Source organism: Ranitomeya imitator, chromosome 4 (assembly GCF_032444005.1).
Source record: "Ranitomeya imitator isolate aRanImi1 chromosome 4, aRanImi1.pri, whole genome shotgun sequence".
Classification (NCBI taxonomy): Eukaryota; Metazoa; Chordata; class Amphibia; order Anura; family Dendrobatidae; genus Ranitomeya; species Ranitomeya imitator.
The window spans coordinates 688,503,809-688,647,987 of record NC_091285.1 but is presented as its reverse complement, the minus strand read 5'-3'; the positions used below and the strand labels follow the sequence as shown (position 1 = coordinate 688,647,987).

Here is a 144,179-nt window from a genome sequence, read left to right as displayed (position 1 = left end):
CGTTTCTCGTATACAGCACGTATATACACCGGTTGTGAAGTCACACATATCCCGTATACAGTACGTACAGTGGGGCAAAAAAGTATTTAGTCAGTCAGCAATAGTGCAAGTTCCACCACTTAAAAAGATGAGAGGCGTCTGTAATTTACATCATAGGTAGACCTCAACTATGGGAGACAAACTGAGAAAAAAAAATCCAGAAAATCACATTGTCTGTTTTTTTAACATTTTATTTGCATATTATGGTGGAAAATAAGTATTTGGTCAGAAACAAAATTTCATCTCAATACTTTGTAATATATCCTTTGTTGGCAATGACAGAGGTCAAACGTTTTCTGTAAGTCTTCACAAGGTTGCCACACACTGTTGTTGGTATGTTGGCCCATTCCTCCATGCAGATCTCCTCTAGAGCAGTGATGTTTTTGGCTTTTCGCTTGGCAACACGGACTTTCAACTCCCTCCAAAGGTTTTCTATAGGGTTGAGATCTGGAGACTGGCTAGGCCACTCCAGGACCTTGAAATGCTTCTTACGAAGCCAGTCCTTCGTTGCCCTGGCGGTGTGCTTTGGATCATTGTCATGTTGAAAGACCCACCCACGTTTCATCTTCAATGCCCTTGCTGATGGAAGGAGGTTTGCACTCAAAATCTCACGATACATGGCCCCATTCATTCTTTCATGTACCCGGATCAGTCGTCCTGGCCCCTTTGCAGAGAAACAGCCCCAAAGCATGATGTTTCCACCACCATGCTTTACAGTAGGTATGGTGTTTGATGGATGCAACTCAGTATTCTTTTTCCTCCAAACACGACAAGTTGTGTTTCTACCAAACAGTTCCAGTTTGGTTTCATCAGACCATAGGACATTCTCCCAAAACTCCTCTGGATCATCCAAATGCTCTCTAGCAAACTTCAGACGGGCCCGGACATGTACTGGCTTAAGCAATGGGACACGTCTGGCACTGCAGGATCTGAGTCCATTGTGGCGTAGTGTGTTACTTATGGTAGGCCTTGTTACATTGGTCCCAGCTCTCTGCAGTTCATTCACTAGGTCCCCCCGCGTGGTTCTGGGATTTTTGCTCACCGTTCTTGTGATCATTCTGACCCCACGGGGTGGGATTTTGCATGGAGCCCCAGATCGAGGGAGATTATCAGTGGTCTTGTATGTCTTCCATTTTCTAATTATTGCTCCCACTGTTGATTTCTTCACTCCAAGCTGGTTGGCTATTGCAGATTCAGTCTTCCCAGCCTGGTGCAGGGCTACAATTTTGTTTCTGGTGTCCTTTGACAGCTCTTTGGTCTTCACCATAGTGGAGTTTGGAGTCAGACTGTTTGAGGGTGTGCACAGTTGTCTTTTTATACTGATAACAAGTTTAAACAGGTGCCATTACTACAGGTAATGAGTGGAGGAAAGAGGAGACTCTTAAAGAAGACGTTACAGGTCTGTGAGAGTCAGAAATCTTGATTGTTTGTTTCTGACCAAATACTTATTTTCCACCATAATATGCAAATAAAATGTTAAAAAAACAGACAATGTGATTTTCTGGATTTTTTTTTCTCAGTTTGTCTCCTATAGTTGAGGTCTACCTATGATGTAAATTACAGACGCCTCTCATCTTTTTAAGTGGTGGAACTTGCACTATTGCTGACTGACTAAATACTTTTTTGCCCCACTGTATATACATCAGCTGTGAGGTCACACGTCTCCTGTATACAGCATGTATATCCACAGGTGTGGTGTGAATCTGCTCTTGCTTGGTTTCTGTGATTCTTATGATATACGTCAGGTCTTTCGCTGTGTTCTGGGTATATGTCAGGTCTTGCGGGATGTTACCGTTATACGACACGTCTTGCGAGATATTCCCGGTTTACGGCGGGCCTTGCGGGATGTTCCCGGTTTACGGCATGTCTCGTGGGATGTTCCTGGTTTATAACGGGTCTTGTGGGATGTTCCCAGTTTATGGTCGTTTTGCGGGATGTTCCTGATTTACTGAGGGTGTTGGGGGATATTCCCGGTTTACTGAGGGTCTTGTGGGATATTCCTGGTTTATGGTGGGTCTTGTGGGATGTTCCCGATTTATGGTGGGTCTTGCAGGATGTTCCCGATTTACGGTGGGTCTTGCGGGATGTTCCCGATTTACTGAGGGTGTTGGGGGATATTCACGGTTTACTGAGGGTCTTGTGGGATATTCCTGGTTTACGGTGAGTCTTGTGGGGTCTTCCCGGTTTATGGCGGGTCTTGTGGGATGTTCCCAGTTTATGGTGGGTCTTGTGGGGTCTTCCGGGTTTATGGCGGATCTTGTGGGATGTTCCTGGTTTATGGCGGGTCTTGCGGGATGTTCCCGGTTTACTGAGGGTCTTGGGGGATGTTCCCGGTTTACTGAGGGTCTTGCGGGATGTTCCTGGTTTACGGTGGGTCTTGTGGGGTCTTCCCGGTTTATGGCGGATCTTGCGGGATGTTCCTGGTTTACGGTGGGTCTTGTGGGGTCTTCCCGGTTTACTGAGGGTCTTGGGGGATGTTCCCAGTTTATGATGGGTCTTGCGGGATGTTCCCGGTTTACTGAGAATCTTGGGGGATGTTTCCGGTTTACGGCGGGTCTTGTGGGGTCTTCCCGGTTTATGGCGGGTCTTGTGTTGTGTTCCTGGCATCTATGACGGCAGCTATGGGAAAACCGCAGCTATGATGACGAGTTGTCCGGACTCGCAGAGCACTGCAGCTTTCCGTATATGGGTTTGTGGCCCCCGAGAGCTCACTGACCGTGGTGACAAATGCAGAAAGCCCCTACAGCGGGCACGTGAGCGTCAGCGGTGTACCCTGGAGCAATAGGAGGAGACCCGGAGACCCCCATATCTGTGACGCTGACCCCAGAGATTAGGAGAACAATTCCCGGACTGTACATGGCTCTGCCATCTTGGATGGTGTATGATTGCGGTGCACGGCAGGAGTAGTAGGGGGACATACTTAGAGCTTATGGCTGTGTGCCGTCTCCTCACTGGTTAAGCCTCCGCCACTCTCCATAGAGGATAATATCAGCCGAACCCACGTGGTATAATTCGCAGGCCCCTCGCGCTGCGCTCTCCCATTACAGTAATTACCGCCATCTCTCTCCTCGCCGCGCTCAGTGGGTCGCGGACGTTTTTCTGTAATTCTCGGGAACATTTCGCCACTAATGTTCAGGGCTGAAATCTCAGACTTTTATTTTTACCTACATTTATATGTTGATGTTTAAAGAGTGATAATGAAATAATAGTCCTGAGAATCGGCGAGCGAAAGAGCGGCCAACCCTCCTCCGCACACACCTGCACCGAGCACGCGGCAGGGCAGGGGACTACAAGTTACAGCAACATTTTCTAACAGTTTGCTTTTATGCAGTAATAGAAGCCTTATGTGATGGACCAGGGAGGTCCTTGTGGATTACTACACATACACTACCACCAGGTGGCGCTGTACCAGGGAGGTCCTTGTGGATTACTAGACATACACTACCTATAGGAGGCGCTGTACCAGGGTGGTCCTTGTGGATTACTACACATACACTGTCAACAGGTGGCACTGTATCAGGGAGGTCCTTGTGGATTACTTCACATACACTACCAACAGGTGGCGCTGTACCAGGGCGGTCCTTGTGGATTACTACACATACACTACCAACAGGTGGCGCTGTACCAGGGAGATCCTTGTGGATTACTACACATACACTACCAACAGGTGGCGCTGTACCAGGGAGGTCTTTGTGGATTACTACACATACACTACCAACAGGTGGCGCTGTACCAGGGAGATCCTTGTGGATTACTACACATACACTACCAACAGGTGGCGCTGTACCAGGGAGGTCTTTGTGGATTACTACACATACACTACCAACAGGTGGCGCTGTACCAGGGAGATCCTTGTGGATTACTACACATACACTACCAACAGGTGGCGCTGTACCAGGGAGATCCTTGTGGATTACTACACATACACTACCAACAGGTGGCGCTGTACCAGGGAGGTCCTTGTGGATTACTACACATACACTACCAACAGGTGGCGCTGTACCAGGGCGATCCTTGTGGATTACTACACATACACTACCAACAGGTGGCGCTGTACCAGGGCGGTCCTTGTGGATTACTACACATACACTACCAACAGGTGGCGCTGTACCAGATCGGTCCTTGTGGATTACTACACATACACTGCCAACAGGTGGCGCTGTACCAGGGCGGTCCTTGTGGATTACTACACATACACTACCAACAGGTGGCGCTGTACCAGGGCGGTCCTTGTGGATTACTACACATACACTACCAACAGGTGGCGCTGTGCCTGAGAGGTCCTTGTGGATTACTACACATACACTGCCAACAGGTGGCGCTGTACCAGGGCGGTCCTTGTGGATTACTACACATACACTACCAACAGGTGGCGCTGTACCAGATCGGTCCTTGTGGATTACTACACATACACTACCAACAGGTGGCGCTGTACCAGGGCGGTCCTTGTGGAATACTAGACATACCCTGCCAACAGGTGGCGCTGTACCAGGGAGGTCCTTGTGGATTACTACACATACACTACCAACAGGTGGCGCTGTACCAGGGCGGTCCTTGTGGATTACTACACATACACTACCAACAGGTGGCGCTGTACCAGGGAGGTCCTTGTGGATTACTACACATACACTACCAACAGGTGGCGCTGTACCAGGGAGGTCCTTGTGGATTACTACACATACACTACCAACAGGTGGCGCTGTACCAGGGAGATCCTTGTGGATTACTACACATACACTACCAACAGGTGGCGCTGTACCAGGGCGATCCTTGTGGATTACTACACATACACTACCAACAGGTGGCGCTGTACCAGGGCGGTCCTTGTGGATTACTACACATACACTACCAACAGGTGGCGCTGTACCAGGGAGGTCCTTGTGGATTACTACACATACACTACCAACAGGTGGCGCTGTACCAGGGAGATCCTTGTGGATTACTACACATACACTACCAACAGGTGGCGCTGTACCAGGGAGGTCCTTGTGGATTACTACACATACACTACCAACAGGTGGCGCTGTGCCAGGGAGGTCCTTGTGGATTACTACACATACACTACCGACAGGTGGCGCTGTGCCAGGGAGGTCCTTGTGGATTACTACACAAACACTGCCAACAGGTGGCGCTGTGCCAGGGAGGTCCTTGTGGATTACTACACAAACACTGCCAACAGGTGGCGCTGTGCCAGGGAGGTCCTTGTGGATTACTACACATACACTACCAACAGGTGGCACTGTGCCAGGGAGGTCCTTGTGGATTACTACACATACACTACCAACAGGTGGCGCTGTGCCAGGGAGGTCCTTGTGGATTACTACACATACACTACCAACAAGTGGCGCTGTGCCAGGGTGGTCCTTGTGGATTACTAGACATACACTACCAACAGGTGGCGCTGTGCCATGGAGGTCCTGTTGTGAATTCTGCTCTTGGGCTCCCTCCGGTGGTTGTTAGTGGCATTTTTGTGAGTTCTGCTCTTTGGCTCCCTCCTGTGGTTTTGAGTGGTATGGCTGCTTCTTGGATTTAGCTTCAGCAGCTGTTTTCACTGATTGTCTTTCTGGCTCGGCTATATTAGTCTGGCCTTATCCCTCATTCAATGCCAGTTGTTAATTGTTCCTGCCTGCAGTCATTGGTCTTAGGACTTTCCTGACACTCTGACCAGTTCATCAAAGCTAAGTCCTTGCTTGTCCTTTTGCGGTTCACTTGTTGTGGACTTGTTGTTCACCACTTTCTTTGTTTTTGTTCATTTGTCCAGCTTTTCAGTATGGATCTATTCAGTTAAGCTGGAAGCTCTGGGCAGCAGAGTTTGCCCTCCACACCTTTAGTCAGGTGTGGAGATTTTTGCATTTCTCTGCGGTGGACTTTTTCTAGTTTTTATTACTGACCGCACAGCGTTCTGTCCTGTACTATTTTCTATCTAGCTAGAAGTGGCCTCCTGTGCTAAATCTTGTTTCATACTACGTATGTCATTTCCTTCTCCTCTCACAGTCATTATTTGTGGGGGGCTAATCTATCCTTTGGGGATTTTCTCTGAGGCAAGATAGTTTTCCTGCTTCTATCTTTAGGGGTAGTTAGCTCTTAGGCTGTGACGAGATGCCTAGGTAGAGTTAGGAGCATTCCACGGCTGCTTCTAGTGTTGTGTTGAGCTTAGGGACTGCGGTCAGTATAGTTGCCACCTGCTCAGAGCTAGATGCATGTCGCTCCTTAATCACCAGATCATAACAGTACAACTGGCCAAAAATGAGCTGAATGCCTCTCAAAAGAAGGAAGAGAAAAAGAGTTCTGAGCCGTTTTTTTTTCTTTAGTTTGTTTTATCTTTTTCCTTCCTCTTGATCTCTGGGTGATTCGGGATTTGGATGCAGGCATGGATGTTCAGGGTTTGTTTTCTCGTGTGGATCAGCTTGCTGCAAGAGTACAGAGTATTCAAGATTATGTGGTTCAGACTCCGGCCTTAGAGCCTAGAATTCCTACTCCGGATTTGTTTTACGGGGATAGATCTAAGTTTTTGAACTTTAAAAATAATTGCAAATTGTTTTTTGCTCTGAAACCCCGTTCCTCTGGTGATTCCATTCAGCAAGTAAAGATAGTTATTTCTCTGCTGCGTGGCGACCCTCAGGACTGGGCATTCTCACTTGAGCCAGGGAATCCGGCATTGCTTAATGTAGATGCATTTTTTCAATCGCTCGGATTATTGTATGACGATCCTAACTCTGTAGAGCATGCTGAGAAAACCCTGTTGGCCCTGTGTCAGGGTCAGGAAGCGGCAGAATTATACTGCCAGAAATTTAGAAAATGGTCTCTGCTCACTAAATGGAATGAGGAGGCTCTGGCAGCAATTTTCAGAAAGGGTCTTTCTGAAGCCCTTAAAGATGTTATGGTGGGGTTTCCCACGCCTGTTGGTTTGAGCGAATCTATGTCTCTGGCCATTCAGATTGATCTGCGCCTGCGCGAACACAAAGTGGTGCACCATATGGTAGTGTCCTCTGAGCAAAGTCCTGAGCCCATGCAATGTGATAGGATTTTGACTAGAGCGGAACAGAGGGGATACAGACGTCAGAATGGGCTGTGTTTTTACTGTGGTGATTCTGCTCATACTATTTCTGATTGCCCTAAGCGTATTAAGAGGGTCGCTAGATCTGCTACCATTAGTACTGTGCAGCCTAAGTTTCTCCTGTCTGTGACCCTGATTTGCTCATTGTCATCTTTTTCTGTCATGGCATTTGTGGATTCAGGCGCTGCTCTGAACTTAATGGACTTAGAATCCGCCAGGCGCTGTGGTTTTTCTTTGCAGCCTTTGCAGAGTCCCATACCCTTGAGGGGTATTGATGCTGCACCATTGGCCAAGAATAAACCTCAGTACTGGACGCAGATGACTATGTACACGGCTCCTGCACATCAGGAAGATTGCCGTTTTCTGGTGTTGCATAATTTACATGATGTTGTTGTACTGGGTTTTCCATGGTTACAAGTACACAATCCAGTGCTGGATTGGAAATCAATGTCTGTGACTAGTTGGGGTTGTCAAGGGGTACATAGTGACGTTCCTTTGATGTCAATTTCCTCTTCCCCCTCTTCTGATGTTCCTGAATTTTTGTTAGATTTCCAGGATGTATTCGATGAGCTCAAGTCCAGTTCCCTTCCTCCACATAGGGACTGTGATTGTGCTATTGAATTGATTCCTGGCTGTAAGTTCCCTAAGGGCCGACTTTTCAACCTGTCTGTGCCAGAGCATGCCGCCATGCGGATCTATGTTAAGGAGCCTTTAGAGAAGGGGCATATTCGGCCGTCTTCGTCACCTTTGGGAGCGGGATTCTTTTTTGTTGCCAAGAAGGATGGCTCCTTAAGACCCTGTATTGATTATCGCCTTCTTAATAAGATCACGGTCAAATTCCAATACCCTTTACCTTTGCTCTCTGATTTGTTTGCTAGGATTAAGGGGGCTAGTTGGTTTACCAAGATTGACCTTCGAGGGGCATATAATCTTGTTCGTATTAAACAGGGTGACGAATGGAAGACTGCATTTAATACGCCCGAAGGCCATTTTGAATACCTTGTGATGACATTTGGGCTCTCTAATGCTCCATCTGTGTTCCAGTCTTTCATGCATGATATTTTCCGCAATTATCTTGACAAATTCTTGATTGTGTATTTGGATGATATTTTGATTTTTTCCAATGATTGGGAGTCTCATGTGAAGCAGGTCAGGATGGTATTCCAGATCCTTTGTGATAATGCTCTATTTGTGAAGGGGTCTAAGTGCCTATTTGGAGTTCAGAAGGTCTCTTATTTGGGGTTTATTTTTTCTCCTTCGTCTATAGAAATGGATCCTGTTAAGCTCCAAGCCATTCATGACTGGATTCAACCCACATCTGTGAAGAGCCTTCAGAAATTTTGGGGCTTTGCTAATTTTTATCGCCGTTTCATTGCCAACTTCTCTAGTGTGGTTAAACCCCTGACCGATTTGACGAAGAAAGGCGCTGATGTGACTAATTGGTCCTCTGAGGCTGTTGAGGCCTTTCAGGAGCTTAAACGCCGATTTACTTCTGCCCCTGTGTTGCGTCAACCGGATGTTTCTCTTCCTTTTCAGGTTGAGGTTGACGCTTCTGAGATTGGGGCAGGGGCCGTTTTGTCTCAGAGGGATTCTGATGGTTCCTTGATGAAGCCATGTGCCTTCTTTTCCCGAAAGTTTTCATCTGCGGAACGCAATTATGATGTCGGCAATCGGGAGTTGTTGGCTATGAAGTGGGCATTTGAGGAGTGGCGACATTGGCTTGAGGGAGCCAAGCACCGCATTGTGGTCTTAACAGATCATAGGAATTTGATTTACCTTCAGTCGGCCAAGCGGCTGAACCCTAGACAGGCTCGGTGGTCCCTGTTTTTCTCCCGTTTTGATTTTGTGGTCTCGTATCTTCCAGATCTAAGAATGTTAAGGCGGAGTTTTTTTCCGGATTCTCCTGGAGTCCTTGAGCCGGTTGGCATTCTTAAGGAAGGGGTGATTCTGCCATCTCCCCTGATTTGCGGCGGGTGCTTCAGGAATTTCAGGCTGATAGGACTGACCGCTGTCCTGTGGGGAAGCTGTTTGTTCCTGATAGATGGACGAGTAAAGGTGATTTCTGAGGTCCATTGTTCAGTGTTGGCTGGTCATCCTGGGATATTTGGTACCAGAGATTTGGTTGCTAGGTCCTTTTGGTGGCCTTCCTTGTCGCGCGATGTCCGTGCTTTTGTGCAGTCCTGTGGGACTTGCGCCCGAGCCAAGCCTTGCTGTTCCCGCGCTAGTGGGTTGCTTTTGCCTTTGCCCGTCCCGGAGAGGCCTTGGACGCATATTTCCATGGATTTTATTTCGGATCTTCCTGTGTCCCAGAGGATGTCTGTTATCTGGGTGGTTTGTGACCGGTTCTCTAAAATGGTCCATTTGGTACCTTTGCCTAAATTGCCTTCCTCCTCTGATTTGGTTCCATTTTTTTTTCAGCATGTGGTTCGTTTGCATGGCATTCCGGAGAATATTGTGTCTGACAGAGGTTCCCAGTTTGTTTCCAGGTTTTGGCGGGCCTTTTGTGCTAGGATGGGTATTGATTTGTCTTTTTCTTCGGCGTTCCATCCTCAGACCAATGGCCAAACTGAGCGAACTAATCAGACCTTGGAGACCTATTTGAGATGCTTTGTGTCTGCTGATCAGGATGATTGGGTGACTTTCTTGCCGTTGGCCGAGTTTGCCCTTAATAATCGGGCCATTTCGGCTACTTTGGTTTCGCCTTTCTTTTGTAATTTTGGTTTCCATCCTTGTTTTTCTTCAGGGCAGGTTGAGCCTTCTGATTGTCCTGGTGTTGATTCTGTGATGGACAGGTTACAGCAGATTTGGACTCATGTGGTAGACAATTTGACGTTGTCCCAGGAAAAGGCTCAGCGTTTTTCTAACCGCCGTCGGTGTGTTGGTCCTCGGCTTCGTGTGGGGGATTTGGTTTGGTTGTCCTCTCGTCATGTTCCTATGAAGGTTTCTTCCCCTAAGTTTAAGCCTCGGTTTATTGGTCCTTATAAGATTTCTGAGATTATCAATCCTGTGTCTTTTCGTTTGGACCTTCCAGCCTCTTTTGCCATCCACAATGTTTTCCATAGATCTTTGTTGCGGAGATATGTGGTGCCCGTTGTTCCATCTGTTGATCCTCCTGCCCCGGTGTTGATTGATGGGGAGTTGGAGTATGTGGTTGAGAAGATTTTGGATTCTCGTTTTTCGAGGCGGAAGCTTCAGTATCTTGTCAAGTGGAAGGGTTATGGCCAGGAGGATAATTCTTGGGTTGTTGCCTCCGATGTTCATGCCGCCGATTTGGTTCGTGCTTTTCATTTGGCTTATCCTGATCGGCCTGGGGGCTCTGGTGAGGGTTCGGTGACCCCTCCTTAAGGGGGAGTGGGGTACTGTTGTGAATTCTGCTCTTGGGCTCCCTCCGGTGGTTGTTAGTGGCATTTTTGTGAGTTCTGCTCTTTGGCTCCCTCCTGTGGTTTTGAGTGGTATGGCTGCTTCTTGGATTTAGCTTCAGCAGCTGTTTTCACTGATTGTCTTTCTGGCTCGGCTATATTAGTCTGGCCTTATCCCTCATTCAATGCCAGTTGTTAATTGTTCCTGCCTGCAGTCATTGGTCTTAGGACTTTCCTGACACTCTGACCAGTTCATCAAAGCTAAGTCCTTGCTTGTCCTTTTGCGGTTCACTTGTTGTGGACTTGTTGTTCACCACTTTCTTTTTTTTTTTTTGTTCATTTGTCCAGCTTTTCAGTATGGATCTATTCAGTTAAGCTGGAAGCTCTGGGCAGCAGAGTTTGCCTTCCACACCTTTAGTCAGGTGTGGAGATTTTTGCATTTCTCTGCGGTGGACTTTTTCTAGTTTTTATTACTGACCGCACAGCGTTCTGTCCTGTACTATTTTCTATCTAGCTAGAAGTGGCCTCCTGTGCTAAATCTTGTTTCATACTACGTATGTCATTTCCTTCTCCTCTCACAGTCATTATTTGTGGGGGGCTAATCTATCCTTTGGGGATTTTCTCTGAGGCAAGATAGTTTTCCTGCTTCTATCTTTAGGGGTAGTTAGCTCTTAGGCTGTGACGAGATGCCTAGGTAGAGTTAGGAGCATTCCACAGCTGCTTCTAGTGTTGTGTTGAGCTTAGGGACTGCGGTCAGTATAGTTGCCACCTGCTCAGAGCTAGACGCATGTCGCTCCTTAATCACCAGATCATAACAGGTCCTTGTGGATTACTACACATACACTACCAACAGGTGGCGCTGTACCAGGGAGGTCCTTGTGGATTACTAGACATACGCTACCTATAGGAGGCGCTGTGCCAGGGGGGTCCTTGTGGATTACTAGACATACATTACCTATAGGAGGCGCTGTACCAGGGAGGTCCTTGTGGATTACTACACATACACTACCTATAGGAGGCGCTGTACTAGGGAGATCCTTGTGAATTACTAGACATACACTACCTATAGGAGGCGCTGTGCCAGGGAGGTCCTTGTGGATTACTACACATACACTACCTATAGGAGGCGCTATACCAGGGAGGTCCTTGTGGATTACTAGACATACACTACCAACAGGTGGCGCTGTACCAGGGAGGTCCTTGTGGATTACTACACATACACTACCTATAGGAGGCGCTGTACCAGGGAGGCAATTGGGTGTCACTAGACATACATTACCTATAGGAGGCGCTGTGCCATGCTGACATACGCTGTGCCTGGAGTTGCCCTTTAAGCACGTATACATATGGGAAGCATAGTGCCTCGTGTGCCCCAGCGCGCTCACGTGTGCGGACGCTGCTTATCCTCAGCAGTACTTGCTTCTCTCTGCTCACATGGTAAATATCAGGGAATATCTGGGCACAGGCGGCAGCGTCCTGCGGTACGTGGGCTCACTGGCGAGTCCTGGCAGCTGCCACACGCTCTGAGTCAGTGCTGGAAAATACACAGCAGCCCGAGCCGACAGGGGCTTATTACCTCCGGTCCTGTCTATGGGGCGCAGAAACGGTGCTCACTTATTCCAGTTAACCCTTCCACTTCCAACAAGGCATGTCACCCGGCGAGGGAGGGGGAAGACAGATAACCCAAAAGACCGAATGCATAGCGGGAACACTCTCAAAAGATCCATCGTATACTGGGACACCCCCCAAAGACCCACCATATACAAGCAACACCCCCAAAAGACCTGCCGTATACAGGGTCACCCCCCCAAAAGACCCACCATATACCAGCAATGCCCCCAAAAGACCTGCCGTATACAGGGTCACCCCCCAAAGACCAGCCATATATCAGGAACACCCCCAAAAGACCCAATATATACCGGGAACACTCCCAAAAGAGCCATCGTATACTGGAACACCCCCCAAAAACCCACCATATACAAGCAACACCCCCAAGAGACCCACCATATACCAGGAACACCCCAAATAGACCCGCCGTATAAAGGGTCACCCCCCAAAGACCCACCATATACCAGGAACATCCCAAAAAGATCTGCCGTATACTGGGACACCCCCCAAAGAGCCACCATATACAAGCAACACCCCCAAAAGACCTGCCTGTCACGGTTCACAGGGAGGATACCTTTTTCATCTCCACCACTCACATCAATTAGTCATGAACCAGGGGGGTTTGGTTGCCCCTGATTCCTTAAGGGGATTTGTCTATATCCCACTTCCCAGTTCCAATTTGAAACTTGCAGCTCTCTGGCACCCCTTTCACGATAATGTAAAAAATGTCATATTGTGAGTCTAGTTTCAGAAGGTTACATGGCGTTCCAGACACGCTGTGGGCCATTCTGACCCCCCTCTTCTCTCTCTGCCTGCTGCTTGTGTGTGTGTGTGAATCCTAAACCCCTCCCTGAAGAATGTTTATGGTTCTATGCTGGGCAGACAATTCTCCCTAGACTCCTCATTCCCCCCTCCCATCGAATACTGGCCAAAACTGGTACTTTCTAAGTTGAGATTCTTTGTTCTATTAATGTGATATATAGTGGCACCGATCCGGGCATTATTGCGCATACTGAGCTCTGCTACATCCAAGAGCAGACAACAGACACACACACTGTGGGCCATTCTGCCCCCCCCCCTTCTCACTCTGCCTGCTGCCTGTGTGTGAATTCTAAGCCATTCTTTCTTCACTCATTTCACCCCTCCCACAAGAATGTTTATGGTTCTATACTGCAGGCAGACCAGTCTCACTAAAACTACTAATTCCCTCCTCCCGCATAATTCCAGCCAAAACTGGTATAGTCACTTCCAAACTGCATGGGTCTTTTTGTAATATTAAAGGGCTATATATTGGCACCGATCCGGCCTAGAGATATAAGAATTATATATTCCGGATGTCCATCGATAGATCTATCACTCACTGAAAGCGCTAGCAGCTAAACGCAACGAGTGCAAAGCGTGGAATTCTCCTTAAGCGGTTATATGTAAGTACGCCGTGCATACACCTAAAAGAATCGCCCTATCGTGGTGCACCTCGGGAATCTGGTGTATTTCGTATACGAGATTCATGCAGCGACATATGCGTAAAAATAGTTTTCCTAAGTCTAAGTAAAGGAGAGGTTTCAGCCCCTAAGTGATGTCACCGCAAGGGGAGTGCCTGGGTTTTATGCTAAGAAACAAGTAGTGAAGCAAGCTGTCTTCTGAGGTCTTTTTACCCGGGGTCCAGCTATAGATGTGACATGCATCTAGATGTGTGCATCCTACAAAGCCCACAGGCCAGCCATGATGATTTGAAATGATCTGAACACTATGTAAGTGTTTTTTTTCAATTTTAATCCTTTTTTTATTTGTAATTGTAATGTACATTCGATATTGTCTCCTTTATAATATCTTTTTATACTCTGTAAACACTGCCTACCTCTTTTTGGAGTAAAATATAAAGTTACAAGCTTGTCTCTCCATGCTCTAAACAAACTATCGCATCCTCTGAGGTGAATTACGCTACTGATTTGGTTTGGCTCCGGACCCGTTAACAATTAAGAGAATTGGAGCTGGTGGCAGCATACTTTGTTCTGTGCGTTTGGGAGGCTTTGTAGTGATGGTGGCGTTGATAATTATTGTTCCTGCCTGAGTGGGAGCAGTTATATCGCCCTCGCTGCAGCGTGCTCAATAGCCAGTACATAGCAGGCAGCCTATCTGGCGACTAATTACCCTAGGTGCAGTACCCCGACTGACCTGAGGGTAAGGGGGACACCAGAGAGGTGCAAGTTCCAAACCAGAACTGGGAAGTGGGATATCAATAAATCCCCTTTAGAAGAAACGAGGGGCAACCAAACAACCCCAGTTCATGACAAATTGGTGTGAGTGGTGGGGATTATAAAGGTATCTTCCCCGTGAACCGTGACAGATTGGTGGGATCCCGGTAGGATCTGTGACATATTGGTGGCAGCACGGTGGGATCCCCCTTACCCTCAGGTCAGACACGGTACTGCACCTAGGATAATTAGTCGCCAGAAAGGCTGTCTTACTTTGTACTGGCCAAGGGGCACACTGCAGCGAGGGCGATGTAACTACTCCCACTCAGGTGGGAGCAATAATTATCAACGCCGCCGATCGCTACAAAGTCTCCCAATCGCACAGGACAAATCTGCTGCCACCAGCTCCAATTTTTTAATTATTAACGGGTCCGGAGCCAACCCGGATTAGTAGTGTAATTCACTTCAGAGGACGTGACAGTACGTTATAGAGCAAGGAGAGACAAGCTAGTAATTTTATATATTTTACTCCAAAAAAGGTAAGCAGTGTTTACAGTGGTATGAAAAGATATAAAGAAGACAAAATATATGTACAGTACAATTACAAATAAAATGGGATTAAAGTTGAAAAGAACACTTACATTTCATTATGTCATCTTATCTCATGGCTGACCGTGTGCTGTGGGGGAAGGCTGAGCATATATCCAGATGCATCACCCCTGTATAGCAGCCAGACCCCAGATAAAGACACGTGAAGACTGCTGCTTCACTCACTTATTTCCTAGCCTAAAAGCAAAGCACTCTTCCTGTGGTGACCGCACTTAGAGGCTGAATCCTCCCGTTTTCTTAGAGCTATGGCACCCATTTTTATGCCTAGCTTGCTGTACGAACCTCATATATGAAAGACATAATGATCAGGAGGTTCACCACGTCGGGGAGATTCTTTTAAGTGTTTTAAACACGGCGTAGTTACCCGCTTATGGAGAAGACCCGCTCTTTGCACTCATTGGGTTTAGCTTCTTGCGATTTCCAGGAGTTATAGATCCCTTGATGGACATCTGGAATATGTAATCCTTATATCTCTAGCCCTGATCGGTGCCAATATATATAACCTTAAAAGCAATAGAAGCCCATGCTTCCTATACCAGTTTTAACCAGTACCAGGTAGAAGGGGAAAATGAGTAGGGTAGGGAGACTTGTCCTCCGCAGCACAGAGCCATATAAATTCTGGAGGGGGGGGGAAATGAGGGGTTTAGGATTACATACACCGGCAGAGGGAGAAAAAGTGGCTCAGAATTCCAGCCTTGTGTTGGCAGGCAAAGGAAACTGCAGCTGAGAGCATGTGTAAGTGAAGTAATCAGAACTTTCCTATTTCCTGACCAGCAACGCCCCCAAAAGACCTGCCGTATACAGGGTCACCCCCCAAAGACCCAATGTATACCGGGAACACTCCCAAAAGAGCCTTCGTATACTGGGACACCCCCCAAAGACCCACCATATACAAGCAACACCCCCAAAAGACTTGCCGTATACAGGTTCACCCCCCCAAAAGACCCACCATATACACGCAACACCCCCAAAAGACCCACTAAATACCAGCAACACCACCAAAAGACGCACAATATACCAGGAACACTCCACAAAAGACCCACCATATCCAAGCAACACCCCCCAAAAGACCTGCCGTTACAGGGTCACCCCCCAAAAGACCCACCATATCCATGCAACACCCCCAAAAGAGCCACTATATACCAGCAACACCGCCAAAAGACCCACCATATACCAGGAACACCCAAAAAGAACCACCGTATATAGGGTCACCCCCCAAAAGACCCACCATATACCAGCAACACCCCCAAAAGACCCAACAAACAATTTTGCCCCTATCTACATAATGGGGAAAAAGTGAAAGGAAAAGTGTTGGAGGCAAATTGACAGCTGCCAGATGTGAACAAGGGGGACTTAAAGAGTGGGAGCGATGGCACCAAAGAGTATATACTGTACAGTTGCTAAGGTGGGGCCCCGACATGGGATACTCACCACACACAGGGATATGAATACACACACAAAATGCGCCACACACTACCACGTGCTTGAACACATATTCCACGCTCAGCACACATTTCACCACACATACACCAACCTCGCCACATAAAAGTCGAAGCACAAAAGTCACCGCTCAAAACTTGCCACGCGCAAAACTCGCCACATGCAAAACTCGCCACACGTGCAAAACTCACCTCATGGAAAACTCGCCACGAGCAAAACTTGCACACGCAGAAAAATTGCCACATGCACAAAAGTTGTAACACATGCAAAAGTTGCCTCACACAAAACTTGCACATACTCAAAATGAAAACGCACCACACATAAAACTCGCCACGCGCAAAACTTGCTGCACACAACTTGCTACACTAACCTGTCACATGCAACTCGACACACAGAAAGTTGCTACACGCGTGTCGCCACACGCAACTCAACACACACAACTTGACACATGAAACTCGCCCTAAAACACACACAAGTCTGGTATTATCCTTCAAAAATAAAAATCTGATTAATAAGCAGACAAACTACAAGAGCAACAAATGTACCATATAGGAAATACGGCAGCTGTCAGTCACATGACCTGTCTATTATGTGCATGTGTGAGCTAATATATACTGCCAGGGGGGAGGGCTTCCTGTTGGCTGGGGAATTATCAGGCTGCCAATAGCAACCAATCACAGCTCAGCTTCTATTTTGCTACAGTTAATTAATCTGAGCTCTGATTAGTTAATATAGGCAGCAAGGGACATTCTCAGTATAACAAAGCTTGTGTGAGGTAATAGCATGTCAGTTAGGGTGTGTTGGTGGAAAGGCTGATGTCAGTCACATTACCTCTATGTGAGAGGATATAGAAACTGCCAGTTACAGACTATTTTTACCACAATAATGCCTCATAAGAAAAGGAATTCCATGGCACGAATGTCAGCTGATGCGAAAAGAAAAGTTGAATTACGGGCCAATGAAAACTGAAGACCGAGAAACAAGGCTGACACACATGAGAACAGCAGCTGCTTCCTTAAGGCTACTTTCACACTTCCGTCTTTTGTCCTCCGTCGCAATCCGTCGTTATGGGCAAAAAAACGGATCCTGCCAATGTGCTCGCAGGATGCGTTTTTTGCCCATACACTTGTATTAGCGACGAATGGGCAGACGTCGCATCCGTCGTGCGACGGATCTGTCGTGTTTTGGCAGATTCGACGCACAAAAAAAGTTCAATGTAATTTTTGTGCGACGTGTCCGCCATTTTTGACCGCGCATGCACAGCCGAAACTCCGCCCCCTCCTCCCCGGACTGCAGAATGGGCAGCGAATGCATTGAAAAACTTCATCCGCTGCCCACGTCTTGCAGTTATTTCACAACGTCGGTACGTCGGCTCGACGCATTGCGACGGACCCGTACCGACGGAAGTGTGAAAGTAGCCTAAGAGCCAATAAACTTTCTGAGGAGAGGGAAGCGAGGCTTGCAGACAAGAGAACAAGAGCTGCTTCCTCAGGGGCCAATGAACTTTCTGAGGAGAGGGAAGCGAGGTGTTATGGACCTGGTGGTTAGGAGCACCCGGAATAACCTGATGGTTAAACTACCACAGGACAAGCTCTGGGAAGTGGGAGCTCTGCTGACCGCAACCCCTAATCCTATCACACAACTAGAAATAGCCGTGGAGCGTACCTAACATGACCTAGACGCCTCTTCACAGCCTAAGAGCTAACTAGCCCTGAAGATAGAAAATAAAGCCTACCTTGCCTCAGAGAAATTCCCCAAAGGAAAAGGCAGCCCCCCACATATATTGACTGTGAGTTAAGATGAAAGTCACAAACACAGAAATGAAACAGGTTTCAGCAAAGGGAGGCCAGACTTACTAAACAGACTGAGGATAGGAAAGGTATCTTTGCGGTCAGCACAAAAAACTACAAAAGACCACGCAGAGTGTGCAAAAAGACCTCCGCACCGACTCACGGTGCGGAGGTGCCACTCTGCATCCCAGAGCTTCCAGCTAGCAAGACAAAATCATGATAGCCAACTGGACAAGAAAACAATGAACAAATAATAACTAGCAGGGACTTAGCTTCTGCTGGAGTAGACAGGTCACCAGAAAGATCCAAGAGCGAACTGAACCAGTACAAGAACATTGACAGCTGGCATGGAGTAACGATCTGAGTGGAGTTAAATAGAACAGCCAGCAAAAGAATAAACTACGTCACCTGTGGAAGGAACCTCAGAAGCAGCAGCTCCACTCACAGCCACCAGAGGGAGTCCATGAACAGAACTCGCCGAAGTACCATTCATGACCACAGGAGGGAGTTCGAAAACAGAATTCACAACAGTACCCTCCCCTTGAGGAGGGGTCACCGAACCCTCACCAGAGCCCCCAGGCCGATCAGGATGAGCCAAATGAAAGGCACGAACTAGATCGGCAGCATGAACATCAGAGGCAAAAACCCAGGAATTATCTTCCTGACCATAACCCTTCCACTTGACCAGGTACTGGAGTTTCCGTCTCGAAATACGAGAATCCAAAATCTTCTCCACCACATACTCCAACTCCCCCTCGACCAACACCGGTGCAGGAGGATCAACGGAGGGAACCATAGGCGCCACATATCTCCGCAATAACGACCTATGGAACACATTATGGATGGCAAAAGAAGCTGGAAGGGCCAAACGAAATGACACAGGATTGAGAACCTCAGAAATCTTATACGGACCAATGAAACGAGGCTTAAACTTAGGAGAGGAAACCTTCATAGGAACATGACGAGATGACAACCAAACCAAATCCCCAACACGAAGTCGGGGACCAACACAGCGCCGGCGGTTAGCGAAACGTTGAGCCTTCTCCTGGGACAATGTCAAATTGTCCACCACATGAGTCCAAATCTGCTGCAACCTGTCCACCACCGTATCCACACCAGGACAGTCCGAAGGCTCAACCTGCCCTGAAGAGAAACGAGGATGGAAACCAGAATTACAGAAAAAAGGCGAAACCAAAGTAGCCGAGCTGGCCCGATTATTAAGGGCGAACTCAGCCAAAGGCAAGAAGGACACCCAATCATCCTGATCAGCAGAAACAAAGCATCTCACATATGTCTCCAAAGTCTGATTAGTTCGTTCGGTCTGGCCATTTGTCTGAGGATGGAAAGCCGAAGAAAAAGACAAATCAATTCCCATCTTAGCACAAAAGGACCGCCAAAACCTCGAAACAAACTGGGAACCTCTGTCCGAGACGATGTTCTCCGGAATGCCATGCAAACGAACCACATGCTGGAAAAACAATGGCACCAAATCAGAGGAGGAAGGCAATTTAGACAAGGGTACCAAATGAACCATCTTAGAGAAGCGATCACAAACCACCCAAATGACCGACATCCTTTGAGAGACAGGGAGATCTGAAATAAATTCCATGGAAATATGCGTCCAGGGCCTCTTCGGGACCGGCAAGGGCAAAAGCAACCCACTGGCACGAGAACAGCAGGGCTTAGCCCGAGCACAAGTCCCACAGGACTGCACAAAAGAACGCACATCCCGTGACAAAGAAGGCCACCAAAAGGATCTAGCCACCAAATCTCTGGTACCAAAGATTCCAGGATGACCCGCCAACACCGAACAATGAACCTCAGAGATAACTCTACTAGTCCATCTATCAGGGACAAACAGTTTCTCCGCTGGACAACGGTCAGGTCTATCAGCCTGAAACTTCTGCAGCACACGCCGCAAATCAGGGGAGATGGCAGACAAAATTACCCCCTCTTTGAGAATACCCGCCGGCTCAGGAACACCCGGAGAGTCAGGCACAAAACTCCTTGACAGGGCATCAGCCTTCACATTCTTAGAGCCCGGAAGGTACGAAACCACAAAATCAAAACGGGAGAAAAACAGCGACCATCGAGCCTGTCTAGGATTCAACCGTTTGGCAGACTCGAGATAAGTCAAATTCTTGTGATCCGTCAAGACCACCACGCGATGTTTGGCTCCTTCAAGCCAATGTGGCCACTCCTCGAATGCCCACTTCATGGCCAACAACGCTCGATTGCCAACATCATAATTGCGCTCAGCAGGCGAGAATTTTCTAGAAAAGAAGGCACATGGTTTCATCACCGAGCCATCAGAACTTCTTTGCGACAAAACAGCCCCTGCTCCAATCTCAGAAGCATCAAACTCAACCTGAAACGGGAGCGAAACATCTGGCTGGCATAACACAGGGGCAGAAGAAAAACGACGCTTCAACTCCTGAAAATCCTCTACAGCCGCCGAGGACCAATTGACCACATCAGCACCTTTCTTGGTCAAATCAGTCAACGGTTTAGCAACACTAGAAAAATTAGCGATGAAGCGACGGTAAAAATTAGCAAAGCCCAGGAACTTCTGCAGGCTCTTCACAGATGTCGGCTGAGTCCAATCATAAATGGCCTGAACTTTAACAGGGTCCATCTCGATAGTAGAAGGGGAAAAAATGAAACCCAAAAATGAAACCTTCTGAACCCCAAAGAGACACTTCGACCCCTTCACAAACAAGGAATTTGCACGAAGGACCTGGAACACCATTCTGACCTGGTTCACATGAGACTCCCAATCATCCGAAAAGACCAAAATATCATCCAAATATACAATCATGAATCTATCCAGGTACTCTCGGAAGATGTCATGCATAAAGGACTGAAATACTGATGGAGCATTAGAAAGCCCGAATGGCATAACCAGGTACTCAAAATGGCCCTCGGGCGTATTAAATGCTGTTTTCCATTCATTGCCCTGTTTAATTCGCACAAGATTATACGCCCCTCGAAGATCTATCTTGGTGAACCAACTAGCCCCCTTAATCCAAGCAAACAAATCAGACAGCAGCGGCAAAGGGTACTGAAATTTGACTGTGATCTTATTAAGAAGGCGGTAATCAATACAAGGTCTCAAAGAGCCATCCTTCTTGGCCACAAAAAAGAACCCTGCTCCCAACGGTGATGACGACGGGCGAATATGACCTTTCTCCAAGGATTCCTTTATATAACTCCGCATAGCGGCGTGCTCTGGCACAGATAAATTAAACAGTCGGCCCTTAGGAAACTTACTACCAGGAATCAAATTAATAGCACAATCGCAATCCCTATGAGGAGGTAAGGCACCAGATTTGGGCTCTTCAAATACATCCCGTTAATCTGACAAAAACTCAGGGACTTCAGAAGGAGTGGAAGGCGAAATTGACAGCAATGGAACATCACCATGTACCCCCTGACAACCCCAGCCGGACACAGACATAGATTTCCAATCCAATACTGGATTATGGACCCTGTAGCCATGGCAACCCCAAAATGACCACATCACGCAGATTATGCAACACCAGAAAGCGAATAACCTCCTGATGTGCAGGAGCCATGCACATGGTCAGTTGAGTCCAGTACTGAGGCTTATTCTTGGCCAAAGGTGTAGCATCAATTCCTCTCAATGGAATAGGATACTGCAAGGGCTCCAAGAAAAAACCACAGCGCCTGGCAAACTCCAAGTCCATCAAATTCAGGGCAGCGCAGCGCCTGAATCCACAAATGCCATAACAGAATAGGACGACAGAGAGCAAATCAGAGTAACGGACAAAAGAAATTTAGACTGTACCGTACCAATGGTGGCAGACCTAGCGAACCGCTTAGTGCGCTTAGGACAATCGGAGATAGCATGAGTGGAATCACCACAGTAAAAACACAGCCCATTCCGACGTCTGTGTTCTTGCCGTTCAGCTCTGGTCAAAGTCCTATCACATTGCATAGGCTCAGGCCTATGCTCAGAGAATACCGCCAAATGGTGCACAGCTTTGCGCTCACGCAAGCGCCGATCGATCTGAATGGCCAAGGACATAGACTCATTCAGACCAGCAGGCGTGGGGAATCCCACCATGACATCCTTAACCCCTTTACCCCCAAGGGTGGTTTGCACGTTAATGACCGGGCCAATTTTTACACTTCTGACCACTGTCCCTTTATGAGGAAAGACCCTTTCTGAAAATAGCCGCCAGGGCACACTCATTCCACTGAGTAAGCACAGACCACTTTCTAAACTTCTGACAGTACACCTCCGCTTCATCCTGACCCTGACACAAAGCCAGCAAGATTTTCTCTGCCTGATCCACTGAATTTGGTTCATCATAAAGCAATCCAAGCGCCAGAAAAAACGCATCTACATCACGCAATGCCGGATCTCCTGGCGCAAGGGAAAATGCCCAGTCTTGAGGGTCACCACGCAACAAAGAAATAATGATTTTAACTTGTTGAACGGGGTCACCAGAGGAGCGGGGTTTCAAAGCTAGAAACAGTTTACAATTATTTTTGAAATTCAGGAATTTAGATATATCCCCAGAAAACAAATCAGGAATTGGAATTCTAGGCTCTAAAATCGGATTCTGAACCACAAAATCTTGAATGTTTTGTACCCTTGCAGTGAGATGATCCACACAAGAGGACAGACCTTGGATGTCCATATCTACACCTGTGTCCAGAACCACCCAGAGGTTAAGGGGAAAAGAAAGACAAAAACACTGCAGAGAAAAAAAAATGGTCTCAGAACTTCTCTTATCCCTCTATTGAGATGCATTAATACTTTTGGCCAGCTGTACTGTTATGGACCTGGTGGTTAGGAGCACCCGGAATGACCTGATGGTTAAACTACCACAGGATAAGCTCTGGGAAGTGGGAGCTCTGCTGACCGCAACCCCTAATCCTATCACACAACTAGAAATAGCCGTGGAGCGTACCTAACATGACCTAGACGCCTCTTCACAGCCTAAGAGCTAACTAGCCCTGAAGATAGAAAATAAAGCCTACCTTGCCTCAGAGAAATTCCCCAAAGGAAAAGGCAGCCCCCCACATATATTGACTGTGAGTTAAGATGAAAGTCACAAACACAGAAATGAAACAGGTTTCAGCAAAGGGAGGCCAGACTTACTAAACAGACTGAGGATAGGAAAGGTATCTTTGCGGTCAGCACAAAAAACTACAAAAGACCACGCAGAGTGTGCAAAAAGACCTCTGCACCGACTCACGGTGCGGAGGTGCCACTCTGCATCCCAGAGCTTCCAGCTAGCAAGACAAAATCATGATAGCCAACTGGACAAGAAAACAATGAACAAATAATAACTAGCAGGGACTTAGCTTCTGCTGGAGTAGACAGGTCACCAGAAAGATCCAAGAGCGAACTGAACCAGTACAAGAACATTGACAGCTGGCATGGAGTAACGATCTGAGTGGAGTTAAATAGAACAGCCAGCCAAAGAATAAACTACGTCACCTGTGGAAGGAACCTCAGAAGCAGCAGCTCCACTCACAGCCACCAGAGGGAGTCCATGAACAGAACTCGCCGAAAGTACCATTCATAACCACAGGAGGGAGTTCGAAAACAGAATTCACAACAGCGAGGCTTGTAGACAAGAGAACAAGAGCTGCTTCCTCAAGGCCCAATGAACTTTCTGAGGAGAGGGAAGTGAGGCTTGCAGACAAGAGAAGAAGAGCTGCTTCCTCAAGGGCCAATGAACTTTCTGAGGAGAGGGAAGCGAGGCTTGCAGACAGAGAACAAGAGCTGCTTCCTCAAGGGCCAATTAACTTTCTGAGGAGAGGGAAGCGAGGCTTGCAGACAAGAGAACAAGAGCTGCTTCCTCAAGGGCCAATTAACTTTCTGAGGAGAGGGAAGCGAGGCTTGCAGACAAGAGAACAAGAGCTGCTTCCTCAAGAGCCAATGAACTTTCTGAGGAGAGGGAAGCGAGGCTTGCAGACAAGAGAACAGGAACTGCTTCCTCAAGGGCCAATGAACTTTCTGAGGAGAAGGAAGCGAGGCTTGCAGAGATGAAACCAAGATGAAATATATGTTGTGAAATGCTTCTATTAGCTTAGTTTTTGCCTTTTAATAATTACATTTCTATCTATGCCTGCACAGTAGCAGCTATCGGCGATCTGCTAGCTGCTACTGCGCAGTCACTGGCAGCGCCATCTTGCTAGAGAAAAAAAATTTCTTCCTCCAAGATGGTGGTATCTGCGCAGTAGCAGCTATCGGTGATCGCTGATAGATGCTACTGCTGCGGCACCAGTGGTGCCATCTTGCTAAAAAAAAAAAATTGTCTCCCCTAAGATGCCGCCTGCGCAGTAGCCTCTATCAGTAATTCAATAAAGGCTGCAACGCCATCTTGGAGAAGGCAAACTTTTTTCCACTAGCAAGATCACATTGGATCACCGATAACTGCTACTGTGCAGGCACTGCCAGCCCCATTTCATGACATTTTTTTTTAATGAATTTATAGCATGAAATAAAATAATTATATACACATTATACATGCGATCATGCTGCAGGTAATTTTTTTTCCCAGTATATATAATATTCAGTATGTAAAATAGTGGGCATGTCAGTGAGGGATCAGTGACCTGTCAGAAGCCATACAGATGAATACCGAAGCAGAGCGCCACAAATACCCCCACAGGCCGCCCCAGAGCATGATCATATCATTAACTCATTACACAAGAACCACAAGACGGATTTCATCACCAGGTATCACTGTAATCAGTATAACGGCGCGGACCTGACACTGTGTGTAGGTTACGGTGCACAATCCTTCTGACAGGTTCCCTTTAAGTGAGCTCTACTTACATTTGTCTTGGAATGAAAATGGTCACTATACCCAGAGGGGTGTCATTTCCAAGATGGGATCACTCACGTGAGGAGTCTGTCATTCTGGCACTTTTCAGAGCCCCTAAGTGCCAGAACAGCAGAATGCCCCCATTTCCGTAATGACACCCCTGTGGGTATAGTGACCATTTTCATTCCATGGATGATTTCCAGAAACAAACAAACAAGCATGCCGTGGATGTTTTAAAGCAAAAACTGTGTAAATATGCCATCGTAGTGCCCAATATATTGTGCCCAGCTTGTGTCTCTAAAGACATCCACCCCAGAAATTGTTCCGCAAACTCTACTCTAATGTGTCATTCAGCCCTTGCGGCATCTTTGTGGATGGAAATATATTTCTTATACTTGAGGGCAAGCAGTTTTCTATTGCGTACAGTCCCTGATTGCCACCTTTGGCACTTTTAGTTGACCAGTGACTTAGGAAACCCCTGACAGTTTTTCACAAATGGTCCCACAAGCACTTACGTTAAGATCAACTAGACTTTTACATAGGGGCGTGCTGGTGTAGTAATTGTCATCATACAGATTGTAGCCTTTTTGTAAAAATTGACTTATCAGTTCCCAAACATTTTTCCAGATGTCCCCAGATAAGTATGTCATCCTGGAGAGTTTAGCTGGCCATCTTCTCTCACACATTTTATTCCAAACATTGCCCTCTTAGATAGAATCAATTGCTTGAGGTGCAGTCTTCCTTTTAAATTTTCAAGGGACTCATCAATAGAAATGTTTTGTGTTGGGATGTAGAGCCATAAGAACTAGTGATGAGCGAATATACTCGTTATTCGTTACGCTCGGGGGTCCTCTGAGTATTTTTTAGTGATCGGAGATGTAGTTTTCATCGCCTCAACTGAATGATTTACATCTGTCAGCCAGCATACGTACATGTGGGGGTTGCCTGGTTGCTAGGGAATCCCCACATGTAATCAAGCTGGCTAGTGTATACATATATATGTACATTATTCTATACACACACCGCCCGGTGCTGCTCTGACTCCCGTGTCCCACTGCTTATCGACTGTGTCACATGAACGCTGCAGACGATCTGCACCTTGGTGCAGTGATGGACAAAACCTTTATTTCTCTGTGAATGTGCCCTGTGTAACGTGTCAGTGCTTTCTCCAGGAGCGGTGTGTGAATCATGGCGGACTCAGACGTCCGTGTGTCGCCTGAGCTGCGCTCTGTGGAAACTTCCGATCCCTCGCCATGGAGAGAAGCAGACGCCCGTCCGGAGAGCAGCACATGCGAGGAGCGCGGTAAGTCGCCGTTACATGCGTGTGTGATCTCCAGAATTCACTGCTTATACAGAGATCACAGATCCCTACCAATCACAGATCCCTACCGATCACAGCCCTGAGACCAGTGACTTCATGTGAACGGTGACCGCGTACTCCATGTTTCAGTGTGACTTTTGGCCATTGTATGATCACATTTACATTGTTACCCCTCTCCTCTGCTCACAGATGACACAGAACACAACCCGTCCTTATCTACGGCCGTCCAGGAGCATCTAGATCTGGTAAGATCTCGCTAGTGACCCACAGACATGATGCAGGACAGCAGAACCCGCACCGGGCAGTCACCAGCTATAAATATGCCGAAGGGGGGCAGTGGGACGTGTTGTGGTGTCGGGATGATGTAGGTGACGTGTTGTGGTGTCGGGATGATGTAGGTGACGTGTTGTGGTGTCGGGATGATGTAGGTGACGTGTTGTGGTGTCGGGATGATGTAGGTGACGTGTTGTGGTGTCGGGATGATGTAGGTGATGTGTTGTGGTGTCGGGATGATGTAGGTGACGTGTTGTGGTGTCGGGATGATGTAGGTGACGTGTTCTGGTGTTGGGATGATGTAGGTGACGTGTTGTGGTGTTGGGATGATGTAGGTGACGTGTTCTGGTGTTGGGATGATGTAGGTGACGTGTTGTGGTGTCGGGATGATGTAGGTGACGTGTTCTGGTGTTGGGATGATGTAGGTGACGTGTTGTGGTGTCGGGATGATGTAGGTGACGTGTTCTGGTGTTGGGATGATGTAGGTGACGTGTTGTGGTGTCGGGATGATGTAGGTGACGTGTTCTGGTGTTGGGATGATGTAGGTGACGTGTTGTGGTGTCGGGATGATGTAGGTGACGTGTTGTGGTGTCGGGATGATGTAGGTGACGTGTTCTGGTGTCGGGATGATGTAGGTGACGTGTTCTGGTGTCGGGATGATGTAGGTGACGTGTTCTGGTGTCGGGATGATGTAGGTGACGTGTTCTGGTGTCGGGATGATGTAGGTGACGTGTTCTGGTGTCGGGATGATGTAGGTGACGTGTTCTGGTGTCGGGATGATGTAGGTGACGTGTTCTGGTGTCGGGATGATGTAGGTGACGTGTTCTGGTGTCGGGATGATGTAGGTGACGTGTTCTGGTGTCGGGATGATGTAGGTGACGTGTTGTGGTGTCGGGATGATGTAGGTGACGTGTTCTGGTGTCGGGATGATGTAGGTGACGTGTTCTGGTGTCGGGATGATGTAGGTGACGTGTTCTGGTGTCAGGATGATGTAGGTGACGTGTTCTGGTGTCGGGATGATGTAGGTGACGTGTTGTGGTGTCGGGATGATGTAGGTGACGTGTTGTGGTGTCGGGATGATGTAGGTGACGTGTTGTGGTGTCGGGATGATGTAGGTGACGTGTTGTGGTGTCGGGATGATGTAGGTGACGTGTTGTGGTGTCGGGATGATGTAGGTGACGTGTTGTGGTGTCGGGATGATGTAGGTGACGTGTTGTGGTGTCGGGATGATGTGGGTGACGTGTTGTGGTGTCGGGATGATGTAGGTGACGTGTTGTGGTGTCAGGATGATGTAGGTGACGTGTTGTGGTGTCGGGATGATGTAGGTGACGTGTTGTGGTGTCGGGATGATGTAGGTGATGTGTTGTGGTGTCGGGATGATGTAGGTGACGTGTTGTGGTGTCGGGATGATGTAGGTGACGTGTTGTGGTGTCAGGATGATGTAGGTGACGTGTTGTGGTGTCGGGATGATGTAGGTGACGTGTTGTGGTGTCGGGATGATGTAGGTGATGTGTTGTGGTGTCGGGATGATGTAGGTGATGTGTTGTGGTGTCGGGATGATGTAGGTGACGTGTTGTGGTGTCGGGATGATGTAGGTGACGTGTTGTGGTGTCAGGATGATGTAGGTGACGTGTTCTGGTGTTGGGATGATGTACACACACAGTACATGTAGCTGTCTCGTGGGATATGTGCGGCGCGGACACTCTCGGCGGTGTACATGGTGACGCTGCGTGGAACATGTCATCGGCTTTTCTGCTGACACTGGCCATGTTCTGGGCGATGAGCAGAGCCCTTGGGGTTCAGGACGAGGCATCTGGCTCCCGTTTCTCCTTTGCACAACAGATGTTCACTCCATGAATTCATTAGTCTGTGAATGCTCTCGCCGGGAGGCGGCAGAGACGATTGTGCTGAGCTTCTCTGCCTGCGTCCTGTCCTGTACCTAGCTCCACCACACGCTACCATCCAATCATTACACAGGATCACACCATGTCATCTGCCGGCGGCCTGTGTGTCCTGTCCTGTACCTAGCTTCACCAGACGCTACCATTCAGTCATTACACGGGATCACCCCATGTTATCTGCCGGTGTCCTGTGTGTCCTGTACCTAGCGCCACCACACACTACCATCCAATCATTACACAGGATCACACCATGTCATCTGCCGGCGGCCTGTGTGTCCTGTCCTGTACCTAGCTTCACCAGACGCTACCATTCAGTCATTACACGGGATCACCCCATGTCATCTGCCGGTGTCCTGTGTGTCCTGTACCTAGCGCCACCACACGCTACCATCCAATCATTACACAGGATCACACCATGTCATCTGCAGGTGTCCTGTGTGTTCTGTACCTAGCGCCACCACACGCTATCATCCAGTCATTACACGGGAACAAACCGTGTCATCTGCCAGTGGCCTGTGTGTCCTGTCCTGTATCTAGCACCACCACACGCTACCATTCAGTCATTACACGGGATCAAACCATGTCATCTGCCGGTGGCCTGTGTGTCCTGTCCTGTACCTAGCGCCACCACACACTACCATCCAGTCATTACACGGGATCACCCCATGTCATCTGCAGGTGTCCTGTGTGTCCTGTCCTGTACCTAGCGCCACCACACGCTACCATCCAGTCATTACACGGGATCACCCCATGTCATCTGCCGGTGGCCTGTGTGTCCTGTCCTGTAGCTAGCGCCACCACACGCTACCATTCAGTCATTACACGGGATCACCCCATGTCATCTGCCGGTGGCCTGTGTGTCCTGTACCTAGCGCCACCACACGCTACCATTCAGTCATTACACGGGATCACACCATGTCATCTGCAGGTGTCCTGTGTGTCCTGTCCCTAGCACCACCACACGCTATCATCCAGTCATTACACGGGATCACAACATGTCATCTGCTGGGGAGACACACAACTGTGTAATACTGACGGTACTCCCAGCATCTCCGTGTGCAGCGATCCGTGTCCGTATATTCTCCCAGTAATAGTCCTCTAATAATCACAACAATTATAAAGCCATTAACCCCTTAATGACCGCCAATACGTCTTTTTTCTTGCCCAGCCACGTAGTATATTGCCCAGCCACGTAGTATATTGCCCAGCCCCATAGTATATTGCCCAGTCACGTAGTATGTTGCCCAGCCACGTAGTATATTGCCCAGTCACGTAGTATATTGCGCAGCCACGTAGTATATTGCCCAGTCACGTAGTATATTGCCCAGCCACGTAGTATATTGCCCAGCCACGTAGTATATTGCCCAGCCACGTAGTATATTGCCCAGCCACGTAGTATATTGCCCAGTCACGTAGTATATTGCCCAGCCACGTAGTATATTGCCCAGCCACGTAGTATATTGCCCAGCCACGTAGTATATTGCCCAGCCACGTAGTATATTGCCCAGCCACGTAGTATATATATTGCCCAGTCACGTAGTATGTTGCCCAGTGACGTAGTATATTGCCCAGCCACGTAGTATATTGCCCAGTCACGTAGTATATTGCCCAGCCACGTAGTATATTGCCCAGCCACGTATGTAACAGGTTAAAAAAAATAAAATAAACATATACTCACCATCCGAGGGCTCCTTGTAGTCCTGGTGCCTGTGTGTTGTGCACGCGGCAGCTTCCGGTCCCAGGGTTGGTATGAGTGCAGGACCTGTGATGACGTCGCGGTCACATGACAGTGACGTCATGGAAGGTCCTTGTCGGATAGCATCCTTGGCACCGGAACCTGCTGCTTGCACTGCCGAGGACAGTACGTGACGGCAGAGGGTGAGAATAACGTTTTTTTTTGTAACATTAGATCTTTTTATTATTGATGCTCCATAGGCAGCATCAATAGTAAAAACTTGGTCACACAGGGTTAATAGCAGCGGTTACAGAGTGCGGTACCCATGGCCCGTTACCGCTGCCATTAACCCTGTATGAGCGGTGACCGGAGGGGAGTATGCGGGTGCCGGGCAGTGAGTGCACGGGAGTAGGGAGGGACTAATCGGACTGTGCCTGTCGCTGATTGGTTGCGGCAGCCATGACAGGCAGCTGGCGAGACCAATCAGCGACGCGGGATTTCCGTGACGGACGTTGCCGACAGACAGACAGACAGACGGAAGTACCCCTTAGACAATTATATATATAGATAGTTAACAGCGTGTTGGGGCTTCCTATTTATCCCCATCGGCCCCCTGAGATCATGTTTGTGTGGTCCTGATGTTTCCCAGAGCAATTCACAGCAAAATAGCGGCCTCAGAGTCTGCCAGCTGTAGTAGTCTGTTCAGAAGTTGGCGACATTTAGGTGGTAAAAATACAATTTTTCATTCCTGCCATGTCACTTGTATTAATTCCTGAAAATCACCTGAAGGCTATGTGCACACATTGCGGATTCTCTCCGGATCCGCAGCGTTTTTTTGCAGTGCAGAAACGCTGTAGATCCACAATTGATTTACAGTACAATGTAAATCAATGAGAAAATAAAATGCTGTGCACACTTTGCGGAAAATCCGCTGCGGAAACGCTGCAGTTTAAAAGAAGTAACATATCACTTCTTTTTTGTGAATCTGCAGCGTTTTTGTACCCATTCCATTCTAGAAAAACGCAGCAAATCCGCAAGAAAACCGCAGCAAAAAGGCACAAAAAACGCTGCGGAACCGCACAAAAAACGCGACAAATCCGCAGCTGCGTTTTCTGCCAGGAGAGGCAGAATCCGCACCAGAAATTCCTAAGCCTAATCCTCAAGGGTCAATAAACTACCTGATTGCAGTTTTCAATATGTCAGGGGATGGTCTCACTTTTGGGGGTTTCCCAATATATAGGACCCCTAAAGTCACTTCAAACATGGATAAGTCCTTAAAAAATAAAATTTGTAAATTTCCATGAAAAAATGAAAAATTCCTGCTACATTTTTAAACCTCCTAAAATGCTAACAAAATAAAATAACATTTTACAAATGGCGCTGATGTAAAGGAGACATGATGGAAATATTATTTATTAATGTTTTTCTGTGGTATGACTATCTGGATTAAAGGGATAATCATTCAAAGTGTGAAAATTGCTATTTTTTTTTAACATTTTTGTCAAATTTCTGTTTTTTGTTTTTTTTAAATAAACTTGAAACATATTGACCGAAATTTACCATTATCATAAAGTACAATGTGTCACGAAAAAGCAGTCTCCAAATCACTGGGATTTGTTGAAGCGTTGCAGAGATATTACCACATAAAGTGACACTGGTCAGATTTAAAAAATGTGGCTCCGTCACTAAGGGGTTAAGTCTCCCATAAATACTGATTGTCCCCCAAACAATATCTGGTGTGAACGCGCCGTAATGGAGCTGCATGCAGTTTACGAAGACGTAAGATAAATCCCAGTGTGAGGTGTAAGGAGACTGTCCAGTGTGGACGCACACAGACGCCATGTGTATAACATGTGTGTGCTGTACACGGTATATACCGTTTATGAGGAGGACTCACACTGGTCTATAGAAATGGGCACAATGGTGATCACATTACATCTCCAAGAATCGGATGTGCCCCGCAAAAATAGGACATTATGGTCCTCAGTACACACATAAGGATTACACGGACGCAGCGTGACCCAGGAGTATAGGACGTGTCTGCAGCCGTACTGGGGAGAACATTACACGGACGCAGCGTGACCCAGGAGTATAGGACGTGTGTGCAGCCGTACTAGGGAGAAACATTACATGGACGCAGCGTGACCCAGGAGTATAGGACGTGTGTGCAGCCGTACTAGGGAGAAACATTACACGGACGCAGCGTGACCCAGGAGTATAGGACGTGTGTGCAGCCGTACTGGGGAGAAATATTACACGGACGCAGCGTGACCCAGGAGTATAGGACGTGTGTGCAGCCGTACTGGGGAGAAACATTACACGGACGCAGCGTGACCCAGGAGTATAGGACGTGTGTGCAGCCGTACTAGGGAGAAACATTACACGGACGCAGCGTGACCCAGGAGTATAGGACGTGTGTGCAGCCGTACTGGGGAGAAACATTACATGGACGCAGCGTGACCCAGGAGTATAGGACGTGTGTGCAGCCGTACTGGGGAGAAGCATTACACGGACGCAGCGTGACCCAGGAGTATAGGACGTGTGTGCAGCCGTACTGGGGAGAAACATTACACGGACGCAGCGTGACCCAGGAGTATAGGACGTGTGTGCAGCCGTACTGGGGAGAAACATTACATGGACGCAGCGTGACCCAGGAGTATAGGACGTGTGTGCAGCCGTACTGGGGAGAAACATTACACGGACGCAGCGTGACCTAGGAGTATAGGACGTGTGTGCAGCCGTACTAGGGAGAAACATTACACGGACGCAGCGTGACCCAGGAGTATAGGACGTGTGTGCAGCCGTACTGGGGAGAAACATTACACGGACGCAGCGTGACCCAGGAGTATAGGACGTGTGTGCAGCCGTACTAGGGAGAACATTACACGGACGCAGCGTGACCCAGGAGTATAGGACGTGTGTGCAGCCGTACTGGGGAGAAACATTACACGGACGCAGCGTGACCCAGGAGTATAGGACGTGTGTGCAGCCGTACTGGGGAGAAACATTACACGGACGCAGCGTGACCCAGGAGTATAGGACGTGTGTGCAGCCGTACTAGCGAGAACATTACACGGACGCAGCGTGACCCAGGAGTATAGGACGTGTGTGCAGCCGTACTGGGGAGAAACATTACACGGACGCAGCGTGACCCAGGAGTATAGGACGTGTGTGCAGCCGTACTAGGGAGAAACATTACACGGACGCAGCGTGACCCAGGAGTATAGGACGTGTCTGCAGCCGTACTGGGGAGAAACATTACACGGACGCAGCGTGATCCAGGAGTATAGGACGTGTGTGCAGCCGTACTGGGGAGAACATTACACAGACGCAGCGTGACCCAGGAGTATAGGACGTGTGTGCAGCCGTACTAGGGAGAAACATTACACGGACGCAGCGTGACCCAGGAGTATACGACGTGTGTGCAGCTGTACTGGGGAGAAACATTACATGGACGCAGCGTGACCCAGGAGTATAGGACGTGTGTGCAGCCGTACTAGGGAGAAACATTACACGGACGCAGCGTGACCCAGGAGTATAGGACGTGTGTGCAGCCGTACTAGGGAGAAACATTACATGGACGCAGCGTGACCCAGGAGTATAGGACGTGTGTGCAGCCGTACTAGCGAGAACATTACACGGACGCAGCGTGACCCAGGAGTATAGGACGTGTGTGCAGCCGTACTAGCGAGAACATTACACGGACGCAGCGTGACCCAGGAGTATAGGACGTGTCTGCAGCCGTACTGGGGAGAAACATTATATGGACGCAGCGTGACCCAGGAGTATAGGACGTGTGTGCAGCCGTACTAGGGAGAAACATTACATGGACGCAGCGTGACCCAGGAGTATAGGACGTGTGTGCAGCCGTACTAGGGAGAACATTACATGGACGCAGCGTGACCCAGGAGTATAGGGCGTGTGTGCAGCCGTACTAGGGAGAACATTACACGGACGCAGCGTGACCCAGGAGTATACGACGTGTGTGCAGCCGTACTAGGGAGAAACATTACACGGACGCAGCGTGACCCAGGAGTATAGGACGTGTCTGCAGCCGTACTGGGGAGAAACATTACACGGACGCAGCGTGACCCAGGAGTATAGGACGTGTCTGCAGCCGTACTGGGGAGAAACATTACACGGACGCAGCGTGATCCAGGAGTATAGGACGTGTGTGCAGCCGTACTGGGGAGAAACATTACATGGACGCAGCGTGACCCAGGAGTATAGGACGTGTCTGCAGCCGTACTAGGGAGAAACATTACACGGACGCAGCGTGACCCAGGAGTAAAGGACGTGTGTGCAGCCGTACTAGGGAGAAGCATTACACGGACGCAGCGTGACCCAGGAGTATAGGGCGTGTGTGCAGCCGTACTGGGGAGAAACATTACATGGACGCAGCGTGACCCAGAAGTATAGGACGTGTGTGCAGCTGTACTAGGGAGAAACATTACACGGACGCAGCGTGACCCAGGAGTATAGGACGTGTGTGCAGCCGTACTGGGGAGAAACATTACATGGACGCAGCGTGACCCAGGAGTATAGGACGTGTGTGCAGCCGTACTGGGGAGAAACATTACACGGACGCAGCGTGACCCAGGAGTATACGACGTGTGTGCAGCTGTACTGGGGAGAAACATTACACGGACGCAGCGTGACCCAGGAGTATAGGACGTGTGTGCAGCCGTACTAGCGAGAACATTACACGGACGCAGCGTGACCCAGGAGTATAGGACGTGTCTGCAGCCGTACTGGGGAGAAACATTATATGGACGCAGCGTGACCCAGGAGTATAGGACGTGTGTGCAGCCGTACTAGGGAGAAACATTACATGGACGCAGCGTGACCCAGGAGTATAGGACGTGTGTGCAGCCGTACTAGGGAGAACATTACATGGACGCAGCGTGACCCAGGAGTATAGGACGTGTGTGCAGCCGTACTAGGGAGAAACATTACATGGACGCAGCGTGACCCAGGAGTATAGGACGTGTCTGCAGCCGTACTGGGGAGAAACATTATATGGACGCAGCGTGACCCAGGAGTATAGGACGTGTGTGCAGCCGTACTAGGGAGAAACATTACATGGACGCAGCGTGACCCAGGAGTATAGGACGTGTGTGCAGCTGTACTAGGGAGAAACATTACATGGACGCAGCGTGACCCAGGAGTATAGGACGTGTGTGCAGCCGTACTAGGGAGAAACATTACATGGACGCAGCGTGACCCAGGAGTATAGGACGTGTGTGCAGCCGTACTAGGGAGAACATTACATGGACGCAGCGTGACCCAGGAGTATAGGGCGTGTGTGCAGCCGTACTAGGGAGAACATTACACGGACGCAGCGTGACCCAGGAGTATAGGACGTGTGTGCAGCCGTACTAGGGAGAAACATTACATGGACGCAGCGTGACCCAGGAGTATAGGACGTGTGTGCAGCCGTACTAGGGAGAACATTACATGGACGCAGCGTGACCCAGGAGTATAGGGCGTGTGTGCAGCCGTACTAGGGAGAACATTACACGGACGCAGCGTGACCCAGGAGTATAGGACGTGTCTGCAGCCGTACTGGGGAGAAACATTACACGGACGCAGCGTGACCCAGGAGTATAGGACGTGTCTGCAGCCGTACTGGGGAGAAACATTACACGGACGCAGCGTGATCCAGGAGTATAGGACGTGTGTGCAGCCTTACTGGGGAGAAACATTACATGGACGCAGCGTGACCCAGGAGTATAGGACGTGTCTGCAGCCGTACTAGGGAGAAACATTACACGGACGCAGCGTGACCCAGGAGTAAAGGACGTGTGTGCAGCCGTACTAGGGAGAAGCATTACACGGACGCAGCGTGACCCAGGAGTATAGGGCGTGTGTGCAGCCGTACTGGGGAGAAACATTACATGGACGCAGCGTGACCCAGGAGTATAGGACGTGTGTGCAGCTGTACTAGGGAGAAACATTACACGGACGCAGCGTGACCCAGGAGTATAGGACGTGTGTGCAGCCGTACTGGGGAGAAACATTACATGGACGCAGCGTGACCCAGGAGTATAGGACGTGTGTGCAGCCGTACTAGGGAGAAACATTACACGGACGCAGCGTGACCCAGGAGTATACGACGTGTGTGCAGCTGTACTGGGGAGAAACATTACACGGACGCAGCGTGACCCAGGAGTATAGGACGTGTGTGCAGCTGTACTGGGGAGAAACCTTACAAGGACGCAGCGTGACCCAGGAGTATAGGACGTGTGTGCAGCCGTACTAGGGAGAAGCATTACACGGACGCAGCGTGACCCAGGAGTATAGGACGTGTGTGCAGCCGTACTAGGGAGAAGCATTACACGGACGCAGCGTGACCCAGGAGTATAGGACGTGTGTGCAGCCGTACTGGGGAGAAACATTACATGGACGCAGCGTGACCCAGGAGTATAGGACGTGTGTGCAGCCGTACTGGGGAGAAACATTACATGGACGCAGCGTGACCCAGGAGTATAGGACGTGTGTGCAGCCGTACTGGGGAGAAACATTACACGGACGCAGCGTGACCCAGGAGTATAGGACGTGTGTGCAGCCGTACTAGGGAGAAACATTACATGGACGCAGCGTGACCCAGGAGTATAGGGCGTGTGTGCAGCCGTACTAGGGAGAAACATTACATGGACGCAGCGTGACCCAGGAGTATAGGGCGTGTGTGCAGCCGTACTAGGGAGAAACATTACATGGACGCAGCGTGACCCAGGAGTATAGGACGTGTGTGCAGCTGTACTAGGGAGAAACATTACATGGACGCAGCGTGACCCAGGAGTATAGGGCGTGTGTGCAACCGTACTAGGGAGAACATTACACGGACGCAGCGTGACCCAGGAGTATAGGACGTGTGTGCAGCCGTACTAGGGAGAAACATTACATGGACGCAGCGTGACCCAGGAGTATAGGGCGTGTGTGCAGCCGTACTGGGGAGAAACATTACATGGACGCAGCGTGACCCAGGAGTATAGGACGTGTGTGCAGCCGTACTAGGGAGAACATTACATGGACGCAGCGTGACCCAGGAGTATAGGACGTGTGTGCAGCCGTACTGGGGAGAAACATTACATGGACGCAGCGTGACCCAGGAGTATAGGGCGTGTGTGCAGCCGTACTAGGGAGAAACATTACATGGACGCAGCGTGACCCAGGAGTATAGGGCGTGTGTGCAGCCGTACTAGGGAGAACATTACACGGACGCAGCGTGACCCAGGAGTATAGGACGTGTGTGCAGCCGTACTAGGGAGAAACATTACACGGACGCAGCGTGACCCAGGAGTATAGGACGTGTCTGCAGCCGTACTAGGGAGAACATTACATGGACGCAGCGTGACCCAGGAGTATAGGACGTGTGTGCAGCCGTACTAGGGAGAAGCATTACACGGACGCAGCGTGACCCAGGAGTATAGGACGTGTGTGCAGCCGTACTGGGGAGAAACATTACATGGACGCAGCGTGACCCAGGAGTATAGGACGTGTGTGCAGCCGTACTAGGGAGAACATTACATGGACGCAGCGTGACCCAGGAGTATAGGACGTGTGTGCAGCCGTACTAGGGAGAAACAGCGCGTGCTGGAGCATAATGGTCTCTGGTTACAGCACGAGGCACAAATCTCCCAAATACCTACATAACAAGCATAATACGCTCTTACCAACTGCACAAGTACAAGGTCGCCAGAACATGATCCCCAACACACGTTTCGCTTACAGTATTTGGCTTCCTCAGGGGATAAAGATCAACTTCCTATTATATAGGTTCTTAAATATCCTAAAGCAAGCAAAACGGCCAATGGGATCCTAATCCATGGGGATGCACCTCTCATCAACAAAGGTCCTTAAATATACCCCATGTACCCCTGTCAAAATACTCCATGTAACCCCTCTGAATAATTCTTCATGTACCCGCCCTCAGTAATGCTCCATGTACCCTCCCTCAGTAATGCTCCATGTGCCCGCCCTCAGTAATACTCCTTGTACATGCCCTCAGTAATTCTCCATGTACCCGCCCTCAGTAATTCTCCATGTACCCGCCCTCAGTAATTCTCCATGTACCCGCCCTCAGTAATGCTCCATGTACCCGCCCTCAGTAATTCTCCATGTAACCGCCCTCAGTAATGCTCCATATACCCGCCCTCAGTAATTCTCCATGTAACCGCCCTCAGTAATGCCCCATGTACCCGCCCTCAGTAATGCTCCATGTACCCGCCCTCAGTAATGCTCCATTTACCCGCCCTCAGTAATGCTCCATGTATCCGCCCTCAGTAATGCTCCATGTACCCCCCCTCAGTACTGCTCCATGTACTCACCCTCAGTAATACCCCATGTACCCGCCCTCAGTAATACCCCATGTACCCGCCCTCAGTAATACTCCATGTACCCACCCTCAGTAATGCTCCATGTACCCGCCCTCAGTAATAGTCCATGTACCCGCCCTCAGTAATACTCCATGTACCCGCCCTCAGTAATACTCCATGTACCCGCCCTCAGTAATACTCCATATACCCGCCATCAGTAATACATGTACCCGCCCTCAGTAATACTCCATGTAATACTCCATGATGAGAGCATTATACTGCCTCTGTACAAATCCCTAGTTAGACCGCACATGGAGTACTGTGTCCAGTTTTGGGCACCGGTGCTCAGGAAGGATAAAATGGAACTAGAGAGAGTACAAAGGAGGGCAACAAAATTAATAAAGGGTATGGGAGAACTACAATACCCAGATAGATTAGGGAAATTAGGATTATTTAGTCTAGAAAAAAGACGACTGAGGGGCGATCTAATAACCATGTATAAGTATATAAGGGGACAATACAAATATCTCGCTGAGGATCTGTTTATACCAAGGAAGGTGACGGGCACAAGGGGGCATTCTTTGCGTCTGGAGGAGAGAAGGTTTTTCCACCAACATAGAAGAGGATTCTTTACTGTTAGGGCAGTGAGAATCTGGAATTGCTTGCCTGAGGAGGTGGTGATGGCGAACTCAGTCGAGGGGTTCATGAGAGGCCTGGATGTCTTCCTGGAGCAGAACAATATTGTATCATACAATTATTAGGTTCTGTAGAAGGACATAGATCTGGGGATTTATTATGATGGAATATAGGCTGAACTGGATGGACAAATGTCTTTTTTCGGCCTTACTAACTATGTTACTATGTTACCCGCCCTCAGTAATACTCCATGTACCCGCCCTCAGTAATACTCCATGTACCCGCCCTCAGTAATACTCCATGTACCCGCCCTCAGTAATAGTCCATGTACCCGCCCTCAGTAATATTCCATGTACCCTCCCTCAGTAATAGTCCATGTACCCGCCCTCAGTAATACTCCATGTACCCGCTGTCGGGATCACACTCAGTCGGAGCAGCCTTTGGAAGTGGGGAATCACCAGAAATAATACACAAGACACGTCTTGTATAGTGTATCACTGGGAAGTCTCTGAAGCACGCCTGCCTTCAAGGTGCTATCCCTTCTTTATATAGTTGTTTCAGTAGGTTTAGTGGTTATACAAGTTTTGCATGTTTAAACAAAGAGACAAAACAGGAAAGAAAGAAAAGAAAAGAAAACAGTTTCGTGGGCGGCAGTTTCACAACAAACAGTACAAAGGCAATTCCACAGACAAGAAAAACAAGATTTCATACTATAGCTAAAATGTCCTTGAATGGACAGGTCAATATTTATCACAAATTCTTTTTTTTTATTTTTGTTCATTGAGGTAATCATTTTTGTTCTGCTCTTCACAATCCCCCCTTTGACATATTCCATTCAAAACCTTGTCGATCATTTTAGTCATTCTTTTTGTGATATTACAAAAAAAAAACTTTATATTCTCGCATCCATTACACAAAATTTATTTGTGCATACCGAGATACCCTTGAGTACAACCTTGAATAATACATATATAATTACAATAACCATAACTGTATGTATTAGGCTTTGCATAATCCCGGTAACCCACCGACCGATCCCTCTGAACCAATTGGCCGGATTAAGAAAAGAAAAGGTATCTGACCACCAGCTATCCTTATTTTGGTCATTGTCTTTGTCATACTGATCCCTGAGTCGTTGTACGTCTTTTAATTTAAATCTCATACTCATAGTACTATTCGGGTCTATATAATGACAGCAGGTGGGTCCGATGATTTGACACATACCCCCTTGTGAGGCAGTTAGGTAATCCAATACCAGGGTATGTTGGTTAGTGACTATTATAAGCTGATTCTGTACAGCTATACTAGTATTTAATATGTCCAATATATCCCAAATCTGATCATCTAGATAATCCGTGGCTCTAACTAATTTATCCCACATTTGTGTTAACATAGGATAAATAAAAATGGTACTAGCAATTTTGTTGGGAATTCCCATTTGTACTATATGCGGCCTCCCCGAGGGACGTGGTGAGTTATCTGCAGCTCTTTTATACAGTGTGTGCTTGGGCACGGCTTGCATATTCACTTGTTTATTTGAAATTATGAAAGTAGCCGGGGTTAGGCGTCCTAATGTACAAGTACCCTTTATACCTTCTGGAAGCCATTTATATGCTCCTTCTCCGCATATCCAAAATGTACCTTCAGGCAGATCCCACAAAGCTGAGTGCTGCAATACCAATCTGTGAGCCAAATCCACAAAACTAGATACATTCTGAAGCATACACCAAGAGGGTTTTTGTCCCAAGGGGCTACAGTACCCGGCTGCGCGATTACCACATACATGCATTCCGTTGACATACTCATTGGATTCATTACAAACAAGGTTCCCCGGCTTACTTGTACAACTGTTTGCATCACCTTGGGGGAACAACTCAGAATGTTCCCATTTTCTATTATGTATGTATCTTTCCAATACTGTAGGTTTGAAAGCATCAGAGGAAGGGGTGGTTGTACTGAAACTGAGCTGTAGATTTTCAGTGGGGACCTGTCCTAAATCAGTTAATCCAGTCTTATTCCTAGGTACCCATTTTCCTCCCTTGAATGCTAAATATTGTAAGTTGTCTATTTTTCCTGTAAGATTGCCCTGCCACCAAGGAAATTCTACCCATCCCACAATTGGTATGGCGATTGTAGTATTCCATAGTCTAGTATTGCCAGGTTGGTTGTTGGCCAGGTTGTCTGAACAATTAGGCCAAGCAAATATTTCTTCAGCTGACACGGGAACTGCTAGAAAAGGTATACTTGTGGCTGATACTGGTGAATGGGTACAGATCCAACAATCTGCCAGGGGTTGCGTATTATTTAACAAGTCATGCACTAATTTTCTATGATGTTGTACGAATCTATTGTTCAAAGGGGCTAGAGAATTCAGTCTTTCCCATGCCTCCGTTGAGGTTAACATTATTAACATCAATATCATGAGTCTTATACTGCTTTTTTGCAATGGCTTGCATGTATCCATGATGCCTTTCCTTCAAGCTTGACTGCTGTTGGAGTTGTTAACAGGACTTGGAAAGGTCCGTCAAATCTCGGTTCCAGAGTCTTTCTGGTGTGTCTTTTCACGTAGACTTGATCACCAGGTTCCAACTTGTGGCCTCCTTCGAGATTTTCTGGATCTGGAAGGGAAGCAAAAACTTGCGAATGCACTTTAGTTAAACGTTTTTGTAATTCTTGTACATAAGCAGTTAAAGTCTCAGTATTCAACATCAGTTGTTGTGGAAAATAACAACCCAAATTTGCTGCTCTACCAAAAAGAATCTCATGTGGTGACAGCTTAGCCTTCCCCCTTGGGGTGTTTCGGATGGAATACAGGGCAAGTGGTAGACACTCGGTCCAAGGCTTTCCTGTTTCTGCCATGGCCTTCTGGATTTTTAATTTTATTGTCCCATTTAATCTTTCCACTTTACCTGAACTCTGTGGATGATATGGAGTGTGAAACTGGTTTTCTACTCCCAACATTTTCATAACATTCTGGAATATTTCCCCAGTAAAATGGGTACCCCTATCTGACTCGATCACCTCAGGCATGCCGTAACGGGGTATCAGTTCATGTGCTATTTTAATGGCAGTAGTTTTTGCTGAGGCTCTACGAACTGGATAAGCCTCTGGCCACCCTGAGAACATGTCCACACACACAAGCACATATTCGTATCCATTGTACCTAGGAAGTTGGATGTAGTCGATCTGGAGTCTTTGAAAGGGATACAGTGGTCTTACATGATGCTTGGTTGGGGTTTTAATGGCCTGACCTGGATTGTGTGCCAGGCATATAGCGCATGCAGCACACATGTTCCGAGCAAAATTACCAAAACCTGGAGCCAACCACCTTTCTTTTACCTTGAGCGTCATACCATTTGCCGACACATGCGTGGGTAGGTGGAGGTCACTTGCCACTGCGGGGTACCAGGCTCTGGGTAAACACAACAAAGTTCCTTTTTTCCATAATCCTTGTTGATCTTCTGCCCCTTTTTTTCTGCCACTGCCCTCGTTCTTCGTCGTCTACCTGTTTCTGAGCTTCCTTCAATCTTTCCTCATCATCTTCAGAGCTATCTAGTGTGTGGGCATGATGTAAGGGTTTACGTGCTGCCTGTTTTGCTGCCTTATCGGCTTTATCGTTACCCCTGGCTTCCTCGGTGTCGAGTCTCACATGTGCAGCTACCTTTATCACCGCTATTTCTTTAGTTTCTTGTGCTGCCTCCAGAATCTGTCTAATGAGGGAGGCATGTTTAACAGGTTGGCCTGAAGCAGTCATATAACCTCTGGCTCTCCATATTACGCCAAAATCGAAAATAATGCCATGTGCATATCTAGAATCAGTGTATATGTTTGCTGTCTGATCTTTGGCTATTTTTAGAGCTTCAACTAATGCCGTAAGTTCTGCTTCTTGTGCAGACTGATTAGCAGGGAGAGGTTCTGCTTTCAGCACTTCATGCTGAGTTACTACCGCATAACCTGTATGAAATTGTCCATTCATATCTGCATATCTACTGCCATCTATGAAAAGTTCAAATGTAGCATTACAGAGTGGCTTGTCACGTACATTACATAAGCCCTGAGTCTCTTGTTCCATTAATTGTACACAATCATGCATTGACTTTGATGGGTCAAAGGAGTTGGAGAGTGCAGTTTCCTCAGGTATGGTACCCCCCTCAGACTCTAAAGGGAGCAAAGATGCGAGATTAAGAGTCTGAATCCTGGCAAAGGAAATGTTGGGCGGCAGTAGTAGGGAACATTGGAGACGGAGGTGTCTGGCCATTGAAATATGTTTAGGTTGGACCTGGTTAAGAATGCCATGTACATCATGAGTGGTCTGAACTAGAAGTGGGTGATCAAGAACAATCTCAGAAGCTTTATCTAATAACAGTGAAATTGCGGCTACTACTCTTACACAAGAAGGTGCGGCTCTAGCTACAGGGTCCAGATGAGCTGATATGTATGCCACAGGTCTCTGTTTGTTTCCATGTTTTTGTTTGAGCACCCCTGTAGCATGTGAGGATATCTCAGCTGCCATCAATTGAAAAGGTTTAGTGTAGTCTGGGAGTCCCAAAGCCGGAGCTGATACCAGTGCTGTTTTCAAAGAGGAAAATGACTGTTTAGCCTCTTCACTGAGTGAATATGGTGTGTTGGCAATACAGTCATATAAAGGCTGCATGAGTTGACTTGCATGTATGATCCACTGTCTACAGTGTGAAACAATACCTAGGAAAGCACGCAGCTGTTTGTGATTCCTGGGTTCAAGCATGTTACGTATGGCTTCCGTACGTTGAGGTGTGAGGTGTCTGATGCCCTGTGATATGCAGTGACCTAAAAACACGACTGTTTGTTGACAAGCCTGGAGTTTCTGTCTATTTACTTTACAGCCTTCTTGCGCTAGGAAAATTAAGAAATTAACAGTTGAGGTAACTGCCGTCTGCTCATCAGGGCAACAAATAAGTAAGTCATCTACATACTGTAGAATGACTACTCCTGGTTCTGGGATGAAATTTTTTTAGCACGGTCTGCATTGCTTCAGAGTACAAAGTTGGTGAGTGTACCATACCTTGTGGCAATCTTGTCCATGCTAATTGTTTACCCTTGAATGTAAAGGCAAACAAATGCCAACAGTTCTTATGTAGTGGCACAGAAAAAAATGCGTTTGATAAGTCAATTACCGTAAAATATGCAGCAGTGCTGGGAATTTGAGACAGTAAGGTATGAGGATTCGGTACCACAGGGGTGACCGGTGCCAAAACCTTATTGATTTCCCGTAAGTCGTGCACCATGCGATATTTCACCATAGTTTCTTTGGAGGACACTTTCTTTTTAACAGGATATAAGGGTGTATTGGCGGGTGACCTGATTTCTACCAAAACACCTTGTAACACATAATCCTGAATTTGTTGAGAAATCGCCTGTTCTTGCTGGGCGCTGATGGGGTATTGCCTAAGCTGAGGTAATATGGTTCCCGGGGCAGTTTCTAACAGTATAGGAGCTACTGATAAAAATCCTACGTCAGTGTCTCCTTTTGCCCATAGGCTGTCAGGAACCCGAGACAAGTCAATTTTTGCTTGTTGAGTGTAAATTTCGGGAAAATCCTCCATTGCCTGTATTCTAACATATGGTTCCAGAGTTTCTGCATCTTCAGGGATGGTCAGCATAACTGTGCCATCTTCTCTAAAATGGATGTTTGCATGCATTTTACTTAAGACATCAGTACCCAACAAGCAGGTAGGTGCACCTTTAGCAAATAAAAATTTGGATACAAAAGTTTTAGGGCCAAAGCTCACATTTAAAGGTTTTGTAAAGGGCAACGCCTGAATTTTACCATCATACCCTTCTGCATATGTAACCTTTGAGGATATATTGTCAGGATATGGTAAAAAGTCCTGATTTAAAATGGAGGATGTTGCTCCCGTATCTATCAGAAAAGGTACATTTTTACCCTCAACTTCAACTTGTATTATTGGTCTTCTAGAAGGAAGAGAGACCTGCATAACTTTCAGTCATTCTGAGCTGTTTGATCAGGCACTGGGTTATTTATCCTATTTTTGGGTACAAAGGTTCCTGAATCTATATCTGTTTTTCTCTTCCTACATTCCCTTTGGAAATGTCCTGGCTTCTTACAGTAATGACAAGTAAACTTTTGATTAGCAGAGCCAGTATTAGCCTGTGCAATTCTTACTGGCTTAGAATTTTCTCTTAAGTCCATTTCTATCCCTACAGCTTTCTGTCTAGCCAGGTGTGGGTCTTCCAAGGTTCTCCAATCAGGGGTTGCGGCCTTAAGCTTTTCCTTCACTTTTGGAGACAATCCATCTATAAAGGTTTTTGTAACTAACCTCATCATTCCTGGAGCGGTTAGATCCATGCCTTCATCTCTGAAATTATTTTCTACACTTAGATAATATTCGTCTACTGATTGTCCAGATTTCTGAGCCACCACTCCAGTTGTTCCTCTCTGCCTCTGTCTCTCCCTCATGAAAACCATTAAGTGATCTACAAATTGTGTACCTGATTCTATCGTTTGTAAGGCACCATCTCCTGCTTGGGGCCTATGTACCTGTAGATTCGCTAATAGCTCCTGGAAGAGTCCAGGAGTCATTTTCATTCTATATAATTCTTCTCCATCTGCCCAAACTCCAGCGTGAGTCTGCATAATTTGCTGTATATATTGTGCAAATCTAACTGGACACTGGGTGGGATCTGGTGCGTTATGCAAGAGAGACATGCCTTCAGCGGGGGACCAAGGGAAATATTGTCGAGTTTGGTGATATCTAGTTCCCATTACTCCGTCAGCACCAGGTTCCCTAAAGGGTCTTGGTACTACCCTAACAGGGGCAAGTACAGCGCCATGTCTAGGTGTACCACAGGCTAGGCAATCATTTCTCCAGTCTGGATTTTGTTGTCCACAGTGCGGACATACCCATCCTCCTGGTCCGGCTAAACTTTGAGGTGGTGTTTGGAGAAAAGATGGGGCATGTGGGTTAAGGTCTGGGGGTGGGGTATTTTTAGATTCCACATTTTGTTTTTCTCCACAGCCTGTGGGTCTAATACACCACTTTTTACTCTGTTGATTATATGTCCATCCCTCATTTTCTGCTACCCTAGAGACATCAATCAATGCTTGGATCTGATCTATCCATTTCTTGTCTCTGATTATGCCTTTTTTCCTTTCCTGAATTCCTTCCCATAGTTTTCTACTAAAAGCTTCTGCCCTAGTAACTCCAAACTTACTAAAAATCTTTTTCAGCCCCTTAGTGGCACCACTTCTCTCCTTTATGATAGTATAGATATCTAATTCTTCTGGTTCCGACTTTGTTTGCTTATTCCCCATTTTCTTATCCTGAGCTTTCTTGCCCTAGGTGGCGTTTGGGTATGAGAATACCTCGTTACCTTCTTCCTAAGGAGCTAGGATGTCTTTTTCTTGCCCTAGGTGGCGTTTGGGTATGAGAATACCTCGTTACCTTCTTCCTAAGGAGCTAGGATGTTTAAACTGTGTTGATGTAAGAAAATCCTGATTCCTACACCTATAGCAAACAACACAAATGCAACCAGACAGAAAAAGAAAAAGAACATACAACATATCTTGTCCCAGGCTAATTTATCTGTCCTGGGCTTATACTATCACATACAACGTATTCTTGTCCCAGGCTAATTTATCTGTCCTGGGCTCATACTATCATACACTTATCCGTCACCAGGTTTTTGTCAAAGACAGGATCAGAGATTGAACATAGGCGCGGAGGTCTCCCCGAAAGGACGCAACCACGTTGCCCAGTGGGACAGTCACTTCTTCTGTTTCAACCCCCTGGGCGGCTTATAGGGCTATTCCCAACTTCCACACACCTTCTATTCACATTCACTCTCATTCAATGCCGTACTCCGTGAGGTGATCAATTCCTAAATAGTTCAAGAACCCGAGCTATAGGTATCCTCCTCTACTAGAACTACCCGCTAAAGAACACGACACAGAAAATCTTACGGACAGTGCAGGGCAGATATAAGAGATCTAACAGTGTCTCTTACCTGGCCAGGTTTTTGTTCATCTGCCGTCCATTATCCCAGATTCTCTTTTCGTTCGTATTCTGCCGGTGTTCTTGAAGGAATACACAGACCTCGGGTCCCTGTTCGGGCGCCAGGAAATGTCGGGATCACACTCAGTCGGAGCAGCCTTTGGAAGTGGGGAATCACCAGAAATAATACACAAGACACGTCTTGTATAGTGTATCACTGGGAAGTCTCTGAAGCACGCCTGCCTTCAAGGTGCTATCCCTTCTTTATATAGTTGTTTCAGTAGGTTTAGTGGTTATACAAGTTTTGCATGTTTAAACAAAGAGACAAAACAGGAAAGAAAGAAAAGAAAAGAAAACAGTTTCGTGGGCGGCAGTTTCACAACAAACAGTACAAAGGCAATTCCACAGACAAGAAAAACAGGATTTCATACTATAGCTAAAACGTCCTTGAATGGACAGGTCAATATTTATCACAAATTCTTTTTTTTTATTTTTGTTCATTGAGGTAATCATTTTTGTTCTGCTCTTCACACCGCCCTCAGTAATACTCCATGTGCCCGTCCTCAGTAATACTCCATATATCCACCCTCAGTAATACTCCGTGTACCCGCCCTCAGTAATACTCCATATACCCACCCTCAGTAATACTCCGTGTACCCACCCTCAGTAATACTCCATATACCCGCCCTCAGTAATACTCCATGTACCCGCCCTCAGTAATACTCCATATACCCACCCTCAGTAATACTCCATATACCCGCCCTCAGTAATACTCCATGTACCCGCCCTCAGTAATACTCCATATACCCGCCCTCAGTAATACTCCATGTACCCACCCTCAGTAATACTCCATGTACCCGCCCTCAGTAATACTCCAGGTACCCGCCCTCAGTAATACTCCATATACCCGCCCTCAGTAATACTCCATATACCCGCCCTCAGTAATACTCCATGTACCCGCCCTCAGTAATACTCCAGGTACCCGCCCTCAGTAATACTCCGTGTACCCGCCCTCAGTAATACTCCATGTACCCGCCCTCAGTAATACTCCATGTACCCGCCTTCAGTAATACTCCATGTACCCGCCCTCAGTAATACTCCATGTACCCGCCCTCAGTAATACTCCATGTAATACTCCATGATGAGAGCATTATACTGCCTCTGTACAAATCCCTAGTTAGACCGCACATGGAGTACTGTGTCCAGTTTTGGGCACCGGTGCTCAGGAAGGATATAATGGAACTAGAGAGAGTACAAAGGAGGGCAACAAAATTAATAAAGGGGATGGGAGAACTACAATACCCAGATAGATTAGGGAAATTAGGATTATTTAGTCTAGAAAAAAGACGACTGAGGGGCGATCTAATAACCATGTTTAAGTATATAAGGGGACAATACAAATATCTCGCTGAGGATCTGTTTATACCAAGGAAGGTGACGGGCACAGGGGGGCATTCTTTGCGTCTGGAGGAGAGAAGGTTTTTCCACCAACATAAAAGAGGATTCTTTACTGTTAGGGCAGTGAGAATCTGGAATTGCTTGCCTGAGGAGGTGGTGATGGCGAACTCAGTCGAGGGGTTCAAGAGAGGCCTGGATGTCTTCCTGGAGCAGAACAATATTGTATCATACAATTATTAGGTTCTGTAGAAGGACATAGATCTGGGGATTTATTATGATGGAATATAGGCTGAACTGGATGGACAAATGTCTTTTTTCGGCCTTACTAACTATGTTACTATGTTACCCGCCCTCAGTAATACTCCATGTACCCGCCCTCAGTAATACTCCATGTACCCGCCCTCAGCAATGCTCCATGTACCCTCCCCTCTGAATAATTCTCCATGTACCCGCCCTCAGTAATACTCCATGTACCCGCCCTCAGTAATACTCCATGTACCCGCCCTCAGTAATACTCCATATACCCGCCCTCAGTAATACTCCAGGTACCCGCCCTCAGTAATACTCCATATACCCGCCCTCAGTAATACTCCATGTACCCGCCCTCAGTAATACTCCAGGTACCCGCCCTCAGTAATACTCCGTGTACCCGCCCTCAGTAATACTCCATGTACCCGCCCTCAGTAATACTCCATGTACCCGCCTTCAGTAATACTCCATGTACCCGCCCTCAGTAATACTCCATGTACCCGCCCTCAGTAATACTCCATGTACCCACCCTTAGTAATACTCCATGTACCCGCCTTCAGTAATAGTCCATATACCCACCCTCAGTAATACTCAATGTACCCACCCTCAGTAATACTCCATGTACCCGCCCTCAGTAATACTCCATGTACCCGCCCTCAGTAATACTCCATGTACCCACCCTCAGTAATACTCCATGTACCCACCCTCAGTAATACTCCATGTACCCACCCTCAGTAATACTCCAGGTACCCGCTGTAGTGCAGTGATATCCATTCTGTGCAGTGAAGAGGCATTGACCCAGCAAAGTTCAAAGCAAAATATCTCTTTAGTGTTCAACTCACATAAAGTACACAGCACACAATATCCTCTGGATCGCAGGCGGGAAACATCCTCCAGATTGCAGCCAATAAACACGCCAGTCCACCTCCGAGACCAGTTGCCGTGAGCGACTGCACCGCTGTGTACGCTGTGGGTGCCAGGCCTCTCAACTCCCTTGGCTGTTTGCCTCCGCTTTCCTGTGTTGCCTCACACAGGTGGAGCTCTGCAGAGCCTCTTGCTCTGCACACCTGCAAACACCAGACTGACCCTGACACTGAACCTGACACACCCAAACCTCTGCTTCAGGGGTCTTTACAAGCAACCTGTCGCCTTCAGCCACATGGAAAACCCGGCCAGAAAGGAAGCGGACTGCCCCACTACCATCCTGTAGTCCGTTTAAAAAATAAAAGCCCAGAGCAGGTTTCCTTAAATCTTCCTCAGACAAGCAGCTACACCTGTGACTGCAATGCACTCTCCCATGGCCTCAATACGCCTACGTGCGCATCCTGGGGGGAACACACAGCAACCCCTACATTTAACACCGGTCACTGCCTCACATCCCCACCCCTCTGTTCAAACCTGTGGGATTGAACACTTGTCACCCCACATGGGCATGTGACAGGGCATCTGCATGACTCTGTGACACCCCCGCCCGACACTGTGCTGAGAAACCAAAGTAGGAACCAGAAGCATCGGTTTATGCAAGCATCCCTCCCCTTTGCATTTCTCCTCCATACTTTTTTACCTGACGAACCACCTCTATGTTCTCGGTTGCCGACGACGCACCCACTTTCAGGTGGCCTCGACCAGGTTTATTTAGGGTTTACCAACCCCGCAGCTCATCTCGTAACCTAAGTACCTGCCTTCAGGCACTTGGTACCATTTCCTCCATACCCTTACCCGTGCCTCGGTGACTACGTCCCGCCGAAACACCGAGGTCCGCCCCAGCACCTCCGGGATTACATCCGTACCACATCGCACCCAAACCCGAGACTTCCGACGATGCTGTCTAGCGAGAGCTCTATCCATTTACCCTGACCCCGGCCACATCCTTGGCCGGTGCCAGAGGGTTCCTCAGGGGTACGTCCCTAGTCGCCTCCGCGACCACACACTCCCAGTTTTCTTTTTATACGCGCGTTGCTACGTGGGACCCTGGAACTGAACTGTCCCAAACTTACCAGGGGACATTTCCAGCTCGGGGATCAGTGGGGTCTCCTCGACCTCTCCTGCCACAACCTCTAGGGGGAACCTATTGCGGTTACACTCTGTCCCTAGGTTGGTGACCCCTATGGCAGGTATCCCTAACTTGGGATCTGTGGGTTCTATGCCCGGAACAACATTTACCTTGGGAGGGTTGACCCTGGTCTCCCACAGGGACCAGAACAGGGGCAAGTCTCTTCCCAACTCAGTCTCATTGGAATGGTCTTCACCACTCCCACCACATGTTTAATGTCCCCACATGATGTAAAAAAATTAACCTCTACAGTCGGGTACTCCCGGATTTCCCCATGGATACCCATCACCTCCACTTTCCCTTCTTTGGGGTTGTCCTCGGCAACAAGGGACTCATGGACCAAAGTCACTCTGCTCCCCGTGCTCCTCTGTTTGGTACCCGTTCACAGTATCTGGTACAGCTGGGGCTCGCTGTCGGCAGAACAGACTGGCTGGGCATACATAGACACATGGTAGGCATACCTGCAGTCCAAGGGCTCAAGTTTCAGGGTGCAGTTTATAGCCACATGTCCAGATACTCAGCAGCGCCATCACTTAATCGCTGAGGCACGACTATACCTTGGAGCCGCTTTAGGGAAAACGGGACTTTTGTCACCTTCATTTCAGGTTACCCTCTCACGGGATCAGTCCTGGTTAGCCCCAACAGTGGTTTGTGGACTTTTCTCATGCTCCTGTACACAGTCCTGAGTGGCGGTATACCACTCAATCCAACTTATCAACTGGTCCAGAGTCCCCAGGTCCCCTTTCCCCACCCAACGCTACAGGGTGGCTGGCAGAGGCCTCACCAGCCGGTCGACCACTACCCTCTCTACCATCTGGGCCAGGGTCAAAGTCTCAGGCTGGAGCCATTCCTCCACCAACTGCAATAAGACATACACCTGAGACCTGGCGGATGGAGTCTCTGCAAAGGACCACTAATACACCCTCTGATCGCCCCTTACCTTAGGGGTCTCTTCTTTACACCGCTGTTCGCCCCTCACATTAGTGGTCTCCTCTTCACTCCACTGATCACCCCTCACCTTAGGGGTCTCCTCTTTCCACCGCTGATCACCCCTCACCTTAGAGGTCACCTCTTTACACTGCTGATTGCCCCTCACCTTAGGGGTCTCCTCTATACATCGCTGATGCTCTGATTGCTGCCACTGCAACTGCAGTGCCACTTGCTGCTGCTGATGGAACTGCAGCGCCTCTTGCTGCTGCTGGCCTAGTAACGCTGCTGCTGAATGAGGGCGACCTTCTTCAAAAGCTCCTCCATTTTTCCAGCAGGCTTGAGCTGTAGTGAAGCTGGCTTGCTCACTGAGCCATATGTAGTGCAGCGGTATCCTCCCCGTGCAGTGAAGAGGCAGTGACCCAGCAAAGTTCAAAGCAAAACATCTCTTTAATGTTCAACTCACATTAAGTACACAGCACACGATATCCTCCGGATCACAGCCGGGAAACATATCCTCCAGATTGCAGCCAATAAACATGCCAGTCCACCTCTGAGACCAGCTGCCGAGGGCGACTGCACCTTTGTGTACGCTGCAGGTGCCGGCCTCTCAGCTCCCTTGGCTCTTTAGATCCGCTTGCCTGTGTTGCCTCTCACAGGTGGAGCTCTGCAGAGCCTCTTGCACTGCACTCCTGCAAACACCAGACTGACACGGAGGCCAGAATCACACTTGTGAGAAACTCACATGAATCTCGCATCTCAATACCTGGCACTGCCACCGGCACTCGGGACCGGAGCGTGCGGCTACATGTATTTCTATGCATCTTAGCGCTCCAGTCCGAGTGCCGGCGGCCGTGCTGGGTACTGAGATGCAAGACTCGTGCGAGTTTCTCACAAGTGTAATCCTGGCCTGAACCTGACATACCCAACCCTCTGCTTCAGGGGTTTTTACAAGCAGCCTATGGCCTTCAGCCACATGGAAAACCCGGCGAGGAAGGAAATGGAGTGCCCCACTACCATCCTGTAGTCCGTTTCAAAAATAAAAGCCCAGCAGGTTTCCTTAATTCTGCCCTGGACAAATAGCTTGTCCAAGACTAACACTTACTTTTACTCTGCATTGCAATCACAGCTACACCTGTTACTGCAATGCCTTCCCATGGCCTCAATACGCCTCCGTGCGCATCCTGGGGGGAACACACAGCGACCCCTGTGGTTACTGCCTCACACTGCCCTTAGTAATACTCCATGTCCCCTCCCTCAGTAATGCTCCATGTACCCGCCCTCAGTAATCCTCTGGTTGTTACTCCAGTATTGACTGCTGATGTCTTTTGTTGTCTCTTCACCCCATAAGAAGCCTAATCTGAAGCAGAAGATCGTGTTGAGCCGTTTGACCCCGGAGATGTGGACGGCAGAGCTTGATGGCGCATTGGACCGGTTTGCAGCAGACGTCACACAGGAGACCCTCTGTGTGTATTTTGACCCTCTCTCTGGCCTGCACGTTGAACCCAATATGCCGTCACAGGTGGGTGATCGCCCGCAGTCCCCTTATTTGTCACACTGTCCTGTATGACCGGATGTCTCCTTGTAATTTCTCTTCCAGAACGTAGAGCAACTAATCTACTTCATCAGGAAGGACCGGGTCGCTCTGACCCCTGAGAACCTGGATGAGACCCTGCAGTTTGGATCCATACGAGGGTCCTACATTGTAACGCTGCTCAGGCTCATGAACGGCATCTACGCCCCGTACATCTTCAGCGATAATAGCTGGCCCGAGAGCATCCGCAACAACTTCTTGGCTCATGTTCACCGCTTCCTGGCGGCACTCACAGGTAGCCCATCATTGTCATCTTCTCTACCCTCTGTGCACTATGCACCCTAGGAGAAAACTATCTGACCTGTATCTTCTCTGGCTTCTTCCTCCTCCTCCAGACACCAGGTACAAGCTGCAAGGTCACACCGTCCTCTACATCCCTATAGAGGCCATGCACCTAAAGTCTGAGGAGGCCGTGAACGACAAGGAGCTGGTCCAGAGGCTGGAAAGTGAGTGTGCAGGGCACCATTGCAGAATCCCCTGGCCCGCTGTGTCTCTGTCCGTCTGATTGTCCTTTTGTCCTCCTGGCAGCCGCTATGGTGCACTGGACTCGTCAGATCAAGGAGGTCCTGGGCGCACAGGAGGTGGTGGAGATGCGCGAGAGCTCGGGGCCTCTGGAGGAGATCGAGTTTTGGAGAGACCGATGTGCTGACCTGTCCGGGATCAGCACGCAGCTGGACAAGCCGGGGGTCAAACACATCGAGCTCATCCTCCAGTTGGCAAAGTCATCGTATATTGGACCATTTCAGAAGCTGTCTAAGCAGATCCAGGTGAGAGCCGGGGCCCCTGTCATGTGTGCACTTGATGGGTCCTCCAGAGCAGGACACTGGGTAATAAGAGGGTCCTGACCTTTGGACCCTCCATATCCTGGCCTCATCTCTGTGTCTCCACTCCCAGGAGGGCTCCATCCAAGCGCAGTCCAACCTCAGTTTCCTGACTCTTTTGAAACAACCGTTTCAAGAAATGGTGTCCCTCAAAATCAAGGAGATTCCCAATAAACTTCCTCGCCTCCTCGACCTCGTCCGCATCATCTGGGTGAACTCGCCCTACTACAACACCCGGGAACGCTTGACCTCACTTTTCCGGAAGGTAAGAACAAGAAAACAGTCATTATTTCTATGCACAGCTCAAATGTACCCCATCCATCAGCTCATGCCAGCACCGGATCGGCCGGCTGCTCCCAGGACTCCTTGTGGGGTCCGGATGTGACCTATACACTATGTACATGATCAAAATGCACTGCCCCCGTCATATATAGCACACCTTATCCCCCTCCTCGTCTTCACAGATAAGTAACGAAATAATCCGACTCTGCAGCCGTGAGATCTCGTTAGATCGGATCTTTGATGGTTTCATCACGTCAAGTCGCAAAGTGTTACAGGACTGTATAGAATGCTGCACAACATGGAAGGAGCAGTACACAAGGGCCGCACAGACTCACCACAGGTACCACAAGTGTCAGCAGGTCATTGTCCTGTACCCTGACTGTAATTATCCTGTACCCAGAGTGTCAGTGTCATTATCCTGTACCCTGGGTGTCAGTGTCATTATCCTGTACCCTGAGTGTCAGTGTCATTATCCTGTACCCCGACTGTCAGTGTCATTATCCTGTACCCCGAGTGTCAGTGTCATTATCCTGTACCCCGAGTGTCAGTGTCATTATCCTGTACCCCGAGTGTCAGTGTCATTATCCTGTACCCCGAGTGTCAGTGTCATTATCCTGTACCCCGAGTGTCAGCGTCATTATTCCGTACCCCGACTGTCAGTGTCATTATCCTGTACCCTGAGTGTCAGTGACATTATCCTGTATCCCCAGTGTCAGTATCATTATCCTGTACCCCGAGTGTCAGTGTCATTATCCTGTACCCTGTTATGACCTGGTGGTCAGGACAATAATGGACATGGTGGTTAAGAGCACACGGAATGACCTGATAGTTACTAATAATATAGGACGAGCTCTGAGACGTGGGAACTCTGCTGACCGCAATCCCTAATCCTATCACACACACTAGAAATAGCCGTGGATTGTTCCTAACGCTCCCTATGCAACCCGTCACAGCCTAAGGAACTAGCTAGCTCTAGAGATAGAAAAATAAAGCCTACCTTGCCTCAGAGAAATTCCCCAAAGGAAAAGGCAGCCCCCCACATATAATGACTGTGAGTTAAGATGAAAATTACAAACACAGAGATGAAATAGATTTAGCAAAGTGAGGCCTGACTTACTGAACAGACAGAGGATAGGAAAGGTAACTTTGCGGTCAGCAGAAAAACTACAAAGAGACCACGCAGAGGGCGCAAAAAGACCCTCCGCACCGACTCACGGTGCGGAGGCGCTCCCTCTGCGTCCCAGAGCTTCCAGCAAGCAAGACAAAAATCAAAATAGCAAGCTGGACAGAAAAATAGCAAACCAGAGAAAAACAAGCAGGAACTTAGCTTCTGCTGGGAAGACAGGTCACAAGAACGATCCAGGAGCGAACTAGACCAATACTGGAACATTGACAGGTGGCATGGAGCAATGATCTAAGTGGAGTTAAATAGAGCAGCCAGCTAACGAATTAACCTCGTCACCTGTGGAAGGAAACTCAGAAGCCGCAGCCCCACTCACAACCACCAGAGGAAGCCCATGGACAGAACAAGCCGAAGTACCATTCATGACCACAGGAGGGAGCTTGACAACAGAATTCACAACAGTACCCCCAGTGTCAGTGTCATTATCCTGTACCCCAAGTATCAGTGTCATTATCCTGCACCCCGAGTGTCAGCGTCATTATCCTGTACCCTGAGTGTCAGTGTCATTATCCTGTACCCCGAGTGTCAGTGTCATTATCCTGTACCCCGAGTGTCAGTGTTATTATTCTGTACCCCGACTGTCAGTGTCATTATCCTGTACCCCGAGTGTCAGTGACATTATCCTGTACCCAGAGTGTCAGTGTCATTATCCTGTACCTTAAGTGTCAGTGTCATCATCCTGTACCCCGACTGTCGGTGTCATTATCCTGTACCCCGACTGTCGGTGTCATTATCCTGTACCCTGAGTGTCAGTGTCATCATCCTGTACCCTGAGTGTCAGTGTCATTATCCTGTACCCCGAGTGTCAGTGTCATTATCCTGTAGCCCAAGTGTCAGTGTCATTATCCTGTACCCCAAGTGTCAGTGTCATCATCCTGTATCCCGACTGTCAGTGTCATTATCCTGTACCCTGATACTCTCTTTGTCTTCTCGCTCTCTTCTCGCACTCCTCTCTTCTCGCATTCCTTCTCACACTCCTCTCTTCTTGCACTCCTCTCTTCTTGCTCTCTTCTCACTCTCCTCTCTTCTTGCTCTCTTCTCACTCTCCTCTTTTCTCGCACTTCTTCCTCTCCTCTCTTTCTTCTTGCTCTCCTATCTCCTCTCATCTGCTCTCCTCTCATCTCCTCTTCTCGCTCTCCTCTCTTTTTGCTCTCCTACCTTCTCACACTCCTCTTTTTACTCTCCCCTCTCTTCTTCCTCTCTCTTCTCTCTCTCCTCTCTTCTCCCTCTCCTATCTTTTTGTGCTCTTCTCGCTCTTCTCTCTCTTCTCACTCTCCTCTCTTCTCGCTCTCCTTGCTCTCCTCTCCTCTGTCTTCTCGCTCTCCTCTCTTCTGTCTTCTCACTCTCCTCTCTTCTGTCTTCTCGCTCTCCTATCTCCTCGCTCTTATCTACTCTCCTTGTTCTCTTCTCGCTCTCCTCTCTTCTCGTATGCCTTTCTTCTCGCACTGCTCTTTCTCGCTCTCCTTTCTTCTCGCTCTCCTATCTTCTTGTACTTCTCTCTTCTAATACTCCTCTCTTTTCGCTCTCCTCTATTTTTGCTCTTCTCGCACTCCTCTTCTTGCACTCATCTCTTCTTACACTCCTCTCTTCTCACATTCCTCTCTCCTCGCTCTCCACTCTTCTCGCCATCCTCTCTCCTTACTCTCCTCTCTTCTGTCTTTCGCTCTCCTCTTTTCTCGCTCTCCTCTTCTCTCTTCTCGCTCTCCTCTCTTCTGTCTTCTCGCTCTCTTCTTTCTCCCCAATCTTCTCACTCATCTGTTCTCTTCTCCTCTCGTCTCGCTCTCCTCTCGTCTCGCTCTCCTATCTTCTCGCACTCCTCTTTTTACTCTCCTCTCTTTTCATTCTCCTCTCTACACGCTCTCCTCTCTTCTCGCTCTCCTCTCTTCGCCCTCTCCTCTCTTCTCCCTCTCCTCTCTTCACCCTCTCCTCTCTTCACCCTCTCCTCTCTTCTCCCTCTTCTCTCTTCTTGCTCTCCTCTCTTCTTGCACTCCTCTCTTCGCCCTCTCCTCTCTTCTCCCTCTCCTCTCTTCACGCTCTCCTCTCTTCACCCTCTCCTCTCTTCTCCCTCTTCTCTCTTCTTGCTCTCCTCTCTTCTTGCACTCCTCTCTTCGCCCTCTCCTCTCTTCTCCCTCTTCTTGTACTTCTCTCTTTTCGCATTTCTCTCTTCTTGCTCTCCTATCTTCTCTTCTATCTTCTCGTATTCCTCTCCTTTTGCACTCCTCTCTTCACGCTCTCCTATTTTCTTGCTCTCCTGTCTTCTCGTACTCCTCTCTTCTTGTTCTCCTGTCTTCTTCCCCTCCCCTCTTCTCGCACTCCTGTCTTCTCGCACTCCTCTTTTCTCGCACTTCTCTTCTCGCATTCCTCTTTTCTCTCATTCCTCTTTTCTCTCTCCTCTCTTCTTGCACTTCTCTCTTTTCGCTCTCCTCTCTTCTTGCACTCCTCTCTTCTCGCTCTCCTCTTTTCTCACACTCCTCTCTTCTTGCACCACTCTCTTCTTGCACTCCTCTTTTCTCGCACTCCTCTCTTCTCACACCCCTCTCTTCTCGCTCTCCTCTCTTCTCTCTTCTTGCTCTCTTATCTTCTCTTTCTCCTATCTTCTCGTATTCCTCTCTTTTCGCACTCCTCTCTTCACGCTCTCCTATTTTCTCACTCTCCTGTCTTCTCATACTCCTCTATTCTTGTTCTCCTGTCTTCTTCCCCTCCCCTCTTCTTGCACTCCTGTCTTCTCGCACTCCTCTTTTCTCGCACTCCTCTCTTCTTGCATTCCTTTTTTCTCTCATCCCTCTTTTCTCTCTCCTCTCTTCTTGCACCACTCTCTTCTCGCACTCCTCTTTTCTCGCTCTCCTCTCTTCCCGCTCTCCTCTCTTCTAGCTCACCTCTCATCTCGCTCTCCTCTCTTCTCGCTTCCTTCTCGTTTCGCTCTTCTCGCTTTCCTATCTTCTCATATTCATCCCTTCTCGCACTCCTCCCTTCTAGCTTTCCTATCTTCTCATATTCATCTCTTCTCACACTCCTCCCTTCTCGCACTCCTCTCTTCTCGCTCTCCTCTCTTTTCGCACTTCTAACTTCTCATATTCATCTCTTCTCGCTCTCCTCTCTTCCCGCTCTCCTATCTTCTAGCTCACATCTCTTCTTGCTCTCCTCTCATCTCGCTCTCCTCTCTTCTCGCTTCCTTCTCTTTTTGCTCTTCTCGCTTTCCTATCTTCTCATATTCATTTCTTCTCACACTCCTCCCTTCTCGCTCTCCTCTCTTCTCGCACTTCTAACTTCTCATATTCATCTCTTCTCACACTCCTCCCTTCTCGCTCTCCTCTCTTCTCGCACTTCTAACTTCTCATATTCATCTCTTCTCACACTCCTCCCTTCTCGCTCTCCTCTCTTCTCGCTCTCCTCCCTTCTCGCACTCCTCCCTTCTCGCTCTCCTCTCTTTTCGCACTTCTAACTTCTCATATTCATCCCTTCTCGCTCTCCTCTCTTCTCGTACTCCTCCCTTCTCGCTCTCCTCTCTTCTCTCTCATACGCTATATTTTCTGTCTGTTTTTCTTGTGTTCTGTTCTGCTTGTTATGTCTTGTGCCCACCTGATCAGGGGTTTATTGTGTGCAGCCCTGCTGGCGCCCGCTGTATGCCTGCTAAGCCACTTTATTATGTATTTAATACACAGAATGAGCAGCGCAGTAACCATCATTGTTCTGCATCGATCGCAGCCACTCACTGCCAGATTATTCATTCCACAGGTTTTCCAAAGTCGGATGGGTCCTGGACCTAACAAGCATCTTTGCTCAAGTGGACGCCTTCATTCAACGCTGCAGAGATCTCCTGGAGGTAGAGGCAATGTATATTACATAGACAGAAGGGAGCGTAGGCTCCTCCCCCTTCAGGGTGATACAGATAGGAGGAGCTATGAGTCTCCTCCTCCTGTAGGGTGATACAAATAGAAAGAGCTATGAATCTCCTCCCCTGCAGGATTATAGAGATAGGAGGAGCTAGTAGTGTTCTACTCCTGTAGGGTGATATATAGGAGAAGTTATGAGTTTCCTCCCCCTTGCAGGGTGATAGATAGGAGGAGCTATGTGTCTCCTCCCCCTTCAGGGTGATGAGTAGGAGGGGCTATTAGTCTCCTCCCCTGCAGGGTGATAGATAGGAGGAGCTATGTGTTTCCTCCCCCTACATGGTGATAGGAGGAGCTGTAAGTCTCCTCCCCCTGCAAGGTGATACAGATAGGAGGAGCTATTAGTCTCCTCCCCTTGCTGGGTGATACAGATAGGAGAAGCTATGAGTCTCCTCCCCCGCAGGGTGATAAAGATAGGAGGAGCTATGAGTCTCCTCCCCCGCAGGGTGATAAAGATAGGAGTTCTGAGTCTCCGCCTCCTGCAGGGTGATACAGATAGGAGGAGCTATGAGTCTCCTCCCCCTACAGGGTGAAACAGCAGAAGCTGTGAGTCTCCTCCCCCTGCAGGATAATTCAGATAGGAGGAGCTATGAGTCTCCTCCTCCTGCAGGGTGATACAGATAGGAGGAGCTATGAGTCTCTTCCCCCTGTAGGGAGTCACAGGGTGGCACAGGATGAGTCCATTTGTGGCGCAGGGTGGCACAGGTGCAGGTTGGCACAGGGTAGGTACAGGGTGGCTCAGGCTAGGTGTAGGGTGGCACAGGTCAGCTACAGGGTGTCATAGGCTGAGTACAGGATGAGAACAGGGTGGCACAGATGGTTTGCTGGTTGGAACAGATGTGCAGGGTGGCACAGGTCGGGTACAGGGTGGCATAGGCAGGGTAAAGGCGGTAACAGGGTAGCAAAATATGGGTACAGGGTGGTATAGGTGGGGTGCAGGATGGCACAGGTAGGGTACAGGGTGGCACAGGTTGGCTGCTTGGTGGTACAGGCTGGGTGTAGGGTGGCACATAATGTGTTCATTGTGGCACAGAGTGGCACAGGTTGGGTGCAGGTTGTCACAGGCTAGGTGCGGGGTGGCACAGGTCAGCTGCAGAGTAGCACAGGTCAGCTACAGGGTGGCACAGGCTGGGTTCAGAGAGTCATAGGCTGGATACAGGAATGTGCAAGGTGGCACAGGTGGCCTGCTGGTTGGCACAGGCTGGGTGCAGGGTGGCACAGGTTTGGTGCAGCATGGCACATGCTGGCTGCAGGGTAGCTCAGGTCAATTGCTGGGTTGCACAGGCTGGGTGCACGGAGGCACAGGTCATTTGCTGGTTGGCACAGGCTGAATGGTTAGTTGCAGGGTAGCACAGGCTGGGTGAAGGCGGGTAACAATGTGGCACAATGCAGGTACAGGTTGGCACAGGTCAATTGCAGGCTGGCACAAGATGGCACAAGCCAGGTACAGGGTGCCACAGCATGGGTCCATTATGTCGCAGGGTGACACAAGTCAGTTGCAGGGTGGCAAAAAATGGGTCCATTGTGGTGCAGGGTGGCACAGGATGGGTCCATTGTGCCGCAGTGTCACTGGTCAATTGCAGGGTGGCACAGAATGGGTCCATTGTGGCATAGGGTTACACAGGATGGGTCCATTGTGGTGCAGTGTGGCATAGATCAGTTGCAGGGTGACATAGGCTGGGTGCAGGGTGGCACACAGGCTGGATGGCACAGGCCAGGTGCAGGGAGGCACAGGTGGAGAGAAGAGTGGCACAGGCTCGGTGTAGGATGGCACAGGCCAGGTGCAGGGTGGCACAGGCCAGGGGCAGGGTGGCACAGGCCAGGTGCAGGGTGGCACAGGCCAGGGGCAGGGTGGCACAGACCGGATGGCACAGGCCAGGTGCAGGGTGGCACAGGCTGGATGGCACAGGCCAGGGGCAAGGTGGCACAGGCTGGGTGCAGGGTGGCACAGGCGTAGTGAAGAGTGGCACAGGCTGGGTGCAGGGTGGCACAGGCCGGATGGCACAGGCTGGATGGCACAGGCCAGGGGCAAGGTGGCACAGGCTGGGTGCAGGGTGGCACAGGCTGGGTGCAGGGTGGCACAGGCTGGGTGCAGGGTGGCACAGGCCGGATGGCAGAGGCTGGATGGCACAGGCCGGATGGCAGAGGCTGGGTGCATGGTGGCACAGCAGAGCCGTGAATGTCAGGCTGTAGGCCACTGTGTCCTATTGCACATCTGCTGGCAGTGATCCGTGGCGCTGAGCTTCGGTGCCTCCTGCCTCAGTCCCTTTTATAAACCCCATTCATCTGTGCTGCGGGACACTGTCATGGCCACATTCGCTTGGCATGTTACTATGGGAATACAGCGAGTGACAGACATATATGCCGGCTGCCCATCGTGTGGTGGAGGTGCAGTAACTCTTTCTGTTCCTGATCTCTGTGACAGGTGTGAGGGGTTAAATAAAGCAGAACCCCGTGTGTGCTTTCCATATTTCTGGAGATCTGTGTCTACTGATGAATTGACAGGATACCTTTATTACCTCGCTCAGTGTACTGTCTGCAGCGGTGCTGTGTACCTCCTCTGTGCTGTCTGCAGTGGTGCTTTGTACCTCCTCTGTGCTGTCTGCAGTGGTGCTTTGTACCTCCTCTGTGCTGTCTGCAGTGGTGCAGTGTATCACCTATTCTCTGTGGTCGGGGTGCTGCGGACCTCCTCTCTGTGGTCGTGATGCTGCGGACCTCCTCTCTGTGGTCGTGATGCTGCGGACCTCCTCTCTGTGGTCGGGTGCTGCGGACCTCCTCTCTGTGGTCGGGTGCTGCGGACCTCCTCTCTGTGGTGGGGGTGCTGCGGACCTCCTCTTTGTGGGCGGGTGCTGCGGACCTCCTCTCTGTGGTCGGGTGCTGCGGACCTCCTCTCTGTGGTCGGGTGCTGTGGACCTCCTCTTTGTGGGCGGGTGCTGCGGACCTCCTCTCTGTGGTCGGGTGCTGCGGACCTACTCTCTGTGGTCGGGGTGCTATGGACCACCTCTCTGATCGGGTGCTGCAGACCTCCTCTCTGTGGTCAAGGTGCTGCGGACCTCCTCTCTGTGGTCTGGGTGCTGCGGACCTCTTTTCTGTGGTCGGGGTGCTGCGGACCTCTTCTCTGTGGTCAGGGTGCTCTGAACCTCTTGCCTGTGGTCAGGGTGCTGCGGACCACTTCTCTATGGTCGGGGTGCTGCGAACTTCCTCTCTGTGGTCGGGGTGCTGTGCACCTCTTCTGCTGTCTGCAGCGGTGCTGCATACCACCTCTGTGCTGTCTTCAGTGGTGCTGTGTATCTCCTCTGTGCTGTCTGCAGTGGTGCTGTGTACCTCCTCTGCTGTCTGCAGCGGTGCAGTGTACCTCCTCTGTGTGGTCAGGGTGCTACAGACCTCCTTTCTGTGGTCAGGGTGCTGCGGACCTCCTCTCTGTGGTCAGGGTGCTACAGACCTCCTTTCTGTGGTCGAGTGCTGCGGACCTCTTCTCTGTGGTCAGGGTGCTGTGGACCTCTTCTCTGTGGTCAGGGTGCTGCGGACCTCTTCTCTGTCGTGTTTGTAGCAGTGCTGTGTACCTCCTCTGTGCTGTCTGCAGTGGTGCAGTGTACCACCTATTCTCTGTGGTCGGGGTGCTACGGACCTCCTATCTGTAGTCTGGGTGCTGTGGACCTCCTCTCTGTGGTCGGGTGCTATGGACCTCTTCTCTGTGGTCGGGTGCTGCGGACCTACTCTCTGTGGTCGGGGTGCTGTGGACCTCCTCTCTGTGGTCAGGTGCTGCGGACCTCTTCTCTGTGGTCAGGTGCTGCGGACCTACTCTCTGTGGTCAGGGTGCTGCGGACCTCTTCTCTGTGGTCAGGTGCTGCGGACCTACTCTCTGTGGTCAGGGTGCTGTGGACCTCCTCTCTGTGGTCGGGGTGCTGTGCTATGGACCTCTTCTCTGTGGTCGGGTGCTGCGGACCTACTCTCTGTGGTCGGGGTGCTGTGGACCTCCTCTCTGATCGGGTGCTGCAGACCTCCTCTCTGTGGTCAGGGTGCAGCTTCAGTGTGGTCAAGGTGCTGCGGATCTCCTCTCTGTGGTCGGGGTGCTGCGGACCTCTTTTCTGTGGTCGGGTGCTGCGGACCTCTTCTCTGTGGTCAGGGTGCTCTGAACCTCTTCTCTGTGGTCGGGGTGCTGCGGACCTCCCCTCTGTGGTCTGGGTGCTGCGGACCTCCTCTCTGTGGTCAGGGTGCAGCTTCAGTGTGGTCAAGGTGCTGCGGACCTCCTCTCTATGGTCGGGGTGCTGCGAACTTCCTCTATGTGGTCGGGGTGCTGTGGAACTCTTCTCGGTCGTGTTTGCAGCGGTGCTGTGTACCTCTTCTGTTCTGTCTGCAGTGGTGCAGTGTACCACCTATGTGTGGGCTGGGTGCTGCGGACCTCCTCTCTGTGGTCTGGGTGCTGCGGACCTCCTCTCTGTGGTCGGGGTGCTGCAGACCACTTCTCTATGGTTGTGGTGCTGCGAACTTCCTCTCTGTGGTCGGGTGCTGTGGACCTCCTCTCTGTGGTCGGGGTGATGTGGACCACTTCTCTATGGTCGGGGTGCTGCAAACTTCCTCTCTGTGGTCGGGGTGATGCGGACCTCTTCTCTATGGTCGTGGTGCTGCGAGCTTCCTCTCTGTGGTCTGGGTGCTGTGGACTTCCTCTCTGTGGTCGGGGTGATGCGGACCTCTTCTCTATGGTCAGGGTGCTCTGAACCTCTTCTCTGTGGTCGGGGTGATGCGGACTTCTTCTCTATGGTCAGGGTGCTCTGAACCTCTTCTTTATGGTCGGGGGTGCTGTGGACCTCCTCTCTGTGGTCGGGGTGCTGTGGACCTCCTCTCTGTGGTCGGGTGCTGCGGATCTCTTCTCTGTGGTCGGGTGCTGCGGACCTCCTCTCTGTGGTCGGGGTGCTGTGGACCTGCTCTCTGTGGCCGGGTGCTGCGGACCTCCTCTCTCTGGTCGGGGTGCTGTGGACCTCTTCTCTGTGGTCAGGTGCTGCGGACCTACTCTCTATGGTCAGGGTGCTGTGGACCTCCTCTCTGTGGTCGGGTGCTGTGGACCTCTTCTCTGTGGTCGGGTGCTGCGGACCTACTCTCTGTGGTCGGGGTGCTGTGGACCTCCTCTCTGATCGGGTGCTGCAGACCTCCTCTCTGTGGTCAGGGTGCAGCTTCAGTGTGGTCAAGGTGCTGCGGATCTCCTCTCTGTGGTCGGGGTGCTGCGGACCTCTTTTCTGTGGTCGGGTGCTGCGGACCTCTTCTCTGTGGTCTGGGTGCTGCGGACCTCCTCTCTGTGGTCGGGGTGCTGCGGACCACTTCTCTATGGTCGGGGTGCTGTGAACTTCCTCTCTGTGATCGGGGTGCTGTGGACCTCCTCTCTGTGGTCGGGGTGCTGTGGACCTCCTCTCTGTGGTCTGGGTGCTGTGGACCTCCTCTCTGTGGTCGGGGTGCTGTGGACCTCCTCTCTGTGGTCGGGGTGATGCGGACCTCTTCTCTATGGTCATTGTGCTCTGAACCTCTTCTCTGTGGTCTGGGTGCTGCGGACCTCCTCTCTGTGGTCGGGGTGCTGCGGACCACTTCTCTATGGTCGGGGTGCTGCGAACTTCCTCTCTGTGGTCGGGGTGCTGTGGACCTCCTCTCTGTGGTCGGGGTGCTGTGGACTTCCTCTCTGTGGTCTGGGTGCTGTGGACCTCCTCTCTGTGGTCGGGGTGCTGTGGACCTCCTCTCTGTGGTCGGGTGCTGCGGACCTCCTCTCTGTGGTCAGGGTGCAATGTACCACTTCAGTGTGGTCAAGATGCTGCAGACCTCCTCTCTGTGGTCTGAGTGCTGCGGACCTCTTTTCTGTGGTCAGGTTGCTGCGGACCTATTCTCTTTGGTCATGGTGCATCAGACCACCTCTCTGTGGTCGTCGTGCTGCAGACCACCTCTCTGTGGTCGGAGTGCGGTGGACCTCTTCTCTGTGGTTGGGGTCCTGCTGTCCTCTTCTCTGTGGTTGGGTGCTGCGGACCTCCTCTCTGTGGTCGTGGTGCTGCGGACCTCCTCTCTGTGGTCGGGGTGCTGTGGACCTCCTCTGTGGTCGGGGTGCTGTGGACCTCCTCTCTGATCGGGTGCTGCAGACCTCCTCTCTGTGGTCAGGGTGCAGCTTCAGTGTGGTAAAGGTGCTGCAGACCTCCTCTCTGTGGTCTGGGTGCTGCGGACCTCTTTTCTGTGGTCGGGGTGCTGCGGACCTCTTCTCTGTGGTCAGGGTGCTCTGAACCTCTTCTCTGTGGTCGGGGTGCTGCGGACCTCCCCTCTGTGGTCTGAGTGCTGCGGACCTCTTTTCTGTGGTCGGGGTGCTGCGGACCTCTTCTCTGTGGTCAGGGTGCTCTGAACCTCTTCTCTGTGGTCAGGGTGCTGCGGACCACTTCTCTATGGTCGGGGTGCTGCGAACTTCCTCTATGTGGTCGGGGTGCTGTGGACCTCTTCTCTGTGGTCAGGGTACTGCGGAACTCTTCTCGGTCATGTTTGCAGCGGTGCTGTGTACCTCTTCTGTTCTGTCTGCAGTGGTGCAGTGTACCACCTATGTGTGGGCTGGGTGCTGCGGACCTCCTCTCTGTGGTCTGGGTGCTGCGGACCTCCTCTCTGTGGTCGGGGTGCTGCAGACCACTTCTCTATGGTTGTGGTGCCGCGAACTTCCTCTCTGTGGTCGGGTGCTGTGGACCTCCTCTCTGTGGTCGGGGTGATGTGGACCTCTTCTCTATGGTAGGGGTGCTGCGAACTTCCTCTCTGTGGTCGGCGTGATGCGGACCTCTTCTCTATGGTCTTGGTGCTGCGAGCTTCCTCTCTGTGGTCTGGGTGCTGTGGACTTCCTCTCTGTGGTCGGGGTGCTGCGGACCTCTTCTCTATGGTCAGGGTGCTCTGAACCTCTTCTCTGTGGTCGGGGTGATGCGGACTTCTTCTCTATGGTCGGGGTGCTGCGAACTTCCTCTCGGTGGTCGGGGTGATGCGGACCACTTCTCTATGGTCGGGGTGCTGCGAACTTCCTCTCTGTGGTCGGGGTGCTGCGGACCACTTCTCTATGGTCAGGGTGCTGCGAGCTCCCTCTCTGTGGTCGGGTGCTGTAGACCTCCTCTCTGTGGTCGGGGTGATGCGGACCACTTCTCTGTGGTCGGGGTGCTGCGAACTTCCTCTCTGTGGTCGGGGTGATGCAGACCACTTCTCTATGGTCGGGGTGCTGCGAACTTCCTCTATGTGGTCGGGGTGCTGTGGACCTCCTCTCTGTGGTCGGGTGCTGCGGACCTCCTCTCTGTGGTCGGGGTGCTGCGGACCTCCTCTCTGTGGTTGGGGTACTGCGGACCACTTCTCTGTGGTCGGGGTGCTGCGGACCACCTCGGTTGGGTGGGGGTGCAGTGTATTGGTTCTTACTCCTGTGTCTGCACTTACCATGGGCCGGGTCAGCTCTGATCAGTGTCTTCCCATCCTTGTGTGCCAGGTGTGCTTGTGCCAGCAGCAGTTTGGGCGCTGGGAGGACGGACAGCAGACCCCACTTCCTTGCTTTCCAGGGCAGCGCGGCCCCCAAACCACCCGCAACCTGCTGGAGATTGAGGAGACGTTTCATAAGAACTTAGCGATTCTGAAGTCGGTGAAGAAAACCATCCTGGACGTGAAGAACACGTCATGGCACGATGACTACAACCGGTAACGAACATCGTCCCGCTGCGCCCAGCCCCCTCTTGAGGACCACCCTCACTTTTGTCACCCACTACGTCATGGGACCTGTCACACTGCTCGTGATACAAGCGTGCTTCCATGCTTCACATAATTCTTCTCCACCAATGTTCACTCATCTAATCCACCAGTGCTCACCCGTCTAATCCAACAGTGCGCACCCATCTTATCCATCAGTGCGTACCCGTCTAATCCACCAGTGCGCACCCATCTTATCCATCAGTGCGCACCCGTCTAATCCACCAGTGCGCACCCATCTTATCCATCAGTGCGCACCCGTCTAATCCAACAGTGCGCACCCATCTTATCCTTCAGTGCGCACCCGTCTAATCCACCAGTGCGCACCCGTCTAATCCACCAGTGCGCACCAGTCTAATCCACCAGTGCGCACCCGTCTAATCCACCAGTGCGCACCCGTCTAATCCACCAGTGCGCACCAGTCTAATCCACCAGTGCGCACCAGTCTAATCCACCAGTGCTCACCCGTCTAATCCACCAGTGCGCACCAGTCTAATCCACCAGTGCGCACCCGTCTAATCCACCAGTGCTCACCCGTCTAATCCACCAGTGCGCACCAGTCTAATCCACCAGTGCGCACCCGTCTAATCCACCAGTGCGCACCCGTCTAATCCACCAGTGCGCACCCTTCTAATCCACCAGTGCGCACCAGTCTAATCCACCAGTGCGCACCAGTCTAATCCACCAGTGCTCACCCGTCTTATCCATCAGTGCGCACCCGTCTAATCCACCAGTGCGCACCCTTCTAATCCACCAGTGCGCACCAGTCTAATCCACCAGTGCGCACCAGTCTAATCCACCAGTGCTCACCCGTCTTATCCATCAGTGCGCACCCGTCTAATCCACCAGTGCGCACCCTTCTAATCCACCAGTGCGCACCAGTCTAATCCACCAGTGCTCACCCGTCTTATCCATCAGTGCGCACCCGTCTAATCCACCAGTGCGACCCAGTCTAATCCACCAGTGCGCACCCCTCTAATCCACCAGTGCGCACCCATCTAATCCACCAGTGCGCACCAGTCTAATCCACCAGTGCGCACCAGTCTATTCCACCAGTGCGCACCCGTCTAATCCACCAGTGCGCACCCGTTTAATCCACCAATGAACACCCATGTAATCCACCAGTGGACACCCATCTAATCCACAAGTCTGCACCTGTCTTCTCCACCAGTCCGCACCCGTCTTTTCCACCAGTCCGCACCCGTCTTCTCCACCAGTGCACATATCTCTTCTTCACCAGTCTGCACCTGTCTTTTCCACCAGTCCGCACCCGTCTTCTCCACCAGTGCACATATCTCTTCTCCAGCAGTCTGCACCTGTCTTCTCCACCAGTCCGCACCCGTCTTCTCCACCAGTGCACATATCTCTTCTCCACCAGTCTGCACCTGTCTTCTCCACCAGTCCGCACCCGTCTTCTCCACCAGTGCACATATCTCTTCTCCAGCAGTCTGCACCTGTCTTCTCCACCAGTCTGCACCTGTCTTCTCCACCAGTCCGCACCTGTTTTCTCCAGCAGTCTGCACCTGTCTTCTCCACCAGTCCGCACCCGTCTTCTCCACCAGTGCACATATCTCTTCTCCAGCAGTCTGCACCTGTCTTCTCCACCAGTCCGCACCCGTCTTCTCCACCAGTGCACATATCTCTTCTCCACCAGTCTGCACCTGTCTTCTCCACCAGTCCGCACCCGTCTTCTCCACCAGTGCACATATCTCTTCTCCACCAGTCTGCACCTGTCTTCTCCACCAGTCCGCACCCGTCTTCTCCACCAGTGCACATATCTCTTCTCCAGCAGTCTGCACCTGTCTTCTCCACCAGTCCGCACCAGTCTTCTCCACCAGTGCACATATCTCTTCTCCAGCAGTCTGCACCTGTCTTCTCCACCAGTCTGCACCTGTCTTCTCCACCAGTCTGCACCCCTCTTCTCCACCAGTCTTCACCCATCTTCTCCACCAGTCTGCACCTGTCTTCTCCACCAGTCTGCACCCCTCTTCTCCACCAGTCTTCACCCATCTTCTCCAGCAGTCTGCACCTGTCTTCTCCACCAGTCCGCACCAGTCTTCTCCACCAGTCCGCACCAGTCTTCTCCACCAGTGCACATATCTCTTCTCCAGCAGTCTGCACCTGTCTTCTCCACCAGTCCGCACCCGTCTTCTCCACCAGTGCACATATCTCTTCTCCAGCAGTCTGCACCTGTCTTCTCCACCAGTCCGCACCTGTCTTCTCCACCAGTCTGCACCTGTCTTCTCCACCAGTCTGCACCTGTCTTCTCCACCAGTCTGCACCTGTCTTCTCCACCAGTCTGCACCATCATCTCCACCAGTCTGCACCCGTCTTCTACACCAGTCTGCACCTGTCTTCTCCACCAGTCTTCACCCGCCTTCTCCACCAGTCTGTACCCCTCTTTTCCACCAGTCTGCACCCATCTTCTCCCCCAGTCCGCTCCTGTTTTCTCCCCCAGTCTGCACCTGTCTTCTCCCCCAGTCTGCACCTGTCTTCTTCACCAGTCTGCACCTGTCTTCTCCCCCAGTCCGCACCTGTCTTCTCCACCAGTCTGCCCCTGTCTTTTCCACCAGTCCTGACCAGTTACCTGCTCTGTAGATTTAGAGCGTCTGTGAAGGACCTGGAGGTAATGATGCAGAATCTCATGATGACGGCGTTTGAGACGGTGCGTGGCGTGGAGCAGGGTGTGGAGCTGCTGGACGTTTTCCACCACCTGTCAGCCCGAGAGGTGAGTGTTTGTGTGTTGTGATGCAGTGACCCATGCTGCAGCTAGGGGATGCTGTGTGGGCTCCTCAGGATAAGCATGGTGGCGTAACTGGGTTTGTGAAACAGGGTCCGGCATAATTGTAAATGGCCGGTATGTGTCGCAGAGGGAATCTGCGCTGTAAGCCAGTATTGTTTTTCTGGGACTTATAGTTCCATAAGAGTTTTGTTTGTGTAGCTTTAAAGGGAGGCTTACAGGGTTAGTTGGAGAGCTGGGCAGGTCTGACTAACCACACACACCTCCCACCTATGGGAGTGGTTACAAGTATATTATGTGACCATGGTGTGGTCACATGGTCTCCCTCTGCTTGGAAGGTCCTGTGTGTGGACCAGATTCCTGGGAAGCACATGGGAGAGAGTGTGTAAGGTCCTGGAAGGTCTATGTGTTGGAAGGTCCCAGGTGGGCACTGACTTCCTGAAGAGCACATGGTGAGGCCTTGGACTTGGAGGCCTATGTGTTGGAAGATCCTGGGAGTAGGATTTCCTGAATAGCACATCCTGTGTTGGAAGATCCTGGGAGTAGTACTTCCTGAATAGTGCATGGAGAGGCCATGTATGCAGAGTCTGTGACGGCACTGCATTGGGGGAGCTACCGCCCGTCTGAGGATCTGCACTGTCAGGTGGCCTGGTGAGCAAGGCATTTTCGGGACAGTGATCCAAGTTCGGCAGCTTCCCTGGGAGAGAGAGTACTGACAGGAGTCAGCGTGTGGAGCAGGAGCTCCTGGAAGGTAACCCAGTGTATAGGGAACTGTGTGCACTGACAGGGGGTAGGTTAATGAACCATGGTAACTGGACGGAGTAAGGTCCAGCATGTTTAGAGACTTCAAGCTAATGTCGTTTATTGGTGCTTGTTGTGTTCCATGGACATTAATGAACTGTTTGGCGTGCGGCCACCCACTGTAGCTGGACAAAGCAGTCCGGCGTGTTTAGTGACTGCGTCTTAAAGCCTTATACTATGACGTGCTGTGGAGTATGTGTTAAGCCTGTGATATATAACATGGCCTCAAGTGGTTTATGACGTGTAAATAAACCAAATAGACTGTTTATGTGAAAAACATGCCCATGTGCCTTAATCCCGTTGCTGAGCGAGTGTTCCCCAACCCGTTAGTGATTGCGGCATCACAGTGTGTATATAATGTGCGTGGGGTCAGAGTTTATATAGATAATGGATGGTTGCGATGTGACAAGCGAGGGGATATGAAGTTATTTCTGGGCCCATAACACTTTCATATAGTGGAGAAGCCCCAGCACTATGGCCGTCCATCTTCTCCACATGATATCGGCTTCTCTCCTTCTTCCAGGCCATAAAACGTACATTTGATAAGAAGACGGTCCACGTGTACGAGCTGTTCAAGAACGAGCTGGATCTGGTGAACAAGGAGCTCGGACAGAAGGTCCCGACAGTCGCCCCCCACATGTGCCGCTACGCCGGCCAGGCTCACTGGGTGCGGGCCCTGAAGAGGAGAATCGACCGGCCTATGGAGGTGAGCGCCTAGCCTTATCCATTACTATCATCTTAGTCAGCTGGTGCCTGTAGTCCGCCCCCGGTAATAAGGTACGTATGACACACATGCTCTCTCGGCTTGCTACGTCACATACTCCCCCAATGTATTTTATTGAGTTAATCATTGAAAACTTGCACTAGGCTGAGGATGACGAGGAGGTGACACAGAGGTGGCATTGATGGGCGATACAACATGGTGCGCAGATAACGTGTCACGCGTGTTGATAGATGCAGGTAGTCAGCTCACTGCTGTGTCAGATGACAAGCGTGCAGCGCCGGGAGACGTCTCAATAACACCACTGGGCTCCCCCGCCCGCTCGGCGGTGGCGTGTAGGATTAGCATACGCTGCATGTAAATGGGAATTGACAGTGACAGCGGCTTTCTCCTGAGCCCGCAGCCTGTGATGTGTTCTCTGTGTAGTCCGCTTGTAGTACACGCTGCGCACGTTCCTGGTGGTCCGCCGCCTCCTCTTTCATTCTATTACTTCCTGATGGTCCTGCGGAGAGGAGAACGGGGACGGAAAATCCATGCAAAGAAAAGATTTAAGAAGAAAGAGAGATGGGACAGGGAGGCAAAACAAAGGAAGGAGAGGGAGTGAAGACATCATTAGCATACGAGGGGGAGAAGGAAGGAAGATTTGGGCGGCTGAAGGTTTGGCAGGGAGTCGTGGACGGTTTCTTAAAGGGACCTTCAGACTATAGTGTCTGATAGAAATAAGTGGCCATGTTGAAATTCTCAAAAACACCACGGGTTGGGAGTGGCGCTATTTCTGATAACAATGGCGTGCACACGTTGTGGGTTCTCAGACGTTAAAGGCATACGTATTAGAACTGGTATATAAGGGAGCGGTGCAGAAGATGGAGACGTTGGTAAGATATTACTCCTAGTTCTTCTCGTCATAGAGCCTGGCCAATGCTTACTTTATGCCCCGAATTGGGGTGGGAGATGAGAGCATTCAGGAGTACCAGCAGCTGGCACAGAAGCTGGACGAACTGGTGAGGAAGATCTTCACTGAATGGTCCCAGTTGGCCGATAAGCAAGCAGCGAAGCGGCTGGATATCCCTCTCATGGTCCGCAGTCAGGAGAAGGTTGGCATGTTGGATGTCAACTTTGATAAGTAAGTGACCGGATGTTTTGGGGAGCCGTGTATTCGGCGACGTCCTCTAATCTTTGATGTATGACGGACAGGAACCTGCTGAAGATGTTTGTGGAGATTCATTACTGGGAGCGGCTTTTATTCGAGGTGCCACACTATGTGCTGGACATATATCAGAGGAAGGAGGACCTCAGGAACCTGCGTGAGAATGTCCTGCTGGTGGTGCGGGCCTATAACAGGTAGGATACTGCCCGGCTCTGTCCGGTACAAGCACACAGTCCTTCTCAACTCATCCACAATCACTGTCCGAATCTTCTTCAGGATTATAGCAGCGCTTTCTCCAGAGGAACGGGGGCTGTTCAGAGAGAGAATCCGCTTTTTGGACAAAAAGATCCAACCTGGTCTGAGCAAGTTACATTGGTCTTCGAAAGGAGCATCGAGCGCCTTCATCAATGATTGCCTGCTGCATGCCAGCAAGGTGAGAGAGTGACCGAGGTCCATGAAAGACAGAAGGTGAAGGAGCATTTACTTACTAGGCCGGTGTCACACTTGCAACTGCAATGCGAGAAATTCGTGCAAGTCTCTCGCCTCAATACCTGGCACTGCCGCCAGCACTCGGGCGGCTTCATGTATTTCTATGCAGCTGAACACTCCGGTCCGAACCGCCGGCGGCAGTGCCAGGTATTGAGTCGAGAGACTCGCGTGAGTTTCTTGCATTGCAGTTGCAAGTGTGACACCGGCCTTAGAAAGTGTCCCAAGGAAAGAAAATCTAGCATAAGAGAGCAGAGGAACACACTTAGTATAAAGGAGCAGTCAGAGGAGCACACCAAGTATAAGAGAGCAGTCAGAGGAGAGAACACCTAGTATACAAGAGCAGTCATAAGAGAGTGCAACTGGTGTAACAGAGTAGTCAGAGGAGAGAACACCTAGTATAAGAGAGCAGTCAGAAGAGAGCACACCTAGGGTAAGAGAGCAGTCAGTGGAGAGCACACCTAGTTTAAGAGAGCAGTCAGAGGAGAGCACACCTAATGTAAGAGAGCAGTCAGAGAGCACACTTAGTATGAGAGAGCAGTCAGAGGATAGCACACCTAGTATAAGAGAGCAGAGGAGCACACTTAGTATAAAGGAGCAGTCAGAGGAGCACACCAAGTATAAGAGAGCAGTCAGAGGAGAGAACACCTAGTATACAAGAGCAGTCATAAGAGAGTGCAACTGGTGTAACAGAGTAGTCAGAGGAGAGAACACCTAGTATAAGAGAGCAGTCAGAAGAGAGCACACCTAGGGTAAGAGAGCAGTCAGTGGAGAGCACACCTAGTGTAAGAGAGCAGTCAGAGGAGAGCACACCTAATGTAAGAGAGCAGTCAGAGGAGAGCACACTTAGTATAAGAGAGCAGTCAGAGGATAGCACACCTAGTATAAGAGAGCAGAGGAGCACACTTAGTATAAAGGAGCAGTCAGAGGAGCACACCAAGTATAAGAGAGTAGTCAGAGAAGAGAACACCTAGTATAAGAGAGCAGTCAGTGGAGAGCACACCTAGTGTAAGAGAGCAGTCAGAGGAGAGCACACCTAGTGTAAGAGAGCAGTCAGAGGAGAGCACACTTAGGATAAGAGAGCAGTCAGAGGAGCACACCTAGCGTAAGAGAGCAGTCAGTGGAGAGCACACCAAGTATAATAGAGCAGTCAGAGGAGACCACACCAAGTATAAGAGAGCAGTCAGAGCAGAGCACACCTAGTATAAGAGAGCAGAGGAGCACACTTAGTATAAAAGAGCAGCCAGAAGAGAGCACACCTAGTAGAAGAGAGTAGTCAGAGGAGAGCACACCTAGTATAAGATAAGTCAGAGGAGAGCAAACCTAGTATAAGATAGCAGTCAGAGGCGCGCACATCTAGTGTAAGAGAGGAGTCAGAGGAGAGCACACACAGTATAAAAGAGCTGTCAAAGGAGAGCACACCTAGTATAAGAGAGCAGTCAGAGGAGAGCACACCTAGTATAAGAGAGCAGTTAGAGGAGAGCACACCTAGTATAAGAGAGCAGTCAGAGGAGAGCACACCTAATGTCAGAGAGCAGTCAGAGGAGAGCACACCTAGTATAATAGAGCAGTCAGAGGAGAGCACGCCCAGTGAGCGGTCAAATGAGAGCACACCTAGTATTAGATAGCAGTCAGAGGAGAGCACAGCACACCCAGTATAAGAGGGCAGTCAGAGGAGAGCACACCTAGTAGAAGAGAGCACACCTAGTGTAAGAGAGCAGTCAGATGAGAGCACACCTAGAATAAGAGAGCAGTCAGATGAGAGCACACCTAGTATAAGAGAGCAGTCAGATGAGAGCACACCTAGTATAAGAGAGCAGTCAGAGGAGAGCACACCTAGTGTCAGAGAGCATTCAGAGGAGACCACACCTAGTGTAAGAGAGGAGTCAGAGGAGAGCACACACAGTATAAAAGAGCTGTCAAAGGAGAGCACACCTAGTTTGAGAGTGGTCAGAGAACACACCCAGTATAAAAGAGTGATCAAAGGAGAGCACACTTAGTATTAGATAGCAGTCAGAGGAGAGCACAGCACACCCAGAATAAGAGTGCAGTCAGGGAAGAGCACACCTAGTATAAGAGAGCAGTCAGAGGAGAGCACACCTAGTGTAAGAGAGCAGTCAGAGGAGAGCACACCTAGTATAAGAGCAGTCAGAGGAGAGCACACCTAGTATAAGAGCAGTCAGAGGAGACCACACCTAGTGTAAGAGAGCGGTCAGAGCAGAGCACACCTAGTATAAGAGGGCAGTCAGAGGAGAGCACACCTAGTAGAAGAGAGCACACCTAGTGTAAGAGAGCAGTCAGATGAGAGCACACCTAGAATAAGAGAGCAGTCAGATGAGAGCACACCTAGTATAAGAGAGCAGTCAGATGAGAGCACACCTAGTATAAGAGAGCAGTCAGAGGAGAGCACACCTAGTGTCAGAGAGCATTCAGAGGAGACCACACCTAGTGTAAGAGAGGAGTCAGAGGAGAGCACACACAGTATAAAAGAGCTGTCAAAGGAGAGCACACCTAGTTTGAGAGTGGTCAGAGAACACACCCAGTATAAAAGAGTGATCAAAGGAGAGCACACTTAGTATTAGATAGCAGTCAGAGGAGAGCACAGCACACCCAGAATAAGAGTGCAGTCAGGGAAGAGCACACCTAGTATAAGAGAGCAGTCAGAGGAGAGCACACCTAGTGTAAGAGAGCAGTCAGAGGAGAACACACCTAGTATAAGAGCAGTCAGAGGAGACCACACCTAGTATAAGAGGGCAGTCAGAGGAGAGCACGCCTAGCATAAGAGAGCAGAGGAGCACACTTAGTATAAAAGAGGAGCCAGAAGAGAGCACACCTAGTAGAAGAGCAGTCAGAGGAGAGCACACCTAGTTGAAGAGAGCAGTCAGAGGAGAGCACATCTAGTATAAGATAAAAGTCACAGGAGAGCACACCTAGTAGAAGAGAGCAGTCAGAAGAGAGCACACCTAGTATAAGAGAGCAGTCAGAAGAGAGCACACCTAGTATAAGAGAGCAGTCAGAAGAGAGCACACCTAGTATAAGAGAGCAGTCAGAAGAGAGCACACTTAGTATAAGAGCAGTCAGAGGAGAGCACATCTAGTATAAGATAAAAGTCAGTGGAGAGCACACCTAGTAGAAGAGCAGTCAGAGGAGAGAACACCTAGTATAAGAGAGCATTCAGAAGAGAGCACACCTAGTAGAAGAGCAGTCAGAGGAGAGAACACCTAGCATAAGAGAGCAGAGGAGCACACTTAGTATAAAAGAGCAGCCAGAAGAGAGCACACCTAGTAGAAGAGCAGTCAGAGGAGAGCACACCTAGTTGAAGAGAGCAGTCAGAGGAGAGCACATCTAGTATAAGATAAAAGTCGGAGGAGAGCACACCTAGTAGAAGAGCAGTCAGAGGAGAGAACACCTAGTATAAGAGAGCAGTCAGAAGAGAGCACACCTAGTATAAGAGAGCAGTCAGAAGAGAGCACACCTAGTATAAGAGAGCAGTCAGAAGAGAGCACACCTAGTATAAGAAAGCAGTCAGAAGAGAGCACACCTAGTATAAGAGAGCAGTCAGAAGAGAGCACACCTAGTATAAGAGCAGTCAGTGGAGAGCACACCTAGTAGAAGAGCAGTCAGAGGAGAGAACACCTAGTATAAGAGAGCAGTCAGAAGAGAGCACATCTAGTATAAGAGAGCAGTCAGAGGAGATCACACCTAGTGTAAGAGAGCAGTCAGAAGAGAGCACACCTAGTATAAGAGAGCAGTCAGAGGAGATCACACCTAGTAGAAGAGCAGTCAGAGGAGAGAACACCTAGTATAAGAGAGCAGTCAGAAGAGAGCACACCTAGTAGAAGAGCAGTCAGAGGAGAGAACACCTAGTATAAGAGAGCAGTCAGAAGAGAGCACACCTTGTAGAAGAGCAGTCAGAGGAGATCACACCTAATATAACAGCGGTCAGAGGAGCGCACGCCTAGTATAAGAGAGCAGTCAGAGGAGAGCACACCTTGTAGAAGAGCAGTCAGAGGAGATCACACCTAATATAACAGAGGTCAGAGGAGAGCACGCCTAGTATAAGAGAGCAATTAGAGGAGAGCACACCTGAATGGTGAGGGTGGTAGTAGGTATTACTGACCTCTAATTTTATATGACGAGTAGAGGTGAGTGAGCGTGCTCGGATAAGGTGTTACTGGAGCACGCTTGTGTCCTAATCGAGTATTTTCGGCGTGCTCGAGTCTGTATGTTTTGAGCTGTTTGACAGTCGCAACACATGCAGCTATTGCCTAACAGACTTTCTAACAGCAGAGAGACATGCAGCTGCAGTGACTCGAGCATTTTTTTAAGCACACCTTAAATGCTCAATCAGGACACGAGCATTCTCCAATAACACCTTATCCGAGCACGCTCGCTCATCACTAATAATGAGTTCTTCTCCTCCAGATACAACAAATTGTTGACAACTACAAGGCCTCCAACCTGAGCATTTCCCGCTGCGCCCAGGTGATAAGCGAGACGCTGCTGCTCCACATTGACGGGAAGCACGTCTTCCGAGACCTGGAGTTTCAGGAGATGCAGGAGGAACACCGGAGGATTATTCATGGCCGCCTGCAGAGCCTTCACGAGGACATCTACAGCCTTATGAGGGCCACCTACGAGGTCTTCAGAGCAGACGGCCATGAGGTACGGGCGTGTGCCACCTGTAGATGCGCGCTTCCTGTGCCCGGTATACCATGGTGATGTGTTTGTCGCCCGGCAGGTCCAGCAGCACTGGGTGAACTACACTGAGAAGATGGATCGTCTGATCGAAGAGGCCTTCAGGCTGAACATCAAGTGGTCTCTGCAGGAGCTGTCGAAAGCCATCAATGGCGATGCCAAAACTACGCAGAGCCCCCTCTTCCGTGTCATGGTCGTACTACAGAATGACGTGCCTGGGTCCACGGCAGAGGTAAAGCCCCCATCTGGGGGTTGTAGTTTCATAGCTCCTGAGGAGTCCCAGGTTGGGGGTATTATCTCACTGTCCCCTCCTCGCTGTTGCAGGTAGAGTTCTCTCCCACCCTGCTGCAGCTTGCCAACATCATCAGCAGCGTCAGCTCGGAGATCTTCACCACGGTGTCCAGGTTCAGGAGACTACCAGACATACTGACCAAGAGGATGTCCCAGCGGGACCCCATACACTCCGTCCTGGGTAATGGCGCTCGCTGACAAGGTCTCGTTCACTCCTGTTTGGGCAGACACTGCGCTCATGTTCCCTATTCTTTAACGTTGTGGTAAGATAGTTGTGAGGGGTCCCGTCCCACAATTTGGGATGATCCAGAGTGTAGGACCCCAGAGGTACCCCAGACCCTGACTCCGGACCCTGACCTGTGTCCGCACCTTTGTCTCCTAGAACGGGATGAGGAGATCAAGAAGATCCAGGCTCAGATCAGCGCAGGCATGGCCGCCAACGCTTCTCTCCTCCAGGCTTACCTGAAGACCTGGGACTCCTTCCGAATGATTTGGGAGCCCCAGAAGGACACGTTGATACGTCGGTACCAGAAACTTAACCCCATGGTGTCTGCATTTGATGCCGACATTGCCCGGTGAGAGTAGTTGTCCTCCTCCTGTTCCACAGCGTGTTCCTCAGCTGACTCGGGATCTTTCTCTCTCTTGGGTACCGTCCCCTCGTCTGCAGATACACCGAGCTGGCGAACAACGTGCAGAAGCAGGAGACGGTGCAAAACATCCAGTTTGTGCTGCTGGACTGCTCCCAGCTGAAGTTCGCCCTGGTGCAGCACTGCAACGAGTGGCAGAACAAGTTCACCGGCCTCCTCAGGCACATGGCCACCGAGAAGCTGATGGAGCTGCACGCCTACCTGAGCAACAATGGGGAAAGGTCAGCTCTCCTCCAACAATGCAGTGTGAAAGCAGAATTCTCATTGCAGCTCTGGATGGGACTAGAGAAATCATGATGTATCTAGGTCATCTCATAAGATCCAGTCACATCCAGAGCTGCACTTACAGTTCTGCTCATCTAGCTTCCATCCTCACCTAATTAAGACTCCAGTTAGCGTGAAAGCTGCAAGCTGATAGCAGCCTCCCACAATGCAATGCACCAGCACCTGCTCCTGACACCAGAGCCAGCAGAATTGTAAATGCAGCTCTGGATACGACTAGAGAAGTTATGTGCCTATTTTTTTCTGTGACACGCTTCTGTTACAGTGTGCCAGTGCAGCGGATGTCTGAGATGGTGGCTGGCTCCTTTGTACCCCTAATTTGCTGTTCTCCTTTCTCCCGCCAGGGTGGTGAAGCCCCCGCAGACGCTGGAGGAGCTGTCCCAGAGCCTCGCCCTATACGACACCCTTCAGGGCGAGCTCTCCAGGACCGAGGGGCAGATCCTGCCCATCCACGACCAGTTTGAAATCCTTAAGAAATACGAGGTGGTGGTGGAGGAATCTGTGAGTATCTGTCAGCCACACGTGCAACCTTAAAGGGACACTGTCACCTGAATTTGGAGGGAACAATCTTCAGCCATGGAGGCGGGGTTTTCGGGTTTTTGATTCACCCTTTCCTTACCCGCTGGCTGCATGCTGGCTGCAATATTGGATTGAAGTTCATTCTCTGTCCTTCATAGTACATGCCTGGGCAAGGCAAGATTGCCTTGTGCAGGCGTGTACTACGGAGGACAAAGAATGAACTTCAATCCAATATTGCAGCCAGCATGCAGCCAGCGGGTAAGGAAAGGGTGAATCAAACACCCAAAAACCCCGCCTCCATGGCTGAAGATTGTTCCCTCCAAATTCAGGTGACAGTGTCCCTTTAAAGGGGCGTTCTAGGCACTGCGGCTCATAGATGACCTGGATAAGCAGCAGAGATCAGAGCTGGCTCCAGTCACTGCCATTACAGGCAGGTCCCACCAGCCAGCAGGTAAAAGCATGTCATGGGGCGGGAAGGGTTTAAAGGCGTAGTCACGTTTAGAAAACTCCCTTTTCATACACCCTATTAGAGCATGAATAGTGGGGTCCTCTCCAGAGTCCTCATCGTTGCCTCAAGGAGCAGCTCTCGCTCTGGAGGACCTTCCTATCCTGCATTACACAGAGCTCATGTAATGCCTAATTTCCCCTCTGGAGGCACCGCAGGGAAGTCAAACACTTGCTGCCAGGTGGCCCAGGGGATGACAGCTGGTCACTGGGGGTCCCAGTGGGGGGACACCATCTACTTGCCAATGGAAATGTCCTAAACTAAAAAACCCTTAAAGGGGCTTTCCACTTCCAGATACAGTAAGTGGACCCTAAACGCTCTGCTATACCTAGCATAATAAACTCGTTCTTCACGGTGTCCAGCACCAGTTATTCGACACTGCTCCAGTCCCTGTAACGCTCTTTACCGCTGCAGCCAGTCACTGATTTCAACGGCTGTGCAGTGACGTCAGCTCTGCAGCCAAATCACTGAGACCTGAGCAGTGGTGATGAGCCCATGCCCGAATCGGTGCTGGACCCCACAGGACGTGTACCTGCTCTATTTAGAGCGTTTGGGATCTACTTTCTTGACAGTGGAAAACCCCTTTAATCTACACCCAGAGCTGCGCTCACAGTTCTGCTGGTTACTAAGTGGATATCCTGTGCTCACATACACGGCCCTGAATGGGACATGTATTACAGCTCCCTGTGTGAGCACTACATCACCCACAATGAGCCCGCAGGAGGAAGCTCTAGTGGAAGCCAGCAAAATGGTGAATGCAGCTCTGGAGTGTCTATGGTCAGTGCATGTTGTAGTAAACGCTTCCGGTTCGCGCAGGTGCTGCAGACATTGGACTCCCTGAACAAGGCATGGCTGTCCTTCCAGCAGAGCCTCATAGATGGTGAGGCCATGCTGAAGAAGTCCAAAGAGAAGTTCAAGACCGGCCTCATCCACACAGCCGACGAGTTCAAGAAGAAGTCCCGGTCCCTCCTGGAGGAGTTTGCTGACGGAGGTGAGGAGCGCTCCCACCCTGATCTCATCTCATAGAAGTAGAACCCCCATCATCTCCTGTCCTCCCAGGTCCATTCTCCAGTTCTGTGGGCTGTGATCCGGCGCTGGAGCTGATCTCCACCTTCCGGAACATGATGGACGCCCTGAAGGAAGAGGAGAGCAGCCTGCGCACCGGACTCGGCATGTTCAAGATCGAGCAGCCCAGCTCCAAAGACATCCAAGCCCTGGAGAAGGTGGGTCGGGGGCGAGGAGCTCCCAGCGTTCTGTCCTGTCCCACCACAGTCCTCACGGCCACCTTCTTACAGGACCTGGACGCGTTGCAGCTGGTGTGGGAAGCCACTAAAGAGTGGGAACAGAACTGGGGCGAGTGGAAGAGTGGCCGCTTCCTCACCCTGCAAACCGAGGTGATGGAGAACACGGCGCAGGGTCTGTACAGGAGGCTCGTCAAGCTCAGCCGAGAGCTGAAGGTGAGGGTGATACGGGGTGGTTTCTCGGGCTAGGTGTATGACATTGTAAGCTGAAGGTGACGGTCCTCCTGGGTGATCTCTCGGGCCGAGTGTATGACATTATAAGCTGAAGGTGAGGGTCCTCCGGCGTGGTCTCTCAGGCTGGGTGTATGACATTGTAAGCTGAGAGTCCTCCGGGGTGGTCTCTCAGGCTGGGTGTATGACATTGTAAGCTGAGAGTCCTCCGGGGTGGTCTCTCAGGCTGGGTGTATGACATTGTAAGCTGAAGGTGAGGGTCCTTCGGGGTGGTCTCTCAGACTCGGCGTATGACATTGTAAGCTGAAGGTGAGGGTCCTCTGGGGTGGTCTCTTGGGCCAGGTGTATGACATTGTAAGTTGAAGGTGATGGTCCTCCCGGGTAGTCTCTCAGTCCGGGTGTATGACATTGTAAGCTTATGGTGAGGGTCCTCTGGGGTGGTTTCTTGAGCCGGGTGCATGACATTCTAAGCTGAAGGTGAGGGTCTTCCAGGGTGGTCTCTCTGGCCGGGTGTATGACAGTGTAAGTTGAAGGTGATGGTCCTCCGGGTGGTCTCTCGGGCTGGGTGCATGACATTGTAAGCTGAAAGTGAGGGTCCTCCCGGGTGGTCTCTCAGTCCGGGTGTATGACATTGTAAGCTGATGGTGAGGGTCCTCCGGGGTGGTCTCTCAGGCCGGGTGCATGACATTATAAGCTGAAGGTGAGGGTCGTCTGGGGTGGTCTCTCGGGCTGGGTGCATGACATTGTAAGCTGAAGGTGAGGGTCCTCCTGGGTGGTTTATTGAGCCGGGTGTATGACATTGTAAGCTGAAGGTGAGGGTCCTCCAGGGTGGTCTCTCAGTCTGGGTGTATGACATTGTAAGCTGAAGGTGAGGGTCCTCCGGGGTGGTCTCTCAGGCCAGGTGTATGACATTGTAAGCTGAAGGTGAGGGTCCTCTGGGGTGGTCTCGGGCTGGGTGCATGACATTGTAAGCTGAAGGTGAGGGTCCTCTGGGGTGGTTTATTGAGCCGGGTGTATGACATTGTAAGCTGAAGGTGAGGGTCCTCTGGGGTGGTCTCTCGGGCCGGGTGTATGACATTGTAAGCTGAAGGTGATTGTCCTCCAGGGTGGTCTCTCGGGCTGGGTGCATGACATTGTAAGCTGAAGGTGAGGGTCCTCCAAGGTGGTCTCTCAGGCCTGGTGCATGACATTGTAAGCTGAAGGTGAGGGTCCTCTGGGGTGGTCTCTCGGGCCGGGTGTATGACATTGTAAGCTGAAGGTGAGGGTCCTCCGGGGTGGTCTCTCAGGCCTGGTGCATGACATTGTAAGCTGAAGGTGAGGGTCCTCTGGGGTGGTCTCTCGGGCCGGGTGTATGACATTGTAAGCTGAAGGTGAGGGTCCTCCGGGGTGGTCTCTCAGGCCTGGTGCATGACATTGTAAGCTGAAGGTGAGGGTCCTCTGGGGTGGTCTCTCGGGCCTGGTGCATGACATTGTAAGCTGAAGGTGAGGGTCCTCCGGGGTGGTCTCTCGGGCCGGGTGTATGACATTGTAAGCTGAAGGTGAGGGTCCTCCGGGGTGTTCTCTCAGGCCTGGTGCATGACATTGTAAGCTGAAGGTGAGGGTCCTCTGGGGTGGTCTCTCGGGCCGGGTGTATGACATTGTAAGCTGAAGGTGAGGGTCCTCCGGGGTGGTCTCTCAGGCCTGGTGCATGACATTGTAAGCTGAAGGTGAGGGTCCTCTGGGGTGGTCTCTCGGGCCGGGTGTATGACATTGTAAGCTGAAGGTGAGGGTCCTCCGGGGTGGTCTCTCGGGCCTGGTGCATGACATTGTAAGCTGAAGGTGAGGGTCCTCTGGGGTGGTCTCTCGGGCCTGGTGCATGACATTGTAAGCTGAAGGTGAGGGTCCTCTGGGGTGGTCTCTCGGGCCTGGTGCATGACATTGTAAGCTGAAGGTGAGGGTCCTCCGGGGTGGTCTCTCGGGCCGGGTGTATGACATTGTAAGCTGAAGGTGAGGGTCCTCCGGGGTGGTCTCTCGGGCCTGGTGCATGACATTGTAAGCTGAAGGTGAGGGTCCTCTGGGGTGGTCTCTCGGGCCTGGTGCATGACATTGTAAGCTGAAGGTGAGGGTCCTCTGGGGTGGTCTCTCGGGCCTGGTGCATGACATTGTAAGCTGAAGGTGAGGGTCCTCCGGGGTGGTCTCTCGGGCCGTGTGTATGACATTGTAAGCTGAAGGTGATAATCCGACAGGGTGTTCTCTCAGGCCAGGTGTATGACATTGTAAGCTGAAGGTGAGGGTCCTCTGGGGTGGTCTCTCGGGCTGGGTGCATGACATTGTAAGCTGAAGGTGAGGGTTTTCTGGGGTGGTCTCTTGAGCCGGTTGCATGACATTGTAAGCTGAAGGTGAGGGTCCTCTGGGGTGATCTCTCGGGCCGGGTGTATGACATTGTAAGCTGAAGGTGAGGGTCCTCCAGGGTGGTCTCTTGAGCCGGGTGCATGACATTGTAAGCTGAAGGTGAGAGTCCTCCAGGGTGGTCTCTCGGGCTGGGTGCATGACATTGTAAGCTGAAGGTGAGGGTCCTCCAGGGTGGTCTCTCGGGCTGGGTGCATGACATTGTAAGCTGAAGGTGATAATCCTACAGGGTGGTCTCTCAGGCCAGGTGTATGACATTGTAAGCTGAAGGTGAGGTCCTCCAGGGTGGTCTCTTGAGCTGGGTGCATGACATTGTAAGCTGAAGGTGAGGTCCTCCAGGGTGGTCTCTTGAGCCGGGTGCATGACATTGTAAGCTGAAGGTGAGAGTCCTCCAGGGTGGTCTCTCGGGTCGGGTGTATGACATTGTAAGCTGAAGATGAGGGTCCTCCAGGGTGGTCTCTCGGGACGGGTGTATGACATTGTAAGCTGAAGGTGAGGGTCCTCTGGGGTGGTCTCTCGGGCTGGGTGCATGACATTGTAAGCTGAAGGTGAGGGTTTTCTGGGGTGGTCTCTTGAGCCGGTTGCATGACATTGTAAGCTGAAGGTGAGGGTTCTCTGGGGTGATCTCTCGGGCCGGGTGTATGACATTGTAAGCTGAAGGTGAGGGTCCTCTGGGGTAGTCTCTCGGGCTGGGTGCATGACATTGTAAGCTGAAGGTGATAATCCTACAGGGTGGTCTCTCAGGCCAGGTGTAGGACATTGTAAGCTGAAGGTGAGGTCCTCCAGGGTGGTCTCTTGAGCCGGGTGCATGACATTGTAAGCTGAAGGTGAGAGTCCTCCAGGGTGGTCTCTCGGGCTGGGTGCATGACATTGTAAGCTGAAGGTGAGGGTCCTCCAGGGTGGTCTCTCGGGCTGGGTGCATGACATTGTAAGCTGAAGGTGATAATCCTACAGGGTGGTCTCTCAGGCCAGGTGTATGACATTGTAAGCTGAAGGTGAGGTCCTCCAGGGTGGTCTCTTGAGCTGGGTGCATGACATTGTAAGCTGAAGGTGAGGTCCTCCAGGGTGGTCTCTTGAGCCGGGTGCATGACATTGTAAGCTGAAGGTGAGAGTCCTCCAGGGTGGTCTCTCGGGTCGGGTGTATGACATTGTAAGCTGAAGATGAGGGTCCTCCAGGGTGGTCTCTCGGGACGGGTGTATGACATTGTAAGCTGAAGGTGAGGGTTTTCTGGGGTGGTCTCTTGAGTCGGTTGCATGACATTGTAAGCTAAAGGTGAGGGTCCTACAGGGTGGTCTCTCGGGCCGGGTGTATGACATTGTAGGACACAGCAGAAATAGGGGGGTCCCTATGTTATTGTGAAGAACACAGAGACATACAGTGTTTAGTGTGTACGTCGTCCCACAGTCCCCTGGGATAACACGGACCCCCAAATATAACATGTTTATAAGTAGGATTGCTTGCGAGCCCGGGGGCTTCTCCAAACCAGGAGGCCATATCCATGGTAAGCTCCTCTGCCATCAGATGCCGGGAGCCGCAGTAATGAGCCGGGTCCGGTGCTGCCGCTCAGGGGATGTGTCCATATTGTAGTACCAGACACCGGCCCTGGGGGTGCTGTTTAGAAATTTTAAGAAACAAAATAGGGCATTTAGCTCATACAACTGCTCCTGAGGATTAGTGCTGGGGGACATAATCCCACTGTCTGCACAGGATAAGAACTGGGACGTGGTGGAGACGGCGAGGAATCGCATCGACCAGTTCAAGAGAACCCTGCCGCTCATCGTGGACCTGAGGAACCCGGCCTTACGGGAGAGGTATCACTATCAGTACCAAGCTGTGCCTGACACTACTGTTATAGTTACTATGAATACTACTCCCACTATTCTCCGCACCGCTCCGCGTGTGCCAGTACTGCTAACACTAACACTCCTACGCTCACTACTGTCCCTCCTCTCGTTCCTCTCCAGCTCTGCAGCACGGCCCGGCTGGAGGTGTCCGCGGCCACCTCTCTATCAGGTGCGGCCCCTCTGCCATTCCCGCTTTCAGGATCTCTGCCTCCTGTCAATGAATAGACACAATGCTATTTGTAGCCAGAGGTTGATGATGTTTCAATCCTATAAAGTGATGACAAATCCTTGGAATATGCCAGTAGTTTATGATCAAGGGGGTCAGACCTCTGGGACTCTCACAAATTGCAGGAATGAAGGGACCACAGTGCTCACATGGTGCCATGGCCCCTTTTAAGTTTTCCTTGCACGGCCGCTCCAACGGCCTCTTACATGGGGCAGATGACTGGTGAAATAAGGGGGAGGCAGCGCCAAACCAGTGCTGCGACCACTCCATTCTCAGGATCAGTGACGTCTTGTGTGTGTATATGTATGTATATATAGTATGTGTGGGTGTATATGTATGTACTGTGTATATAGTTTGTGTGTGTATATGTATGTACTGTATATATAGTTGGTGTGTGTATATGTATGTACTGTATATATAGTTTGTGTGTGTATATATATGTACTGTATATATAGTTTGTGTGTGTATATGTATGTACTGTATATATAGTTTGTGTGTGTATATGTATGTACTGTATATATAGTTTGTGTGTGTGTATGTATGTACTGTATATATAGTTTGTGTGTGTATATATATGTACTGTATATATAGTTTGTGTGTGTATATGTATGTACTGTATATATAGTTTGTGTGTGTATATGTATGTACTGTATATATAGTTTGTGTGTGTGTATGTATGTACTGTATATATAGTTTGTGTGTGTATATATATGTACTGTATATATAGTTTGTGTGTGTATATGTATGTACTGTATATATAGTTTGTGTGTGTATATGTATGTACTGTATATATAGTATGTGTGTGTGTATGTATGTACTGTATATATAGTTTGTGTGTGTATGTACAGTATATACAGTATACAGTATGTGTGTGTATGTATGTATATATAGTATGTGTGTGTATATGTATGTACTGTATATATAGTGTGTGTGTATATGTACAGTACAGACCAAAAGTTTGGACACACCTTCTCATTCAAAGATTTTTCTGTATTTTCATGACTATGAAAACTGTACATTCACACTGAAGGCATCAAAACTATGAATTAACACATGTGGAATTATATACTTAACACAAAAGTGTGAAACAACTGAAAATATGTCTTATATTCTAGGTTCTTCAAAGTAGCCACCTTTTGCTTTGATGACTGCTTTGCACACTCTTGGCATTCTCTTGATGAGCTTCAAGAGGTAGTCACCGGTATTGGTCTTCCAACAATCTTGAAGGAGTTCCCAGAGATGCTTAAAGTAATGACGGCCACTCGTTTTTCTTTCTTTTTCTTTACTTAGCTGCTTTTTTCTTGCCATAATACAAATTCTAACAGTCTATTTAGTAGGACTATCAGCTGTGTAAGGGCTATTTGACCAAGAAGGAGAGTGATTGGGTGCTACGCCAGATGACCTGGCCTCCACAGTCACCAGACCTGAACCCAATCGAGATGGTTTGGGGTGAGCTGGACCGCAGAGTGCATTCAGAAGGGTCAACAAGTGCTAAGCATCTCTGGGAACTCCTTCAAGATTGTTGGAAGACCATTCCCGGTGACTACCTCTTGAAGCTCATCAAGAGAATGCCAAGAGTGTGCAAAGCAGTCATCAAAGCAAAAGGTGGCTACTTTGAAGAACCTAGAATATAAGACATATTTTCAGTTGTTTCACACTTTTTTGTTAAGTATATAATTCCACATGTGTTAATTCATAGTTTTGATGCCTTCAGTGTGAATGTACAATTTTCATAGTCATGAAAATACAGAAAAATCTTTAAATGAGAAGGTGTGTCCAAACTTTTGGTCTGTACTGTATGTGTGTGTGTGTATAGATGTGTGTGTATATTCTGTGTGTGTGTATGTATATACAGTATGTATATATATGTGTATGTATAGATATGTGTGTATAGATATATATGTATAGATGTGTGTGAGTGTATTTGTGTATATGTGTGTTTGTGTATGTTTGGCTCATTTTCCTTTTTTGTAATTTAATGACTATGTGTTTTTCTTTTGCCTAACATACAGAGAAAATGTGTCATCTTTAACTTTAAGCCTTTTTAGAAATAATTTCATCTTCAACTTCCTTAAAGGGGTTGTTCACCACTAGGACCCTCCTTGATCTAAGAGTTTGGAATGATAAAATAATAAAGCTTACACTCACCTCCTGTGCCGGCGCCGTTCCCGTGGTGTGGTCACTCTCGGTCCCCGGGAGTCTCACGCGGTTTTTGTGACACGTGATTCCCGGCGCCCAATCAGCACTGGCCTCACTAGCTCCGCCTTCCTATGAATTGAGCACGAAGAGGAGGTCAGAGGTCAGGCGCGGCCCGGACTCCTCTTCATGTTCAATTGACGCAGAGACAAGGCCAGTGACGCCGGCGCTGATTGGACACTGGGAATCACGTGTCACAGCAACCGCGCGAGGGTCCCGGGGACCGAGAGTGCTGACACCGCGGAAACGGCACCGGCACGGGAGGGGAGTGTAGGCTTTTTTATTTTATCAGAGCCAAACCTTTACATTAGAAGGGGTTGTCCTAGTAGTGGACGTTCCCTGTAACTGTTCACAATAACAGTATTTTTAACCAGCGGTGCCCAAACTTTTACATGCCACTGTATATATGTGTGTATGTACATATGAATACACGCAATGGATGCATAAAGTCTACACACCCCTGTTAAAGTCCCAGCTTTTTCCCGTATAGAACATTTCTGAATATTTTCGGAACTTTTTTCCACCATTAATGTCTCCCATGATCTGCACAAATCGACTAATATCTTTTTGAGGAGGGAAATAAAAATAACAAACTAAAATAATGTGGTTGCACAAATATTCACACTAATATTTTGCTGAAGTCCCCTTTGAGTTTCTGACACACTCAGTGTTTTGGGTCAGGGTCTATCGGCGCCTCACATCTAGAATTGGCGATCTCTGCTCCCTCTTGCAGTAGCTCCACATCTGTCAGATTGCGGGAGGCGTCTCCTGTGTACAGCGCCCTCTTCAGGTCACCCACAGACGTTCACTTTTTATTCAGCTTCTGGTGAAGCCTCTTATTTTGGAGGTCGCTTAGGGTCGTTGTCATGCTGAAAGGTGAAATCCTCCCTCATTAGCAGAGGCCGGAAGGTTTTGATGCCAAATTAACAGATATTTGGAATTGTCCATAATTCCCTCCAGCTTGACTAATGCCCCAGTTCCAACTGCCGAAAAACAGCCCAAAACACAATTCCTGCCTCCATCATGCCTCACTGTGGGGATGGTGATCTTCGGGGGATGTGTAATGTTGTCTTTACATCTTTTAGAATTATGGCCAAAAAGTTCATCCTTGATTGCATCAAACCATAACACGTTCCTCATAAGCTTTTGGCAGACTTCATGTAGGTCTTGGCAAAGCATAGCAGAGCTTGGATGTTTTTTCTTTGTAAGAAAAGGCTTCCATCTTGCCACCCGACCCCACAGGCTGGATATATGAAGAATACGGGCGATTGCTGTCATATATAGGACATAATCAGGACTTGCCACAAATTCCTGGCGGCCTCTTGGCAGCCTCCCGGACCAATTTTATTCTTAACTTTTCATCATTTTTTGAGGGACATCCAGTTCTAGCATTGTCACTGTTGTGCCAAATTTCGGCCCCTTCTTGGTGACCATTTTCAGTGTTCCATGGTATATCCGATGCTTTCAAAATGTTTTTGTACCTTCCTCCTGGCAATTTCAGCAATGGTATCCTTTGCTGTGTTGTCAGCTATTTACAGACCAGAAAATGTCAGGAAAATCCTCCTAGAACATCAAAACTTTCTCTGGGGATATCACTCTGTCTTACTCTCTGACTGTGGTAGCTCCTGCCCTGTCTTCCCAGGCACTGGACGCAGGTGAAGCAGGAGATCCAGAGGCCGTTTGACCAGGGAGCTGATGACTTCACCCTGGAGAGAATTGTGGAGCTCGGCTTAGACCAGTACGTGGAGAAGATCAGTGAGATCTCCATGGCAGCAACCAAAGAGTTATCCATAGAGCAGGTCAGTGTGAGGCATGGGCCTCATCTACTGGGTAAATCGATGGCCTCCATCCCTCGTCTCTCCACCTGAACTACAACTACAACTCCCAGCATGACCTGACGGCCCACAGGTTGGAGATGGTAAGGAAGGGAATATATAAATCTGTTCTCCTGCCCAACAGGCTTTGGAGAACATCTCTAGGACCTGGGAGGAGACCCTGTTGGACATCGTGCCCCACAAAGATAAGGGTCACCACCGGCTGAGGTGAGCCACCTTCTCCTGATCTCCATGTAAACCCTTCCACCCATGGACCACTAATGGATTTATCTGCTTCCACCAGAGGCACAGACGACGTCTTCCAGGCCTTAGAAGACAACCAGGTCGGCTTATCCACCATGAAGGCTTCTCCGTTTGTAAAAGCATTTGAGCAAGAGGTGGACAGGTGGGAGCGATGCCTGTCACATATCCTGGAGGTGATCGAGTGCATCCTCACCGTGCAGCGGCAGTGGCTGTATCTGGAGGTCTGTACCTGCCCCATTCCAAAGGGTAGTCACTCTTATTAAGGAAATAACAATTTAAAGGGATATTCTCATCTTGAGACACTAATGGGAAAAATGCCTAACGGGTGGGGTTCCACTATTAGGACTTTAGTATGGAGAGGGTACAAATCAGCTCAGCGTTTCACAAGTCCCATAAGTTAATATGACCTCGTCTCCACGTTTTCATCACTGGAACATCAAAGGGGATGAAGGGAACCCCCAAACCCCGAACATGTGACTACCACCAGGAATTAGGGATCTGTTGGTGCTGAGCACCCTCTAGTGGTCAGATCCAGTATTACAATGGAACACACTTTTTTCTTTTTCACCCTCTGCAGAACATCTTTTTGGGTGAAGACATCAGGAAGCAGCTTCCTCAGGAGTCAGCCGAGTTCGATGAGGTGAATATCAACTGGAAGACCATCATGGACAGACTGAACAAGGACAACAACGCCCTGCGAGGCACCCACCACCCAGGTGTGTAGTCAGCACGGTCTTTCTAAGTCTTGTCCAGGGATGGGATCACCGGTCACAGGTAGCCTCTGTCCTTCCTCTCGTCAGGTCTCCTGGAGAAGTTGGGGGCCATGAACCAGGTACTGGAGGGGATCCAGAAATCACTGGACATGTACCTGGAGACCAAACGCCACATCTTCCCGCGCTTCTACTTCCTGTCTAATGATGACCTGCTGGAGATCCTCGGCCAGTCGCGGAATCCCGAAGCCGTCCAGCCGCATCTCAAGAAATGCTTCGATAACATTAAGTCCATCAAGATCCAGAAGGTATGGCTCCGTCCTCACCTTACACAGGCTGAGAGAATTAAAGAGGTGCTCTGCTTCTACATGCAGCCCACCCCTCCTATCGGCCACCATCCAGAATACATCGTGTTAACCCTGTGGTATCTGTTCCAGGTCGGGGTGGGCAGTAAGTCCGAGGCTGTCGGGATGTTCTCTGCAGAGGGAGAGTATGTGGAATTTACAAATGCAGTGCTATTAGAAGGTCCCGTGGAGGTAAGACCACACATATTCCCTCCAAGCTGTGGATTTACAGACTACAACTCCCAGGAGGCCTTGTCTAGGTAGGCTAGGAGTTGTAGACTGTGTGGCCTCAGCTTCTTTACACCCTGTGTCCTGTCTTCCAGGCCTGGCTTTGCGACACCGAGAGGACCATGCGCTGGACATTGAAGGACCTTCTCAGGAACTGCCGTCTGGCGCTAAAGAAGATGTCCAGCAAGCGGGACAAGTGGGTGAAGGAGTGGGCCGGGCAGGTGCGTGCACAAAACACTCCTCGTGGGGGGGAGGGAGATGCACACTCAACCCTGGTCATCACCCTCATCTGCTCGTCTTCACTCCTCATAGATGTTGATCACCTCCAGTCAGATCCAGTGGACCACTGACGTGACCAAGTCCCTGGTGACGGCTAAGGAGCGAGCAGATAAGAAGTACCTGAAAGTCATGAAGAAGAAGCAGGTTCATGCGCTCATCTCCTGCTCTCTTAAGGATGTTTCTTGATTTTGACTCCTCTTAAAGGACGGTCCAGTTTTATGTAGCTAAAGCTTTAACCTAGCAATTCACTTTGTGCCTCGTTTTCCCCCCATCTTCAAAATCTCTGCTTACTATCAGCAAACGAGAACATTTGTTGCCGACTTTCTCTCCTGACGTTGTCTCTGACATGATCAGTACTCGTGTAAGGTCCCTGGACGTCAGAAAGAAGGTTCTCATTGTGTGACAGCAAGCAGAGGTTTTTTCTGTGCAGCCATATTGCCGCCAGGTCTCACCGCGCACATGTACGCAGGTGTCTATGCTCAACAAGTACTCCGACGCCATCCGGGGAAACCTGACCAAGACCCTGCGGCTGAAGCTGGTGGCATTAATAACGGTGGAGGTCCACGCCAGGGACGTGATCGACAGGATGCTGAGGAGCGGCTGCATGGACGTCTCCTCCTTTGAGTGGTTGAGTCAACTGCGATTCTACTGGGAAAAGGTAAAGTCCAGACACAAGAAAGCAAAGGGGAGAAATGTCCATCTATCTGCAGGGCAATACATATGGGAGGAGCTAAGAGTCTCCTCCCCCTGTAGGGTGATACAGAAAGGAGGAGCTATGAGTCTCCTCCTCTGCAGGGTGATATAGATGGGAGGAGCTAGGAGTCTCCTCCCCTGCAGGGTGATACAGATAGGAGGAGCTATGAGTCTCCTCCCCCAGCAGGGTGATACAGATGGGAGGAGCTAGGAGTCTCCTCCCCTGCAGGGTGATACAGATAGGAGGAGCTAGGAGTCTTCTTCCCTTGCGGGGTCCCGTCTGTGATGTCGGGTGTCTGTCACTGTGGTGTCATTTGTGTTTTCTTTGCAGGACATTGATGACTGTCTAATTAGACAGACGAACACTCACTTCCAGTATGGCTATGAATACTTGGGGAACTCGGGTCGGCTGGTGATCACTCCGCTGACTGACCGGTACACACCGCAGTATATATATATATATATAAGGGGGTCGCCCTCCCCCATGTGGGGTAGATGTGACGCCGCCTTATACCGCCGCTCCATGACGCGTTGATCGCCCTCAGGTGTTACATGACTCTCACCACCGCCCTGCACCTTCACCGCGGAGGATCGCCCAAGGGCCCGGCCGGTACCGGGAAGACTGAGACGGTGAAGGACCTGGGAAAGGCGCTGGGGATGTACGTGATTGTGGTGAACTGCTCGGAGGGCCTGGACTATAAATCTATGGGGAGGATGTACTCCGGCCTGGCTCAGGTACCCACCATAGTACACGTCTCCTCTGGGTCTCGGGCGGTCTGTTTTAGTTTCCATTACATCCAGAGCTGCATTGATAATTCTGCAGCAGAATGCTGATTACAGATCTGGATGTGACCAGTGGATTTGCTGATTGTCTCGTCTTCGTGTCTCTCCAGACCGGCGCTTGGGGCTGCTTTGACGAATTTAATCGCATCAACATAGAAGTCCTGTCGGTGGTCGCCCAGCAGATCCTGTCCATCTTGTCCGCCCTGTCCGCCAACCTGACCCGATTCATATTTGAGGGAAGGGAGATCAACTTGGTTTGGTCTTGTGGCATCTTTATTACCATGAACCCAGGTATCTGCTCATCCTGAGCTTCTTGGTGCACGAATATAATGCTAGATTCACAGTAAAGACTGACCCTTACATAAGAGCTGTGATGGCGGCCACTAGTGGTCATCGCATGAGAGTACACTCACGTCATTCATCGCTCACAGGTTATGCCGGCCGCACTGAGCTCCCCGATAACCTCAAGTCCATGTTCAGACCCATTTCCATGGTGGTCCCGGACTCCACGCTGATTGCAGAGATCATCCTGTTTGGAGAGGGCTTTGGTAATTGTAAGGTAATGACAGACGGCACAGCGAGTCGAGTGCCCGTCACCAGGGTGGCGGTGACATTTTGGTTTTGCCCGGCAGCTCCTGGCCAAGAAGGTCTACACCCTGTACTCCCTGGCCGTGCAGCAGCTCTCCAAGCAGGACCACTATGACTTCGGGCTGAGAGCTCTGACCTCACTGCTGCGGTACGCTGGACGGAAGCGCAGGGTCCGGCCCGACCTGTCTGATGAGGAGGTGGGTGAAGGTGGTAGAGGGTCAGATGGGCACATGCAGCCTCACATCACACATGGCCGGGCTTTACTGATAATGGGGAGAGTGTGATATGGGCACATGCAGCCTCACATCACACATTGCTCACATTGACTTATGAGAAAACGGTGAAGAGGTGCCAGAGGTTCCGATGGGCACATGTAGCCTTACGTTCACATGTGGCAGGACTTGTCTGAACAGGAGGTGGGTGAAGAGTTGGCAGAGGGTCAGATGGGCACATGTAGCCTCACGTTCACACGTGGCAGGACTTGTCTGATCAGGAGGTGGGTGAAGAGGTGACAGAGGTTCCGATGGGCACATGTAGCCTTACGTTCACATGTGGCAGGACTTGTCTGAACAGGAGGTGGGTGAAGAGTTGGCAGAGGGTCAGATGGGCACATGTAGCCTCACGTTCACACGTGGCAGGATTTGTCTGATCAGGAGGTGGGTGAAGAGGTGACAGAGGGTCCGATGGGCACATGTAACCTCACGTTCACACGTGGCAGGACTTGTCTGGTCAGGAGGTGGGTGAAGAGGTGGCAGAGGGTCAGATGGGCACATGTAGCCTCACATTCACACATGGCAGGACTTGTCTGGTCAGGAGGTGGGTGAAAAGGTGGCAGAGGGTAGATGGGCACATGCAGTCTTACTTTCACACGTGGCAGGACTTGTCTGATCAGGTAGTGGGTGAAGAGGTGGCAGAGGGTCAGATTGGCAAATGTAGCCTCACGTTCACATGTGGCAGGACTTGTCTGATCAGGAGGTGGGTGAAGAGGTGGCAGAGGGTCAGATGGGCACATGTAGCCTCACGTTCACACATGGCAGGACTTGTCTGATGATGAGGTGGGTGAAAAGGTGGCAGAGGGTCAGATAGGCACATGTAGCCTCGTGTTCACACATGGCAGGACTTGTCTGATCAGGAGGTGGGTGAAGAGGTGGCAGAGGGTCAGATGGGCACATGTAGCCTTACTTTCACATGTGGCAGGACTTGTCTGGTCAGGAAGTGGGTGAAGAGGTGGCAGAGGGTCAGATGGGCACATGTAGCCTTACTTTCACACGTGGCAGGACTTTTCTGATCAGGAGGTGAGTGAAGAGGTGGCAGAGGGTCAGATGGGCACATGTAGCCGTACTTTGACACGTGGCAGGACTTGTCTGATCAGGAGGTGGGTGAAGAGGTGGCAGGGGGTCAGATGGGCACATGTAGCCTTACGTTCACATGTGGCAGGACTTGTCTGAACAGGAGGTGGGTGAAGAGGTGGCAGAGGGTCAGATGGGCACATGTAGCCTTACGTTCACATGTGGCAGGACTTGTCTGATCAGGAGGTGGGTGAAGAGGTGGCAGAGGGTCAGATGGGCACATGTAGCCTTATGTTCACACGTGGCAGGACTGGTCTGATGAGGAGGTGGGTGAAGAGGTGGCAGAGGGTCAGATTGGCAAATGTAGCCTTACGTTCACATGTGGCAGGACTTGTCTGGTCAGGAGGTGGGTGAAGAGGTGGCAGAGGGTCAGATTGGCAAATGTAGCCTCACATTCACACGTGGCAGGACTTGTCTGATGATGCGGTGAGTGAAGAGGTGACAGAGGGTCAGATGGGCACATGTAGCCTCACATTCACACGTGGCAGGACTTGTCTGATCAGGAGGTGGGGGAAGAGGTGGCAGAGGGTGAGATGGGCACATGAAGCCTCACGTTCGCACGTGGCAGGACTTGTCTGATCAGGAGGTGGGTGAAGAGGAGGCAGAGGGTCAGATGGGCACATGTAGCCTTACTTTCACACGTGGCAGGACTTGTCTGGTCAGGAAGTGGGTGAAGAGGTGGCAGAGGGTCAGATGGGCACATGTAGCCTCGCATTCACACGTGGCAGGACTTGTCTGATGAGGAGGTGGGTGAAAAGGTGGCAGAGGGTCAGATGGGCACATGTAGCCTCACGTTTACACGTGGCAGGATTTGTCTGATCAGGATGTGGGTGAAGAGGTGGCAGAGGGTCAGATGGGCACATGTAGCCTCACGTTCACACGTGGCAGGACTTGTATGATCAGGAGGTGGGTGAAGAGGTGGCAAATTGTCAGATGGGCACATGTAGCCTCACGTTCACACGTGGCAGGACTTGTCTGATCAGGAGGTGGGTGAGGAGGTGGCAGAGGGTCAGATGGGCACATGTAGCCTTACTTTCACATGTGGCAGGACTTGTCTGGTCAGGAAGTGGGTGAAGAGGTGTCAGAGGGTCAGATGGGCACATGTAGCCTCGCATTCACACGTGGCAGGACTTGTCTGATGAGGAGGTGGGTGAAGAGGTGGCAGAGGGTCAGATGGGCACATGTAGCCTTACTTTCACATGTGGCAGGACTTGTCTGGTCAGGAAATGGGTGAAGAAGTGGCAGAGGGTCAGATGGGCACATGTAGCCTTGCATTCACACGTGGCAGGACTTTTCTGGTCAGGAGGTGGGTGAAGAGGTGGTAGATTGTCAGATGGGCACATGAAGCCTCACGTTCACACGTGGCAGGACTTGTCTGATCAGGAGGTGAGTGAAGAGGTGGTAGAGGGTCAGATGGGCACTTGTAGCCTCACGTTCACACGTGGCAGGACTTGTCTGATCAGGAGGTGGCAGAGGGTCAGATGGGCACATGTAGCCTCACGTTCACATGTGGCAGGACTTGTCTGATCAGGAGGTGGGTGAAGAGGTGGTAGAGGGTCAGATGGGCACATGTAGCCTCACGTTCACACGTGGCAGGACTTGTCTGATCAGGAGGTGTGTGAAGAGGTGGCAGAGGGTCAGATGGGCACATGAAGTCTCACGCTCACACATGGCAGGACTTGTCTGATGAGGAGGTGACAGAGGGTCAGATGGGCACACGTAGCCTTATGTTCACACGTGGCAGGACTTGTCGGATGAGGAGGTGGCAGAGGGTCATATGGGCACATACGACCTCATGTTCACAGTGTTCCCATCTTCATTCCCGCCCTCAGATCCTGCTGATGTCCATGAAGGATATGAACATTGCCAAGCTGACCTCTGTCGATCTTCCCCTGTTTAACGGGATCATGCAGGACTTGTTCCCTGGCATTGACACTCCGCCTGTGGATTATGGAAAGGTGGGTTCAGCGGGTAAAGTCTTTTAATCTGGCATCTGATGATCTAAGCATGAGCCCACCGGGCATTCCTGGCTAGTATTGTTCTCGGGATTTGAAAACTCCAACTAAAGTGGTGACCATCAGAGGACAAGGGCTCCTGTGGACAGCGCTCCACTCACATCCAAGCTGTACTCCCATAGTGCACTGCACTTGTAGTCCCTGCATGGAGGGAGACGTTTCCTACAACCATTATTACCACCCCCCAGTGCACCGTGCGGGGCATTCCTGATTGGCAGTGGGAGAAAGAGTGAGCTAACAGGAAAGCTTTGGGTGTGACTGGAGTATACCCCAAGTGACACATATGTAGAGCTCCTCGGCTGCCGGATGTTATCACCCAGCACTGGTCTGTAATACAGCATTACTGATGGGGGGCTGCGATGGGCACATTAATGCCGTACAGCTGGTGGGTTTTGTGCTGCTCTTGTAATTAGTAAATCTTCGTTTTCCCTCAGCTCCGGGAACAGATTGAACAGGAACTCCGACTCTCTGGCCTGCAAGTTACACCATTCACCGTCACCAAAGTCATCCAGCTTTATGAAACCAAGACCTCACGCCACTCCTGCATGATCGTGGGGAGGACATGCAGCGGGAAGACCACCACATGGCGCTGCCTGCAGGCCGCTGTGTCTGCGCTGCACCGCGGCGGGGACATGAACTACAACCTTGTGCGGGTGAGAGAATAGTGGGGGTGGTCATTGTTTTATTGTAGCTCCTCTTTAGTAGAGCCCCCCCCAGGAGGAGCAGGGTGACCTGATGGGGGAGCTAACGTTCCCCGGCCGTCCACCCACAGTCATCCACTGCTGGATAAATTTGCTGCCACGTATCATAGCGCAATTATTTCCCATGCACAGGATTTCCCCCTGAATCCCAAAGCCGTGTCGCTGGGGGAGCTGTATGGGGAATACGACCTGACAACCAACGAGTGGACAGACGGCATTCTCTCCAGTCTGATGAGGACGGCGTGCGCAGGTGCCATGTCATGTACATTGCACATGTATAGAGGGTGATATGGCGACTGCCAGTAATACCTAAGCAGTGGTCGTACAATACAAGGAGTGTGTGAGTGGGGGCCGTACAGTACGAGGAGTGTGTGAGCGGGGGCCGTACAATACAAGGAGTGTGTGAGCGGGGGCCATACAGTACGAGGAGTGTGTGAGCGGGGGCCGTACAGTACGAAGAGTGTGTGAGCGGGTGCCGTACAGTACGAGGAGTGTGTGAGTGGGGGCCGTACAGTACGAGGAGTGTGTGAGCGGGGGCCGTACAATACAAGGAGTGTGTGAGCGGGGGCCGTACAGTACGAAGAGTGTGTGAGCGGGGGCCGTACAGTACGAAGAGTGTGTGAGCGGGTGCCGTACAGTACGAGGAGTGTGTGAGTGTGGGCCGTACAGTACGAGGAGTGTGTGAGCGGGGGCCGTACAGTACGAGGAGTGTGTGAGCGGGGGCCGTACAGTACGAGGAGTGTGTGAGCGGGGGCCGTACAGTACGAGGAGTGTGTGAGTGTGGGCCGTACAGTACGAGGAGTGTGTGAGCGGGGGCCGTACAATACGAGGAGTGTGTGAGCGGGGGCCGTACAGTACGAAGAGTGTGTGAGCGGGGGCCGTACAGTACGAGGAGTGTGTGAGCATGGGCCGTACAGTACGAGGAGTGTGTGAGCGGGGGCCGTACAGTACGAGGAGTGTGTGAGCGGGGGCCGTACAGTACGAGGAGTGTGTGAGCGGGGGCCGTACAGTACGAGGAGTGTGTGAGTGTGGGCCGTACAGTACGAGGAGTGTGTGAGCGGGGGCCGTACAATACGAGGAGTGTGTGAGCGGGGGCCGTACAGTACGAAGAGTGTGTGAGCGGGGGCCGTACAGTACGAGGAGTGTGTGAGTGTGGGCCGTACAGTACGAGGAGTGTGTGAGCGGGGGCCGTACAGTACGAGGAGTGTGTGAGTGGGGGCCGTACTGTACGAGGAGTGTGTGAGCGGGGGCCGTACAGTACGAGGAGTGTGTGAGCGGGGGCCGTACTGTACGAGGAGTGTGTGAGCGGGGGCCGTACTGTACGAGGAGTGTGTGAGCGGGGGCCGTACTGTACGAGGAGTGTGTGTGCGGGGGCCGTACAGTACGAGGAGTGTGTGTGCGGGGGCCGTACAGTACGAGGAGTGTGTGAGTGTGGGCCGTACAGTACGAGGAGTGTGTGAGCGGGGGCCGTACAATACGAGGAGTGTGTGAGCGGGGGCCGTACAGTACGAAGAGTGTGTGAGCGGGGGCCGTACAGTACGAAGAGTGTGTGAGCGGGTGCCGTACAGTACGAGGAGTGTGTGAGTGTGGGCCGTACAGTACGAGGAGTGTGTGAGCGGGGGCCGTACAGTACGAGGAGTGTGTGAGCGGGGGCCGTACAGTACGAGGAGTGTGTGAGCGGGGGCCGTACAGTACGAGGAGTGTGTGAGTGTGGGCCGTACAGTACGAGGAGTGTGTGAGCGGGGGCCGTACAATACGAGGAGTGTGTGAGCGGGGGCCGTACAGTACGAAGAGTGTGTGAGCGGGGGCCGTACAGTACGAGGAGTGTGTGAGTGTGGGCCGTACAGTACGAGGAGTGTGTGAGCGGGGGCCGTACAGTACGAGGAGTGTGTGAGTGGGGGCCGTACTGTACGAGGAGTGTGTGAGCGGGGGCCGTACAGTACGAGGAGTGTGTGAGCGGGGGCCGTACTGTACGAGGAGTGTGTGAGCGGGGGCCGTACTGTACGAGGAGTGTGTGAGCGGGGGCCGTACTGTACGAGGAGTGTGTGTGCGGGGGCCGTACTGTACGAGGAGTGTGTGTGCGGGGGCCGTACAGTACGAGGAGTGTGTGAGCGGGGGCCGTACTGTACGAGGAGTGTGTGAGTGTGGGCCGTACAGTACGAGGAGTGTGTGAGCGGGGGCCGTACAGTACGAGGAGTGTGTGAGCGGGGGCCGTACTGTACGAGGAGTGTGTGTGCGGGGGCCGTACAGTACGAGGAGTGTGTGAGCGGGGGCCGTACAGTACGAGGAGTGTGTGAGCGGGGGCCCTACAGTACGAGGAGTGTGTGAGCGGGGGCCGTACAGTACGAGGAGTGTGTGAGCGGGGGCCGTACAGTACGAGGAGTGTGTGAGCGGGGGCCGTACTGTACGAGGAGTGTGTGAGCGGGGGCCCTACAGTACGAGGAGTGTGTGAGCGGGGGCCGTACAGTACGAGGAGTGTGTGAGCGGGGGCCCTACAGTACGAGGAGTGTGTGAGCGGGGGTTGTACTGTACGAGGAGTGTGTGAGCGGGGGCCGTACAGTACGAGGAGTGTGTGAGCGGGGGCCCTACAGTACGAGGAGTGTGTGAGCGGGGGTTGTACTGTACGAGGAGTGTGTGAGCGGGGGCCCTACAGTACGAGGAGTGTGTGAGCGGGGGCCGTACTGTACGAGGAGTGTGTGAGCGGGGGCCGTACAGTACGAGGAGTGTGTGAGCGGGGACCGTACAGTACGAGGAGTGTGTGAGCGGGGGCCCTACAGTACGAGGAGTGTGTGAGCGGGGGTTGTACTGTACGAGGAGTGTGTGAGCGGGGGCCCTACAGTACGAGGAGTGTGTGAGCGGGGGTTGTACTGTACGAGGAGTGTGTGAGCGGGGGCCCTACAGTACTAGGAGTGTGTGAGCGGGGGCCGTACAGTACGAGGAGTGTGTGAGCGGGGGCCCTACAGTACGAGGAGTGTGTGAGCGGGGGTTGTACTGTACGAGGAGTGTGTGAGCGGGGGCCGTACAGTACGAGGAGTGTGTGAGCGGGGGCCGTACAGTACGAGGAGTGTGTGAGCAGGGTTTGTACTGTACGAGGAGTGTGTGAGCGGGGGCCGTACAGTACGAGGAGTGTGTGAGCAGGGGCCGTACAGTACGCGGAGTGTGTGAGCGGGGGTTGTACTGTACGAGGAGTGTGTGAGCGGGGGTTGTACTGTACGAGGAGTGTGTCAGCAGGGGTTGTACTGTACAAGGAGTGTGTGAGCGGGGGCTGTACAGGTGAGGAGTGTGTAAGCAGGGGCCGTACAGGTGAGGAGTGTGTGAGCGGGGGCTGTATAGGTGAGGAGTGTGTGAGCGGGGGCTGTATAGGTGAGGAGTGTGTGAGCAGGGGCTGTACAGGTGAGGAGTGTGTGAGCGGGGGCTGTATAGGTGAGGAGTGTTTGAGCGGGGGCTGTATAGGTGAGGAGTGTGTGAGCAGGGGCTGTATAGGTGAGGAGTGTGTGAGCGGGGGCTGTATAGGTGAGGAGTGTGTGAGCAGGGGCTGTACAGGTGAGGAGTGTGTGAGCGGGGGCTGTACAGGTGAGGAGTGTGTGAGCGGGGGCTGTACAGGTGAGGAGTGTGTAAGCAGGGGCCGTACAGGTGAGGAGCGTGTGAGCGGGGGCAGTACAGGTGAGGAGCGTGTGAGCAGGGGCTGTACAGGTGAGGAGTGTGTAAGCAGGGGCCGTACAGGTGAGGAGTGTGTGAGCGGGGGCAGTACAGGTGAGGAGCGTGTGAGCGGGGGCTGTACAGGTGAGGAGCGTGTGAGCAGGGGCAGTACAGGTGAGGAGTGTGTGAGCAGGGGCAGTACAGGTGAGGAGTGTGTGAGCGGGGGCAGTACAGGTGAGGAGCGTGTGAGCGGGGGCTGTATAGGTGAGGAGCGTGTGAGCAGGGGCAGTACAGGTGAGGAGTGTGTGAGCGGGGGCAGTACAGGTGAGGAGTGTGTGAGCGGGGGCTGTATAAATGAGGAGTGTGTGAGCAGGGGCAGTACAGGTGAGGAATGTGTGAGCGGGGGCTGTATAGGTGAGGAGTGTGTGAGCAGGGGCAGTACAGGTGAGGAATGTGTGAGCAGGGGCAGTACAGGTGAGGAGTGTGTGAGCGGGGGCCGTATAGGTGAGGAGTGTGTGAGCAGGGGCAGTACAGGTGAGGAGTGTGTAAGCGGGGGCTGTATAGGTGAGGAGTGTGTGAGCAGGGGCAGTACAGGTGAGGAATGTGTGAGCAGGGGCAGTACAGGTGAGGAGTGTGTGAGCGGGGGCCGTATAGGTGAGGAGTGTGTGAGCGGGGGCCGTACAGGTGAGGAGTGTGTGAGCGGGGACAGTACAGGTGAGGAGTGTGTGAGCAGGGACAGTACAGGTGAGGAGTGTGTGAGCAGGGGCAGTACAGGTGAGGAGTGTGTGAGCGGGGGCTGTATAGGTGAGGAGTGTGTGAGCAGGGGCAGTACAGGTGAGGAGTGTGTGAGCGGGGGCCGTACAGGTGAGGAGTGTGTGAGCGGAGGCAGTACAGGTGAGGAGTGTGTGAGCGGGGGCAGTACAGGTGAGGAGCGTGTGAGCGGGGGCTGTATAGGTGAGGAGTGTGTGATCAGGGGCAGTACAGGTGAGGAGTGTGTAAGCAGGGGCCGTACAGGTAACATAACATAGTAACATAGTTAGTAAGGCCAAAAAAAGACATTTGTCCATCCAGTTCAGCCTATATTCCGTCATAATAAATCCCCAGATCTACGTCCTTTTACAGAACCTAATAATTGTATGATACAATATTGTTCTGCTCCAGGTGAGGAGCGTGTGAGCGGGGGCAGTACAGGTGAGGAGCGTGTGAGCGGGGGCTGTATAGGTGAGGAGTGTGTGAGCAGGGGCAGTACAGGTGAGGAGTGTGTAAGCAGGGGCCGTACAGGTGAGGAGTGTGTGAGCGGGGGCAGTACAGGTGAGGAGCGTGTGAGCGGGGGCTGTATAGGTGAGGAGTGTGTGAGCAGGGGCAGTACAGGTGAGGAGTGTGTGAGCAGGGGCAGTACAGGTGAGGAGCGTGTGAGCGGGGGCTGTATAGGTGAGGAGCGTGTGAGCGGGGGCAGTACAGGTGAGGAGTGTGTGAGCGGGGGCCGTACAGGTGAGGAGTGTGTGAGCGGGGGCTGTATAGGTGAGGAGTGTGTGAGCGGGGGCCGTACAGGTGAGGAGTACGGGCAAAAAGGGCTCTAAAAGTGAACCTGGAAATTATAGGCCAGTAAGTCTAACCTCTATTGTTGGTAAAATATTTGAAGGGTTTCTGAGGGATGTTATTCTGGATTATCTCAATGAGAATAACTGTTTAACTCCATATCAGCATGGGTTTATGAGAAATCGCTCCTGTCAAACCAATCTAATCAGTTTTTATGAAGAGGTAAGCTATAGACTGGACCACGGTGAGTCATTGGACGTGGTATATCTCGATTTTTCCAAAGCGTTTGATACCGTGCCGCACAAGAGGTTGGTACACAAAATGAGAATGTTTGGTCTGGGGGAAAATGTGTGTAAATGGGTTAGTAACTGGCTTAGTGATAGAAAGCAGAGGGTGGTTATAAATGGTATAGTCTCTAACTGGGTCGCTGTGACCAGTGGGGTACCGCAGGGGTCAGTATTGGGACCTGTTCTCTTCAACATATTCATTAATGATCTGGTAGAAGGTTTACACAGTAAAATATCGATATTTGCAGATGATACAAAACTATGTAAAGCAGTTAATACAAGAGAAGATAGTATTCTGCTACAGATGGATCTGGATAAGTTGGAAACTTGGGCTGAAAGGTGGCAGATGAGGTTTAACAATGATAAATGTAAGGTTATACACATGGGAAGAGGGAATCAATATCACCATTACACACTGAACGGGAAACCACTGGGTAAATCTGACAGGGAGAAGGACTTGGGGATCCTAGTTAATGATAAACTTACCTGGAGCAGCCAGTGCCAGGCAGCAGCTGTCAAGGCAAACAGGATCATGGGGTGCATTAAAAGAGGTCTGGATACACATGATGAGAGCATTATACTGCCTCTGTACAAATCCCTAGTTAGACCGCACATGGAGTACTGTGTCCAGTTTTGAGCACCGGTGCTCAGGAAGGATATAATGGAACTAGAGAGGGTACAAAGGAGGGCAACAAAATTAATAAAGGGGATGGGAGAACTACAATACCCAGATAGATTAGCGAAATTAGGATTATTTAGTCTAGAAAAAAGACGACTGAGGGGCGATCTAATAACCATGTATAAGTATATAAGGGGACAATACAAATATCTCGCTGAGGATCTGTTTATACCAAGGAAGGTGACGGGCACAAGGGGGCATTCTTTGCGTCTGGAGGAGAGAAGGTTTTTCCACCAACATAGAAGAGGATTCTTTACTGTTAGGGCAGTGAGAATCTGGAATTGCTTGCCTGAGGAGGTGGTGATGGCGAACTCAGTCGAGGGGTTCAAGAGAGGCCTGGATGTCTTCCTGGAGCAGAACAATATTGTATCATACAATTATTAGGTTCTGTAGAAGGACGTAGATCTGGGGATTTATTATGATGGAATATAGGCTGAACTGGATGGACAAATGTCTTTTTTCGGCCTTACTAACTATGTTACTATGTTACTATGAGTGTGTGAGCGGGGGCAGTACAGGTGAGGAGTGTGTAAGCAGGGGCCGTACAGGTGAGGAGTGTGTGAGCGGGGGCCGTACAGGTGAGGAGTGTGTGAGCGGGGGCCGTACAGGCGAGGAGTGTGTAAGCGGGGGCCGTACAGGTGAGGAGTGTGTGAGCGGGGGCCGTATAGGTGAGGAGTGTGTGAGCAGGGGCCGTACAGGTCAGGAGTGTGTGAGCGGGGGCCGTACAGGCGAGGAGTGTGTGAGCGGGGGCCGTATAGGTGAGAAGTGTGTGAGCAGGGGCAGTACAGGTGAGGAGTGTGTGAGCAGGGGCAGTACAGGTGAGGAGTGTGTAAGCAGGGGCCGTACAGGTGAGGAGTGTGTGAGCAGGGGCAGTACAGGTGAGGAGTGTGTGAGCAGGGGCAGTACAGGTGAGGAGTGTGTAAGCAGGGGCCGTACAGGTGAGGAGTGTGTGAGCGGGGGCCGTACAGGTGAGGAGTGTGTGAGCGGGGGCAGTACAGGTGAGGAGTGTGTGAGCAGGGGCTGTATAGGTGAGGAGTATGTAAGCAGGGGCCGTACAGGTCAGGAGTGTGTGAGTGGGGGCTGTACAGGTGAGGAGTGTGTGAGCAGGGGCCGTACAGGTCAGGAGTGTGTGAGCGGGGGCCGTACAGGTGAGGAGTGTGTGAGCGGGGGCAGTACAGGTGAGGAGTGTGTGAGCAGGGGCTGTATAGGTGAGGAGTGTGTGAGCTGGGGCTGTATAGGTGAGGAGTGTGTAAGCAGGGGCCGTACAGGTCAGGAGTGTGTGAGCGGGGGCTGTACAGGTGAGGAGTGTGTGAGCAGGGGCCGTACAGGTGAGGAGTGTGTGAGCGGGGGCTGTACAGGTGAGGAGTGTGTGAGCGGGGGCCGTACAGGTCAGGAGTGTGTGAGCACACACAGAGAGGATACACATGGGAGGTCTCACGTACAGGGAGGATAGAGCGTGGCGCACATTATGTGGCGCGTAATATACCGAGAGGACGGACGTGGAAGGTCTGACGTTTGGATTGGTCTTTCTTAAAGATGAGAAGCCGGATGAGAAGTGGATCGTGTTTGACGGCCCCGTGGACACTCTGTGGATCGAGAGCATGAATTCTGTGATGGATGACAACAAAGTCCTGACTCTCATTAATGGGGAGAGGATCGCCATGCCCGAGCAGGTGAGCTTACCGCCACTTCTGACCCCATGAGCCGACCATCCACCGCCTCAGATGTGTTTATCGCTGTGCTCTCTTCCTTCTCCCAGGTGTCATTGTTGTTTGAAGTTGCGGATCTGGCAGTGGCCTCTCCAGCTACAGTGTCACGCTGTGGCATGGTGTACACGGACTACACCAGTCTGGGGTGGAAGCCATATGTCCTATCCTGGCTGGAGAAGAGAGGAAAGGTAGATGTGATCACGTTCCTTAACAGAACAGTATACCGCTAGCAAATCACCCCATCTATAGCAAAGCATGGCCTCTATAGCAAAGCATGGCCTCTATAGCAAAGCATGGCCTCTATAGCAAAGCGTGGCTTCTATAGCAAATCACCCCATCTATAGCAAAGCGTGGCCTCTATAGCAAATCACCCCATCTATAGCAAAGCATGGCCTCTATAGCAAAGCATGGCCTCTATAGCAAAGCGTGGCCTCTATAGCAAATCACCCCATCTATAGCAAAGCATGGCCTCTATAGCAAAACATGGCCTCTATATCTAAGCGTGCCCTCTACAGTAAAGCGTGCCTTCTATAGTAAAGCGTGCCCTCTACAGTAAAGCGTGCCTTCTATAGTAAATCGAGCCCTCTACAGCAAAGCGTGCCCTCTACAGCGAAGCGTGCCCTCTACAGCAAAGTGTGCCCTCTACAGTAAAGCGTGCCATCTACAGCAAAGCGTGCCCTCTACAGTAAAGCGTGCCCTCTGCATTAAAGTGTGCCCTCTACAGTATTGCGTGCCCTCTATACCAAAGCATGCCCTCTACAGCAAAGCGTGTCCTCTACAGTAATGCGTGCCCTCTACAGCGAAGCGTGCCCTCTACAGCAAAGTGTGCCCTCTACAGTAAAGCATGCCCTCTACATTAAAGTGTGCCCTCTACAGTAAAGCGTGCCATCTACAGCAAAGCGTGCCCTCTACAGTAAAGCATGCCCTCTACATTAAAGTGTGCCCTCTACAGTATTGCGTGCCCTCTATACCAAAGCATGCCCTCTACAGCAAAGCGTGCCCTCTACAGTATTGCGCGCCCTCTATACCAAAGCATGCCCTCTACAGTAAAGCATGGCCTGTACAGTCACAACCCCTTTTCTCTACCCGTCACTTGTCCCCTGCGCAGGCAGAAGTGGAGACGCTACAGCGTATGTTTGATAAGTACGTCGGGCGCATTCTTGAATTCAAGAGGCTTAACTGTACAGACCTGGTCCCCCAAGAAGAGACCTGCGGGGTCATCTCTCTCTGCAGACTCTACGACTCTCTTGCCACAGCAGAGAATGGGGTGAGTTGGGTTCGGCGGCCGGTTCTGTCCTTACTCCTGAGGTCTGCGCTTCTCTCACGTGTTCTCTGCTCTCCCGCAGGTGAACCCCGCTGACCCCGATAACTACAGCCGCATGGTGGAGCTCTGCTTCTTATTCTGCATGATCTGGTCAGTGTGCGCCTCAGTGGATGAAGATGGAAGGAGGAAAGTGGACAACTACCTGAGAGAGCTGGAAGGAAGCTTCCCCAATAAGGTGACTGACCCCCTGAGGGGGCGACAGACCCTCAGCCTCCTGTGTTTTAGGGTGGAAGGTCACCATTCACCTCACTGCTGATGTGGCCATAATGGCCTCCAGGTCTCGTGTTAAGGCAGCGATCCTCACCCCTATCCATGGGCCGTATTGGGTACCGCTGCTCCTCTCCATTCACTTGACATCTTATCTTCCTCTCTTATTTCAGGACACCGTATATGAATATTTTGTGGATCCTAAAAGCAAAAATTGGCTCAACTTTGAGGAACGGCTCCCTAGCGGGTGGAGGATCCAAGCCAAGTAAGTGCTAATAAGCCGAATTCTCCTCCGTTCATCTCTTATCTGCCTCTTTATACAGCTCATCCTCATCTGCACGCCATTTTCACGGCATGCCTGTACAGTAGGGTCCCAGCCGTGATGTTATCCTCTCCTTACAGCGCCCCATTCTACAAGATCATGGTGCCCACAGTGGACACCGTCCGCTACCAGTTCATAGTAAACGCACTGGTATCAAACCACATCCCAGTCCTGCTTGTTGGACCGGTGGGTACCGGGAAGACCTCCATTGCCCAAAGTGTCCTGCAGTCCTTAGACGCTTCTAAATGGGCGCTGCTGACGGTGAACATGTCCGCCCAGGTAAATGGTTATCCTGCATCTGTTATGAAAGGTCCTGGGTCCAGTACAGTCTCATTACTGGTGTCACTGGTTCCTCCCCAGACCACATCCAACAACGTACAAAACATCATCGAAAGTCGGGTGGAGAAGAGAACGAAGGGCGTCTACGTCCCGGCCGGAGGCAAGCAGCTTCTGACTTTCATGGATGACCTGAACATGCCAGCCAAGGACACATTCGGATCTCAGCCACCTCTGGAGCTTCTGCGGCTCTGGATCGATTATGGTTTCTGGTACGATCGTCAGAATCAGAGCATCAAATATGTTAAGGTCAGAAACCTGGCGACACTCGGTCTCCTACATAGAGGAGCTCAGATCTGTCCCGCTACTCGTCTAACTTCTCATGTGTCTCCGCTCTACAGGACATGCTCATCTTGGCAGCCATGGGTCCTCCTGGCGGAGGTCGTACAGCTATATCCGGGCGTCTTCAGAGCAGGTTCAACCTGATTAACATGACCTTTCCATCGGTGAGTAGCAATACTTCAGCATCTGTCATAGAAGATGGTGCGGCAGAAGAGATATGTGCAGGCTGCTCTGGAGAACTGATGGAAACCAGCCAACGGGGGAAAGTTATTCTCATTATTCGGCAGCTTTCTGAGGTTTCATGTAGTTCCTGATCAGAGGCGACATCAAACTCTGCTTTACAGCAGGTCATTCACACACTATGAGTCCTCCCAGGTCATTGTCACACTATTAGTCCCCCCCAGATCATTCTCGCACTATGAGTCCCCCAGGTCATTGTCACACTATTAGTCCCCCCCAGGTCATTCACACACTATGAGTCCTCCCAGGTCATTGTCACACTATGAGTCCTCCCAAGTCATTGTCACACTATTAGTCCCCCCCCCCCCCAGATCATTCTCACACTATGAGTCCCCCCAGGTCATTGTCACACTATTAGTCCCCCCAGATCATTCTCGCACTATGAGTCCTCCCAGGTCATTGTCACACTATTAGTCCCCCCCAGGTCATTGTCACACTATTAGTCCCCCCCAGGTCATTGTCACACTATTAGTCCACCCCCAGATCATTCTCACACTATGAGTCCTCCCAGGTCATTGTCACACTATTAGTCCCCCCCCCAGATCATTCTCACACTATGAGTCCTCCCAGGTCATTGTCACACTATTAGTCCCCCCCAGGTCATTGTCACACTATGAGTCCTCCCAGGTCATTCTCACACTATGAGTCCTCCCAAGTCATTGTCACACTATGAGTCCTCCCAAGTCATTGTCACACTATTAGTCCCCCCCAGGTCATTCTCGCACTATGAGTCCTCCCAGGTCATTGTCACACTATTAGTCCCCCCCAGGTCATTCACACACTATGAGTCCTCCCAGGTCATTGTCACACTATTAGTCCACCCCCAGATCATTCTCGCACTATGAGTCCTCCCAGGTCATTGTCACACTATTAGTCCCCCCCCCCCCAGATCATTCTCGCACTATGAGTCCTCCCAGGTCATTGTCACACTATTAGTCCCCCCCCCCAGATCATTCTCACACTATGAGTCCCCCAGATCATTATCACACCATTAGTCCCCCCCCCCCCCCGATCATTCTCACACTATGAGTCCCCCAGGTCATTCTCACACTATTAGTCCCCCCCCCGGTCATTCTCGCACTATTAGTCCCCCCAGGTCATTCTCGCACTATGAGTCCCCCCAGGTCATTGTCACACTATTAGTCCCCCCCAGGTCATTCTCACACTATGAGTCCCCCCAGGTCATTGTCACACTATTAGCCCCCCCAGATCATTCTCACACTATGAGTCCTCCCAGGTCATTGTCACACTATGAGTCCCCCCCAGGTCATTGTCACACTATTAGTCCCCCCCAGGTCATTGTCACACTATTAGTCCACCCCCAGATCATTCTCACACTATGAGTCCTCCCAGGTCATTGTCACACTATTAGTCCCCCCCCCCAGATCATTCTCACACTATGAGTCCTCCCAGGTCATTGTCACACTATTAGTCCCCCCCAGGTCATTGTCACACTATGAGTCCTCCCAGGTCATTCTCACACTATGAGTCCTCCCAAGTCATTGTCACACTATGAGTCCTCCCAAGTCATTGTCACACTATTAGTCCCCCCCAGGTCATTCTCGCACTATGAGTCCTCCCAGGTCATTGTCACACTATTAGTCCCCCCCAGGTCATTCACACACTATGAGTCCTCCCAGGTCATTGTCACACTATTAGTCCACCCCCAGATCATTCTCGCACTATGAGTCCTCCCAGGTCATTGTCACACTATTAGTCCCCCCCCCCCAGATCATTCTCGCACTATGAGTCCTCCCAGGTCATAGTCACACTATTAGTCCCCCCCCCCAGATCATTCTCACACTATGAGTCCTCCCAGGTCATTGTCACACTATTAGTCCCCCCCAGATCATTCATGCACTATGAGTCCTCCCAGGTCATTGTCACACTATTAGTCCCCCCCAGGTCATTCACACACTATGAGTCCTCCCAAGTCATTGTCACACTATTAGTCCCCCCCCCCAGATCATTCTCACACTATGAGTCCTCCCAGGTCATTGTCACACTATTAGTCCCCCCCCAGGTCATTGTCACACTATGAGTCCTCCCAGGTCATTGTCACACTATTAGTCCCCCCCAGATCATTCATGCACTATGAGTCCTCCCAGGTCATTGTCACACTATTAGTCCCCCCCAGGTCATTCACACACTATGAGTCCTCCCAAGTCATTGTCACATTATTAGTCCCCCCCAGGTCTTTCTCGCACTATGAGTCCCCCAGGTCATTGTCACACTATTAGTCCCCCCCAGATCATTCTCACACTATGAGTCCTCCCAGGTCATTGTCACACTATTAGTCCCCCCCAGGTCATTGTCACACTATGAGTCCTCCCAGGTCATTGTCACACTATTAGTCCCCCCCCCAGATCATTCTCGCACTATGAGTCCCCCAGGTCATTGTCACACTATTAGTCCCCCCCAGGTCATTCTCGCACTATGAGTCCTCCCAGGTCATTGTCACACTATTAGTCCCCCCCAGGTCTTTCTCGCACTATGAGTCCCCCAGGTCATTGTCACACTATTAGTCCCCCCCAGATCATTCTCGCACTATGAGTCCTCCCAGGTCATTGTCACACTATTAGTCCCCCCCAGGTCTTTCTCGCACTATGAGTCCCCCAGGTCATTGTCACACTATTAGTCCCCCCCAGATCATTCTCGCACTATGAGTCCTCCCAGGTCATTGTCACACTATTAGTCCCCCCAGGTCTTTCTCGCACTATGAGTCCCCCAGGTCATTGTCACACTATTAGTCCCCCCCAGATCATTCTCACACTATGAGTCCTCCCAGGTCATTGTCACACTATTAGTCCCCCCCAGGTCATTCTCGCACTATTAGTCCCCCCAGGTCATTCTCGCACTATGAGTCCCCCCAGGTCATTGTCACACTATTAGTCCCCCCCAGGTCATTCTCACACTATGAGTCCCCCCAGGTCATTGTCACACTATTAGCCCCCCCCCAGATCATTCTCGCACTATGAGTCCCCCCAGGTCATTGTCACACTATTAGTCCCCCCCAGGTCATTCTCGCACTATGAGTCCTCCCAGGTCATTGTCACACTATTAGTCCCCCCCAGATCATTCTCGCACTATGAGTCCTCACAGGTCATTGTCACACTATTAGTCCCCCCCCAGATCATTCTCACACTATGAGTCCCCCAGGTCATTGTCACACTATTAGTCCCCCCCCCCCGATCATTCTCACACTATGAGTCCCCCAGGTCATTCTCACACTATTAGTCCCCCCCCGGTCATTCTCGCACTATTAGTCCCCCCAGGTCATTCTCGCACTATGAGTCCCCCCAGGTCATTGTCACACTATTAGTCCCCCCCAGGTCATTCTCACACTATGAGTCCCCCCAGGTCATTGTCACACTATTAGCCCCCCCAGATCATTCTCGCACTATGAATCCCCCCAGGTCATTGTCACACTATTAGTCCCCCCCGGGTCATTCTCGCACTATGAGTCCTCCCAGGTCATTGTCACACTATTAGTCCCCCCCCAGATCATTCTCACACTATGAGTCCTCCCAGGTCATTCTCACACTATTAGTCCCCCCCAGATCATTCTCACACTATGAGTCCTCCCAGGTCATTGTCACACTATTAGTCCCCCCCAGGTCATTCTCGCACTATGAGTCCCCCAGGTCATTGTCACACTATGAGTCCTCCCAGGTCATTGTCACACTATTAGTCCCCCGACGTCATTCTCACACTATGAGTCCCCCCAGGTCATTGTCACACTATTAGTCCCCCCCAGGTCATTCTCACACTATGAGTCCCCCAGGTCATTGTCACACTATTAGCCCCCCCCAGATCATTCTCGCACTATGAGTCCCCCCAGGTCATTGTCACACTATTAGTCCCCCCCAGGTCATTCTCGCACTATGAGTCCTCCCAGGTCATTGTCACACTATTAGTCCCCCCCCAGATCATTCTCGCACTATGAGTCCCCCAGGTCATTGTCACACTATTAGTCCCCCCCCCCCCAGATCATTCTCGCACTATGAGTCCCCCAGGTCATTGTCACACTATTAGTCCCCCCCAGATCATTCTCGCACTATGAGTCCTCCCAGGTCATTGTCACACTATTAGTCCCCCCCCCCCCAGATCATTCTCGCACTATGAGTCCTCCCAGGTCATTGTCACACTATTAGTCCCCCCCCAGATCATTCTCGCACTATGAGTCCCCCAGGTCATTGTCACACTATTAGTCCCCCCCCCAGATCATTCTCACACTATGAGTCCCCCAGGTCATTGTCACACTATTAGTCCCCCCCCCCAGATCATTCTCGCACTATGAGTCCCCCAGGTCATTGTCACACTATTAGTCCCCCCCCCAGATCATTCTCGCACTATGAGTCCCCCAGGTCATTGTCACACTATTAGTCCCCCCCCAGATCATTCTCACACTATGAGTCCCCCAGGTCATTGTCACACTATTAGTCCCCCCCCCCCCAGATCATTCTCACACTATGAGTCCCCCAGGTCATTGTCACACTATTAGTCCCCCCCCAGATCATTCTCGCACTATGAGTCCTCCCAGGTCATTGTCACACTATGAGTCCCCCTCCCCAGATCATTCTCGCACTATGAGTCCCCCAGGTCATTGTCACACTATTAGTCCCCCCCAGATCATTCTTGCACTATGAGTCCTCCCAGGTCATTGTCACACTATTAGTCCCCCCCCCAGATCATTCTCGCACTATGAGTCCTCCCAGGTCATTGTCACACTATTAGTCCCCCCCCCCCCAGATCATTCTCGCATTATGTGTCCCCCAGGTCATTGTCACACTATTAGTCCCCCCTAGATCATTCTCACACTATGAGTCCCCCAGGTCATTGTCACACTATTAGTCCCCCCCCCCCCCCAGATCATTCTCGCACTATGAGTCCCCCAGGTCATTGTCACACTATTAGTCCCCCCCCAGATCATTCTCGCACTATGAGTCCCCCAGGTCATTGTCACACTATTAGTCCCCCCCCAGATCATTCTCGCACTATGAGTCCTCCCAGGTCATTGTCACACTATTAGTCCCCCCGTCCCCCCCCCCCCCCAGATCATTCTCGCACTATGAGTCCCCCAGGTCATTGTCACACTATTAGTCCCCCCCCAGATCATTCTCGCACTATGAGTCCCCCAGGTCATTGTCACACTATTAGTCCCCCCCCAGATCATTCTCGCACTATGAGTCCACCAGGTCATTGTCACACTATTAGTCCCCCCACAGATCATTCTCGCACTATGAGTCCCCCAGGTCATTGTCACACTATTAGTCCCCCCCAGATCATTCTCACACTATGAGTCCTCCCAGGTCATTGTCACACTATTAGTCCCCCTCCCCAGATAATTCTCGCACTATGAGTCCCCCCAGGTCATTGTCACACTATTAGTCCCCCCCCAGATCATTCTCGCACTATGAGTCCCCCCAGGTCATTGTCACACTATTAGTCCCCCCCCCCCAGATCATTCTCGCACTATGAGTCACTCAGGTCATTGTCACAATGTGAGTCTCCCTAAGTCATTCTCTATCTGTTCCCCCCTGGTCATTTGCAAACTGAGACCTCAAGAACATTCACACATTAGAAAAATTTGCTTATTCTCACATTATAACACCCCCCAACTCCAGGACATTCTCACACTGAGACCACCTAGTTTATTTTCATGTTATCAGACTCCTAGAAGGTTCTCCAAATATAAGACCTTCTAATCACTCTCAAATTGTGAGCCTCTCAAGTAATTCTCACATTAAGAGTCCCCCACCCTGCAGGTTATTCTCATTTATTCTCATATTATGAGACGGTCTCCGTAATTCTCACATTTTGAAATTCCCCAGGTTATTCTCACATTAGGTTACCCCCCCCCCCCCCATGATATTCTTATATAAGCTGACCCTTCACCCCCAGGTTATTCTCACATTAGGTGACCCCCCCCCCCCCCCCGTTGATATTCTTATATTAGCTGACCCTTCACCCCCCAGGTTAGTCTCACATTAGGTGACCCCCCCATGATATTCTTATATTAGCTGACCCTTCACCCCCCCAGGTTATTCTCACATTAGGTGACCCCCCCAGGATATTCTTATATTAGCTGACCCTTCACCCCCCAGGTTATTCTCACATTAGGTGACCCCCCAGGATATTCTTATATTAGCTGACCCTTCACCCCCCAGGTTATTCTCACATTAGGTGACCCCCCAGGATATTCTTATATTAGCTGACCCTTCACCCCCCAGGTTATTCTCACATTAGGTGACCCCCCCATGATATTCTTATATTAGCTGACCCTTCACCCCCCAGGTTATTCTCACATTAGGTGACCCCCGCCCCATGATATTGTTATATTAGCTGACCCTTCACCCCCCAGGTTATTCTCACCTTAGGTGACCCCCCCATGATATTGTTATATTAGCTGACCCTTCACCCCCCAGGTTATTCTCACATTAGGTGACCCCCCAGGATATTCTTATATTAGCTGACCCTTCACCCCCCAGGTTATTCTCACATTAGGTGACCCCCCCATGATATTCTTATACAGTTAGGTCCATATATATTTGGACAGAGACAACATTTTTCTAATTTTAGTTATAGACATTACCACAATTAATTTTAAACAAAACAATTCAGATGCAGTTGAAGTTCAAACTTTCAGCTTTTATTTGAGGGTATCCACATTAAAATTGGATGAAGGGTTTAGGAGTTTCAGCTCCTTAACATGCGCCATCCTGTTTTTAAAGGGACCAAAAGTAATTGGACAATTGACTCCAAGGCTATTTCATGGATAGGTGTGGGCAATCCCTTCGTTATGTCATTCTCAATTAAGCAGATAAAAGGCTTGGAGTTGATTTGAGGTGTGGTGCTTGCATTTGGAAGGTTTTGCTGTGAAGTAAACATGCGGTCAAAGGAGCTCTCCATGCAGGTGAAACAAGCCATCCTTATGCTGCGAAAACAGAAAAAACCCATCCGAGAAATTGCTACAATATTAGGAGTGGCAAAATCTACAGTTTGGTACATCCTGAGAAAGAAAGAAAGCACTGGTGAACTCATCAATGCAAAAAGACCTGGGCGCCCACGGAAGACAACAGTGGTGGATGATGGCAGAATAACCTCCATGGTGAAGAGAAACCCCTTCACAACAGCCAACCAAGTGACCAACACTCTCCAGGAGGTCGGCGTATCAATATCCAAATCTACCATAAAGAGAAGACTGCATGAAAGTAACTACAGAGGGTTCACTGCACGGTGCAGCCACTCATAACCATCAAGAATAAAAAGGCTAAAAAACATCTAAAAAAGCCAGCACAGTTCTGGAAGAACATTCTTTGGACAGATGAAACCAAGATCAACCTCTACCAGAATGATGGAAAGAGAAAAGTATGGCGAAGGCATGGTACAGCTCATGATCCAAAGCATACCACATCATCTGTAAAACACGGCAGAGGCAGTGTGATGGCGCGGGCATGCATGGCTGCCAGTTGCACTGGGTCACTTGTGTTTATTGATGATGTGACACAGGACAGAAGCAGCCGAATGAATTCTGAGGTATTCAGAGCCATACTGTGTGCTCAGATCCAGCCAAATGCAGCCAAACTGATTGGTCGTCGTTTCATACTACAGATGGACAATGACCCAAAACATAAAGCCAAAGCAACCCAGGAGTTTATTAAAGGAAAGGAGTGGAATATTCTTGAATGGCCAAGTCAGATATCTGATCTCAACCCAATTGAGCAGCATTTCACTTGTTAAAGACTAAACTTCAGACAGAGATGCCCACAAACAAACAGCAACTGAAAACCACCGCAGTAAAGGCCTGGCAGAGCATCAAAAAGGAGGAAACACAGCGTCTGGTGATGTCCATGAGTTCAAGACTTCAGGCAGTCATTGCCAACAAAGGGTTTTCAACCAAGTACTAAAAATGAACATTTTATTTAAAATTATTTAATCTGTCCAATTACTTTTGGTCCCTTTAAACACAGGGTGGCACATGTTAAGGAGCTGAAACTCCTAAACCCTTCATCCAATTTTAATGTGGATACCCTCAAATGAAAGCTGAAAGTCTGAACTTCAACTGCATCTGAATTGTTTTGTTTAAAATTCATTGTGGTAATGTCTATAACCAAAATTAGAAAAATGTTGTCTCTGTCCAAATATATATGGACCTAACTGTATTAGCTGACCCTTCACCCCCCAGGTTATTCTCACATTAGGTGACCCCCCCATGATATTCTTATATTAGCTGACCCTTCACCCCCCAGGTTATTCTCACATTAGGTGACCCCCGCCCCATGATATTCTTATATTAGCTGACCCTTCACCCCCCAGGTTATTCTCACCTTAGGTGACCCCCCCATGATATTGTTATATTAGCTGACCCTTCACCCCCCAGGTTATTCTCACATTAGGTGACCCCCCCATGATATTCTTATATTAGCTGACCCTTCACCCCCCAGGTTATTCTCACATTAGGTGACCCCCCAGGATATTCTTATATTAGCTGACCCTTCACCCCCCAGGTTATTCTCACATTAGGTGACCCCCCCATGATATTCTTATATTAGCTGACCCTTCACCTCCCCCCAGGTTATTCTCACATTAGGTGACCCCCCATGATATTCTTATATTAGCTGACCCTTCACCCCTCAGGTTATTCTCACATTAGGTGACCCCCCATGATATTCTTATATTAGCTGACCCTTCACCCCCCAGGTTATTCTCACATTAGGTGACCCCCCATGATATCCTTATATTAGCTGACCCTTCACCCCTCAGGTTATTCTCACATTAGGTGACCCCCCATGATATTCTTATATTAGCTGACCCTTCACCCCCCAGGTTATTCTCACATTAGGCGACCCCCCCCCATGTTATTCTTATATTAGCTGACACTTCACCCCCCAGGTTATTCTCACATTAGGTGACCCCCCCATGATATTCTTATATTAGCTGACCCTTCACCCCCCAGGTTATTCTCACATTAGATGACCCCCTCCCCAGGATATTCTTATATTAGCTGACCCTTCACCCCCCAGGTTATTCTCACATTAGGTGACCCCCCCATGATATTCTTATATTAGCTGACCCCTCACCCCCCAGGTTATTCTCACATTAGGTGACCCCCCAGGATATTCTTATATTAGCTGACCCCTCACCCCCCAGGTTATTCTCACATTAGGTGACCCCCCAGGATATTCTTATATTAGCTGACCCTTCACCCCCCAGGTTATTCTCACATTAGGTGACCCCCCCATGATATTCTTATATTAGCTGACCCTTCACCTCCCCCCAGGTTATTCTCACATTAGGTGACCCCCCATGATATTCTTATATTAGCTGACCCTTCACCCCTCAGGTTATTCTCACATTAGGTGACCCCCTCCCCAGGATATTCTTATATTAGCTGACCCCTCACCCCCCAGGTTATTCTCACATTAGGTGACCCCCCATGATATTCTTATATTAGCTGACCCTTCACCCCCCAGGTTATTCTCACTTTATGAGACCCCGAGGGATGTCTTTCCTAATACGCTGGGCTCAGGATTTTCTCGTCCCCCCTCAGGAGTCTCAGATAAAGCGAATCTTTGGAACGATGATGAGCCAGAAGCTGCAGGATTTTGAGGAAGAAGTGAAGCCGGTGGGAGACATAATCACGCAGGCAACTATAGAATTATACAACGCCATAACCCAGAGATTCCTTCCCACCCCGGCCAAGATCCACTACCTGTTCAACCTGCGGGACATCTCCAAGGTGAGGGAGCGAACATGGGACATGAGAGACAGAATAGTGATGGCCAGATTGGAGACGGTCATATCAGCCTACACCTAAACATACTGTACTCTGCGCCAGTGTCTTCCAGAGCTGCACTCACAATTCTGTCAGTGGAGCAGTAGATTCACCACTAAACCAGTAGAGGGCAGCAGAGAGATGTGGTGTCCTGCAGACTAGGACACCAGCAGAAGTCGGTATGCAGCTCTGGATGTGACTGGAGTATATTTCTATGGTTATTTCCATGGTGGCAGCTGAGAGGGGCTGCAATTAGATGCATATATGTAGGATACCCCCTGGATGGAGAGAGGCTTTAGGTCTCTGACTGGCGTCTTCCTCTCCGCCCTCCGCGCAGGTTTTCCAGGGAATGCTACGAGCCCACCGCGACCTCCATGATACTAAGCAGAGCATCGCCCGACTCTGGGTCCATGAGTGCATCAGGTACTGCTTTGTGTTCTCCCATGTATCTCCCCAGCAGCGCCCCCTTAAGGGGAAATGTGGTATTACATGGCAGCTATTTCCATGAATGGCCGTCCTAATACACGGACAGAGCGAGAGCTGCCATTTCATAGAAGAGGTCATGTCCTTGATATTCTCCTCACAGAGTCTTCTCAGACCGGCTGGTGGATTCTATAGACACCGAAGCGTTTACCGGGATCCTGAGCGAGAAGTTGGGCTCTCTGTTCGACCTCACGTACCACAACCTGTGCCCCAGCAAGCATCCGCCTGTGTTTGGTAGGTGGTCCGTGAGCTCTCGTGTACCTGTCCGCAGTCCTGGGTGGTAGTGAGGGCAGCTTTTTTCTGTATCCTGCCCTCTACGCCAGCCGTGACCTCGCTGTGATCTGGACACCTTTTGCTAACCCCCCATTTAATACATTCCCTTCCCCCTATCCAGGCGACTTTATGCGGGAGCCCCCCGTGTACGAGGACATCACAGACTTCACTGCCCTAAAGAGGTTCATGATGAATCAGCTGCAGGAACAGGGTCAGCAGCCCGGGGCCACCACCAAGAAGCTGGTCCTGTTCACAGACGCCATCCAGCATGGTACGTGCCCACAGCGTAATTTACAGCCATTTTGTTCTTTCCATCGGCTAATTAGGTAACTGTGAGCCCCCCGTGTTTACCCTTTCTCCCCCAGTGACCCGCATTGTACGTGTAATTGGCCAGCCTCGAGGAAACATGTTACTGATCGGCATTGGGGGCAGCGGCCGGCAGAGCCTGGCTCGACTAGCAGCCTACATTTGTGACTACAAGGTTTTCCAGCTGGAGGTGACTCGAGGCTATCGGAAGCAGGAGTTCAGAGAAGGTGGGTGTGCGCCGCTATCTCACACCGGCTCCATGTTGTCCTTTGCTGCTCCATATTACCCCAATTGTCGTTCTCGTCCCTCAGACATTAAAAAGCTGTACCGTCAGGCGGGTGTGGAGGGCCGTCCCACCGTCTTCCTCCTGACGGACACGCAGATCACAGATGAATCGTTTCTGGAAGATGTGAACAACGTGCTGAGTTCTGGGGAGGTCCCCAATCTCTACAAGGCCGATGAATTTGAAGAGGTAAATCTACAAGTGGTCCCCAACTAATATTTGCATCTGCAAGGCCATTGCGCCCATTAGGGTCTTCTTCACTCAACTAAAAATGTCTTCTCTCCATAAAATCAACATGGAAGTAATGACAACCCCGAATCCATTTTGTGAGCGGTGGCGTCAGGCCGGCGAGCCACTTGTGTCCTCTCATCTGTCTCCATGTTGTCCTCTAGATTAAGACCATTTTGCAAGAAAAAGCCAAAGCAGAAAATGTGTTGGACACAGCAGAGAGTCTCTTCAACTTCCTGATCGAGAGAGTGCGCAACAACCTCCATATCGTCCTGTGTATGAGCCCCGTGGGCGACCCCTTCAGGTGACCTCACCCTCACTGTTCACCATAATGTAATAGTCCTTTATTGTAGAAGTATCAACTCATACACCAGAGGCCTATCTGAAGATTTGGTTGCCCTCTGTTATCTTCCAGTGTCAGCCCGTTCTCTTCCCCTTGTGCTCAGCAGGCAGCGGCAGCCATCTTTAGCATAGATGCATAGTACCTAAGTTCCTCTCTCTCTTCTCCTCTTACGTGTTTTCTTTCTCTGCTGCAGGAATCGCATCCGTCAGTACCCGGCCCTTGTGAACTGCACGACCATAGACTGGTTTTCTGAGTGGCCGCAGGAGGCTCTACTGGAGGTGGCAGAGCGATACTTGGAAGGAGTGGAGCTGGGGAGCTTGGAAGGAGTGAGTCTTCACACCTCAGCACATGGGGCTGTCTGTATGGGATCCACTCCCAAATTCTGCACCATTGTAAATAACACAGCAGGATTATAGCTGGACCCGTCTCTGGCTGTGAGGATTAAGAGAAGACAGGAGTGGTTTATTGCTGCTTCTGTCTTCTCTTTTTGTTTTCATGTCAGTCCATGGAAGCATTGGCAGTGCCAGTACTTCTGCAGGGCCTGCCGATCACCGGGCATCTGCCCAGTATAGCAGAGCTGCTGGGTCCTGGCAGACAGCTGTGGAAGCCTCATACAAAAGAAATAATAAAAAGTCATTTTTGTGAGGCAAAAAAAAAATTGTCTGGTCATTAAAGGGTTATTCTTTCATATGAAATGTATCCCTTTAAGAGCTGTCAAACAATTTGCAGTTTCATGCCATTTTTTCCTTGTCTTGACCGATGCAGATTAACGGGAAGGTGGCCCGAATCTTCGTCACAATGCATCGCTCAGTTGCCCAATATTCCCACAAGATGAAGCAGGAACTGAAAAGACAGAATTACATCACCCCGACCAGCTACCTGGAGGTGGTCTCCCGATACAAGAGGTGAGTGCTGCCTCCACGGTGAACCGTTATACGCTGATTACAGGTCACTTATACGTCACTGATATCCAGGCTCCTGAATGAGAAGCGCGCAGAGTTGGGCGAGAAGGCCTCCAAGTTGAGGAACGGGCTGTTTAAGATCGACGAGACCCGGGAGAAGGTGGAGAATATGTCGGAGCAGCTGGCTATCGCCAGGAGCAAAGTGGCCGAATTCCAAAAACAGTGTGAGGAGTATCTGGTGATCATCGTCCAGCAGAGGAGAGAAGCCGACGAGCAGCAGAAGGTATGTCCTAATTGGCTGGGGCGACCTGAGCTCAGTCCAACTCTCCTTCTTGCTGACTTTCTGACTTTCTTCACCAGGCAGTCACTGCTCACAGTGAGAAGATTGCAGCTGAGGAGATAAAGTGTAAGGCCCTGGCAGAGAATGCCCAGAAGGACCTGGAGGAAGCCATGCCAGCACTTCAGGAGGCCATGAGGGTAAGAGCTGCCTCTTGGCCAGTCAACAGATTTGCTCTTTTGCGTCAGACTACTCCGGGTTGGGGAAACTTGATGTATACATATATGTTATGTGTATGAGGCCTGTATTCTGAGCCGTATCTCCTCTTTTTCTTTTATTAGGCCCTGGAAACTCTGAACAAGATGGATCTGACAGAAATTAAAGCCTATGGACGACCACCAGCTCTGGTGGAGACTGTAATGCAAGCCGTCATGATCCTGAGGGGAAATGAGCCTACGTGGGCCGAGGCTAGGAGGCAGCTAGGTGAGGGAGGAGAGTGGACGGTGCAACCTTGTCTCAGTGGTGAGTAGATGTCCACGGTCCCTTCATCGTTTAATTCTTGGTTTCTTTAGGAGAACCCAACTTCATCAAACAGCTCATTCACTTCGACAAAAACAACATCTCGGAGCGGGTGTTGAAGAAGATTGGGCAATACTGCGCCCTACCGGATTTCCAGCCGGAAATGGTGGGTCGAGTGTCCCTGGCCGCCAAATCTATGTGCATGTGGGTGCGGGCGATGGAGGTGAGCACGTAATACCCCAGGGACCAGTATGGTCATGTAGTCTGTGATATCTGGAGCCTGGACTTCTCGCTTTTTTTTCGGCAGATGTACGGACGGATATTCCGTGTGGTGGAGCCAAAACGTGCCCGCATGAACGCCGCCATGTCACAGCTGGCCGAGAAGCAGGCGTCGCTGGCCGAAGCCCAGAATAAACTGAAGGAGGTACTACAATGTCACCTGGATGTGCCATATACAATGCTAAAGACCTCGGGGACTAACAGCCTGGGAATTTTTGAGACATTGCTCAGAAACGACCGGATGGTTGCACCTAGGACTCTAGAAGGAGTGCAGAGCCTAAACCAGAGTTTCTGGATGTGGTATAATGGTCCCTACTGTCCTTGTCTCGCAGGTAGGAGAACGTCTTGAGCAGCTTAAGATGCAGTATGATGAGAAACTAGCGCAGAAAGAGCAGCTCCGAGCAGAGGCTGAACTCATGGAGGTGAAACTGCAGCGAGCAGGAACGCTGGTGACTGGGTTGGCCGGAGAGAAGATTCGCTGGGAGGAGACGGTCAAGGTGGGTCCCTCCATTCCCCATCTTATTATGATCATCGCCACTTTTGAGCCTTGTTAGCGTATTCTTGTTCTCCTCCTCAGGGTCTGGAGCAGGACCTGGGCTTCCTAGTCGGTGACTGTCTCCTGGCATCCGCCTTCTTGTCGTACATGGGTCCTTTTCTGTCCAGTTACCGGGAGGAGATACTTTCCATTTGGATTAAAGAGGTGATTTGTGGCTCTAAGAAACATCCTAAGAAATATTTCTAGCAGAAACAGTGATCCTGTCTCTCACCCCTGATGGGTCACCGTGGTCAGCCTCTCCCCAGGCAGATGTGGCTGATAACAGAGAAGATAGATTGTCATTGACCATACAGTCACTTGTACCTGCGGATTTCAGCAGGACAGGTCGACCATCTAATGCGTAGGAGGTCTCTGCTGTAATAGCCCATAGATGATTGGGCATGTTGGCTCTTAGCGAGCCTGATCCTCTTGTTCTCAATGGATATACAGGAGCTTCTCAGAAAATTAGAATATCAAAAAGTTAATTTATTTCAGTTCTTCAAAACAAAAAGTGAATCTCATGTACTATATAGAGTTATTCCAAACACAGATTCCTGCATACACACACATCAGACCAGCCTTTCTTGTCTGTCATCCAGGTGCGGGAGATGCTGGTGCCCTGCTCCCCTCTCTTCTCACTGACCACCTTCCTGTCCAGCCCCACCATGGTGCGAGAGTGGAACTTGCAGGGTCTGCCCTCCGACAGCTTCTCCAGTGACAACGGCGTTATCGTCACGCGAGGGAATAGGTAACGTCACGTCTCCGATCCCACAAGGTTCCCCCGGGGACAGGAAGAAGTGGGTAGACATCTCAGACTCCACAAGTCTTTTCCGGCAGTCACAAACGCATCAGCCTGTCTGCACCCTGCACGGGATGAGGGCACATCAGTGTCAGGGTGCCAGATTAGGGGACGTTTTGGAGCATTAGATGTTTACAGGGAACCTGTCGTCACGATCTGCCGCATACATCACTTCCACCACCACCGCCTGGGGCACCTATACACCTTATAAAGATGGCGCATGCTCAGAGCGTTCACCTTTGTGTGGGCAGAGTCGTCAATATCAGACTGTGCTGGTTCCTGACCCTGAGGAGACATCCCTGAGAGGGCAATGGGCAAGAATTACTGCAATGGTTGGGTTGTACATTATTATAAAACATGATTGCCAGGTTCCAAAATTAGTGGTCTGTGATATTTTCAGGTGGCCACTCATGGTCGATCCCCAAGGACAAGCAACCAAATGGATAAAGAGCATGGAGTTTGCCAACGTAAGAGCTCGTCCTCATTTTTCGCCCTCTCTCATGTGTCCTCCTAGAGTTAGGGATTCATTCGAGTCGTGTTTCTTGCAGGGGCTTAAAGTGATCGATCTTCAGATGCCGGATTTTATGCGGATTTTGGAACAAGCGGTGCAGTTTGGGATGCCGTCTCTTCTGCAGAACGTCCAAGAGGATCTAGACCCGTCTCTAACTCCCATCCTAAATAAGTCCATCACCAAAATAGGTGAGTAACTGGAAGTAATGGCGGCTGTCACTGAAAATGAGGATCTCCTTCGTACACATAGCCGCAGCATCCACATCATACATGTCTTCTGTACAGGGGGCAAACTTCAGATCCGGCTGGGCGATAAGGATGTTGTCTATAACCCTGAATTCCGATTCTATATCACTACCAAATTGTCCAATCCTCACTACACCCCCGAGATCAGCTCCCAGACCACCATCGTCAACTTTGCTGTGAAGGAGCAGGTGAGACTTCTTTAGGTAACGGTGCCCATGCACCTCTGTGTCTTCTCGTCTTCAGAACACCAGACAGGTTGAGATCCAAAACGCTGATCTTTCTTTCTCTCACGAGATACCTCAATACACATGCCATGCTGAAATGAACCCCAATGGGCACTTTAGGCCGGCTAACCCGGAGGAGAGTGATAAGATCTTCCATCACTCTGGGGGCTATGCGCACGACCCTTAACATCACCAGATTGTGTTTCTCTACCACTGGGGCAGTGTTATACAGTTCCAATTACGCTGTCCATTTGTGACCTTGCTGGCAGTGCCCATGTGCCCGGGATTGTGTTTCTCTACCAGTGGGGGGCAGTGTCATACAGTTCCCATTACTCTGCACATATTTCACCTTGCTGGCAGCTTCCATGTGCCCAGGATTGTGTTTCTCTACCACTGAGGGCAGTGTCATACAATTCCCATTACTCTGCACATATTTCACCTTGCTGGCAGCGTCCGTGTGCCCGGGATTGTGTTTCTCTACCGCTGGGGGCAGTGTCATACAGTCCCCATTACGCTGCACATATTTCACCTTGCTGGCAGCTTCCATGTGCCCAGGATTGTATTTCTCTACCACTGGGGGCAGTGTCATACAATTCCCATTACTCTGCACATATTTCACCTTGCTGGCAGCTTCCATGTGCCCGGGATTGTGTCATACAGTTCCCATTACTCTGCACATATTTCACCTTGCTGGCAGCTTCCATGTGCCCGGGATTGTGTCATACAGTTCCCTACTCTGCACATATTTCGCCTTGCTGGCAGCTTCCATGTTCCCAGATTGTTTTTATCTACCACTAGGGGGCAGTGTCATACAGTTCCCATTAGTATGCACATATTTCACCCTGCGGGTAGCATCCATGTGCCTGGGATTGTGTTTCTCTACCACTGGGGGGCAGTGTCATACAGTTCCCTATTCTGCACATATTTCACCTTGCTGGCAGCTTCCATGTGCCTGGATTGTTTTTATCTACCACTAGGGGGCAGTGTCATACAGTTCCCATTAGTATGCACATATTTCACCCTGCGGGTAGCATCCATTTGCCTGGGATTGTGTTTCTGGGGCAGTATCATGCAGTCCCCATTACGTTGCCTGTATTTGACCTTGCTTGCTGTACCCATGTGCTCGGGTAACACAAAGTATTCTTGTGGTTTATATAAAATCGTCATTACATTATTATTTATGATCTTTTATCACTATAATTAAAGGATTTTCTGTGTGATTTCTACCAGACAGACCTGTGGTGGGGGTTGCTATAACCCTTTTTGTGTCCCACTGTCACATTATAGGTTTTTGTTTATTCCCCATATATTGGAAATACATCTTGTATTATACTGGGGTCACATCTGAAGCTGCACTTCTAGTTTCTGGTGTCCTCTATGTCCTCCGTTAACCCATGGTGACAACATTTTGATTACAGCTATGGTGACACCATTTTGATTACAGCTCCGGATGTGAGTGGAGGATCATCATTTGGACAGTATTTTCTCATCATTTTATCATCGCGCTCCAATACCTAAACGTCGTGATCATTACACTTCCTCTCTGGCTCGAGGCCATGGCTCAATAATGGGATTTTGTGAAATGCTGGCAGTGCCAGCGCGTCTAAGCTTATTTGCTTCTTTTGGGGTATTTGCCAGTGACTTATAAAGCGCAGAACTTCCTATAATGAAGGTGCCAATGTGCGGATTACTCATCTAAGTCACATTACCCTAATTCCCAGATGTCTGCGCCCACAATAGGAGATTAGAGCGAGGAGAATTGGCTGTAGGACAGCGCCATCACCCCTTGGGCGCCACTAATGATGACTGTTCCGCTTCTGTACAGGGGCTGGAGGCTCAGCTACTAGGCAGCGTGGTGAGGAAGGAGCGACCCGAGCTGGAGGAGCAGAAACAGTCCTTGGTCTTAAACATCGCGGCCGGGAAACGGAAACTTCAGGAGCTGGAAGACGAGATTCTCAGGTTCGGCGGCAAATACTTATACCCCCATGCTTTATTCATTATGCAGGCATATATACAGTATGTATGGTCCATGACAAAAAATAAGTAAGTGAACCTCTTCTGCTGGAACTCACCGCCAATCTCCCCGGGACGACCGCACAGTATGAAATCATATGCCCTCAACTGAGAGCAACCCCCATGACACCCCTGATTCTGCTGATTCCTCCACCGTCTCTCATCTTAAGCATTAGTTTATGGCCTTATACGCTTTCAGGCTCCTGAATGAAGCGACAGGCTCCCTCCTGGATGACGTGCAGCTCGTCAACACCTTACAGTCATCAAAGGTGACAGCGACTGAAGTGAGCGAGCAGCTGGAGAGCAGCGAGGAGACCGAGGAGAAGATAGACCTGGCCAGAGAGGTAAGAGACGTCCGGACATCTCTACACACCTGGTCCCATGTGGGCGACACTGCCTGTGGAGAGCATAGTCCTCCTCACGTCATTATGTGGGCTGGCAGATATCGTTCTCTCTCCCTCCTAGGCGTACCGACCCTGTGCCCAGCGAGCTTCACTCCTCTTTTTCGTCTTGAACGACCTCGGACGTATTGATCCCATGTATCAGTTCTCCTTGGATTCCTACATCGACCTCTTCCATTTGAGTATTGACAAGAGCAAGCGCAGCGCCAACCTGGAGGAGCGGATCACCAACCTCAATGAATATCACACGTACGCCGTCTACAGGTAACACAGTGCGAGGGGGTTATTCTGTAAAGATGGAGGCTGGGCACCATTAGTGCGTCCATGGTAGATGTAGTTCCTGAGTACTAAAGTTCCATATTGCATGCTGGGCAGACACTGAACAAGTAGGCGCAGTCCGAGTCCTGCTGGGAAACTTGCAGCATTCCTTGGCAGCTTTGGCTGTGACTTGAGACGGGAAGTTACCAAGTGACTCAGCATTACACATAGGTTTTGTTTCCTCGCCTGTTGACCGTTTTCTCTGCACCCCTTTTTTACGGTCGTTCTCCCGTTCTGCTCCCCCGCAGGTACACCTGTCGTGCCCTCTTTGAAAGGCATAAGCTGCTTTTCAGTTTCCAAATGTGCGCCAAGATCCTAGAAGTCGCTGGAAAGCTCAACATGGACGAATATAATTTCTTCCTGCGTGGCGGATTGGTGAGTGACACAGTGATTTATACCTCGCCTGTGTGATTGTAGTGCCCATAGACCTCTCAGGAATGGAGAGGTGGCGTTGTATGCGCAGATCTCACTGTTTATTTCTGGAAATTGCCGAGACCATTTATACTTACAGGTCCTGGACCGAGAAGAGCAGATGGACAATCCTTGCCCGGGGTGGCTTTCTGATGCCAACTGGGACAACATAACCGAGCTGGACAAGCTGGCAAACTTCCATGGCATCATGAACTCTTTTGAGCAGTATCCACGAGACTGGCACCAGTGGTTCACCAGCCCAAAGCCTGAGAGCGCCTGTCTGCCAGGTCCTGAAGTATACATGTATATCCTGAGACTAGACCGGCCACAGGCCTATATATTGTCCATGATAACCTTACTTGTGCTCTCACAGGAGAATGGGAGAATGCCTGCAGCGAGGTACAGAGGATGCTGATTGTCCGTTCCCTGCGGCAAGATCGAGTGGCGTTCTGCGTGACGTCCTTCATCATCAACAATCTAGGGTCAAAATTCACCGAGCCCCCGGTGCTGGATATGCGGGCGGTGAGTGAGATAGAGTATATAGGATACAGGAGTGAGTGACAAGTTCTTGTTCTCTGCTCTGATATATAATCTGCACATAGCAGTTTCTACCCAACAAGTTCCCACCTGTGATATCTTCTCTGCTCGCTTCTGTTCCACAGGTGGTTGAGGACTCTCTTCCTCGCTCTCCCCTGGTGTTTGTCCTTTCCCCAGGAGTGGATCCTACTGGCGCTCTCCTTCAGCTGGCAGAGCAGTGTGGGATGTCCCAGCATTTTCAGGCGCTCTCTTTAGGACAAGGCCAGGCTCCGATTGCCACCCGCATGATCAAGGAAGGAGTCAAAGATGGTAAAAGTCACAGTCATTCAAGTCACATGCATGTTCAGTCCTCACCTGGGAGGCCATAATACAAGGTTCTATAACTTTGTGGCTACAGTGACCCAGATTTGTCATCTTGAACTTACGTTGGAGAGTTGCTTCTGTCCTGGGGACCCAATGTAGGTTTTAGTAAAAGTTTGTCTCCCAACTTACTATTTCTCAGGGCATTGGGTGTTCTTAGCCAATTGTCACCTGTCGCTCTCATGGATGCCACAACTGGATAAGTTGGTGGAGCAGCTGCAGGTGGAGGACCCTCACCCCAACTTCAGACTCTGGCTGAGCTCAAGCCCCCATCCAGACTTTCCCATCTCCATTCTCCAAGCAAGCATTAAGATGACCACTGAGCCCCCCAAGGTTAGATGTGATCGGGTTGCAGGGGAAATCGTGAGGCGATCGATGTACAGCATCTTTTATAATACCTACATACGTTGCTGCCGTTAGGGTCTGCGTGCCAACATGAAGCGCCTGTACCAGCTGATCACCGAACCTCAGTTCTCCCGCTGCACCAAGACATCCAGCTACCGGCGCCTGCTCTTCTCGCTCTGCTTCTTCCACAGCATCCTCCTGGAGCGCAGAAAATTCCTCCAGCTTGGCTGGAATATTGTGTACGGCTTCAACGACTCAGACTTCGAGGTGAGATAATTTTTTGGAAGCTGAAGACAATTTACTCCAATGGATTAGATACAGTGACCCAACAGTGGAGCTCCATAGTCCTGTCACCCAAGGTGGAGCTGTACTTCAGAGGAATGCAGGCGTCCAATTGGGGTATTGCCTTTACAGATGGACTTTCTTTCTGCCAAAGGTATCAGAGAACCTGCTCAGTTTATATCTCGATGAATATGAAGAGACACCATGGGAGGCCCTGAAGTATCTGATTGCCGGGGTCAATTATGGAGGTCACGTGACTGACGACTGGGACCGGCGACTACTAGGAACCTACATTAATGATTATTTCAGTGAATCTGCTCTGGTCACCCCGTTCTACAGGTAACAAAGGAGCAAAAACCGAATACTGAGGTGTATTTTTCATATATTTGTTTCTTTATATCTTCTCTGTATATTATCTTTTAAGACTCTCTACGCTGGACACTTATTACATCCCTCGAGACGGACCGCTGGCATCCTACAAGGAGTTCATTGGCTTGTTACCTGCTGTGGATCATCCTGAGGCTTTTGGGCAGCACCCAAATGCCGATATCGCCAGTCAGATCACTGAGGCTCGGACGCTGTTTGACACTCTGCTCTCATTGCAACCCCAGATCACCCAAAGCTCGGCTGGAGGACAAACCCGTGAAGACAAGGTACTGTTCCTCCCAAAAACCCAAGGAAAGATCCCTCCTGGGTCCAATCTTATGCATTCCTATGCATCTCCCTGAACTTCATCCTCGTTCTTTCAGGTCTTGGAGTTATTGAATGATGTCAGGCAGAAGATCCCTCAAGAAATTGATTACGAGGGAACAAGGAAGATGTTGAGTGATGATCCGAACCCTCTGAATGTTGTCTTGTTACAGGAGATCCAGAGATACAACGCTCTGCTGAACACAATCAGGTCAGTCTTGTGTAACTTTCTAGTACCAGAAAGTGGTCTTGACACTGAACACCTGGTGAGGGGGTATGGATGTGGCTGCAGGAGGATGCCCAGGTTGCTGGCTGCCTATTAGTTACCAATTAGTTGCGGTAGAACTGAAGCGGCAGGAATAGGGTCGGCACCATCACCTGGTGATCAATCATAATGTGTCGGTACAGAAAAAAAAGTATGAACGTTGGAGTGAAAACCAGGAGCAAGTCAACCCAAAAGGGCACGGCAGGTGTGTAGTCAGGATCTGATACTTTGTAGGATTATACCGTAATTACCAAGTGGCAAACAGCAGCAGACACCCCCTCCAAATAGTCTGCCGGGGCCTAAAAGTCCTCTCCAAGCCTCTACAACCCAACCCCTAAATGCGGAGACAGAAGAAGAGCTGTGGGATCAGAGATGGAGGGCATCACTAGGGTGTCAAGTTCTCACAGTCATCAGGAGTCTCTGCTACAAGTGGGGGTGCACCACAGGAACCAGGACAGGTAAGTAACAAGCTTGGAACAAATGCGAAGAAAGTTATTAGTAAAAATACAGGCAACCGGGAAATTACCCCGCAGTGTTTGATATCTCTGTTTTTATGGTGTGGAGCCCGATGCTGGTTCACAACATGAGAGACCTGTCCGAGTCCAGTCTGCAGGGGCTGCTGCATGGACGGTCCACGCCCCCAAATCTGGATGTGAAATGCAAGCGGGGACACACAGATAAGCACTGATCTCTCCGTCCGACCCAGACCTTCCAGCCTGCAACAATAGAGCACGCAGATATAGTGAGGAATACGTACCCAATTCTCAGAACCAACAGTGCAGATTTCTCAGCCGGCCTCATCTGGACTCAGCGCAGGCAGGGACAATGGCTTCACTTCATCTTATTGGCAAGTGGTGGCTTCCCTCCATTTCAGGGGTCAAATTGTGGAGCACGGAGCTTTACCGTTACCGATAGCTTTACCATTGTATTCAGCTAAGTTTGCATCATATCTACTATGGCTACTAGAGCCACAGTTACACCACAACCATGATGGATTCCTTAGCTCTATTAGATTAGGAAATTCATCAAATCGTTTCCAAATTTTTAGGTCTTCTCTACTCGATCTGGAGCGTGGTATTCAAGGCTTGGTGGTAATGTCTACTGAGCTGGAGGAGATCTTCACATGCATCCATGACGCACGTGTACCCCCACTGTGGGAGAAGGTGGGGTGATCAGCATACACAATGTGATGGCATGGGGAGATGATGCTGTCAGGGTAGGAGGAGGAGAATGATGGTGATGTGAGGATAGGATGAGGAGAATGATGATGATGTGAGGGTAGGATGAGGATAATGATGCTGATGTGAGGGTAGGATGAGGAGAATGGTGATGTGAGGGTAGGATGAGGAGAATGATGTGAGCGTAGGATGAGGAGAATGATGATGTGAGGGTAGGATGAGAATGATGATGTGAGGGTAGGATGAGAATGATGATGATGTGAGGGTAGGATGAGAATGATGCTGATGTGAGGGTAGGATGAGGAGAATGGTGATGTGAGGGTAGGATGAGGAGAATGGTGATGTGAGGATAGGATGAGGAGAATGATGCTGATGTGAGGGAAGGATGAGGAGAATGATGATGTGAGGGTAGGATGAGAATGATGATGATGTGAGGGTAGGATGAGGAGAATGGTGATGTGAGGGTAGGATGAGGAGAATGATGATGTGAGTGTAGGATGAGGAGAATGATGCTGATGTGAGGGTAGGATGAGGAGAATGGTGATGTGAGGATAGGATGAGGAGAATTATGCTGATGTGAGGGAAGGATGAGGAGAATGATGATGTGAGGGTAGGATGAGAATGATGATGATGTGAGGGTAGGATGAGGAGAATGATGTGAGTGTAGGATGAGGAGAATGATGATGTGAGGGTAGGATGAGGAGAATGATGCTGATGTGAGGGTAGGATGAGGAGAATGGTGATGTGAGGATAGGATGAGGAGAATGATGGTGATGTGAGGGAAGGATGAGGAGAATGATGATGTGAGGGTAGGATGAGAATGATGTTGATGTGAGGGTAGGATGAGGAGAATGATGTGAGTGTAGGATGAGGAGAATGATGATGTGAGGGTAGGATGAGGAGAATGATGTGAGGGTAGGATGAGGAGAATGATGATGTGAGGGTAGGATGAGAATGATGATGTGAGGGTAGGATGAGAATGATGATGATGTGAGGGTAGGATGAGAATGATGCTGATGTGAGGGTAGGATGAGGAGAATGGTGATGTGAGGGTAGGATGAGGAGAATGATGGTGTGAGTGTAGGATGAGGAGAATGATGCTGATGTGAGGGTAGGATGAGGAGAATGGTGATGTGAGGATAGGATGAGGAGAATGATGCTGATGTGAGGGAAGGATGAGGAGAATAATGATGTGAGGGTAGGATGAGAATGATGATGTGAGTGTAGGATGGGAGAATGATGATGTGAGGGTAGGATGAGAATGATGATGTGAGTGTAGGATGGGAGAATGATGTGAGTGTAGGATGAGGAGAATGATGATCTGAGGGTAGGATGAGAATGATTATGTGAAGGTAGGATGAGAATGATGATGATGTGAGAGTAGGATGAGGAGAATGATGACGTGAGAGTAGGATGAGAAGAATGATGATGTGAGGGTAGGATGAGGAGAATGATGATGTGAGGGTAGGATGAGGAGAATGATGATGTGAGAGTAGGATGAAGAGAATGGTGATTATCTGAGAGTAGGATGAGGAGAATGATGCTGATGTGTGGGTAGGATGAGAAGAATGATGATGTGAGGGTAGGATGAGGAGAATGATGCTGATGTGTGGGTAGGATGAGAAGAATAATGATGTGAGGGTAGGATGAGGAGAATGATGATGAGAGGGTAGGATGAGGAGGAGAATGATGATGTGAGGGTAGGATGAAGAGAAACAAGATTAGGAGATATTGATGATGTGAGAGCAGAATGAGGAGATGCTGATGCTGTGAGGCAGGACAGACTGGGGAAATGATGATGCGAGGACATGATGAGGCTGTATTAATGATGATGCTGTTTTATTGATGTCAACATTTCAATTTCTGGTTTTAGGCTTATCCTTCACTCAAACCATTGGCATCCTGGACGCGAGATTTGGCCTTACGTGTGGAGATGTTTGCACGCTGGGCAGAGACAGCTCGTCCACCAGTCATATACTGGCTTTCAGCATTCACATTTCCAACAGGATTCTTGACTGCTGTCCTCCAGAGTGCAGCCCGACAAAATAACGTAAACGTCTGATCTGTTCTATAATAGCGGGCTGGCACTTTAAGATAAATCAAAATCATTCTTGGCACTTTAAGATATACGTATCACAGAAATTATAACAAAGCATTGTCTCTTCTGTAGGTGTCGGTTGATTCTCTGTCATGGGAATTTGTCGTCTCGACAGTAGATGATAATAACTTGGTATATCCTCCAAAGGTGAGGGCTAGCATACACAGACATGTGAGACCTCTGTATATTGATAGAAGTCGTATATGACCCTTATGATACTCTTTTCCATAGGATGGGGTATGGATCCGTGGCTTATACCTGGAAGGTGCCGGATGGGACAAGAAAAACTCCTGTCTCATGGAAGCAGATCCAATGCAACTTGTGTGTCCTCTCCCGACTGTGCACTTCAGACCCACAGAGAGTAAGAAGAAGAGCAGCAAAGGTACGTGACGGACTTTTACTGGAAACTATGATACGTATGGAGACATCCATATGTGTATAAAGAAGCTAAACATATCTCCACAACCTCTTTTTTTCCTTCTCAGGGCTGTATTCCTGCCCCTGTTATTATTACCCGGTCCGGTGTGGGTCGACTGGTCGCGCCTCCTTTGTGATCGGTGTGGATCTTAAAACAGGTTCATCACCTCCAGAGCACTGGATAAAGAGAGGAACCGCTTTACTCATGAGCCTGGACAATTAGGGTTGCAGATCTTCACACCACTGTTCCCTTCACTCTGTGCTGCAGATGGGTTCAGCCATTGTCAGATGTATTTATTCCTGTAAATGTTCTTTGCTGTACATTAAAGTTCATTAACTTTTCCGAGTACAAGGTTTTTTTTCCCCTTTGATTTAACTTCAAGGACTGGTGCATAATTTAGAAAGAACCAAGCCATAATCTGGACCTTTTGACATTTTATGATTTTTTTTTGTATTGCTAGTTAGCATTATTAATGGGGAACCTTAGTCTTCCGTCAGGGCCAAATGTTTTGCGACTGACAAAATGTTCTCTTTCACAGTCTGCTGCGTCGGTGCTATTAGATCTTTTAGTTGGATGTTTCTATTGAAGTACAATACACATTTCATAAGTTTTTACACTTTTATAGACAAGTACATGATGTTTCTGTAAAGCCTCAATATTACTCCAGACTTCTGCCCTTCGTCTCAGTAGCTGGAGAGCGGCATCTGGGCAGATCCTGACTGATGGCTGCCCATTCTCGTCTCAGTTCTCAAAGTTTATCACAATTTCTGACTTTTTCATTGTTCACGCAGTTTTTGAGGATTGACCAAAGGCTCTAAGATTTAGTGAGTTTCATGGTCATGGACCAAAAATTTTCAATGTTTTCTCCACCAAGCAACTTAGTAATCACTTTTGCCTGGTGACATGGTCATGGTCATGATCGTACTACAAAAAGCATTGTTCATCAATCATCAATAAATTGCTCTGGATGATTGGGAGAAGTTGCTCTTGGAGGATGATTACCATAGATCCCATTCTTTATTCTTGGCCGTCATCTTAAGCAATATTGTGAGTGAGCCCCTTCCATGGATGAAAAGCCCCCACACATGAGTGGTCTCAGGAGGCTTTACTGTTGGCAGACACAGGAAACATGGTGGAGTTCACGTGTTCTTTTCCAGGCAGTCATTCTTCCAGATCTCCCAAATAGTCTGATGGGGGCTTCATCAGAGAAAATAACGACCTTCGTCCTCTGCAGTCCAATCCCTGTTCTTCCCGCAGAATGTCAGTCCGCCTTAATGTTTTCTAGTAGAGAAGTGTCTTCTGGAGACTAGATCATCCTCCAACAGCTTTTGCCTCACTGCGTGGAAGGAACTCGTTTTCTGAATCGGGAGTGAGGATTTTCTCTCGACAAACAGATAATGATGATAAGATGGAGCCTGTGGATGCCTCTATGGGGCAACCAAGGAGGTTGATTAATCATTTATTAATTTTAGGAAGTATAAAGAAAATTATTGCGATTATTGTTGCTGAAGATAACAATTTCCTGCTGAAATATTCAACCAGGCATCAATGTGAGTTGAGCATTATTCTCAACAAAGGATCATCACTAAAGTGGCAGTAAAACTCCTTCTACAGTTATGTGAGGTTCTCAGACCCCACGTTACGGGCACCTCCTAAATCTCCTGTGCACTGCGACTGCCACCAAATAGGAGAACACATTAATGAGGAAATGTGTGCACTAACTATAATGATGTAAGGAGCAAAGACAGGAAAGTGTAGGTCTACGGTCCTGGCCCCATAGGCACAACTCTAATGGGGCCACATTATACCCATCATGAAAGGGGAGAAGGAAATGCAGAATGAAGGGACCTTCCAATACTGGCCAAACACAGAAGACATTTCTATGGAGATCATAGGTAGATTCAGCTAAAGGGGGCAAAACTCAATACAGGAAAGTTAGAAGAGACCCCCAATCTTTGGATCATCTGTTTGTCCAAAAGGCGGGAAAGAAAAGTCAGGCATTTTGAAATCCATTGTTTCTGTAGTAGATAAGCTGCTACCAGAGGAGTCTTTCTCTGCTCTGCATTAAAAAACGTGCGCATTCATCCAAACTGAGCATGCACGTGTATGGGGGAGCCGGGAAGAACAGCGGACTGCTGTCAGCTATTGACGGTGTATGGCACCTTTTTTCATACTATTTACAGCTAATCTTATGTTTATGAAAACCACAGATATTAGATTGTTATCAAATCTCGCCAAGTGTAGCCGGATCTGCCAGCGATCTGCAGAGTGTAATGGTCCCCAAACACGTTTTCTGCAGAGCAGGGCCAGCTCCAGGTTTTCGAGGGCCCCGGACGAAAGAGTCTCAGGGGCCCCCCCCTTTAACACATACCCCGATTTATGATGCACAGATACGGCAGAGAAATGTATAGTACAATGCCAGATTTCACTTCTTACATGAGTGACAGCTATTGTAGATTCTGCAGTGTATATATACAGGAGGAAAGGTGCTGTGCAGTGTATATATACAGGAGAGGTGCTGTGCAGTGTATATATACAGGAGGAAAGGTGCTGTGGAGTGTATATATACACAGGAGGAAAGGTGCTGTGCAGTGTATATATACAGGAGAGGTGCTGTGCAGTGTATATATACAGGAGGAAAGGTGCTGTGCAGTGTATATATACAGGAGAGGTGCTTTTCTGTTTTGAGTTTTTCTATGAAACAAAGACTTTTCTACATAAACGTTGTTTGGTTTTGCGGCCCTAACAGATCTGTGCTACAAAGTAACAGGCGGCTCGGGCATTAATGAGGGACCTGATGCTGAATCCTTTCCACAAACCCTAATGACCCAATTAGTGCCCTGTCATTAGAAGCTCATTAAACGCCTCCCTGTCCCGAGCAGTCATGTACAGTATGGGGGGATCCTGCAGCCCACCCCCTGACTGCTCCATACCATACACTGCCCTCTGTCGCGCTCACTATTATCCTGTGCATTTCTCCTTCATCGTTACCCCATGTTACACTTGTCACCCCCCACTACAGAGTAGCAGGGCAGCCAATGTCACCCCCTCCCGGACCCTAATGGCAGCAGGAAATGTCTGCTCCTCTATTGGGTTGGAACCTGATTTAATCAAGGAATAATGTGGATTTGTTGCCGGTGGCTGCAGGGGAAGGGTTAAGTGATGCCATGTCTTTGGTGGGAGCAGTGGCAGCTGCTGGGACCTGGACAGAGACAACCAATGTTGCTGTGACTGCACAGTGTGATGTGGAGGAGAGAAGCTGAGACTCCGGAGCAGAAATCACCCACATGCCAGCACTGGGCAGAGTCCCTCCAGTCACCAGCCTGGGGCCACGGGGCCCCAACCTACAGCCCACAGCTCAGATTTATCCATGGCAGCAGCTCCCCTTCCTCCTGGCATCTGGTGAACCCCATTTATGCGGGTTGGATTGTTATCTTTAAGGTTTAGCAATAACCTTCATACAAATGGGAAGGGGTTAAGCTTCTTTCTACCCCACTGGTGCAGGTTTGGTGCAGCATGCATGTATTCTGGGTGAGCTGGGCGGCTAGGCTGCACCCCACCAGCTGCTCCTCCAGACCTCACCCACAATTTTAGGCAGCGGAGACAGACAGCAGCAGACTGAGCCACAACTGCAACCACTGCTAGATACCTTTGCACTCACTCAGGCACTGGTAGGACGGAGCTCCTCGGAATCTGCCTGATAAACTTCAGCACTGTCTGCAGCCACCCAGGGGGGAGAGCAGAGAATGTGCTCTCTCCGCCCACAATGTCACACTGGCTGCCTTCTGTTAACCCCTATGTGTGCCTGCCTGGCTGCACTGACTGAGTGAGAAGATGCTTGTGTCAGAGCTGGCACATAGGGGTTAAGAGCAGCCAGCAGTGACTTTGTGGGGGGAGAGAGCATGTTATCTCCTGCTCTGCTCTCCCAGCTGTATCTATGACAGTGGGCCCCCCTCTCTCCCCAGGGCCCCGGCATTTGCCCGGTGTGCCGGGTGCTGACGCCGGCCCTGCTGCAGAGCCTAAAGGTCCCCATACACATTTTCTGCAGAGCCTAAAGATCCCCATACACATTTTCTGCAGAGCCTAAAGATCCCCATACACATTTTCTGCAGAGCCTAAAGATCCCCATACACATTTTCTGCAGAGCCTGAAGTTCCCCAAAAACATTTTCTGCAAAGCCTAAAGGTCGTAGCAAAGCCACAAAAGAGGACTAAAAATCCTCCAAAAATTCAAAAATACATCTGAAAAGGGGCAGCACTACTTACCCGCCCAGGTATCTGAACAAATGCACTACAGGATGCAGCCAGCCCATACAGTAAAGATGTTGCAAAACACAGGTGTAAAGTACTAAATAGACAGCCACTCACATATTTATATGTGTTTTGTGCATTTTATTTTTCATGGTTGAAGACACAAAAGAGCACAGTGAGGTCAAAAATACTCTATTGTAAAAAAAAAAATCACAGTAATAAGCAAGTGCTAGTCAAAAGATGGAAAAACAGGGTATTTAGTTGATACTTTTTTTTGCAAAAAAATGTATACTAAGCTGCTCCACCAATCGTCAAGGTATATCCATGACGATTGGTGGAGCAGCTTTTTTTTTCAAAAAAACGTATCAACTAAATACCCTGTTTTTTCCATCTTTTGACTAGCACTTGCTTATTACTGTGATTTTTTTTTTTTTTACAACAGAGTATTTTTGACCTTACTGTGCTCTTTTTTGTCTTCAAGTTTCTTGGTGGTGTGAACAGGTTCCTACAGACTTGTTCAATGTGCAAGTAGCCCATGTGTTTCTGATTTTATTTTTCATGGTGCAGCCAGCCCAGCGCATTTGGTCTTGTACAGTATACAGGGGTGTTCACATGGGATACATTGAGAGAGTGCTGCCCAGCCTGCCTGATCGAATAGTATGGGCTTTACTAATAGGCTGAGAACCAGACGCTATGCATTATCTACATGTGAACAGTGCCTTATACAGGCCTCTATTGTGCAAATGTATACTAAGCAGACACCCCCTCCATGAACTGGTAGGTTGTGAGTGGTTGTCTATTTAGTATTTTGCACCTGTGCTTTGCAACATCTTTGCTATATGGGCTGGTTGCATCATGTAGAGCTTTTGTTCAGAGACCTGGGCAGGTAAGTGGTGCTGCCTTTTTTCAGCTGTATTTTTTAATTTTTAGAGCCTAAAGGTCTCCATACACATTTCCTGCAAAACCTAAAGGTCCCCATACACATTTTCTGCAAAGCCTAAAGATCCTCATATACAGTGGGTACAGAAACAATTCAGACCTCTTTAAATTTTTCACTCTTTATTTCATTGCAGCCAGTGTCGGACTGGGGAGCCAAGGGCCCACCAGTAACAATGACTTTGGGGGCCCACCTTTCACCTCTATACAAATATTACACGACCCTGGTTAACAAATATACAATAAACTGGGTAGTTTGGATAATGAATGATGAGATGCTGTTTTTTTGTGAAAAGAATGAATGAAGTGAATTATGCCCATACAGTAAGTTTGGGGGCCCTGTTTTGCACTGGGGCCCACCGGGGGATTCCCCTGTACCCCTATGGGCCAGTTTGAGCCTGATTGCAGCCATTTGGTAAATTCAAAGTTCATTTGTTTTATTAATGTACACTCTGCACCTCATCTTAACTGGAAAAAAAAACAAATGTAGAAATTTTTGCAAATTAAAAAAAAAGAAAAACTGAAATATCACATGGTCATAAGTCTTCAGCCCCTTTGCTCAGTATTGAGTAGAAGCCCCTTTTGAGCTAGTACAGCCATGAGTCTTCTTGGGAATGATGCAACAAGTTTTTCACCCCTGGATTTGGGGGTCCGCTGCCATTCTTCCTTGCAGATCCTCTCCAGTTCCGTCAGGTTGGATGGTGAACTTTGGTGGACATCCATTTTCAGGTCTCTCTAGAGATGCTCAATTGGTTTAAGTAAGTGCTCTGGCTGGGCCAGCCAGGAATGGTCACAGAGCTGCTCCTTTGTTATTTTAGCTGTGTGCTTAGGGTCATTGTCTTGTTGGAAGGTGAACCTTCGGCCAAGTCTGAGGTCCAGAGCACTCTGGAAAAGGTTTCCATCCAGGATATCTCTGTACTTGGCCGCATTCATTTTTCCTTCAATGACAACCAGTCGTCCTGTCCCTGCAGCTGAAAAACACCCCCATAGCATGATGCTGCCACCACCATGCTTCACTGTTGGGATTGTATTGGGCAGGTGATGAGCAGTGCCTGGTTTTCTCCACACATACCACTAAGAATTATCACCAAAAGGGTCTATCTTCATCTCATCAGACCAGAGAATCTTATTTCTCATAGTCTGTGAGTCCTTCATGTGTTTTTTAGCAAACTTTATGCAGGCTTTCATATGTTTTGCACTGAGGAGAGGCTTCTGTCGGTCCACTCTGCCATAAAGCCCTGACTGGTGGAGGCTGCAGTGATAGTTGACTTTGTAGAACTTTCTCCCATCTCCCTACTGCATCTCTGGAGCTCAGCCACAGCGATCTTGGGGTTCTTCTTTACCTCTCTCACCAAGGCTCTTCTCCCACGTTTGCTCAGTTTGCCTGGACGGCCAGGTCTAGGAAGACTTCTGGTGGTCCCAAACTTCATCCATTTAAGAATTATGAGGCTCCTGTGCTCTTAGGAACCTTGAGTACTGCAGAAATTCTGTTGTAACCTTGGCCAGAACTGTGCCTTACCACAATTCTGCCTCTGAGCTCCTTGGCCAGTTCCTTTGACCTCATGATTCTCATTTGGCCTGACATGCACTGTGAGCTGTGAGGTCTTATATAGAAAGGTGTGCGCCTTTCCAAATCAAGACCTATCAGTTTAGTTAAACACAGCTGGACTCCAATGAAGGAGTAGAACCATCTTAAGGAGGATCACAAGGAAATAGACAGGTGACTTACATATGAGTGCCTGAGAAAAGGGTCTGAATACTTATGACCATGTGATATTTCAGTTTTTCTTTTGTAATAAATTTGCAAAAAATTCTACATTTCTGGGTTTTTTTCAGTGAAGATGGGGTGCAGAGTGTACATTAATGAGAAAAAAAAACTTTTTTGAATTTACCAAATAGCTGCAATGAAACAAAGAGTGACTATACACTTTCCACATACACATAATACTTTCCATACACACTGTACGTTTTCTGCAGAGCCTAAAGGTCCTCATACACGTTTGACTAATATGTCAACCGATATCGGCTGACTTAACCGTCAGTCTAATGTGTATTTAGGCACTCTGCCTTGACAGATGATGTTGATGGAGATAAGGACCTGGTTTGTCTGATGTTGGACTGTTGATCCTTTTCTGAGTGAGATAAATTGCCACAACCTCAGCAGAACCGCGCTCCTGTGAATGGAGGAGTTGGGAGAGATAGCAGTCAGCCAAACAATCATACGAACCATCTTTCAGCTGACAGCAATCTATTGAGTATGGGGGCTTACGAGAGGCGAAGAGGAAGTAGGGGAAAGAAAAGAACGAGGAAAGAGAAAGGAGTAGACAGTGTAAGAGGGAGACGGAAAGATGGGCAAAGGTGACAGACCAGAAAAGATACAAGAAAGAGTGAATCAGTGAGAATGCATCAGAGAGAACCAAAAAGGGGGAAGAATCGAGGAATAAAGCCCCCATCACACACAGCGAGAGCGCTAGCGAGATCGCTGCTGAGTCACAAGTTTTGTGACGCAACAGCGATCTCAGTAGCGATCTCGCTATGTGTGACACGTAGCAGCGACCAGTCGGAATGGCCTGGGCCATTTTTTGATCGTTGAGGTCCCGCTGGGTAGCACACATCGCTGTGTTTGACACCTTACCAACGACCTCGCTGACAGGACGTCCCATTAAATCGTCATGAAATAGCATCGTTGTACAGGTCGCTACAGGTCGCCGCATCGCTGCTGCGTCGTTGGTGAGATCTCACTGCTTGACATCTCACCAGCGACCACATAGCGACGCTTGAGCAATCCCTGAAAGGTCGTATCGTTGTCGGAATCGCTCAAGCGTCGCTATGTGTGACGGGGCCTTAACCAAATGCTTCCAAAGCACAATGATGATGAGCCCAGATCAGAATGATCATGATGTGAGGCCAGTAAAGGGAGATGAGGAGAAACAGAAACCTTGTAAAGAGCAAGGAGGGGAAAAAAAGATGTAAAAAGTCAAAAAGTGGGGAAGCAGATATTCAGGTGCTGGTAGAGGGGAGAAAAAAGAAGGCAAAAAGAGCGAAGGAGTGAAGTAAGAGGGGAGAATGGTGAGATCTTCCTGCACTACTACAATCCGCAATGCAGGAACTCGACAACAACTACGACACGGTTGTCTGTGCTTCAAAGAGTCTAAATATAAGGTGTAAATGTCATGGTATATATAACGCTGAGAAGCGTGAAGAGGGGGCGCATATCTGTGCCACACAGTGCAGATGTAGGGCACTCCTAATAAAAAGGAGCAGTACCAGGCTGGTGAGGTGCAGGGCTGAGAACAACAGCTACAATGACAAGGAGGAGGCTCAGGCCTGGAGGAGGCGATAGGCTGCAAGGGAGAAGGAGGAGAATGGAGGAGGAGGAGGACAAGAGGTGGGCGATGACGTCTGCCACACTACGCACTTCAAATAAAGCAGCGAAATATCCAGAGGAATCCTGCTCTCAACATCCACACTCCTACTTTTCTGAGCTCCTTCTACCCCCTGCGCTGTATGTCTCCTTCCTACTCCTACCCCACAGCATTGTCACCATCTCCTCATCCATCATGCCACCTTTCCATCTGTCCATCCATCCTCTGCTACCTTACCCCTTACAGAACTTCTGCTATGTCATTGCTCTTTCTTACTTTTGTCCACCCCTCTGCAGCTTACCCCACTCTCTTGCTGAAGTCATAATCTGCACCCAACTCAACCTACCCCATCTCTGTCTCATCAACTTATCTGTTGCTCAGGCCCTGGCTCATTCCTCAACCATGTCATCTTTGGCACCTACCATCTTCTTCCACCACCTGCATTTGTCACCTTCTTTGGCACCTACCATCTTCTTCCACCACCTGCATTTGTCACCCTCTACCTATTACCCCCATGTGCGATCCTTCACATCTCACGCCCCCTCTACACCCCATTTTCCACTTCTGTTCTTTCTGACCTCCCCGCTTCCTCCATTTCCACCATCCAATATTTCATCTTTGCACACCAACCTGGAGATGCCACGCGGGACTCGAAGGAAGGGTAGATACACAGGTGTGTACGCCCGGGGCAGGGAGGGGCTTGTACCTTTATCTGAAATATCTTGTGTTAGTGTTATATACTGTGGGATATGTAGCATTTGTTGTGGCAGTGTGATGTGTTAACACCATTGGCGATATGTTCACTACATATGCCATGCAGGCAGTTGTATAGGGCACTGCCTACCAGAGTACAGCAATGAAATGCTAATGTGATTTCATTTTTTGCACCGAATGTACAATGTTGTGAATTCTGTGGCAGAGCTCCCTCCTGTGGTCACAAGTGGTACTTCGGCTGGTTCTCTCTGTGAGCGTCCGTTGGTGGAGGAAAGTGGTACTGCGGCTTCTGAGTTTCCTTCCTCAGGTGATGTGGTGAAGTCGTTAGGTGCTGCTCTATTTAACTCCACCTAGTGCTTTGATCCTGGCCTCCAGTCAATGTTCTAGTATTGGACCTGTTTCCTCCTGGATCGTTCCTGTGGCCTGCTGCTCTGCATAGCTAAGTTACTCTTTGCTATTTGTTTGCTGTTTTTTTCTGTCCAGCTTGTCAATTTGTTTTTTACTGCTTGCTGGAAGCTCTGGGACGCAGAGGGTGTACCTCCGTGCCGTTAGTTCGGTACGGAGGGTCTTTTTGCCCCCTTTGCGTGGTTTTTGTAGGGTTTTGTGTTGACCGCAAAGTTACCTTTCCTATACTCGCTCTGTTCAGAAAGTTGGGCCTCACTTTGCTAAATCTATTTCATCTCTACGTTTGTCTTTTCATCTTAACTCACAGTCATTATATGTGGGGGCTGCCTTTTCCTTTGGGGTATTTCTCTGAGGCAAGGTAGGCTTATTTTCTATCTTCAGGCTAGCTAGTTTCTCAGGCCGTGCCGAGTTGCATAGGGAGCGTTAGGCGCAATCCACGGCTGCCTTTAGAGTGGTTGGAGAGGATTAGGGATTGCGGTCAACAGAGTTCCCACGTCTCAGAGCTCGTTCTTGTTTTTTGGGTTATTGCCAGGTCACTGTATGTGCGCTGACCTCTATGTCCATTGTGGTACTGAATTACCTTTCACAACAGTACAATGTGTGTAATTTTCATGTTGTCTTCTATGGCTTTCTAAGGGGCAACGTCTCTCTTACATATCAGTGTAAGGAGACTTTTAGGCCATGCATGCTCCTCTGGGAAATTAAATAGGTCTATTACCTCTTCCGAGAAGAAGAGGACTAGAACTCTAGTGCCACCTACTGGAAGTAG

General features: G+C 50.0%; 2 protein-coding genes across 2 annotated transcripts in view; both read left to right on the top strand.

Annotated features, from left to right (window-relative positions):
* Positions 1–26,083: 26,083 nt before the first annotated feature.
* On the top strand, positions 26,084–134,085 carry DNAH2 (dynein axonemal heavy chain 2). Its single transcript, XM_069767428.1, has 87 exons — positions 26,084–26,209; positions 26,417–26,472; positions 53,000–53,170; positions 53,249–53,477; positions 53,578–53,688; positions 53,771–54,009; positions 54,137–54,328; positions 54,528–54,685; positions 59,264–59,351; positions 66,890–67,095; positions 69,742–69,871; positions 71,208–71,390; positions 72,314–72,528; positions 72,600–72,746; positions 72,829–72,985; positions 77,464–77,703; positions 77,780–77,968; positions 78,061–78,208; positions 78,410–78,602; positions 78,695–78,895; positions 79,301–79,457; positions 80,797–80,971; positions 81,040–81,203; positions 81,276–81,437; positions 85,549–85,652; positions 89,750–89,906; positions 90,067–90,149; positions 90,226–90,406; positions 90,763–90,901; positions 90,986–91,203; positions 91,333–91,431; positions 91,563–91,688; positions 91,780–91,890; positions 92,216–92,404; positions 92,771–92,874; positions 92,985–93,174; positions 93,333–93,513; positions 93,654–93,781; positions 93,855–94,007; positions 96,992–97,117; positions 97,609–97,827; positions 98,008–98,125; positions 105,556–105,692; positions 105,779–105,916; positions 106,837–106,995; positions 107,075–107,227; positions 107,433–107,524; positions 107,662–107,860; positions 107,942–108,166; positions 108,259–108,363; positions 117,993–118,181; positions 118,555–118,640; positions 118,804–118,934; positions 119,095–119,244; positions 119,339–119,506; positions 119,591–119,751; positions 119,955–120,094; positions 120,327–120,459; positions 120,899–121,038; positions 121,108–121,318; positions 121,396–121,512; positions 121,654–121,795; positions 121,885–122,054; positions 122,139–122,255; positions 122,443–122,607; positions 122,688–122,810; positions 123,245–123,393; positions 123,845–123,911; positions 123,993–124,143; positions 124,240–124,388; positions 126,250–126,383; positions 126,637–126,781; positions 126,903–127,102; positions 127,405–127,531; positions 127,668–127,854; positions 127,941–128,089; positions 128,230–128,413; positions 128,607–128,797; positions 128,885–129,076; positions 129,246–129,430; positions 129,516–129,744; positions 129,841–129,992; positions 131,095–131,209; positions 133,098–133,274; positions 133,395–133,469; positions 133,554–133,704; positions 133,808–134,085. The coding sequence occupies exons 1-87, from the start codon at positions 26,095–26,097 to the stop codon at positions 133,960–133,962; spliced, it is 13,467 nt and encodes a 4,488-aa protein (XP_069623529.1). The 5' UTR covers positions 26,084–26,094; the 3' UTR covers positions 133,963–134,085.
* An 8,283-nt stretch (positions 134,086–142,368) lies between these two features.
* KDM6B (lysine demethylase 6B) overlaps positions 142,369–144,179 on the top strand; it is a 120,476-nt gene continuing 118,665 nt past the window's right edge. Inside the window, exon 1 of the mRNA XM_069767421.1 lies at positions 142,369–142,964. The gene's annotated coding sequence lies outside the window, so the exon portion shown is untranslated. The remainder of the gene's footprint in view (positions 142,965–144,179) is intronic.

Coding starts and splice junctions, on each gene's coding strand:
- DNAH2 (XM_069767428.1), top strand. CDS start 26,095: ATGGCGGACTCAGACGTCCGTGTGTCGCCTGAGCTGCGCTCTGTGGAA. Junction 81,438..85,548: donor AGCTCAGCCGAGAGCTGAAG/GTGAGGGTGATA, acceptor CTGTCTGCACAG/GATAAGAACTGGGACGTGGT. Junction 107,228..107,432: donor AAGGAAGCTTCCCCAATAAG/GTGACTGACCCC, acceptor CTCTTATTTCAG/GACACCGTATATGAATATTT.